At 44.7% G+C, this 121896-nt stretch overlaps 2 protein-coding genes across 2 annotated transcripts; one reads left to right on the top strand and one right to left on the bottom strand.

Annotated features, from left to right (window-relative positions):
- Positions 1-1249: 1249 nt before the first annotated feature.
- Positions 1250-37905, bottom strand: PALB2 (partner and localizer of BRCA2). The gene is made up of 15 exons (XM_077449318.1): positions 37844-37905; positions 37299-37424; positions 32520-32573; positions 29669-29728; positions 26655-26766; positions 18525-20003; positions 15401-16569; positions 13597-13680; positions 12008-12175; positions 11650-11735; positions 8449-8610; positions 7338-7454; positions 5455-5542; positions 5206-5354; positions 1250-4494 (listed from the first exon to the last, which is right to left on the bottom strand). The coding sequence occupies exons 3-15, from the start codon at positions 32565-32567 to the stop codon at positions 4260-4262; spliced, it is 3957 nt and encodes a 1318-aa protein (XP_077305444.1). The 5' UTR covers positions 32568-32573; positions 37299-37424; positions 37844-37905; the 3' UTR covers positions 1250-4259.
- Positions 37906-37961: 56 nt separating this feature from the next.
- On the top strand, positions 37962-74365 carry DCTN5 (dynactin subunit 5). Its single transcript, XM_077449321.1, has 6 exons — positions 37962-38092; positions 39861-39929; positions 62292-62410; positions 71449-71560; positions 71659-71761; positions 73963-74365. Exons 1-6 carry the CDS (start codon positions 38045-38047, stop codon positions 74058-74060), a joined length of 549 nt encoding a protein of 182 aa, XP_077305447.1. The 5' UTR covers positions 37962-38044; the 3' UTR covers positions 74061-74365.
- The last annotated feature ends 47531 nt before the right edge of the window (positions 74366-121896 follow it).

Here is a 121896-nt window from a genome sequence, read left to right as displayed (position 1 = left end):
ATTATTTCACCTGCCTAAATATTTGTAACTGCGTTCAGCCAGATACGTGATCCACATACCTCTGCCATGCAGCTCAACCACATACCATTATTCACTAATGAATTATGTATCATCACATTGCTAAAAGGTCCTCCCTATGCTCATCACTCAGGTAATCTTCCGGAAAATCTCCCCCTCCAACCCCAGGGCCTGAAATTATGTTTGCCTGATTAAGCAGTTCTATAGAATGCAGCCTGGCTGGCTTAAAGTGAGGGATTTCATACATCTGATTTCCCCTGATCACCGTTATGCAGAGGATTTGGAAAAGGTGAATAAAAAGGGAGATTTTAAGTAGTTATATTAGCACTAAATTAAACATGATCAATCTGAACTCCAGGAATAAAAAACTTTTTAACTTATTACTGGTGTACAGAATATAAACTACTTCTATTGATGCATGTCCCATGTGTAAGCTGTTGCTGCATTTGGGGAAACACTTTTTTTCAGTCTTTACAGCATAGTTCCAGCTGTAGTGCAGCTCTGATAGCAGGTCCCTCACTCTCCACCTCATATTTTCAAATCACGTCTTGTAATCTTACTTTTCATCAAATACAAGGTGTTCTATGATTGGATGAGGGGAGAGCACGCTGTCCATCAAAAACCCACTTCATTCACATAACCCCTTGTATTGATTGAAAAGAATACAAGACATTTTTTTTAATGGCCAAGGTATAGAGAAAGCAACCTGCTATTGGGGATGTATTACAGCCAGAGTATATGTATAGATTAATTGTATCAATTTTATTTCACCAATTTATCTTTGATGCAAATGGATTACCATCATTTAAGGACAGCCCTGTGGGTGGAGTAAAAAAAAGGAAACAACCAGAGATTTGTGTTTTTTGTAAACACGGAACTTTATGTGAGATTGGCCACAACAGATCAGCTGACTTCAGCCAAAATCACTGGCTGAAATCGGCTGCCAAACTTGTGCTGTGTCCAATCACAGCACGGGTCGGCAAGAGGCATGCGCATGTGCGCCTCGAACCCAGAAGAAAGGCTGCAAGGTACAGGCCTGCCTGGCCTGGAGCTGCTGCCTGTTCGCAGTACAACTGTTGTGGGCAAGTGACAATTGGCACTCCCATTTCCTCTTTTCTTTTTATACATAGACTTTGTGCTATGTATAATGGCTTTCATTTCCCACTGCAGTTTCCAAGGGCAGCTCTAGAACATAGAAAGTGGGGAGAAATTTAAATAAAAAAAGATCACCATTGTAAAAAACAATTTTATTTTTTTAAATAAACTTCTATATATACACTTTGTTTTTAGATTATCTGTGAAAATATACATATGAAAGAATATTTGAACTAGATATTTACAATACAGTACATGTAAAACATTAATGCCTTGTCAAAGTCAGATCTTTGGTCTAGAACAGTGTTTCGCAACTCTGTAAATACTAGTATTTATGAAGAACGCACTGGTATGGGCCACTTTATCTCCTGGTACATAGACATTAATGAACAGTACCCCCTAATTATGCATAGATAGGTCCTAAGCAATTTGTTATATTTTTCATAACTAAAAATATTGAGAGGGAGGGGAAAAAAAAACAACAACTTCCCTACATGCTCTTACCCTCACCAACCTTGGAATTGGCCCAAACACTTAATGTGTACCCCTAGGCCAAATGTTCTGTTAGTGTTGAAACAGGAAGAGTTAGACCCTCTGTTAAATCTGTATTTTAATCTGTGTCCCCACTGGGGAACTTTACACCTATACTTATAATGGTGTCCATTTGAAGAAAAAGAAAAAAGAATTCAAACATTTTTAGAGTTTTCTTCAATACAAAAGGTAAGGGGAAATCTTCCAATGGGGACACTTGTTTGGGGGACAGGGGAATTCCCCTCACCCTGGATGTATTCTAGTTTCATTAACCCCCATTACCCTAACTTTCAATTCCAATTTTACTGAAGTTGCCAAGCAAAGACCTAAACAATGGTGTATTCAATCAGCTGTAAGCAGTTAGGTTTGAAATTTCCCTGGTTGAACTTGGCAGAAAAATCTGATTACTTCTTCACAAAATGTTTTTTTTTTTTTTTTTTCATTCTTCCATAAAACTGTATTGAAGCTGTCAACTTATTGCCCAATTTTTTAAGTTGACTGATTTCTGGTTGTTGATCAAACTTGTGGGTTGTAGCTTGGTTACTTTCAGGCGATTTCTTGTGATGAATCCTATGCGTGATTCCCAGGGGTGGATTGAAAATCGCCAAGTGTATGTCAGTCTACCATTTATCTCTTATTGTCAACTAAACCCTGCAAATGAACTCCTAACATTTAACCTTTGTACTTGTATTCCAGATCCCTCCATCGATCAAATGAGAGCACCAGTGTGGGTTTCACTGGGAAGCCTTTGACAAGCCTATTATGGCAGCCTCTATATTTTCTTATTACAGGTTGCTTCAAACCCTAAAACACTTAAAGTAGAATTATAAGCAAACTTTTTTTTTCATTTTGGATAGAGTAAGGGTGGGGTATAACCCGCAGATTTTATTTTTCACCATCTGTGTCCCATTGCGGAGATTTCCCTTCACTTCCTGTCCCATAGCCAGGAAATCCCTGCAACTTAAAGGAATTCTTTGGGGACCCCCAGGTCACCAGAACTAGTGTCCTCATTGGAAAATTTCCCTTCTATTACTTTTCTTAGGATCATTTTTTTTACTTTCACTTTTAAGGATAATGGTAAACATGACAAACAGAGAGAGCGAATCACCCTAATGGGGTACAGACAGCAATAACAACAGACACGGGTTCTAATCCCTCTCCTCTATATATCCAAAACTAAAAAGAAAAACGTTTTGCCTTTAGTTGTACTTTACCTCCCTAAAAAACTGAACCTCAACCCAACTTCTAAAACCTTACTAGTATCAATACTGTGTCAAGCCCAAAAATGGCACAAAATACATTATTCAAATACTTGAGAGAAGCCATCCACTTGCAGCCCCATGCAGGGACTTGACTTCACCACTGGGGCTTTTGGAGAAAAGGCCAAGCTTGCACAGCATACTGCAGCCGTTTTTTGTTTTTTTTTATTTGGCAGTAACTTAATAGGAGCTTTCCATTTTGATCAAGAAACACAAAGTCTAACTCCACATTTAATGTCCCTTTAAGTGAAGCTGGTCCAAACAAACTATTTACTGCATTAACAGGTGCACTTGCTGGATGCACTGCATTAAGTAGATGTAGCCTCAGCCACTTACAGTAAACAAATGCTGTGTCCCGGCAGTGGGACGGGACTTCACGTTCCACTCTCAGAACAAAACAGAGTGGGGCTGATCGCTGCTCATCCATTCACTGAAGCTTTACAATCTATGAATGAATACAAGGCTTCCTCTAATTAGCTGAGGCAGAAAGGTGGGCTGATGACATCACAATCTCTGCCTCCGCTAATCAGAGGAAGCTTTGCATTTATTCATAGAATACAAAGCTTCCTGTGAATGGCTGAGCAAGACTCAGCCTGACTCTGCCTCGTTTCAGGCGTGGGATGGGAAGTTCTCATCCTGCTGCCAGAACACAGCGCAGCATACTGTTTATAGTTGAGGCTACATACAGTTTATACAGTGCATCCAGAAAGCGTACCTCTTAGTTCAGTAAATAGTTCAACTGTGACAGCTCATTTTATAAATGCAGGATGAATATGTGGAGGTCAAGTCAGCCATTCTCTAAGCCTAGAAATTTTTTTCTGTTCACAAAAAAACAAATGATATAAATTGGGAAAAGGGGAACGCTGTACTTTCACTAGTTCTCAATGAACATGTCAGCATTCAAATCAAATGTCATCATCCACTATATATGACTAGCACACACGGGCTGAATGTGGGGCGACATCAGCCGGTTCAATAAAAACCGTCCGACATTTTGCCCATGTGTATGTCAGCCAGTCCAACAGAAGACAGCCGTGTGATGGCTAAGAAACTGGCTCCCGATTGGGGGGGGTTTGCTATACTAACGTCAGACTGTTAGTACAGTTGCTCTGAACGGAGCTGTCAGTTTTTCGCCACTATTAGTGTGTACCAGGCTTAAGTATTCTGCCAGTGCAGGTTAGTAAATAATATCATCTCGTTTTCTGCTATGGTAACACAGACAATTCTCCTTTCAAACTTATAAAAAGGTCAGTGTCCGCAGACTATTTAGATTTTATACATTCCTAAAAATCTAGGTTCATTCCACTGTTCAAAGCTTATTATGGCACAATCTTCTCCTGTGTGACTTCTCTGCAGTCATCTTTCTTTATCGGAGCAGTGTTCTGTATACTCATAAATGCATATGGTTCCATCTTTTCTTCCAGTCAGCAAGCAGCAAGGAATGTGGCTCCATCGTACAAGACACCAGGGTGCATCTAAGCTGGGGGGAAGTGTAATGCTGCAATGGCTCCTGGGTAAATCCCAGAGTGCTATGCTTCCACAGGTCAATACTGCAGCTGCCTTTTGTCTTTTAACATCCCCTTCCAGATATCTAGATGGATGTAAAAAAAAAAAAAAATTAAACAAGAATACCAGCTGTAGTAACATATGATACAATAGCATTTTTAATTGCTTAAAGCCTAACTCCACATTTAATGTCCCTTTAAATAGTTTTTTGTGGGTCAAGCTAGCCTCAAAACATATTTGGGGGGGGGGGGCATTTTATGTGCTTTGGTGTAACTATTTTTTTTTTTACAATTTTGAATTTTTTTTTCCATGTGTGTCGCTTTCGGGTCAGCAAGAGGAAGGGAAGGAGAGTGGACGTATGTCTGCTCGGCTCTCTCCTGTCTACCCAGTGGAACCCGCCATGCCGGTCCTGGGCCCACAGATGGGCAAGCAAAGCCCTGGGAGAGGTGGCGGGGGTAGAGGCACAGAAGGGTGTTTGTTACCAGGGCTCTGGAAGAGATTGGGCAGCTACCCAGCTGCCAGACTGCTTCCATCTGACAGGTAGCAGTCGCTTTGTTAGATATAAACACACTCCCGGAGGCTGCAGCCACCGGGGTGCGTGTAAAACCACCTGCTGTCAGATACATATGATGTATGGACCTGGCAATAAAAGGGTTTAAGTGGAGTTAGGCTTTAGTGCTTTTTAGCTTTGAGCACTCACGTATAAAATAAATAAGAAACCTGTGCATTTTTTCTCAGCTAGATATGGTTTAATATGCAACGTAGAATAACAAATCTTTATATTAACCCCCCTTACCTTCTACTAGGTTTGTCCGGAATTACATAAGATATAATGGGAGTGCTGGCTCCTTCCCGTGGATTGGCGGCAATCAGCTTGAATATGCAACTTCCAGCATCCTCACAAGGTTTGCTGAACGGACTGGCGACAACCAAAAACAACAAACCCTGACAAAGAAGAGGTATAGTGTCAGCTTCCAAAACAAAGGGCACACATTGACTCTAAAACACAGTTTTATTGGAGAGAAAAATAGAAGAGGTGGCTCACAGAGTCGGAGGTTGCGCTGAGACAGGTGAGGTCAGAGCAGTGGTCACCCACACGGATCGTACTCAAGAGGTGTCCAGTGACAGCATTCCTACAACACAAAACAGCCAAAACTGACACATTGAACTCACCCCTTCAGTAAAGCAAAAACTTTCTGAAATAGGGCAATCATCAGCAAGTCATCCCCACTGCAAGAAGACAGTTCATCTCAGCTTGCAATAAATCGCAAGAGAACCCAGCAGGCTGGTTGTACCTAAGTTGATAAATTAACTTGGTACATTCAGCCCGTCCATTAACGGTGTGAATCTCGGCCAGTTCCTGTTGAACCGGCCAAGATTCCAACCGTGTATGGCCGGCCTTAGTGTGTATGGGCACCTGAAGTTACTTATATTATAGTCATATTCAAGATCATTCACAAGTTTGCTATAAAGAGTTTGTAACCCTAAAACAGTAATTGTGCTGTCTAACCTGTCCCTCTGGAAGCTGTAAAAAACACGGCAAATCCTGCCTGGTTCTGCCCCCCCCCCCCCCCCCCCCGTAAGCTGGCCATGGTTTATCATGGGTGCTGAGCCCTGACACCGGTCAGTTTACACGCATCTGTCAACCGCAGCTCTCCTCTCTGCTCCCCCTCCCCGCCTGTCAGCTCGGGAGTCTGTATCTCTGTCTACACCCACCCCCCCACCCCTCGTTGTTAGTAGAAAACAAAAGTTTGAAAGAATTCGCTACCAGCCCCTCTCTTTTAAGCTACCATCCTGCACTGTGTAATTGTATGTTAAAAACAAAGCCTCTAAATATATTTTTGTAATGTATCTTCAAGCTGGTCATGCTCTCAAACTCCAGGACTACAGTAGGAGGGGCAGAGTGGCCAAGACAGCGGTCACATGACCTCCAGGCTGAAGTCTCAGGGAGATCTCAGCCCCTCCCACTGTATCCCTTAAACAGAGTATTAGAGCAGCCGGAAGTCACGTGACTGGCCTGAAGATACATTACAAAAAGGTATTTAGAGGCTTGGTTTTTAACATACAATTACACAGTGGATTATGGCATCTTAAAATAGGGGGGCTGGCAGTGAATGGTAGTGTAGGGTTACAAACCCTTTAAGATGGAATTATAGCAAAATATTAACCATTACTAAAAATGCCTCCTCCTACCTATCTGTATAAAAAACATACTTACCTTTTTTGAGTCTGGTCCAATCATGTGATTCCGCAGCTGTCTCTCCCCTGTATCAGAGAGCGTTCATCAACAGCTTGGTATTTTAAGAGCAATTATATCATCCACAGGCTCCCATGGCCCAGCCATTGTAGGTGCCCCCTTCTCACACCAGCTGCCCACTGACACAGGGGAGCCGGAGCTGCAGGATCACATGACTGGACCTCAAAGGATTAAAAAAAAAATTATAATTGTGTAAACATTATATATATATATATATATACACACACACACACACACACACACACAAACACACATTTTATTTTTAGTTTTTTTACACAAGGTAGGCAGGAGGAGGGGGAAGGAACTTTTTTTTAAATAGTAAGTGCTAGGATTTATTTCCATGAGGGTAAGCACATATAATAATGCAGGTGGACCGAGGGCACTGAAGATGTCGTGCTGATAACACAATTGAACAGAAAATAAAAGAAACACACTTTTAAAACACCAGTATAAGGCTCCATTCACACCATGGTGTTCTGTACAAGAACTTCTTTTGGGCGTCCAGCAATTCTGTTTGCATGTTTTACTGTGATTGGTCGGTGACAATCGTGGCAAAATCGTGCCACGATTTGGTGCAATTCAAAGTAAGGGCATCCCGCAACTTGCAGCATTTCCGAATCGCAGGCAGAAAGGCGGTGTGAATGGAGCCTAAGAAGAAAGGTCAGGCTTACCAGACAACCACATATGTATCCATGGTGGATCCAACCAAAGCATCCCTCTCTCCTTCCACTTCACAAAAGGCCACAACACTGTCTTTGGGGGGCACCAATGAAATGAATTGCACTGTACTGCAGAAAGACAAGTCCATAAAGAATGTATTACAACACAGCTAATATATGCCTAAACAGCAAACAAACTGCTGGGGTGCCCCAGGGATGCAAAGAAACTAGCAAACCAGAAGTATATATAAGCAAATCTGGGTGCTTGCTTTTTCCTCTCATTACAAATACAACATTTTGGTTGTAAAGGTTAAAAGGTTTACATTAATGCATTGTCTGCATAGAGTTAAAAAAAAAAAACTTTAATGTGCAGCTCCTCCCTCACTCTCTCAAATATTTACCTGAGCCCAATCTTAACCCAGTGCTGTGCCTGATTGCAGCAGCACTGCTATCTCTCTCCTTCCTCGTAGGCACAGAGACAGCAGCAGGAGCCATTGGCTCCTGCTGCTGTCAATCACAGCCTGTAAGCAGAAAACGAAGGGGGGGGGGGGGGGGGCGAGCACTCTTGAGTGTGGGAGGATCCAAGAGCACCATCAGGGGACCCCAGGCGAGGAGAATTGGGGCTTCTTTGTGCAAAACCACTGCACAGAGCAGATGAGTAGAACATGTTATTTTTTAATAAACATAACTAAACCTCTTACTTCATCACTACAATCACTGAGTATCCTTCCTCTTCACAAATCAACATATATTAGTAGGTGTAAATTTAATGTATGTGTAAAGAACGTAAGGATTTATGTCTACCTCCCATCTTCTGCCCATGGTACCTAGGCAAGGAAGATGTTATACTCCTATCCTGGGAATACAATGCAGTCAGAATCTCACAGGGAAACACTCTTCCGATGGACAGGAGTGTCTTCTTATGAGATTTTGCCTGTTAGACATTACCTAAAAAACTTCCGGAATGAAGGGGATGTCATACCCAATGATTCGGAAGATGAGGGTAAGGTAAATATTTTTTTTTCTTTTGACAGGTACAGGGGTAGGGGCTAGGGGCTCCGAAACAAAATTTGAGGGAACCTTGCATTTTACTGCATGGTCCATTTTAAACATTTGTCCGTACCTTCCTGTCTCTGACAGCTGCTGCACTTCCACCACTTGGTCGTGTTCTCCACTGCCACTGCTGACCAGACGGTGCCTCGACAGACCCTGGGCAGTCTTCATGTGCCCGCGTTTAACCAGCTGCTTTTTCCAACCAAGCCTTTCAGGGGGTGAGAATAGAGCCCTGTGCAAAATTAGAAATCAAGACAACAGTTGCACACTAGGTAAGAAAGATACAATCTGATAATGAGTATAAATGGACCTCTTATGCCCTGTGCACACAACCGTTTTTACAGTTGGAATAAACTCTGAAGGTTTTCCCGACGGAGTTCGTTTGAAACTGTCTTGCGTACACACGATCACACCAAAGTCCGATCATCAAGAAATATTTAGAACATTTTCTATTTCTAGGTCCGTCAGAATTTTCACCCAAAAAAAAAAAAAAGAAAAAGAAAAAAAGTCAGATGAGGCATACACATAATCGGAATATACGATGAAAACCTTCTGTCGGACATTCTGCTCATGTGTACGCGGCATTACTCTAACATAATCAGGTAAGGTAGTATAAATGAGAAAAGACCTGCAGTATAATGCATGCATGTTGGTGTAACACCACAGGACAGGGACTCAAATGAATGTGAAGATTAGGGCTGAAAAAACGAATCGATTAATCGACAACTAATTGATTATGAAATTAATCGATTACTATTTTCATAATCGATTAATCGGCTAGTAACATAATGGGGTGGGGTTAAAAAAAAATAGCCCTTTATACTTCAAAAAGAGCAAATCACTACTGTAAATATTACTTTCACAGTAAAAAAAAAAAAAAAAATAATATATATATTTTTTTTAAATCAACCCCTTACAGTAGTGATTATCTGCTTTTTTTGTACTATAAAGGGCTAATTTTAGTTTTTTTAACACCTTTATGTTACTTAACGTCTTAGACCTGGTTCACATCTATGTGTTTTTTGGTGCTTTTTTCAGAAAAGCACTACAGTTCATTTACATGGTTTCCTATGGGACACGTTCACATCTGTGCTTTTTTTCAGCCACTGCATATTTGGAAGGGTCAGGGACTTTTATATATATTTTTTTTTTATACGCAAAACGGTGGTGTTTTTTTGGTTCAATATAGTTCAATGGAGAAGCTGCAGAAAAGCATGTAATGTGTTTTTTGCAGTAAATTGTGTTTTTTAATCTGACCAACAAATTGGCTAAAAAAAAAAAAAAAAAAAATACAAAAAACGCAAATCGCAGCAAAATCCCGCGCGCAAAAATCATAACACACAGCAAAAAGCACTGCAGAGACAGATAAAACAAATTGCATAGGTGTGTACTGAGCCTTATGCTGGGCACACGGATCAATTTTCAGATGAGAATATTCAGACAAAAAGAACTTTGTACATTCGCTGAATGAAAGAATGTTGTTAGTTTGAATTTTTCACTTGTTTTTAACATTGTTTTTAAAATGAATATAATTTCTGAACTCAACTCAACTCGCCGTGTTTGGAGGAGGAGGAATGCTGCCTATGACCCCAAACATGGAGGTCAAAACATTATGCTTTGGGGGTGGTCTGAAAATTCCTTTGACCAAGAAGTTTTCTATTTCCAAATTTTGAAGGAAGACATTGTTTGTTTTTTTAATTAAAAAATTTGATCTGAGTCTGATGATATTTACTAGGTTCACTCTTTAATAGTATATACAGTAGAGCTGCATGATTATGGGTTAAAATGAGACTCATGATTTTTTTGCTTAGAAGATAGATCACGATTCTCTCACAATTCTTGCGGTGTAACATCATCTTTGACATTAAAACAAAAAAAAATGGGCTAACTTTACTTTTTAATTTTTTTTAATTCATTGAAGTGTATTTTTTCCCAAAAAATTGCATTTGAAAGACCGCTGGGCAAATACAGTATGACATAAAAAATTGCAGCAATTGTCATTTTATTCCCTAGGGGGTCTCTGCTAAAATTAAATTATATATATATATATATATAATGTTTGGGGGTTCCAAGTAATTGTCTAGCAAAAAATATTGATTTTTAACTTAAAGAGGAGTTTCCATTTGAAAAAAAAAAATTAAAAATTAAAAGTCAGCAGCTACAAATACTGCAGCTGCCGACTTTTAATAATCGGACACTTACCTGTTCCGGGTCCAGCGATGTGGGGGGGGGGGGGTCGAAGCACCGCTTGTCCCCCCCTCTGCTCGGCGGCGCCGGAATTGCAACTGTGGGCACCCGGCTGTGGCTTCACAGCCGGACACCCACTGCACATGCGCGAGAGGCGCCACGCCTGCTGTGATTGGCCGTGCAGTCATCTGGGACCCGTCACGTGTCACAGATGACTGACAGGAGGGAGGGGGCAGAGCGGAGCCCTCCCTGCGCCGAGGGGAAGTGATGTCACCAGCCCAGGCACTGAAGGAGGCAGACTACGAGGGACCCCCTAGCAACAGGCATTTAGAGGCAAGTTAAAAAATAATCCCAATTTTTTTTTTTTTTTTAGGAACTTTAATCATTTTTTTTTTTGTGTGCAACACCACTTTAAGAAAGAAGTTTCAGAAAAAGATTTAGACTTTAAGTGGTTAAACTTCCTGCATTTACACATTGTTGAAAACTTGGCAGACATTTATTTACACAGAAGTTCCATCCCTTTGATCTAAGAAGGAAGCTTAGTTACAATGTTTCATGTTAAAGACTTGGCAGACTGCCTGGATGCTTTCCTTTGACAGCTGAGTGAGCAGATAGTCTCTCCACATGTTTATATGAAAGAATTGGCAAACTCAGGAGAGATTGGGGGGGGGGGGGGGAATCGAGATCATGATTTTTTAATGATTAATTGTGCAGCTCTAATATACAGTATATATCCTCTAATAGTATATACCTCCTCTAACAGTATATACAGTATATCTCTTCTGTCTGTTATTCTCAGAATGGATTAGATATTTTGCTCCCTAACCATATAGTTGGTTATTTATATTTACCACTGCATGGAGATATTTAAGAATAAATTGACTTTTTTTAAATTAATTAAATTATACACCACAATTTTTTTTTAAGGTTATTAACCGATTAATCAAAACAATAATCGGCCAACTAATCGATTATGCCCTAGTGAAGATACTCTCAAACTGCTTCCCAAACCTTTGCCAGTCACATCCCACGCACACTCCTATAACCACTACTGTTATTTGAAAAGATGTAAGTTTGTCCTTACCAGATCTCCATGGTTTCTAGATTTCCTAAAGCAACACAAACAATATTCTTCTCTTGAGATAACGGAAGTATCTGGATGACAGGCATCTAGAATTAAAAATATGTAGCCAAATTAAGAAAAAGATAAGCCAGGGAATTCCCTTCATTTTTTAGAGGTCTCCTCCTGCTTTCTGTTGCATGTACAGGACAGGAAATGAAAGGAAATCTCCCTAATGGGCCACAGACCGCCAAAAAAAAAAAAAAAAATAATAAAAAAAAAAAAAAAAAGTTGTTTAGCCTTTCTTTTGTCTGTTACAAAACATAAAGGCTTTGGTCATACAGTACATACACTTTAAACTTCTGGTAAACCACTGACTTACCTCCTCTATAAAGCTCCAACTGTGAGCACAGTCCCAATTCCCTTCTGTCCGAGGTCTCCAAAGGCAAACAGAGGATTCACTTGCTGCTACAATGCAGAGCTCTGGACTTCCAGAGAATTCCCACCAAACAGGGCACAGATCTACTGCACAACCACCACCACAGCTGTCCTAAAATCACAACACACAGCTTTGCATTAAAGCTTGACACAAACTGCGCACTACATTGCTTAAAGCGTTTGTTACCCTAAAAAAATAAATAAAAAAGGACCCTGTTCCTTTAAAGCATGATTATCAGCACAGTGCTTGTGCTGTGTAATTTGGCCCTCTCTGTCACCTGGAATACCTGGCTGATCCTGCCTGACAAAACAGTAAACGTATACCCATTCCAACTGTGTATTTAACATACAGTTTCATTATAATCTCCATACTATATTACATAAACTGATGGATAGTATAGATAAACTGAAATAATCAGAATTTAAAGTTAATTCAATTTAAAGTGGTTATAGAGGCGCATTTTTTTCCCTAAAATAATAAACATATTATACTTGTTACAATGGTATTGCACAGTGCAGCCCTGTACTTTCTATTAAGGGTTTACCTGCAGGTGCTCTCTGCTTCTCCTCTCAGGCAAGTGCCCCCATAACATGTTGGCTACTATGGGGGTACTCGTGTGGGCATGCTCCCAAGCTGAACTGTGTGTGTCCATAGACACACAAAGTGCAGCTCTCCTCCTGCCCCCTCCTCACAGGATTTAACAGCAGTAGAAGCCAATGGCTCCCACTGCTGTCTCTGTGTCCTGAGAGAGCAGGGAAAGGGGAGGGCACTACTACAGACAGGCACAGTGCTGGATCCAGAAAGAACTCCAGTAAGTATGCATGGGGGTGGGGGAGGTGATATAACTACAGGAACATTTCTACCTTAATGCAGGGAATGCAATATATGAAAGGTAAAAAATGTCTTGCCTTGAGAACCACTTTAGATTACAACTTCAGGTCCCATGCAGAACCCCCAAAAGGTATTCTATCTTTAAAAAAAAAAAAAAAACAAAAAAAAAAAAAACTATCTGCCGTCTTTTGGTTGGTTGTATGGATGTGCTGGGTCATCTTCTTCAATGGTCATCTCCCAGTGTTGGGCAGTTCTAGATAATGCAGAAAGTGGTGCTGACATGACATCAGCGTTGCTTTCTGCATCAATACACTGAGTGAATGCTTAGGGGGCGGGCCACGACGTCCTGCATTTACAGCCTTTTCATACTCTACCAGGTTGAATGATGCTGGGTGAAAAAAGGTACTGCAGGGTGCAGGCACCAACCTCAGGGAAATGGCCTACAGCTTGTAGCATTAAAAAATCTAGTCACCCTAGGATAGGTGGAGAACAAGCATTACTTTACTGTTCTTTTGGCAGGCAATTCAGTTTTTACCAGTTTCAACAGTGCACTTTCACTTTTTGGCTGAAGTTGCCCTTTAATGTACCCATAACCAATGGGGCGATCCTGGTGGCTTATAGATAATCTAATATAGTTGGCTGAAATATGTTAATTAAACTTTCAGCGTGCCCAGCTGGGATAGGATTTCCAGCATACTGACCTTAACTTCTGAAAGCAGATGTAGCTGAACCCCTGATCCAGTCTTTACTCCTGTATCTTCATTATCAGCGTTTTCTGATATAACCTGAGGGGAATACAGTGACATTCACCAATAACTAAAGGAGTTACAGTTTCTGACAAGCAGATATGTCCCAGCCAGGAGAACACACAGTGATTATTGCTAGTGGCTATAGCCACTAACAATTATAGTATTAAAAATCTGACAGGCTGGTTGCACCAAAGTTCATTGATCTATCATCTTGGGTACAATCAGGCTGCCCATACATGGTTCGAATCGTGGCTGGTCCCTGCTGAACCGCCAAAGATACGAACCATCTATGATCAGCTTTGCCAATGGTGTTCTTTAACCTCCTCCCGCCCAAATCTATTGAAAATGATGGCCGGGAGCACTATTATCCTGGGAGGACATCATATGATGCAGCAGAAGGGCGATCATTGTACCAGACCAGCTTCAGTACCATGTAAATCGCTGTGACCGATCACATGTAAATAGAACACAATGGCTTTCACTCATAGCAATTCAGTGTGTACTGTTGTAAGCTCGGTGATTGGTCACAGTGATCACATGGTACAGTGGCCAATCACAGCGAACTTGTACCATGTGATAGCTTTGGCCAATCACAACCATCATAATTGTACACAATGGCATATAAATGGATGGCAGTCACAAAAACAATTCCTTATAACAGTGATCACATCATCACTGTAATAAGGAATCATAGTGAAAAAAAAGGTGATCACCCTCTCTAGAGCAATACAGTGTCACTATAGTGAAACTGTACTGCACTGGTCACATTATGTAAAAAATTGTAAAATAATAATAATAATAATAATAAAAAAAAATTGTGAAAAAAAAAAAAATGTTTCTTACATACTGTGACCTGTCAATGTCCCTGTTTACCGCCACACCAGTCATATGATGACATTGTATTGCTCTGGTGATCTCAAGTTGAATTTAATTTCTTAATTTTCTAAAACATTGTGGAATTCAAAAAATATAATTAAAAAAAAAAAATGTAATAGAATTACCATGCCTTTTACGAAATACCTTGGACTATCTACTTTCCAAAAAGGGGTAATTTTGGGGGATTTGTCTGTCTTGGCCTTTTTAGGGCCTCAAGAAATGAGATGAAATGAGGCCATCAGGATGGATCAATTTTCAAATGAATATATTATATATATATATATATATACACACACACACACACACACACACACACTATAGTTTGTGGACTCTAACGTTCACACAGACCAAATAATTTACACTGATTTGGGTTATTTTTAAAGAAATGTAAAATACATGTTGGCTGAAATCTATGAAGAAAGATCATTTATTTGGAAAATTTGATAAGAGAAATAAAAAAAAAAAAAAAAATGTTTTTTCATAATTTTCTGTATTTTTTTTCATTTCTATAGCTAAAAAATAAATAAAAACCATTGGTGATTAAATACCACCAAAAGAAAGCTTTATCTGTCTCAAAAAATTATAATTTTATTTGAGTACCTTGTTGCATGACTGAGTATTTGGCATTCAAGGCGTGATAGTGCTGAAAATTGGTCTGGGCATGAAGGGCGTGAAAGTATCCGGCATTGAAGTATTTAAAAAGCAGCAATAACTTGAGTGGAAAGCCCGTCCCCTGCCATCATGCTGCAATGTGCGACCTATGCTCTCAGTGTGGAAGCAGTGGTCTCTCTGCAGAGGTCCACATATCTCCTTCTGAGTCAAAGCTAGAGCTCCCCCATCATTAGGCCACCCATGAACACAAATAGTCAAATCAACTTACATGAACAGATCTATCTTTGTCAGTCTTTGATAGTAGGCTGTTCTCTTGATGCTCTGGATATTCAAAATGACCTTCAACCACCGTGGTGTTATCTTGTCCCAATTCATCATGACATTGCTTAAGGTCTTCTGTATCTCCAGTAGCACTTATACAAATCAAGGACATAAACTCAGGGCCTTCTCGACCACAGACCTCTGGAAAAAGGACTCTCTCTTGCCCCTCATCTGCCAGACTGCAAGCAACAGATGTATTGCTGCCTTGCAGAGAAGAAAAGATGGCCGGAGTTGGACCTAAAAAAGGAAGCCCTGATGTGCAGGATGAAGACACAAAATCATTCACACTCTCTTGAGGGACAGAACATAACGATGTTGAGAAGAGGACACTACTGTTCAGTTCTTTTGGAGAATCAAGTTTTGCAGATATCTTTGACTGTGTAGGAGAATCTTTGGGAACATCATCAGATTCTTTACTGCTTTGGGAGTCAAGATTCGCCCATAAACCCTCAGCATCTCCGGAAACTTCAGCAACTGCAGTTACCGTTCGTATGTCACCATCACTCGAGGAGTCAGAAGGCATTGGCAAAGTGTTTTGGGGTATTTCATCATCAGGAAGGGGGATTTCTGGAATACAGCTGTTGTGCCTAGGATTGTTATCATAAGGAAATGGGCTTAATAAAAAGTATTTTTTAGGAGAATGAGATATTTTGTCTTTGGCGTCTAAAACTGGAACAGCAGGCGGTAGAGCACTTGCTGGCTCACTTATAAGAGAGTGTGATGGTTCTGCTGCATCTGCTGATGGCTTTTTATTATTTTCCAAAGTGTCTTCTTTGTTGCTAGGAGGTGGATCAACATTCAAACAGTCTTCATTACTTTCTAATAGATTTAGGGCTCTGTCTACATTTTGAGAACAAGCCCCTAGATTTTCTTCCTGCAGCACTGCTGAGCTACCTGTAGGTGGCAATGTTTTGCTGTCAATCTTAGGATGCTGGTTGCACCCTTTTCCATCTCTGGGTGTATGTGGTGTAAAGGACTCCAGGCGATTCACTGATTTTAGCTTTTCAAGCTTCAGAATGCCAAAGTCCTCATCTGGCAAATGGAAGTCTGTAATTTTAAAGTAGCGAGACAGACGATCCAGACTGATCCTGTCACTGAAGACAGGCAATGGAGAGCCTGTAGAAAACATATCACAAACAGAAACGATTATCTTCTAAAAGTTGCTAAACACATTTTTTTTTTAAATAAACAATATTCTCAGGACTACCTTTCCCTAAAAATGCCTACAATAACACAATGAGCCAAGGTTCACACTGAGGATGGGTTAGAACTCGCATGATTTCCAGCTGCCATTTCAGTCCAACTTCGGGGTCAATTTGACAGACATCTGTTTCGGAGGCAAGCCATGCCTCCTTTCTCAGCCAACTGAGGAAGGAGGCATAGCTTGCCTCCGAAACGCGTCCCAAATGGCTACTCCACTCTGAGACAGTCAGCTTGAGTTCCCGGCTTCACATGGCTCGTTCCCCCAGCATCCTCTGACATCCCTCTGATACCAGAGCCAAGGTGCAGGGGCATGGACTGACAGCTCCATAGGGGGCAGGACATTATTGCACAGAGCCTTTACCGGTCTCACGCTTGTTCAGTCATCACCTTTGTGAGTGGAATATTTTATGCATTTTATCTTTCGATTATTAAAGGTGTACTACACCAAGGGTGCGCTTAACGCTTTTCTCTCCTCTCCTGCAGCATGAGTCTTCCAGCCCCCCTTTGGCTATAGCAGTCTTGCATCCCTTTTGGAATGCGGCCATCTGTTTTATACACTTCCAAGCAACAGTTTTCAACCCAACACCCTGGATACTTATATGGGCAGTACACCAGAACATTTTTGGACAATACCCCTTTCTTTTAGTCCACTTTCACATTGGGCCGATTTGTCATGGCCTTCACTGGTCTCACACTTGTTCAATCATCACCCTTGTGAGAGGATTATTTTACCTTTAGATTATTAAAGCTGTACTACACCAAGGGTGTGCTCCCCTCTCCCTCCACATTCTTTTAAAATAACCAATACCTCCATTTTGTTCTCCAGACTAATCCCAGTACCCCAGTTGATTAAAGAAGAACTCCAGGCAAAACCTTCAGCTTTGCGGCAGTGCCTTATACACAAACTGTAGGATTAAAGAGTACCTGTATCAGATATATAATAGAAGCAGCCATCTGCTACCTAGCCACTTCAGTTATGTAGAAAAAATGATCCGCACTCCGGTTGTTGCTCTTAAAATGTCTTAATTTTATTAGATAGCCACACAGTGAACAAACGCTTTTCAGCCTATAAAGCCTTAGTCATACTCCAGTTGTACCTGTGTAAAGCTACTGAAAACACAGGAGCCATATGGAAACACCTGAAGAATAATGTCAATTTTGCCAATAGCAACCAAAATTTTCTAAAACTAGTTCATGAAAACCAAAACCTTAATCGGTTTCTGAATAGTAACCTCCATTATTCACATTCTCAAGCTTTTACAAATCAAGTCATCAGTACCAAAATGTTTATATTGCAATGTAAGGATTCCAAACAGATCACTGTAAGACTCTGTACTCACAGACACGTCAATCATTTGCCAGAAACCTATAGCATTTTTAGTGTGCTAACATTTCCGAAGTCTTCCTGGAGCATTCAGAAATCTTTTTCAGTATACTACACACTTAATGAATAGGCAGATCAGAATCTGACATCTGCAGGACTGTGGGGAATAGATAGCAGTTTATCTTATATTTAATGGGCAAGGCACAGACACTTCTTGGTAGTGTCAGATCTTACCTGTCTTCTCCACCGCCTCCCAAGCATTGCTACTGGCCTACTTCTATAAAGGGCTGCCTCCTTGGCCATTGTGTGCAAATTAGGAGATGGTGGGGCAAGCTCTGTCATTATCAAGATGTGAATTTGCCATTTCAGTATGGCCTGCCCTGTTTATTAGCACGCCAAGTGCCTGACTTGAACCTCCATGAGCACTTAGCCATATATACTATATTCCGTTTTGGTAAGCAACTTCCATCTGTACTTTTTTATTCTACAAGTTATGATCCATCCCCACATATGTACACGCAAGATCAACAATCATTCAAATTACCTGTCAGTTCACTGGCTTCCTTTGAGCTTCCAAAATTATAAAGCTTGCCATCTTTATAGCCAGCTGATGTGCTTACATTGAAAACAGTGTCCTGAGATCTAAGACTGTATGCCTTCTTATCAGACAGCAATGTCATAAATCTGTCCACTTCTTTTACCTTGGAATCATCCCTTATATTAGTAAGACACTTCACAGCACCATGTGACTCGTTGCTTGCCACGACCTCCTCACAGTTTTCTTTCTCACTCTGTGAGCCATTCAGTGTTGGGCTGTTCTCAGCATCAAACCTAAGCTGTACAGATACATCTTTTAGACCTGAGGAGAGTGCAGCAGGACAGGACTTTCGACCCCTTCCACGCCTGGATCGTGTAACCTCTCCAGCGCTGTTACTTACAGGAAGATGGCTTGAAGGAGTCAGGGAATTAGAAAGTTTATCACTGGCGTTAACTGGTGTGGATAAAGATGTGCTGTTTCGCCGTGGCCTTCCTCGTGATCCTTTCCTTCCTGTGAGAAGGTGGCTGCTTATTACTGCTTCAAGATCAACTTTCCTCTGGCAGCTGGTCATGCGGCGTGTTGTCCTGACATAATATTCTACTGGGAATAACAGCCCCTCCACCAGGGTGCAGGAACTGAGCGGGTTATGGTCCTCCTTGACCATGGTACTTTCAGTGTGATCCTTAAGGTTCAGTGGAGGCGGCTGGTTTTGAGAAGAGAGGGGGGAACTGACCTGAGAAGTTCTCTTCAGATCTGTGTGATTTTCAAATTCAAGTGCTTGTGGTGGTGTGTCCAAAGGTAAACAAGAGGAACTGCAGGTCACTTCTACATCTAAAGATTGTGATGTGGGTAGTGGTTGCTCCTCTTTGGTTTCTGACTTAACGAATGAGTTTTCCACAAAAAGTTGTTCATTAGGTGTAGGGATTTCATCAACTGAATGCAGAGATTCAAAATTACTCCTAACTTCACCCGGTGAGTTATCTGCTGTCCCTAGTCGGAACAACGCAGTACTAGAAGGACCAGCAATCTCATGTGAAATTTCTTTAGGCTTTGAATCCTCTGAACAATAGCTAGCAGCGGGATTGTCTGGTCTCAGAGGAGGCCCATCTGTAGGATGCTTCTTAAACACTGGCGACAGGCTTTTATCTACAGTTCTTTCCTTTCCTTCCAGGACATTCACAATACTGCTGATACGACATACACTCGGAGACGGTGATTCAGAAAAACAAACTCTTCTTGCTGTTCGGCTTAACCTCAGCCGACTTCTGAAAATTTGGCTAGATTGATGAGCTCTGTTTCCTTCAGCTTCCTGCCCACTGCTCTCACCGCCAGAGCAAGGAGGGGTCCTGCTGTCACTGTTGACAATTTCAGGCTCCAAATTAAAGGAGACACATGGCTTTCTCTCCTTGTCTGCTGAAGGGGTTTCAAAAATTTTGTGTGATTCCCCAAAGTCTCCTGAAGCATTGCTGGTGCAGTTTTCTGGGCCTGCAATACAACGCAAACAGTTAGATGCAAAACCTACCACTGACCATTGACTGCATTTTCTAAAGCAGATAAACTACAGTTTAAAAAAAAAAAAAAAAAAAAATGTGGCACATGGACAGGGCCTGTTTTAAAGCACTCCTGCAAAGCAGGTTAGCTTTAATGCCACCCTCCTCAGCAGAACATACTCCCCTTTCCTTCGCTCACCTTCTGCTCTGCTGAGCTGGTTAACAGCATTTAGAGCTTACACTGTGCTGAAGACCCTCTCCCTGCCCCCATGTGGCAATACCGGCAAATCACCAGCACTGCCACATGCAGGAAAGGGGAGCGAGGTTTATGCTCCTTTATATCAAGAAGTACTGGGTATATTCTTCACTCATGGTAGCTGAATGCAGTGGAAAGGGAGCAAAAAACAAATAGCAAAGAAATAAATAGCATGTACTGTTGGGGGAAGGGACATTAAAAGGAACCTGTTGCTTTATGCTGGAAGGGCAAAGCACACCTTTGCTTCAAAGTGGTCTTCCAATAATTATGAACTTAGACAAAGACATACCTGTAAAAGAAAAGTACATACTTACCTTTCCTGTGCCCCAGGCTGCCAAACACCACTCCAATCTTCAAAAGTCTTCTACTGAAGTCAGGCCTGGACTGGGACAAAAAAAATAAAAAATAGGTCCGGGCCAGGGAGAACAGGGGGGGGGGAGGGAGCAAAAGAAGCTGATAGGGGGAGGAGTGAGGCAGCTGCATATAGAGCAACTGATCTTTCCATTTTACTCCTGCAGCCACTGAGTGCCTGCGGGAGGGAGGGGAGGAGAAGCAGACATTCAGCAGCTGTAGGAGGAATATGGAAAGGTAAATTGCTCTATATGCAGCTGCTCCACACCAGGTAAACGCCCGATGTGCCCCATGTTCTGGCCTGACTGAAGTCCACAACAAAACTGACACTTCTTGAAGCACTGCTCTCCTGGGCCACCTGCAGCTCTCACTGGTTTCTTCCTCTGACCTCCATGTCTATACAGGGAACAGCTGTAATATGAAGGTCAGAAGAACTGTACTGTACAGTAGTGTGCATAAAAAAAATAGGTCATATAAAAAACAAAAAAAACAAAGAAAAAAACATTTTGAGCCCTGCATTAAAAAGTAGCAGAGACGTGGCTTGTTTTCAAGACCACACCCCCTCTTAACGATAGAAAAATCCCTGCTCATCTCCCCCTTCTTTCTGCCAAGCTTCCAGGATGGATCAGAGCATTTTTTTGTGCTGGCACTGACCAATCAGAATATCTCTGATCAGTCCTAGAAGCCCTGCAGAAAAAAGGGGGAGAAAAGTGGGGATTTCTGCTCTGGTGCTACCAGAATTACCGGATTTCTTTCCAGCTTGATCCTGCAAAGAAGTTGTGGCAGCAACTGAATAGGGGGGAATGCATAGATCAGCGAGAACTGATCCCACGAGGTTACCAGCGCATCTGTTCCGCATGCGAGTAGATCCCTTGTCCCGGACACAACTTCATGTTGAACCTGGACGGTAGAAGATCTACGTCCGGTGTCCCCCATCTTTGGCAAACAGCCCGAAAAATGTCGGGGTGAAGAGACCATTCCCCCAGGAATAACTGTTGGCGACTTAAGTAGTCCGCCTGCCAATTCTCCATTCCCGGAATGAAAACTGCCGATAAGCACGAGACATTCTTTTCTGCCCAAGTTAGAATATGGTTCATCTCTCTCTCAGCTGAGAGAGTCTTGGTGCCCCCTTGGTGATTGATATAGGCCACAGCCGTGGCATTGTCGGATTGGATCCTGACAGGACAATTCTTTAACCTGGAAGTCCAGGTTTTCGGAGCCAAATGCACTGCCCAAATCTCTAGGATGTTGATGGGCATGGCCCTTTCGGTCCTCGACCACTGTCCCTTGACAGTCATCTTCTCTAGTACTGCTCCCCAGCCTGAAAGGCTGGCATCTGTTGTTAGTACTTTACAGATAATTGGTCTGAAGGATTTCTCTTTCAGTAGATTCTGGGATCGTAACCACCAACTGAGACTTTGGGACACTCTTGGGGACAGCTGCATTGGCAAGTCCAAAGCTTGTATCTTTTTGTTCCAAGCAGACAGGATACTGTTCTGTAGCAGTCTCGAATGGAACTGTGCATAGGGAACTGCTTTGAATGAAGCTACCATCTTTCCTAACAACCTCATACAAAGGTGAATTGAGGGATCTCTTTTTGACCTGACCACCTGCACCAGCTCTTGTATGGAGCTGATCTTTGCCGGAGGCAAGAACACCCTTTTCTGGGCTGTGTCTATGATCAGGCCCAAATACTCCAGCTTTCTTAGTGGTTTTAAGGAAGACTTCTCTAGAATGATAATCCAACCCAGACTTTTCTGGTAACTGGTTGTAATACGTACACTTTTCTCCAAGTGAGCCACTGACTGGTCTATTAACAATAGATCGTCTAGGTACACAAAAACTGTTATGCCCTGTACCCTTAGCCTGGCTAGAGGTGGGGCCAGTACAAGGCTACAAACTAAAAGTGCTGTTGCTCTACTTTGAACCACAGAAATCTTTGGTGAGCGGGAAATATCGGGATATGCAGATATGCATTTCTGGTGTCGATGGATGCCAGAAGTTCTCTTCCTTGTAGGATGGAAACTACTGACTTGATTGACTCCATGCGAAAGGAGCGGATCTTCGGGAACTGATTTTGATTCCTTAGATCTAGAATGGGTCTGACAACCCTATTTGGTTTTGGTGCCATAAACAGGTTTGAATAAAACCCCAAGCCTCGTTTTTCTGTGGGAATATGTATGATCACCCCCTGAGCCAATAATTGGTCCAATGCTTGAAACAGGGATTGCCTTTTCCCAGGGTCTTTGGGAACGTTTGATCTCAGAAAACGAGACGGTGGGAACTCCCAAAATTTTAGTTAGTATCCTAGAGACACCATGGAGATTACCCATCCGTCCTGAATTTCCCTTTGCCAGACTTCTGAGTATTTCAGAAGTCTTCCCCCCACTCTTCATGGTGAGGCGTTAGTATTCTGCTTTGCAGATTTGCAGCCCCAAGTCTCCTTTTGTGCCCCAGTCTGAATCTGAGGTTTTCCTCTAGAGTCTAACGGCCATCGCTACTACCTAGAGGTGGATGCCACTGGCACAGGAGAAAAAGTCAGTTTAAATTAAGGACGTTTATACTTTCTTTTGACTGGCAAAAGAGTACTCTTTCCACTAGAAATTGTCTGGATGTATTTATCCAAATTACTTTTTGCAAGGTGCTTTGGCAGACCAATCTTTTAACCAAAAGAGTCCTACGCATGTGTACTAGCACAAGAGCAAGGCGAGACGCCTGGTGAATAGAATCCTTCATAGCATCTATGGCAAAACATAATGCTTCTGGTAGGTCGGCCAACTCAAGGGCCTGTTATGCAGGGAGCTCTTTAAGAGCCTCTGTGAATTGGTCCTTTAAGGACTGACAGATGCCTATTGCTGCGACTGCAGGCTGAGTAAGGGTCCCTGCTAAGGAAAGAGAGGATTTTAATAGGAATTCACACTTCTTATCTGTTGGGTCCTTGAGCATTTGTGCATTGTCTACTGGACAAGTTAGACTTTTATTCACACTGGAAATCGCAGCATCAACTGCTGGAACCTTCCATTTTTTGGTGAATTTTTTCTCCATGGGATAGAGAACTGAGAATCTCTTTGGAGGGAGAAAATGCTTATCCGGATGATCCCATTCTGCATAAATAAGCTTTTCTAGTAATGCATGGACTGGAAACGCATGCAAAGGTTGTAAAGGTTTTAAAGCACCCAAGGAGAAGCAGTTGCACTACCAATCGGTTCCGAAGACTCACCCTGGCTTGCCATATCTGGTATCTCCGGAGAGGATGACAGTGTGGAGGCATGGCTGGAGTTCCCAGCGCCTCGGGGTGGAACCTTTGGTGCCTTAGTAGCAACCTTGGAAGCCATATTGCTAGGCACAAAAGCATACGGCGTCCTGAGAAGGGTTGCTTTGTGCGTACATCTTGTAGCAAGTAAAATGCCAGTGTAAATGTTTTTTAGCTCAGAAGTCAGTCACTCTGTGCGCCCCTGGGGGGGGGGCTTGGGGTACTTTTAGCAGTTTGTCAGCTTTTATCATAGCATTTCCCCTGGGGTTGACCCTGAGGTTTACCTCTTCAACTTGATGGTGGAGGCCGTTGTGACTGCCTGGAGGCTGATGCTCCTGGCATTGGAGAAGAAGCTTGTTTAAAAGAAAAACGCTTAAACTTCTGCTTAACTACTAAAAGGGAACTTTTTCCATTAGAAATTCTTTGGACGTATTTATCCAGATCGTCCTCAAACAACCGTTCACTGTGAAATGGAAAACTAGCCAAGAGCTTTTTGCATGGTGCTTTGGCTGACCAATTTTTCAACCATAGAATTCTACGCACATGCACCAGCCCGAGTATAAGCTGTGAGGCCTAAAGAACAGAATCTCTGATAGCGTCTACTGTAAAACATAACACTCTGATATACCAGCCAAATCTTCGGCCTGCTGATCCGGCATAATCTTGAACACCTGTTTAAACTGGTCTTTTAAGGACTGACATACTCCGATCGCTGCCAGCGCAGGCTGAACCACTGAACCTGCCAGAAAAATATTGTTTTTAAATAGGAATTCCAACTTCTTATCTGTTGGATCCTTTGGCATTCGAGCATTGTATACCAGACAACCACGCTGGATGTTGGAGAACGCCAATGCCGCACCAAGCCCCCCCCCCCTCCGTAGCCTTCGGCAACCTCCTCTTTTTTCTACGAGGGGAAAAATGGCGAGGAGAGAACCTGAAAGCAGCCAAGTAGAGCGGCGTGCTGATCGTTTTTTTTGTTCTCTCCTGACGCTCTTCCTCGTGAAGAGGGTAAGAGTACAGCCCATGTGGGGGGGTGTGTCTGGTGAAGAGGAAAACCCCCCCCCCCCCAACTTACTGGAGGTCTAGAGGTGCTAGCTGGAGAAAAAAAAAGAAGCCTGTTGTTCCGGACACAGCATGATCTCGAAGAAGCATGAGAAGGTATGTGTTCCATACAGTCCCTAGTGGTGACACTTAGGCATGACAAAATTTACTAATTAAAGGTGACATTTCATGAGAAAATTTCTTAGAAAACTCCACTTACCTTTCCCGCTGCAGGGTTTTCTGTGGTAAAAACCAACAGACCCAATCTTCAGCCTTCACGGTGGGTTCCATTAACAAACCTTCAGGAAACAGGGACCCTCGGGGAACCCACAATCCTGGACCTGTAATAGCATCCCACCAGTAAAACTTTATGGCCTTTAATACCAAAAGTAATGGATCCCGGGATCCAGCTCTCTAAAAAGAGAAGCATTTACAGGCAAAACCTTGTTTTTTCGGGTAACATTCAATTTGGCCTAAAAAACACTTTGTATGGACCTGGCTGCATAGCTAGCCCCAGCAAGGATTGCTCCAGTGGAGCTCAGCACAGCACATCTTCACTCATGACCAACACCTTAGACACTGACCAGAAAAACTGAGGTACTCCCAGTAGTGGGAGGGGTTGTATAGGGAGTGGACTTCTTGTCTTAGGGTGTGCCAGTGTCCATCACCTGAAGGTGGCCTATAACCCACATAGTAACTACTATGGCTCTGTGTCCCAGGATGTATGATATATGCTGAAGCATAGGGACAGGGGTTGACAGTAGGGGCGAATTGCCCCTATGCTTCTGCATATATTTTACTCTTTTGGCACAGATTGCAATAAAAAAAAAAGTAATTTTATTGAGCTAATATTTTACTGATACTGTTATTTATTGTAACCATAGTTACTTCAATCTCGAAGCATATCTAAACAGGGCCATTGGGAAAGCATCTCATCACACCAATCTTGGTATGGTCAGATGCTTTAAGGGCTGAGGAGAGATCTAGAGTCTAATAGACCCCACATTTTTCAAAAAAATAAAAAATAAAAAAATTAAAAAAAGAGTACCTGTCACTACCTATTGCTATCATATGGGATAGTTACATTCCCTGTGATAACAATAAAAAAATAATGAAAAGGGAGAGTGTAAAAAAATAAAAAAAAATAAACACCTGTCCCCCTGTGCTTGCACACAAAGGTGAAAGCAAGCATTGGTCTTGTGTCGTATGTAAACAGCAATTGCAACATGCATGTGTGGTATCACTGCGAATGTCAGATCAAGGGCAGTAATTCTAGAAGTAGACCTACTCTGTAAATCTAAAGTGGTAATCTGTAAAGGCTTTTAAAAATGTATTTAGTTTGTCACCGCTGCACGGGTGTGTATAATGTTAAAGCATGTCATGTTTGGTATCCATATACTCGGCATAAAATCAGCTTTTATATTTTACCAAACATTTGGCCAATATAATGTATTTTTGTGCATTACAATTCAAAAAAATGTTTTTTTTTCCAAAAAATTGGGAAAAGTACTTTGTGAAAAAAATTGCAACACCCACCATTTTAATCTGTAGGGCATGTGCTTTAAAAAAAACTATATAACGTTTGAGGTTTCATAGTAATTTTCTAGCAAAAAAAAAATTTATTAATTTTTTTTTCACGTAAACAAAAAGTGTCAGAAAGGGCTTTGTCTTCACAGTCATGCTAAGTGGTTTTGTTGACAAACAGCCAAAAAATATATAATTAAGTCAAGCAAAAAGTGGCAAACCTGCTGACAGCAGAACACTATCCTGCCCGGTGTATTCCTGATTCAGCAGTCGGTTCTGTTCTTCAATGGTTCTCTTGACATAAGTCTTCACCCTTTCAGCTCTCTCAGATTTCTGCCAAGAACACAAATTCCAATTACTATCTTTCTAAGAATATAAAATTAGCAAACGGAGAAAACCTGCAATGGTCTTTAAACACAAATTGGTTTGTGCATGAGACAGATAACATTAGTGGATCAGTATTTAAATCTTTCTGAGATTATGAGAACTGACGTTTGTGTAAAGCTGAACAACAACGAAACAGTTCATAGGTGAAATACATATTGAAACGTATTTTACCTGCCTGAATATTTGTAATTGTGTTCAGCCAGATATGTGATCCGAACATCTATGTCAGGCAGCTTAAACAGATACCACCATTCACTACTGCATTATGTATCATCACATTGATAAGGTACTCCCTATGCTCATCATTCATGTGAGCTACCTCAGCTGCTTCACCTCCAGCTTCCAGGGCCTGAAATCATGTTGGCCTGACTAAGCAGTTTTATATAATGAAGCCTAGCAGGCTTAGGATGATGGACCTCATACATCTGATTTCTGCTGACTGGGGAAAATTAATAAAAAGTGAGATTCAAAATTATTAAAATATTAGAACTAAATGAAATACAATAAATCTGAACTCCATGATTCTATTTTATTTTTTACATTTGCTGGTGAAAATATAAAACTACTCATATTGATGAATTCCCCATGTGTAGCTGCTGTTTCATTTAGGAAAAATTTTAACTTTTACTCAGCCTTTATAGTACTGTAAGTGATGATCGTCTGGTGCTGAGACTTACAGTTCTGGTTGTAGTACAGCTCTGATAGCTGAGTAAGGAAAGGGATGGTCAGCACTCTGGATGAGATCCAAAAAAAAATATTTCTTTATTAAGTAAACATGTACAATGTTGTAAAACAGGCTACGCGTTTTGGACAGTAGTCCTTAGTCCATCCATTTCCTTACTCTGTCTGGTACATTGGAGGTGTCAGCAGCCTGAAGGTCTGAGCACCAGACAGAGTTATTATGTGGGAAGATTGTGGCACCTATACATCAGTTTTCTTTAGCTCTAATAGCTTGAAGATAGTGAAGATAGTGTGCCCCCCCCCCAGTTGCTTAACCTAAGACCTCTGTGAGGGTTCGGTGCGGGCCATCTCTAGTTCTCTGGCACTTCTGGTTACCCGTCAAAAAACGTGGCAGGCAGCAAATTGAGATATATAATATATATATATATATATATATATATATATATATATATACACACACACACACACACACACATAGATACTAATATTATTAAATCTAGGTTTGTGACGTACTTATACAAATTTTGCTCATATAGAAATAAATGACTACAGCCACATGTGTTCTTTTTTTTCTGAAATATGTCAGGCGCTTGGAGCTCATATACAAGATCACATATAACCTATTCTGTGTATAGACTATGTGTATATGTGCATGCATCCACGCATTGATATATGTATGGATTGTCTTTTTGAATAAATTGATATTTTTTTTACTTATATACGGTTCACCTTAAAAGTCGCGCTGTACCCGGGGGTACTGTGATCTTCCTTTTTTTAGGGGATTTTTCCATCAGTGTAAATTTGCTGTCCCCTCAAAATAACACAACAAATAGCCATAAATGTCTAAACTGCTGGCAACAACAGTGAGTACACAAATCTCCAAAATGGGCCCAAAGTGACATTATTTTGTGTGGCCACCACTGTTTTTCAGCACTGCCTTAACCCTCTTGGGCATGGAGTTCACCAGAGCTTCACAGGTTGCCACTGGAGTCCTCTTTCACGCCTCCATGATGACATCACAGAGCTGGTGGATGTTAGAGACCTTGTGCTCCTCCACCTTCTGTTTGAGGATGCCCCACAGATGCTCAATAGGGTTTAGGTCTGGAGATATGCTTGGCCAGTCTATGACCTTTACCCTTAGCTTCTTTAGAAAGCAATTCTTTTTTTCAGATCCTCAGAGAGCTCTTTGCCATGAGGTGTCATGTTGAACTTCCAGTTGCCAGTATGAGAGAGTGAGAGCGAGAACGCCAAATTTAATACACTTGCTTCCTAATCACACCTTGTAACACTAAGCCCTTGTACACACGGCAAGTTTTACTGGCAAGTTGGAAAAAATATTCAGACGGAAACAGTCCGATGCAGACCACACACAGTCGAATATCCGACATAAAGGTCCGATAGGACACATTCCGTCGGAATCTCTGACTGTGTGTACAAGGGCTTAAGAGTCACATGACACCAGGGGAGGGAAAATGGCCAATTGGGCCCAATTTGGACATATTCACGTAGGGGTGTACTCACTTTTGGTGCCAGCGTTTTAGACATTAATGGCTGTGTGTTGAGTTATTTTGAGGGGACAGAAAATTTACACTGTTATACAAGCTATACACTCACTACTTTATATTGTAGCAAAGTGTCATTTCTTCAGTGTTGTCACATGAAAAGATCAAATAAAATATTTACAGAAATGTGAGGGGTGTACTCACTTCTGTGAGATACTGTAAGTGGCAGAGGTAGCTATGGACTGAGATGGATCTCATAGTGTATCAGAGTGCTGGCCATTCCCCTGTCCTCAGCAGAATCCTGGAATGGGAGCTTAGAGAACATTGTCCTGTTACTGTAAGGATTTTGGAGTATCCATGCCCTAACTCCCTCTTCCTATTTAACATTTTTCAAGCAATAAATATCAAAAAGCCGTGCCCTAGACTGAGTTATTGGAGCCGGTGTGTATGGACTGGTGCTTGTGGGGACAGGCAGCCTCTGTACTATTTGGGAAGAACTAGCTGTTACCAGCAGCACCTACAGGGGTGGCACTACATTTTTTACTAATTAACATTCAAGTATTCAAGACACTAGACAGAACTCTCTGATTTACTACTTAATAAACTCTACCAAATGCACAACTGTACCAAGCTCTCAGACACACATAAGAGTACATCAGAAGTACCTGTAAACGATTAACTGTTCTTTTGTATTCTTTTTTCAGCAAGGCGAGCCTTTCCTTAAGCTGCAACACAAAAATCATAACTTGGGATGTTATTAAAAAAAAAAAAAAAAAAAAATCACCAGCTAGCTCCACAGTGGTGACAACATACTTCCTTCCTCAATAGATATTAGCAGGCCATGGTCCCTGTCCAATCAATCTGAAGAGGATCTGAAAAGCCCCCACTGACAGCTCCAATATTTCTACAGTTAGTTCACCTACAAGATCTACAACCCTTAGCCCTCATTCACATTGGTGTAGAGATGCCGTGTGAAGCTGTCACGACCGTCCTGGCGTTCCGGTCGCACACGGGAGATTTACCCGCAGAAGCCTGTCGTTCCCCTTTGGCGCGTGTTAACGCGAACGGACGCACGCGGGTGCACGTCGGCACGAACGAGCGCACGCGTGTGCGCGGGGTCACGAACGGGCGCACGGCCACTCGCGGGTGCACGCTGACTCGTCGTGCGACCGTTTTGGCGCCCTAAAGGCTTCTTAAGAACTCTGCTCCGTTCCCCTCTTGCTGTCCAGTCTACAGCGTGTTCGGAGATTCTGCTACCTGCTATCTGTTACCTGTTGCCTTGATTCCTGTGACCCGGCTTGTTCTTGACCACGATTCGTTGCTGCCTGCCACCGACTACCTGCCTGTCTGACCACGTCTCTGCCTCGTCCCTTGTACTGTGTTGACCGCCTGCTGCCGACCCGGCCTGTACCCGACTCTGCTGTTCCTGCCAATCCGTTCGGATCTCCTGTGCCTGCTGTCTCCGCTGACGATCGTCTGCCTTGCCAGTCCATCCACTCGTGCCTGCTGCCACCTGCCGATTGTCATCAGCCGTATCTACCTGCTGCCTGTGTTGCTGCTGACTATCCGGACCTGCCTCTACCTGCCAGGCACTTGTGCCCTGTGAACTTTTGAATCCCTGTTACCACCTCCAGGGGTTCTTGAGCCAGGGGATACGAGAGGCCGCTCCCTGCATTCCGGGCTCGCCTACTAGGTACGTGACAGAAGCACCGTCTTCAGCTTCCTGGAATGCACAAGAGTTCTGTGCAGGGGCGTGCAGGCAGCCTGTTGAAATCAGTGATAGTTGGCCAGCTGCACAGACCTTCACATGCATCCCAGGGTGCACACCTGTGCAGGTCCATTACACGGATCATGATGCAGAGAGACTGCGTTCTAATCTGTGAATCGGATCCACATGGATGTACGCTCCGGATTGCATATGGGAGGTCCATGCAGCCGGCTCCCTGTCATCGACTTTAACAGTCTGCATGAACGCCCCTGCACCTGTTCATCCTGTGCAGCTAGAGACAGCCCTTCACATAGATACAGTACGGCCATGTGAATCATTCCATAAAGCAGACTTTTTCAACCAGGGTGCCTGGAGGTTTCTTCAGGAGTGCCTTGGAAAAATGCCTAAACATTGTATACAAGCTGGTGGGTGGATGAAACCTGCCTTTAAATTGCACAAAGCCACAGGTTTTCATTGTACACCATTATAACCTTCTAGCCACCAACCTCCTAACAACCAATGACATCATTAGTTGATAAGGAGGATGCCAGTTGCCTGCATACCATCCTTGGTTGACTCTTCCTTGCCTCTCTCCATCAGCTTTGGTGTCTCATTAGCTGAGTGATGGAGAAAAACTGAGGGAGAAGAAAAACATTGGAATACTAATCAGTACCAGTTTGCAAAAGTATTTGCTTTGGAAGAATAAATCACCTCTAACGTTGGGTGTCCTACGTGTATTGATGTTGCTGCATTATGTAAAACTATTAAAAGAGTTTTTACATTTCGAATGGGATGCCTCGAGATTGTCCATAATTTTAAAGGGGGCATTGACTGAAAAAAAGGTTGAGAAACACTGCCATAAACAAATGTGTCTTTGACCCAGGCAGGGAAAAGCAACAGGTTTGTTTTATTTCCATGTGAACAGGCACAAGGTATTAAAACATGTCCAATACATCCTAATCTCAGCAAAAACAACAGACTGGAAGACATATATTACCTTGGGCTGATTTTGTTTGTGCCTTCCCATCTGTGGCTCTATTGTTAGAAAGGTTAATGATAATGTAAAAGCTAAGGTTCTGGGTACAGCTTTATTTTCACACTACACCACAACCTGTGTATACTGCTTCAAGAGCAGACAGTAGATGCATTCCATCAAAGGTAATGCATGGCTTCCGATTCTAATACATTTAAAAGGGAAAATATATATTTTTTGGACCCCCTCTTCCCCACAGTAAATTTCCTATGGGTAAATATCTATCTGTAGCCTCACTCTGAGATCGCCACCGTGTAGCCCATGGGTGCCCAATCTGTGGCCCTCCAGCTGTTGCAAGACTACAAGTTCCATGAGGCATTGCAATTTGCTGACAGCTAGAAGCATGGCTCCCAAAAGCAGGGGGGATGATGGGACTTGTAGTTCCGCAACAGCTGGAGGGCCATAGGTTGAGCACCCATGGTGTAACCCTTTCTATGTATGGCTCTGTACTCGTATTACAAACGGAGTACAGTGTCATCCATAAGTATAAGTGGGGGCTATGAGGCACATGCACAGCAGTCACAGGGCTCAGTTAGCACAGTTTTGAATAAAAATTGGTGTGAGATCCAGTAATGTGTCACACAGACAATCTCAGGAGCAAGGATGTAGATGTTTACCCATGGGGGGAGGGCTGAAAAAGTACAAATTTACTAAAAAGGAAGCTACCCTTTGATGTGGAGCATACTACCATGGTGAAGATGGTGCCACACATGGACCTGAAGCCCTAGGCTGCTTTGCTTGCAATAATTATTAATGGATAGGTGTGCCGTAATACCTTTGCTTTGTCTTCCAATGTGAAGCATTTCTCTTGCATGTTTTCCATTGCTTGCTAAAAAACAAAAAGAAGAAGGAATAAGGTGACACAAGCACAATACGACAGGGAACAATTTGTGTGCACAACATGATCTGAACATTACTGGTATAGCTACACAACTCATTGTTTAGGCTGTCACTACTCACGCTAAATTGTGTGTGTAAAAGGAGCCGCACTACATACGGTAAACATAAACTTAAAACATAAATAAATTAAATTTCAGCCATGCAGTGCCTATTCCACTACTCAGTCCAATCAGTGATAGAGATCTTTTTGGGCCTTGGGCATCTGGTGAGTGTATCCGTATGGTGGTGAAAAGAGCACATCCCCACAATTAAACACCAAGGGGCAAAACACATTGGGGGCGTGGCTTGGCTGAGGCTGCTATTCATCTCGCTTCATGCACATGGGTCTGCTTCATAATGTGCGGCTTATGGATCTTTTTCTTTGACATTGCTGCAGCTTAGAGCTAGGACAAGCTCCCTGTTCTGCTGCACTCACAGCAGTCTAGTTGGACTTTACCTCTACCTGAGCGGCACCTAAATTTTGTCTTTTTGGATAACACTGAGTTTAAGTTTACCATATGTAGCGCAGCGCCTTTTACACACATCATTTTGATTTATGCACAATTAGATGCATTAGTGAGCGGCAGCATTTATATTTACATATTTTTTCATACAGGATTTTTTCACTTGCAGTGGTGTTTTTTTTAAATATTATTTTATTTAATTATTTATACTGGTAGTATTTCTATTTGGGTATACCTCCGTGTTTGATTAAGAGGACACCTTTGCGCTGGTGGATATTTCTATTTTGGTTGTTAGCATTACTCACGCTGGCCCATATTTATTTATCCAGCACCCAGTTGAAGATTTGCACAGTTTTTTGCCAGTACCCACTCTTTCTCAACCTTTGATCTGAAAAGGCCCCCCCCCCCCCTCCCCAAGATAACATCACATATCCCAAGGAGGCTGCAGAACCCTGCACCATGCGATCTTATGCATGCACAGTGGAATGCTGACTGATTCATTGGGAAGTCGCAGCTGGCTCCCAAACCCAACCTGGTAGCAGTGGTGAGAAGAATTGACTGCGGGAAGACAGCGCTGGATACCATAGGCTGGTGAGTACTCACTTATTAACCACTTCATCCCTGGAAGGATTTACCCCCTTAATGACCAGGTCATCAACAAAATTTATGTCCTTTTTTTTCACCTCTGTGGTTTTATAAACAAAAAAAGACTGACAATTTTGAAAAAAAAAAAAAAAACTTTATTTTTTACTTTCTGCTATAATACATATCCAAAAAATATAACTAATTTATTCATCAGTTAAGGCCAATATGTATTCTGCTACATATTTTTGGTAAAAAAAAAAAAAAAATCATAATAAGCGTATATTGATTGGTTTGTGCAAAAGTTGTAACGTCTACAAAATAAGGGAAAGATTTATGGCCTTTTTATTATTATTATTATTTTTTTTACTAGTAATGGTGGTGATCAGCGATTTTTAGCGGGACTGCAACATTGCGGCTGACACACTGGACACTTTTTTGGGACCGGTGACATTATTACAGTTATCAAAGCTAAAAATATCCACTGATCACTGTATAAATGACACAGGGTTAAAGTGATTGTAAAGTTTCATGTTTTTTCACCTTAATGCATTAAGATGAAAACCTTCTTTGCTGCAGCTGCCCCCAGAGCCAACCTTTTTTTTTTTACCTGAGCCCGTCTGATCCAGCGATGTGCAGGAGCCCAGTGGCTCCAGCTGCTGTCTCTGTCCTCATTGGACAGATTGATAGCAGCAGGAACCATTGGCTTCTGCTACTGTCAATCAAATCCAGTGAGACGGGAGACGGGGGGCCGGGCAGAGTCCCGCTGTCTGTGTCAATGGACGCAGCAACTGGCTCATGGGTGAGCCTGCACAGGTGCTCTCATGGAAAGTGGCTTTCTGGGGGGGCACCCACTGAAGGGGAGGAGCCAGGGGCTTCAGCGGGGGAACCCCAAAAGTGTAGGATTGGAGGCTTCTCTGTACAAAACCCTTGCACAGAGCAGGTAAGTATAACATGTTTGTTATTATTTAAACACTTAGACCCCTTTCACACTGAGGCGTTTTTCAGGCGCTTTAGCGTTAAAAAAAGCGCCTGTAAACCGCTTGAAAGAAGCCTCATCTGCAGTCCCAATGTGAAAGCCCAAGTGCTTTAAGAACCCTTTCACAATGTCAGCGCCCGAAAAACGCTCGTAAAGCGCTGCTTAAACTAGCAGCGCTTTACCAGCGTTTTTCGAGCGTTATTGGGGCGCTTTTAACCCCTGCTAGTGGCCAAATAAAGGGTTAAAAGCGCCCACAAAACGCTGCTGCCAATAGTGTTTTTCAGGCGTTTTTCAGGCGCTTCCCATTGATTTCAATGGGAAGGGGCGCTTTATTCACCGCTCCAAAAGCGCTGCAAAGAAGCTGCTTGCAGGACTTTTTTTGACGCCCTGCCAGCGCAGCGCCTTGGTGTGAAAGCACTCGGGCGTTTACATTGGGATTGCAGTTGCAGCTTCTTTCAGGCGTATTTTTTAACGCTGAAGCGCCTGAAAAACGCCCCAGTATGAAAGGGATCTCGGTGTGAAAGCACTCGGGCTTTTACATTGGGATTGCAGTTGCGGCTTCTTTCAGGCGTATTTTTTAACGCTAAAGCGCATGAAAAACGCCTGAAAAACGCCCCAGTGTGAAAGGGGTCTTAAGGACCGAGCCTCTTTCTGAGATTTGTTGTTTACAAGTTAAAAAAACTGTTTATTTTTGCTAGAAAATTACTTAAAACCCCCAAACATTATACATTTTTTTTCTAACACCCTAGGGAATTAAATGGTGGTCATTGCAATACTTTCTGTCACATCTTATTTGCACAGTGGTCTTACAAGCGCACTTTTTGGAAAAAATACACTTTTTTGAATTAAAAAATTAAGACAACAGCAAAGTTAGCAAAATTTGTTTTTATATTGTGAAAGATAATGTTATGCCGAGTACATTGACACCCAACATGTCACTCTTCAAAATTGTGCCCGCTCGTGGAATGGGGACAAACTTTTACCCTTAAAAATCTCCATAGGCAATGTTTCAAAAACTCTACAGGTTGCACGTTTTAAGTTACAGAGGAGGTCTAGGTCTAGAATTATTGCTCTTGCTCTACCAATCGTGGCAATACCTCACATGTGTGGTTTGAACACTGGTTTCATATGCGGGTGCGACTCACCTATCTGTTTGCTTCTGCACGCGAGCTCATCGGGATGGGGCGCGTTTACATTTTTTTTTTTTTTTTTTTAAATATGTGTCACTTTTATTCCTATTACAAGTGATGACAGAACCTCTTAAATATGAGATCTGGGTTCAAAAAGACCTCAGAAGACCACTTTTATGTTAAACTGGACTGTCCGCTGAAGATGAGGATACTGGGGTTATGGCAGCTAGCTGTTGCCATAACAATGATATCCTCCTTCAAAGTACCGATGTATAATGACGGTGGGTGTCCGGAAGTTGTTAAAAAAAAGCAAACCTTTACAATCACTTTAACACTAAGGGGCGATCAAGAGGTTAAGTGTGTCCTAGGGAGGTATTATAACTGTGGGGGGAGGGGACGGACTGGGAGTACAGAGAGATCGCTGTTCCTAATCACTAGGAATAGGAACACGACACAATACGATCATACGGTACTCTCCTGTAAGGAACGCGGATCTGCTTTATTTACATTGGCAGATCCCTGTGCTGCCTCTCTGGGGAGCGATCGCGGGTGGCCGGCGGACATAGCGGCCTCTGAACCCATGCATCAGCTCCCTCGCTGTGCAGCTGGCGCACGTGTGGCTACACTGTCTCGTGGTACATTGTTTTGCGCAATAGGGCCACCATGCCGCAGTATATATGCGGTGGCGCTCATTAAGTGGTTAAAAGAGAAGTATGGATTTTTTTTTATTTTGTTTTAAATATACTTACTTAGGGGGATGCAGCATCTGTCCCCTGCCAGCTCTGACACTGAGAATGGAGCGATCAAACAAAGCCGATCGCTTGGTTCTCAGAGCTCCATGAGCAGAGAGATAGTGACTGTCAGTCACAGCTCTCCCCACTCACTGGAGCCCTGGGCTGGGGAAGGGTGGCAGCAGCTTGCTGAGAGGCTGAGCTAGGTGCTGGTCCAGGCATGTTGGTGGGTCCCGACTTCACTGTCATAATCTTTCCTGAGCCTGGACCGGTTCTGTGATGTTAGCGGACGTCAGACCACTCTCAGTAGAATTCATTATTAAGGATGAGCTCCGGCGTGTCCGCACAGCCCACGTGTAGAGTCTGCCAGGAAGTCGGCACTGCGCCATTGTCCTGATGCGCGGCTACAGAGATCGGGAAATGTCTCACTGCCTGTGATTAGCGCAGCGCCAACTTCCTGGCAGGCTCTGCACGTGGGCTGTGCGGACACGCCGCAGCTCATCCTTATTCATTATATAGCAGATTACCCCTTGTGGTTGTTGATTTGTCTGCAGGCCCGTCTGTCCTTTATTTGTGTCTGGGGATCCGGCCAGGAGGAGACCTCACAGCAACTTGCTGTCCAAGGGTGACAACACTCACTGGGTGTCTATCCATGGAGGAGAAATGTTGTCACCCAAGGATGCACAATACGGAGGAGGACCAGGGGCCTGGCTATCTGCACTATACAAGGGACATGCTGTCTAGGGGGAGCCAGCCATGTTATTCCTTAAGAGACCTGAGAGCACATACCAAAAGCAGAGGAGGCAACCTTCTGTCCTCTATACAGTACGGAGGGGTGACAGGCTCTGTCAGGTTTTTATTTCCGGTCTGTGTTCCCACTGGGAAGATTCATCCTTCTCCATTTGACCACGGTCACTGGAAAATAAACAAATAGTCATTCCAAAACTTTATTGTCACCGGAACACGAGAAAGGAAATTCTCTAAAGGGGCACTTCTCACTTTAGAGAGTCACTTCCTGTTGTGTCTCCAATACAGGAAGTGAAGAGAAATTCCCCCCCAATGGGGCACACACAAAAAGTAACACCTGATAGGGGTTGTAACCTTTTCCCACTCTTTACAAAACGGACAGACATTGTATATACTGTACATAATGTACAAATGCAATATACAGACGTGTACAACAGAGCAGAGAGGCTCAGCTCTGCAAGAAAGAGTGACAGAGAACATTAAAGGTCAGAGAAGAACTGCAGGGCGGACGGAGCCCGCTGTACAACGACACGGCCTATAGGAGCTGCTGGGACTTGTAGTTCTCCAGCACAGGACATGGTACCTACTTTACAGGCGCCTCGCTCCAGCAGTCACGTGTTCCATGTCCTCCGGCCCCGCCCACTTCTCTCTGGTAACATTCCCTCTATCCAGGCCCCGCCCACTCCTCTCTGGTTGTAGTCCTTTTCCTCCGGTCACGCCCAATCCTCGATGACAGCGGCTCACGTGATGCCCGGGCACGCCGGATGTGACGTCTAACCGGAGGAGCCATGGAGCTGAGTGAGCTGCTGTATAACAAGTCGGAGTATATAGAGACAGTGAGTGTGCTCGGGGCTGAGTGAGGTGCTTCATACATGGAACTTGCACCTATAGGTGGCCTGTGTTTAATGCCCAGCCTTGCCACATCTGTAAACATTCATACCTTGTACACACTCTGTGTGACAGCTCACTGGCCTATGCAGAGGGGGCTGGTGTCACCCTAAATAGAGTATATCCTTATGATCTGCGTGTACACATGGGGGGAGATTTACTAAAGCTGGAGAACTCAGAATCTGGTGCAGCTTTAGATGCATAAACTGCAGCTTCTGCCTTCAGCTTGTTCAATTAGGCTGTGGCAATGAAACTTGCAAGCTGATTGGTTTCTATACAGAGTTGCACCCTCCAGAATTAGTAAATAAACTCCACGGTGACCAGAAAAACTGAAAACCTGCCCCTTCTGTAGCGGTGGTCCCAGCCTGGCTTGGTCTTTATGACCGGAGACTGGTGACTCAGATCCAGCTCTGTATAGGAAGGGATGATCAGGAATGGGATACAAGGAAAACTCTTATAAAATGCATTTGTTCTGTCATCATAGGCCCAACCCAGTGTAAACTTTGCATTGTGTAACTTCAGCTGTGTGCAGTATGCACCAGATAGCTGCACACAAGAGATGGTCAGAAACTGCGGGCGTGACAAAAGAGAGCTGGTCGGAGACTGCGGGCGTGACACGAGAGATGGTCAGAGACTGCGGGCGTGACACGAGAGATGGTCAGAGACTGCGGGCGTGACACGAGAGATGGTCAGAGACTGCGGGCGTGACACGACAGATGGTCAGAGACTGCGGGCGTGACACGACAGATGGTCAGAGACTGCGGGCGTGACACGACAGATGGTCAGAGACTGCGGGCGTGACACGAGAGATGGTCAGAGACTGCGGGCGTGACACGAGAGATGGTCAGAGACTGCGGGCGTGACACGAGAGATGGTCAGAGACTGCGGGCGTGACACGAGAGATGGTCAGACACTGCGGGCGTGGCACGAGAGATGGTCAGACACTGCGGGCCTGGCACGAGAGATGGTCAGACACTGCGGGCGTGGCACAAGAGATGGTCAAAGACTGCGGGCGTGGCACGAGAGATGGTCAAAGACTGCGGGCATGACACGAGAGATGGTCAGAGACTGCGGGCATGTTTCAAGAGACAGTCATAGACTGGAAACACATTACACAAGACTGATGCGGATTACTGCTACAACAGTGGAACACAGATTAGTGTAGAGAGACACATGTCTGCAGACAAGGACAATGCCTACTCTACATGCCTTGTGTCCACTCAAACACATTGAGCCAATCTCCTGATTGGCTCAATGGCTCCCGTGTAATGCCTGGTGAGCTCAAGAACACAACACTCAGCCTGGGAAATCTCTGGAAACCTCTATGTATAATCCATGCAACATCCATGCAGCAAGGTAGAAAGGCTGGTGCTATGGAATTCAGCTAAAGCAACATTTTATTATTGCAGATGAATATTTGCCAAAAATCCAACGCGTTTCGGCCATCAGGCCTTAATCATGACTCAAAAGCCAATCAGGAGTGCGGCTGAATGAAAAAATACTGAAGCTCAGGTCGGAGCTGATGTACTAACAATCCGATGTTAGTACAGCTACCTCCCCTGCTGCACGCAGGCCGAATGTTGGACAGTTTCTAGTTTTAAGATACTTATTCCGTCTACATAATCATATTCATTTTCCTTTGCTTTAAGTAATAAAAAATGTATGACCATTAGTCACAGACTAAATCTCTGTAATGTGTGTGTTTTTTATTACTAGGCATCTGGAAACAAAGTCAGCAGACAGTCTGTATTGTGTGGAAGCCAGAACATTGTACTGAATGGCAAGGTTAGTAACGTGACACGTGTATACCGTGAGTATGGGGAACAGAAGCAAGCTTCATGAAAACAAAAGAATACTTAGTGACATTTAGTGATTCTTTTATATGGTTTTACTGTTCACTGTGTTGCTGTTGGAGATTTCTTTTCACTGTCCTATCTTGAAAAAAACTGTAGTCAGCAGAACAGGAAGTGATTAGAAATCTCTCTTACAGAGTCCCAGATATCAATAAAACCTGACAGGATTTCTAACCTTTCTCCACTCAACCCCCCCCCCCCCCCAAAAAAAAATAGACATTCACTTTAAATCGACCCTGTCACTATTTTTCCAAGGTGAGAAACCTTAAAGCGTAGGTCCAGCTGAAAGAAAAACATTTTTAAAAGTCAGCAGCTACAAACACTGCAGCTGCCGACTTTTAATAAGCACACTTACCTGTCCAGGGTGCCTGTGATGTCGGCCACCTGAGGCCGACTCGTCTCTCGGGTCCTGGTGCCGCCACTCCAACTAAGGGAAACAGGCAGTGGAGCCTTGCGGCTTCACTGCCCATTTCCTGCTGCACATGCGCGAGTTGCACAGCGCTTTGTGAATGGCTGGCTGTGTTCTGGGACACACACAGTTCCCAGAAGACACCGCGCCACCTTCCCCAGAAGACAATGCGGGTAGGAGAAGACTGAATATCACCGTGGTGTAGGAAGTAGGAAGTGGCAGATTAGGACGATCTGCCTAGCAACAGCCATTTCTAGTAAGTTAAAAAAAAAATGTTCTTTTTTTTTTTTTTTTTTTTTTTTTTTTTCAGATTGGTAGGGACATTTTTATGTAATTTTTATTTTAATTTTTTCAGATTGGTATGGACATTTTTATGTAATTTTTTTTTTTTAGTTTTTAATACAGTGTAAAATATATCATGTAACTTTATCTAAATGGAAGCTTTCTAGATGCATATGATGAAAGCTTGTTAGCGTCCGACATGCATCTGGGTGTTTCGGATGCGCGACTGTCTGCTTTGCAGTTTCTTCCACTCCCTTACATTTCTATTATGTCCTTTAGTGATCGTGGATGAGCTCAGGCATGTTCAGATACTTGTCTGAACTAGGAGTCGACCAATATCGCTTTTTGAGGGCCAATACCGACTTTTCAGCTGCCTTTCAGGCCAATAACCAATATCAGGTGTTGATATTCTGTTGATTTAAACTTTTTATTTTTACACTATCCTTTTTAAAAAAAATATATATATATGTTTTAGCACTTTTATTGCTGTCGCAAGGAATGAAAACATCAATTGCAACAGTAATATGCAGTGACAGGTGCTCTTTATGGAGGGATCGGGGGTCTATAAGACCCTAAACCCCTCCTCTGCACTTAAAAGTATGCAAAATGTCCAGATCAGTATTTTTGAATTCTTTCTTTTTTTAAAAACTGGCCCCTATAGGATGCTAGTAATCCGGAAGTGATGATATGACATTGGTTCCAGATTGCTAGATCCTTAGCTTTGTCCGGATCTTCGGCCAGCTGATGGATGTGCCGGCTGGTCGATCGGGCATACCAGTGGAGGGGGGGGGGAGTGGGGAGTCCCCTCCCGCTGCTTGTAATAACAGCAAGCGTTAAAAAAGCCGACTGTCTGCTCTAAAGAACGGTACAGCTTGGAGCAATATCAGTAACATTGGTAAGTTTGTGACTGATGCTTCAAAAAAAAAGTGAATATCGGCCATACCGATAATCAGTAGACCGCCAGTCAGAACCCACCTGAACTATCCTAGTAAGCTGTCACTGCGGATCACTGACTGTAAGTGGCAGAAGCATTCCCCTCTACATGTATACACGCTCCTTTCATGCGTGCCGCTGTGCACCTCTGATGCTTATGATTGGCAGAAGTGCCAGCTTCCCAAGGGGATAGTTCTGGCAGGTTCAGACTAGTATCCAAACATGCCTGAGCTCATCCCCAGTAGTGTTGAAGGAAAGGTTGGATGAAATTACAGAGCACATTGGGGGACACAATTTCTCAGAAACACAACATCTTTTAGCAAGCTTCTGCTTCTGCTTTTAACACAGGGGTGTGTGGTGGCACATAAAAGTACAAAGTATATCTAAATCCAGGAAAAAACATTCTTTATATTGCAGCTTACCAGTCCTTTGATGTGGTGGCTACATTCATTTTCTTTTTCTTCAGGCTAAAAACGTTTTCTTGAAGTGCAAAAAAAACAAAATACTTGTTCATAATGTCAGATCTTGTGTCTTGTAATTTCTATGCACACAACTGAGATCTCAAATAATGTTATCTGTTTTCCCAGCTCTCTTCTGTCATCTACACCAGTGGTCATCAGCCCTGTCCTCAGGGCCCACCAACAGGCCAGATAACTGAAATACATCACAGGTGATATAATTTACTGATCCGTGATTGCAGTATTCTAGTCTACATCTCCCCAAGGTAATACATAAAATCTGGCCTGTTAGTGGGACCTGAGGACAGGGTTGATGACCACTGATCTATAGAACACCTCATACTATGTTATGGAGAGGGGTCGGGAGTTGTTTGTAGTTCTGATTAAAAAGAAGCCTATGGTGATATCGCTGCTTCACTGCAGATACAGTACAGTTAGTGAGTGTTGTCATCCTAAGATATGAAGTGTATTACTGGCAGGAATACCAGTTGAAAACGAATGCAGCCATCATATGTAAGGACTGGTAAGCTGAGATATAATACATACATATAATACATTTCATTGTTTGGTTTTGGGGATTTCTTCTTTTCATCTTTTAAAAATCATGGGAAAAATAGCTTTAATGGTGAACCATTTGAAACTGCAAATGTTTCAGAATGATTTGCATCAGTAAAATTGGATGCATTCTAAATATATTGAAGGTTCATAAAAGTTGGGTTTGTAGCATAGAAAATTCAGATGCGTCTCCAACAACAGCAACAATGGCTTTCTCTGTGTTCAGGCACTCGAATGACGCAGGCACTGCCTGACCTTTCAGGCAGATTGATCTTCTGCTTGACAGGGATAGTATAGTTCTGGCCTGAAGTTATTGAGGATGGAGGAAGTTGCGTTGGAGCGTGCGCTCAGGTAAGTTACCGCTGAATAAAATTTAGGGGGGGGGGGTTATTATTATTACCACTGATACCAATGAATGGGGGTTTATTATTACTACCACTGACACCAGTGCAGAGGACTTTATTGTTACTACTGCTGACTTCATTGAAGGTTTTTTTTTTATTACCAGCAGTGTAGGGTGGGTTATTACCACCAGTGAAAGGGTGTCTATTATTACCACCAGTGAAGTGGGGTTTAGGTTTATTATTACCACCAGTGAAGAGGGGTTTATTATTACCACCACTGAAGGGTGGGTAATATTATCACCAGTGAAAGGGTGTCTATTATTATCACAAGTGCGGGGAGGGGGGGTTTATTACCACTACCAGTGAAGGAAAGTTTATAATTACCATCAGTGAAAGGGGGTTTATTATTACTACCAGTGAAGGGGCATTAATATTGCTTTCCACTGACAACAATGAAGGGGCTTATTTTTGCTGTCATCATCACTGACACCAATTAAGTATGTTTATTATTGATCACTGACACTATTGAAGGGGGGTTAATTATTGCTACGACTGACACCAATAAAGGGTGGTGGTGGAGTTAGTTATCAATTGTCAGTGTTACTGACTCCAGTAAAGAGGGGTTCTTATTGTTGACATTGTCACTGACACCAATGGGGGGGAGTTTGTATCAATGCTGCCACACCCTCAATGAAGGGGGGGGGACTTATGACTGACACCAATACAGGGGTTTATTATTAATGCCTCTGCTCTCATCTAAATGTAATTTCACAGAAACCCCAGCATAGCTGTGGCATTATGGTACTTACATATAGATGGGTGTGAGAAAAGGATACCATGCATTGCAATTTCTGGAATAGAGAGATACCAGCTCTATGCTTTTTGTTCCTTGGTTTTGTTGCGATACACATACCTATCTCCTGACATTTTTTAATTGAATTTTATTCTTAAACTTGTCCCTTCACTCAATTTGTGGATGCAAAAAAAAAGCCAAATGTGGATACAAATGTGGCCCTTTTAAGTTAGACACCACTGTACTACATGGAATCTTTGATACGTTAAGATGCAGTTCCTTTTTTCAACCAGTGGATAAGGAGGTGCTGTTGCCATAGTCATAGATCACTTTTGAAATGCCCAAAAAAATAAAACCTATTAGTGAACTGAGAACTGTGTGTTTTCCAACACAATTGGTTACAGTGTAATTTTCAGGCTGCACTAGAGAAGAGAAAGAGAAGATCAGAATGATTGTTTGTTTTTTTCTTCAGACACTTTCAGTCTGATTTATAATGTTTAAAGTACTCTGGAAATCAAAATACAGTGGTGTGAAAAAGTGTTTGCCCCCTTCCTCATTTCCTGTTAATTTGCATGTTTGTTACACTTAAGTGTTTCGGAACATCAAACCAATTTAAACAATAGTCAAGGACAACACAAGTAAACACAAAATGCAATTTGTAAATGAAGGTGTTTATTATTAAAGGTGAAAAAAAATCCAAACCATCATGGCCCTGTGTGAAAAAGTGATTGCCCCCCTTGTTAAAACATACTATAACTGTGGTTGTCCACACCTGAGTTCAATTTCTCTAGCCACACCCAGGCCTGATTATTGCCACACCTGTTCACAATCAAGGCATCACTTAAATAGGAGCTGTTTGACACAGTAAGGTCCACCAGAAGATCCTTAAAAGCTACACATCATGCCGAGACCCAAAGAAATTCAGGAACAATTGAGAAAGAAAGTAATTGAGATCTATCAGTCTGGAAAGGGTTATAAAGCCATTTCCAAAGCTTTGGGAATCCAGCGAACCACAGTGAGAGCCATTATCCACAAATGGCGAAGACATGGAACAGTGGTGAACCTTCCCAGGAGTGGCCGGCCGCCCAAAATTACCCCAAGAGCGCAGCGACGACTCATCCAAGAGGTCACAAAAGACCCCACAACAACGTCCAAGGAACTGCAGGCCTCACTTGCCTCAGTTAAGGTCAGCGTTCATGCCTCCACCATCAGGAAAAGACTGGGCAAAAATGGCCTACATGGCAGAGTTCCAAGGAGAAAACCACTGCTGAGCAAAAAGAACATCAAAGCTCGTCTCAATTTCTCCACAACACATCTTGATGATCCCCAAGACTTTTGGGACAACATTCTGTGGACCGATGAGACAAAAGTGGAACTCTTTGGAAGGTGTGTGTCCAAGTATATCTGGCGTAGAAGGAACACTGCATTTCATAAAAAGAACATTATACCAACAGTAAAATATGGTGGTGGTAGTGTGATGGTCTGGGGCTGTTTTGCTGCTTCAGGACCTGGAAGACTTGCCGTGATAAAAGGAACTATGAATTCTGCTGTCTACCAAGAGATCCTGAAGGAGAATGTCCGACCATCTGTTCGTGTACTCAAGCTGAAACGAACTTGGGTTCTGCAGCAGGACAATGATCCTAAACACACCAGCAAGTCCACCACCAAATGGCTGAAGAAAAACAAAATGAAGACTTTGGAGTGGCCTAGCCAAAGTCCTGACCTGAATCCTATTGAGATGTTGTGGTATGACCTTAAAAAGGCCGTTCATGCTTGAAAACCCTCTAATGTAACTGAATTAGGACAATTCTGCAAAGATGAGTGGGCCAAAATTCCTCCAGGACGCTGTAAAAGCCTCATTGCACGTTATCGCAAACGCTTGGTTGCAGTTGTTGCTGCTAAGGGTGGCCCAACCAGTTATTAGGTTTAGGGGGCAATCACTTTTTCACACAGGGCCATGATGGTTTGGATTTTTTTTCACCTTTAATAATAAACACCTTCATTTACAAATTGCATTTTGTGTTTACTTGTGTTGTCCTTGACTATTGTTTAAATTGGTTTGATGTTCCGAAACACTTAAGTGTGACAAACATGCAAAGGAACAGGAAATGAGGAAGAGGGCAAACACACTTTTTCACACCACTGTACAATGAGACACAGATTTTCTTCATTAAAATATTTATCGCTATTTAATGTAGTATATTTGATACTTGTAATTTTTTTAGATTATATTTGTAGCTTAAAGCTGAACTCCAACCTTGCCTTCAGTCTTGCACAGTTGTACAGGCTCCTGTGCTGAAATTGCTTACGATGCTTTCACTGCACACTTTGGTTCCAGAATCTACTAGAATGGCCAGCTTTAGCCTCAGCTGCCTATTCAGCCTGTTAAAGAGAGTCCCCCTCCTTATGGCCATAAAAGGATACAGAGGCTGTGTGTATTGTGAGTAGTACAGAGGAAAGGGAGGCGGAGACATGACGAAAATCTGGCATCTGTGAGACCTGCAGCACTTATATCCGCAATGACCCGGAAGTACAATGGAAGCTGTCAGACAGCTGCTGGTTTCTAGCAATGATTGGGAGGTGATGGGCCTGGCTTCTGATCATGTGACCACTGTGACATGATCACAGTGATCCCATGAACAGGAAGAACATGCTGCCCCCAGGGCATAATAACCCATTTAAAGGGACACTTTGGCTGGGAAGGACGGGTTAAGACTGTCCGGTTTGTAGACAAATTTCACCCAATTCAAGAAGCTATTTTTTTCATTTTTTTTAACCACTTGACCTCCAGAAGGTTTTACCCCCTGGGCATTTTTTGCTATTCAGCATTTTGCTACTTTAACCGGTAATTGTACAGCCATGCAGCACTGTACCCAAATTAAATGTATACAATTTTTCTCCTATCGTCTCTGAGACATAGGGCTCTTCCCTCCGGGACAGGAAACGCGTCACCCAAATTTGTTTAAAGGCGGTCCTCCAGGCCTTATCCTTGAGTTTTTTTTGTGTTTCCTGCCAGACAGGAAGAAAGCATGTTAGGAACCTGGGGAGCTCCATGCTCAGGGCTGTGCTGTGTGAGCACCTGAAGTTACCTTCTCTGCCTCAGCACCCTTCTGTCCAGCCAGGGATGAGAGGGCTACTGCTGCCATAAGACTCGGAGAGAGTCGGGGCCCCTGACAATGTGGCGGGACCCCGCCCCCATTACGTTGGTTACTTATTCCTCTGCTGACATCGGTGACCCCGGTCCAACGGACAGGCGGCATCCAGTGCAGCTGCAGGGTGCATGTCTGGTGGAACAGGGAAGTGCCGTCCACTCGGTAGTTCCGGGTATGCAAAGAGGAAGTACGAGCATCGGAGGCTGGACTTCTGTGCTCCCAAAAGCGGAAGTGAGGTGAACTTTTGGCGGAGCTGCATCATCAGGGGGTGCCGGAGACAAGGTTCTGGTCTGAGCGTGTCAAGCAGATGTGTAAGACATCCGGAGCCAGTGACAGACCCAGCAGAGGCTGTGGCAAGCACCAAGGAGCCATGGAGGGCACTGCCGCATCTCAGGCGGTTGTTTCCAGTTCTTCTGGCACTGGTACCTCCCAGGTAAGCGTGGTGAGGGCTGGCCATGTCCTTACCCTGGGGAGGTGGGGTCCTTTGGACCAATTTTCCTTCCCTGGGTGGAGAAACACAGGTGACGGGCTGGGCACTTCCTCTGTTTGATCCCAATCACAGTGGTGGTGAAGGTCTGGGGCAGGCACTCATGGGCGTTTTTGTTTTTTCTTTTTGACTTTTAGGGTAAAGCCCAGGACAAGGCCCAGATGGAGCCCCCTAGGAGAAGATATGCCTTTTGTGGGTCAAAGCTAGGTTCCAATTGGAAAAAAACACTTTTCTCTGAATGTGTCAGCAGTTTGGTTAAGGACGATTTTATGACGATTTTATGACGGCATGTCACAAGATCCTTACGTCCGTTAAAGAGGAGATTGCATCCATGTTCCAATCTTTTAAAGGGATGATGGATAGGATGCAGGGTCCCTCTATGTCCCTATCCAGAGCAGCAAGTATGATTGTCCTATCAGAACCTAGTCAGGAGGATAGTGAAGCTAGGGAAAGGGAACCCAGGTCACTTGCCTCCTCTAAAGTGGACTCGGGGTCTGATTCAGAGGGAGAGGAAGATTCTTCCAGAGGGTCCAGGTACAGATTGACGCTGGACGATGTGGGGGACTTACTGAAGGCGATCTGTGACACCTTGGAGATCAGGAGGAGGCAGTACAGCTTTCCAAGCACAACCTCATCTATCATGGGGTCAGCGCACAGAAATCCCAGGTATTCCCTGTGCACAAATGTCTAGTGGAATTGATCTAGCCGGAGTAGGAGAGCCCTGAAAGAAGACCATTATTTTCAGGCAGTCTTAAATACAGATTTCCCTTTTGAAAAGGAGGCGGCCCATCCTTGGAACAAAATCCCAAAGTTGGATGCACCGTTGGCTATGGTTTCCAAAAAGACTGATTTGGCCTTTGACAACCTGGGATCCCTTAGAGACCCTATGTGTTGGTGAGAAGAGCTTGGGATGCTTCTTTTATTGGGCTTAAGCCAGCCCTTGCAGCTACTTGCGTTGCCAGAAATTTAGAATGCTGGTTAACGCAGTTGCAATCCCACATTTCTGCAGGCACGTCCAGGCAAAAACTGCTCAAATCTTTTCCTTTACTGTTTAAAGCAGTCGGCTTCCTAGCAGATGACTCTGCGGAATCAGTAAAGCTGGTAGGCCAGGTCAGCAGCACTGGTAAACGCTGCAAGAATGGCCGTATGGTTAAAAGCTTGGTCAGGGGATGCAACATCAAAGCTCAAGCTTTGTGGATTGCCTTTCTCGGGTGATCACCTCTTTGGACCTGGGCTTCAGGAGGCACTGGAGTGTACCCAGGACAAGAAAAGAAGAAAAAAACATGGGGCAAAAGTTGTTTTCAAGGTTACAGGCAGCAAACCCAACAGGAGAGAGAGGGTCCTCCTAAAAAACGCTGGACAGGTCAGAAGGGACAAGGAAGAGGAGGAATATTATTCAATCCACCTCAGACCACCTCACAGCCCAGTGACTCCTGTTCCTCGGTGGGAGGAAGATAGGGGGACTTCCTCTCACAATGGACCAACGCAACTTCAAGCCCGTTTATATTGGAAATAATAAAAAACATCTGCAAGTTGGAATTCAATACCATTCCCCCTCCCACTTTTCTGGTTACCCCGAGACTGGAAGAAAGTGGGGGTTCTGAGTTTGCTGTTAGGGGAGCTGTTGGATCAACAAGTCATCAGCCAAGTGCCACATGCAGAACGCTGCCAGGGGGTGTATTCCCACGTATTCGTAGTTGGAAAACCATCAGGCAAGTTTAGGTTAATTCTCAATCTCCGTCCTCTGAACAAGTTTATCAGATACAAGCGAGGATGGAGTCTATCTTTAAGGTAACAAATCTCCTGTTTCCCGATTGTTATATGGTAACGATCGATCTCAGGGACGCATATCTGCATGTGTCGAAACATCGGGATTTCCATAAATTCCCCAGGCTAGCAGTCAGAGTGAATTCAGAAGTTCTTCACTGCCATTCGGACTAGCATCCTCTCCGAGGATTTTCACAAAAGTTCTGGCTGAAGCCTTAGCTCCGCTGTGTGTCATGGCCATTACAGCGATCCCCTATTTGGACAATCTTCTGTTTGTGGCCCAATCTTATCAGCAGCTGGAAGAGAACTTACAGGAAGCACAAGATTTCCTGTGCTCCCTTGGTTGACTGATCAATTGGGTCAAGTCCCAGCTGATCCCAGCCCAGGAAGTACAGTACCTGGGATACAAGATATTTTCAACAGAGAAGAAGGTCTTTCTCCCGTTAGAGAAGATTGAGAAAGTGGGTCTAGCGGTGGCGCAGCTTCAGACCAATCAGGAAGCCCATATCATGTGTTTCCCAGCAGTCCCCTGGACAGGGTTTCACCAGCGCCCATTACATACTATACTTCTACACTGCTGGGATGGCAGCCAGCAGAGTTGGGATCAGGCTATGCCCATATCGACCAGAGTCAAAAGGGCACTGTGGTGGTAGCGAACCAGTCACAATCTAGATAGGGGTCTGTTGTGGTTCAGACCAACAGCTCTGGTGGTGACAACAGACACCAGCCCTTTCGACTGGGGAGCTGATCTGGATCAGGGAACTTGGTCTCAGGTTGAAGCCAGGCAGACCTTGAATCAGAGGGAGCTACTGGCAGTGCAGAGGGCTTTAGAGTCTTTCCAACAAAGAATAAGGGGACAGCACCTTCAAGTAAGGTCAGACAATGTGGCTGTAGTTGCATACATATACAGTTGATAGCAGGAAAATTTAATTAAACCTGGCATCGTTGACAGCAGTCCACTTAAAGGGGACTCAGAACTCTCTGGCGGACTTTCTCAGCCATCAGCGAGTAAAACAAGATGAATGGTCACTCAACCAGGAAGTATTCAAGCAGATTGTGAGGACCTGGGGCCAGCCGGAGGTGGATCTTTTCGCTTCAGAACGTAACAAGAAGGTCGCCCAGTTCTTCTCCCTGAGTCCGCTGGATCAAGCCTGGGAGATGGATGTCTTCACCAATACATGGCACTTCAGCCATTGCTATGCCTTTCCTCCAGTAAGACTAGTCACGGCGGTTCTCCAGAAGTTTTTGAGTGAGAAGACAGATCTCATTCTGATTGCTCCATTTTCGAAGAGGAGGGCCTGGTTTGCCACCCTAAAGAGGCTGGTCTTATATTCCCCGATTCCTCTCCTGGTGAGGGAGGATCTGGTCACACAGGGACCTCTTCGGCACCCTCAGGTAGAGACCCTCAGACTTACAGCGTGGTATTTGAGGAACAGCTGTTGAGGGCTCAAGGGTTTTCAGAGAGTCATCAAGACCCTTTTAGAATGTCGTAAGCCAGTAGCCAGGGCCATTTATACCAAAATCTGGAGAAGGTTCAATTTTCTTGGCAGAGCAGAGCAGGGGCAGGAAGAACCAGGAATTCCAGCAGTATTGCCCTGAGTGTGTTTCTTCAGGTCTCCCTACAGCAAGATCAATTTGTAAGGAATTCCTTTAAAGAGGAAGTAAACCCCGATGGGTTTACTTCCTCTTTCATTCCCTGCAAAGGCAAAGCATAATGGACTACTATGCATCGCATAGTAGCCCATTATGTGTCACTTACCTGACACAGGAGCCAGCGAAGTCGCCGCTGTCCCCTGTAGTCCGCCACATCCATCTTGCTGGTGGCGTCTCGCAGCTCCGCCGCTGTCATTCGGCGAAGCCGCGATGACGTCACTCCCGCGCGTGCGCACGGGAGTCGACACGCGCGGCAGCTCCATTCTTGGAAATGTCCCGGGGGGGGGCTGTCTCAGAGGCTGTCATGGAAAAAGAGTTACCGTTAAGTCTAGCTCTGTTTTTTTCAAACAAATAGAGCTTTCTTTTCACAGCTGTTTTTTTTTTTTTTTAATGTTCTTTTTTTTTTTTAAACTAGTTACGGACCGCCGCCACAGTAGTACTGCGGCAAGTTGGCTCCCTACGCAAATCACCATCATTGTACGCTGGACGGTACACAGTAATTTGTGAGCGGGTGCCCATTCACATGTGGGGGAGCCAATCAGCGGGTCCAGCAATGGCTCCAGAGAAAGGCAGAACAGGGATCTGTCAGTGTAAACAAACAGATCCCCGTTCTGTCAGGGGAGGAGAGAGTGATGATCGTCTGTTCCTAGTAATTAGGAACAATGATCTCTATCCTCCTCCAGTCAGCCCAGCCCCCATACAGTTAGCAACACCTCCCAGGGAACACACTTAACCCGTTGATCGCCCCCTAGTGTTCACCCCATTCCTTGCCAGTGACATTTATAGAGTAATCAGTGGCTATTTTTAGCTCTGATCGCTGTGTAAATGTCAGTGGTCCCAAAATAGTGACAATAGTGTCCGATCTGTCCATCACAATGTCGCAGTCCCGCTTAAAATCCCAGATCACCGCCATTACTAGTAAAAAAGATAAAAATGCCATAAATATATCCCTCCATCTTGTAGATGCTATAACATTTGTGCAAAAACAAATCCAATATACTCTTATTGCGATTTTTATTTTATTTTTTAACCAAAAATATGTAGAAGAATACACATTTTTTAAACTTTTTTGGGGGATAATTATTAAAGCAAGAAGTAAAAAAAAATAGTTTTTTTTCAAAATTGTCGCTCTTTTTTTGTTAGCACAAAAAATAAAAACCGCAAAGGTGATGAAATACCACCAAAAGAAAGCTCTATTTTTTGGGTACAGCGTCGCACGACTGCGCACTTGTCAATGTGTAGTAGTAGTCCATTATGCTTTGCCTTTGCAGGGAATGAAAGAGGAAGTAAACTCATCAGGGTTTACTTCCTCTTTAAGTGATTAAAACCCCAAAATGTTCTACTTTCTGTTATAAAACATATCCAGTAAGAAAAATCAAACTTCTTCATAAATTTATGCCAAAATATATTGATCAGTAATATAACTTTACACTGATTCTGGTACTAATGACACTGACTGGTCTAGGGGCAATGAATGTGTTAAATGTATGCCTAACAACGTGTAACGTGCTGCTTTTACTTTTCAATCTGGCCATTTTTTCTCCCTGCTTTGAAGAAACAGCCAGATTGCTATTCCTATGCTCACAGAGTTCTACGTGTTTATAAACACAGAACTCTATGTGTGATCTGACACAGCGGATCAGCTGAAATCTGCTGCCAAACTCGTGCTGTGTCCAATCACAGCACAGGTAATACGCCATATCCCCATTGCACACGTTTCTGGATAAAGCTCTAGAAGATTTGGGTGCTGCAGCAACCACCAGCTGGAAACTGGATCAGAAAGCCACAATGAGGATATTGGCCAGCACACCATGGATCGTCAAGTAGTGTCCAAACAAGTTTTTTATTGAAGCATGATCACATCACAGAACATGTAGGGCAATGTTTCGGAAGTCACAAAGGACCCCTTTGTCAGGCATGTGATGATCACAGCACAGATCGGCAGGGGGACCCGCGCATGCAGCTTCCAAACCCAGGAGAAAGCTGTCACCTGCCAACTGCTCTCAGTATATTTACTGTGAGTGGTCAGCGGGTAGTTAAAAAAAAAAAAAAAAAAACTTTTGACAGCTTTCTTTTTGATACCTTAAGTATAGAATTGGCATACGATTAGGACTGCTCCCATTGTTCCTAAGCTCCTGTTTGTCTTCCTTGTAATCTCTGGTATTTTCAGCATGTACAAGGTATTTGTGTAAACAGGTTTTTACTTTGTTGTTGTTAATACCCTGAAGCCTGCCTAAAACCTACTGAACTGTAGAGGTGTAGCAGAGTTGCCAGCCCAAAATGCATTTTGTTTTTGTATGGAAAACTTGAAGGCTCAACCTGTTTCTGTACACTGGGGGTCAGTAACCAGTGGATCACCGCACAGGTGACTGGTAGATCGCGGTCTGGGCTTGCTGACCCGCCATCTCAGAGCATCAGAGTGCAATGCAGGGGGAGCTATTTGTAAAGTTGGAGCTGTAGTAGGGAGCAAGAGCCTCCTCTGTAATGTTGGTTCCTGTCCCATGCGAAGTGATACCAACTGCACTCCACCTCTTATCCCAGGTGGTGGTCTCCAGAGTGGTGCCATCAGCGGGAAAGACGAGATCTCTAGTTCAGTGTGAAGCAATACACCAGGCATAATAGTATGAGACTGCTTTCACACTGATGTGCTGTGGTTTACCCAGAATACTTGCAGCTTCCCTGTGGGTTTGCTGTGTTTAGACACAGACTTCATTTATACCCTGTGGGTTTGGTGCAATTTCTGAAACCACACCTGCAGGATATAATAGAAGTCTATGGCAAAGCGCAGCTAACCCAGGAAGGTTGCAGATGCACTGCACTGCACCCTCACAAGCGATCCAAGCGTGTTTGACAAGTGGTGGTGGAGGCAATTTGTTGCCACCTCACCACCTGATTTAAACCCATGATTGGCATGCAATCACACGATTGCGACATGATTTGGCAATTAAAATGGTTTAAATAAGGTGTGAGGGGGCGACACTGTGCCTGGTGATCTTTGACTTCTCTCATGTTGTTCAGGTAGATTTCCACCTCTTTAACTACTTCAGATCCGCACTAGTATAGCCAAATGATGGCTACAGCGTGGACCTACTTTGGCGGGAGGGTGTCAATAGATGTCCTCCCGTGCTCGAGCGGCCTGCGCGCCCTGTGATCAGCAAGTCTGAGACTCGCTGGATTACAGATCGGAGTAAAGGGTTGATCCTGATCCCTTACCGCGCGATCAACTGTCAGCCAATGACAGCTGATCATATGATGAAAACAGAGCCAGTAATCGGCTATTTTTTCTCCTCGCGCTGATAGCGCAAGGAAGGGAAATAAAAGCCGATCACTGGTGGCTGTCAGAGGGACATCAGTCCCAATCAAGGAGAGCGGCCACCAGCTCATCTGTGCCCACCTGACATTGCCACCTACCAGTGCACAACAGTGTCCTCTACCAGTGCCCAGAGTGCCTCCCATCAGTGCACACAGTGCCACCTATCAATGTCACCAATCAGTGCCTCATCGACAGTGCTGCCCATCAGTGCCAGCTATCAGTGTTACCTATCGGTAACACCTATCAGTGCTATCCATCAGTGCCGCCTTATCTGTCCCCATCAGTGCCGCCTCATCGGCGCATATCAATGAAGGAGAAAAATTACCAAAATTTCATAACAAACTATGAAACATGATTTTTTTTTTCAAAATTTTCTGTCTTTTTTTTTTTGTTTAGCAAAAATAAAAACCCCAGTGGTGATTAAATAGCACCTAAAAAAAAAAAAAAGCTCTGTTTTGTGTAAAAAAAAAATAAAAAATGATAAAAATTGAATTTGGGTACAGTGTTGCATGACCGTGTAATTGTCATTCAAAGAGTGACAGCGCTGAAATTGGTCTGGGCAGGAAGGGGGTGTAAGTGCCCTGTAAGCAAGTGGTTAAGGTTGCCTACCTCTGTTGTACACGATGGGTTGGAGTTAATAAAGGACAAAAGGGAGTTCTCGTTACTTCACCTTGCTGTTCACCTTTACTAAGCTGAGTGATTATTTATTTTGCTAAATTAACAGACTTTTTACTGCTTTAGGAAGTCATCCCAATTGTGTTGATAGGAGTAAACTGCCTAAAACGATACAAATGTTAGAAAAGTCTCTACTATAGCTGTAGGTCTGTTTACAAAAAACATAAGGTCACAACAATATACACTCACTGGCCACTTTATTAGATACACCTGTTCAATTGCTTGGTATCACAAATGGCTAATCAGCCAATTACATGGCAGCAGATCAATGCATTTAGGCATCTAGATGTGGTGAACACGACTTGCTAAAGTTCAGACTGAGCATCAGAATGGGGAAGAAAGGGGATTTAAGTAACTTTGAACATGGCATGGTTGTTGGTGCCAGATGGACAGATCGGACACCCAACTGACACTTTTGACACTCTTTTTGGGAATCTGTGACATTATTACAGTGATCAGTGCTAAAGATATATGCACTGACACTATAAATGACACTGGCAAGAAAGGGGTGATCAAAGGGTTAAGTGTATTCCCTGTTTGTGCTTTCTTACTGTGGGGGCACAATGAGATCCGTGTTCCCGATTAGCAGAAACACTAGATCAGTGTCCACGCCTGACAGCATGGAGGTTTGCTTGTTTACATTGACAGACCACTGTTCTGTCTCTGTGGGGAGCGATCGCATCCGCGGGGCCCGCTGATTGGCTGCCCCTGTGGCCAATCAGCGCATGATCGCGGCTCTGGCGGGGCACGCGCCCCCCAGTGGCTATTGACAAAATCATATACAGGTATGTGATTTCGCGCAATAGAGCCGCCTTGCCGCAGTATATGTACAGCAGGCGGTTGGGAGCATGTTAGGCTCCTGTCTAGTCTATATTTACATGCAGAGCAACCTATCTGGAAAGCCCCCTCCTCCAGACTGACATCCACCCATCAAGGGATTTAGATATTTGGATAACTACTCCCAAGAGCCAACCCAGTGCTTGCATCAGGGATGAGTGCTTTTGAAAGGAGTAATGAGACCAGAGGGTGCTGTGATGATTTCGGGAAGCTATGTACAGCATGATGATTGTTCTCAGTCACCTGCCTGCAATGCATAGAGAAACACATAGACCCAGTGATGATATTACTGGGACTAAAATAAGGGATCTAATGAAGACGGGTTTTATTTCAAAATTCCATAAGCATGTTTAGAAAGGGGATAGAGAGGAACCAGGCAAGGCAAAATATTAGGACAAATGCCATATGAGCAAAGAAGACTAAAAACTCCAAAACAAAGTTACAAAAAGTAATCAGCATGAAGGCCCCAGGCTGGCTACCCTAAAAAATCGCATACTCCAGGACAAATCGCATATTTTAGGACTCATCTCATGACATTCCACACAGTATTGTTTGTTCTGTTGGCTTCTGGTCACATTCTCATACATGGGCTGTCAGTTTTCCATTTGCCTGAGCTCTATTTCATCTATGCTCCAGGATGGACTAGCAGTGCATGCTACACCCATTTGAAGCCGTTTCTTACCTTACTTTAGCTCGTATCTCCAAGGATATATGTTATGGATCCGTACTCGCACCTATCCTCTGGTCAATTGGCTCATGACATATCACTGCTGGCCATTAGCAGGTTACAGTGGGCAGGTCCTTTTAGTGGTGAGGGGCCCCATTCACTCATTGTGGCATTAGGTGTGACACCATCCACAGTGGGGCCAGACCTGTCTCCATTTTAGGTAGTTGATAGGACCTGTGTTCTATAGGGGGTCTCTTTTGGGGAGGGTAGGCTCCCCTCCCTTGTGAGGCTGTATCCTCCACCCCACTCATCTGCATTTTGTGGTGGGGGGTTGGTTTTGGGGAGGGTAGTTTAGGGGAGGTTTTATTGCTTGGTGGGTATGTGGAGTATGCGATTTTTAGGGGGGAGGGGGTGCCTTCACGCTGATTACTTTTTGTCTTTGATTCAATAAATTTTGTATAGGTAAGGGTCGGTTCACACTGGGGCGACTTGTCAGACGACTTAGCTGCCTGACAAGTCATGTCCCGTTCTGTACATTGGAACGGTTCTAATCTGAGCGAAACAAGTCGCTCCGACTTCGAAAAAGGTTCCTGTACTACTTTGGGGGCGACTTGCATTGACTTCTATAGAGAAGTCGTTTTGCAAGTCGCCGCAGCGGTCGTGTCTAGATCGCCTGGGGCAGTCGCGCTGCAGTTCGTGCTGCCTCAGTGTGAACCGACACTGACTGGGAGTGTTTAGTCTTCTTTGTTTTGTCCCAGTCAATTTTGATTACTCTCTCCTAGTATAACTAGGTGAGCCCTACATGCGTTATTACCTTAGCAGGATTCCCACATTTATCTTAAGGCAAAATATTAGTAGAATTAAAGTGGTTGTAAACAGGTGATACATATAGATGAAACAAATCCTCCTACAGAAGTTGTATCTGTGTATCTGCAGTCTTCTACATCCGCTCAAAGTGCAGAATTGATAAGGTTTTTTGAAAGTGTAAAAACAATAAAAGGGGGGGGGGCGGAGGGGGGCAGAGAACTGACATTACACTCTGCTGGGAGCCCCTCCCCTGTCACCATTTTTAGAAGTGTCAGAAGTGATTCATGATAGCAGAGGAACAAGACAGCAGACAGATATTACACTTATGTAAACATGCTTTTAATTGAGACAAGTACTCACTAAACCCACAACAGTGAAATCAGTCTGTATATGCATTAAATCATGCTCGTTATACTCACTGTGGAACCTAAGGGGTTAATCCTCTGTATTGTGTAAAAAGGCTGTTTGATCCTGTCTTCCCTGATCCTCCCCTTCTTCCACTGTCCCCAATCCATCTCCTGATAAGACAGAGCCTTTGCAGTCACTTTGCAGGCACAGGGTCAATCAGCACTGTCCAGACAGAGGGTCAGTGGTCCTGCAGCCTCATGGGACAGTCAGAGTAGAATGAAAACTCCTCATACAAGCTTTAACCTGACACTGCTAGAAGTCAGTATACACGGCTCCCAAGTCGCCCCATAGATGCTGCTTACAGGACTTGTTCTAGTGTCCCGCAAGTGCACCGCCCTAGTGTGAACTCGGGTGGCTGCGAAGGCAGTTTTCAGGCACTATTTCTAGCTCTAAAATGCCTGAAAACTGCCACAGTGTGAAAGGGGTCTTATCGCTTTCTTTTAGTGGTATTTAATTTGTAACTTTTCTTCTTCACTGATGTGCGCTGATGAGATTGCACTGATGGGCACTGGTGAGGCTGCTCTCTAATTATACCAAGCGGACACAAACAGCCCGCTCTGCTCTATGGGCAGTCGGATGTAAACATACTGGCTGTCCGTTTACACCCGACTGCCCTCCAATCTGATCTGGCCAGACGAAGGGGAATGGATCCACCTTCCATTTGTGTTCGCCCTATTGGATCGGAAGTAGCCGGTTGTAAATAGACACAAGTCCATTTATATCCAACTGCCTATAGAAGAGAATGGAGGGACTGATCAAGTCTGTCTGAAAAATAGACAGGCAGACCCAATCGGATGGCCCGTGTGAAAGGGGCCTAAGGACTGGTAAGCTGCAGTATGGTACATTTTTATCTTGTTTAGACACAGTTCAAGTGAAGCCTCTCTCAGCTAACCTACTGTGTACACAAATGATTGATGTGTTTTGAAGTTCTAGTCACTGATATTGGCATGCATTCAGTGTACACAGCAGGTGTGCTTCCAGGAGGCTTCTGTGGAACCTATAAAGTGCGTCAGTGCAGCTCCGCTTCAGTTATATTTCACAGAGGGGGATCCTGACCTCATCCGGTGCTCCCAGACTGCACACGTATACAGGCTTTCCTAAACGAAACACGTTACTGACATCTCATTTTGCAAATGAGAAATACTTGGCTGTCATGCTAACTTCAATTTTAAGGGCTCTTTCACACTTGCAGTGTGGTGCCCTCTGAAGAGTGATCCATGCTCAAAATGCTTTTAAGAGGGCATTTTATAGACAGCGTGGAGGCGAAGTGAGTTTGACAAGTGGCACTGCTTGTCAACTCTGCACCCCGAGTTAAAAATGCAGTGAAGCAAAGCATTGTGGCAACAACATATGAACAGCTGATATTTTACAGTTCAGGTGGGCAGTAAAATGACGGCTCAGTCACTCATTTCTACCACTCTCCAATTGCCTGTCTGAAAGAGACCTAATACCTTAATATTGATGTGAAAAGAACACGCATATAAGGAGTCCTGACTGTACTTTCATACTTGCTCTGAGTGCATGACATGAAAAGTATTACAACTCTTTAGACGGGGTCATAGCCAGGCAACTGGCTCCCGTGAGATCCTTTCCAATGCTACCTCTGCTCTACAAAAATCCCCAAGTAGTATTGGCTCCCCTGCTGAACTACAGAAAACATCCCTCCATTCTCTATTAGTTTGGATAAATGTGTTCTGTAGTCTACAAGGAAGAACTCTGACAACATTGCTTGAGATTACAGTGCAGCAGAGGCGGTGTTGTCCGCTTACTACAGGTTAGTGCTCCCTGGATTTCTGACAGGATCAACAGGTATCTTTTCCTGTAATTTCAGCATTTTTAAAGACACATGAGGAAATGTTCATGTATTGCGGAGATACTTTAAAGCCTTTAATGACAGTAGGAACTGTGTATGTGTCTTCTCTCATAAGACGGTAAGCCTTGCGTGTGCGACTCCATGTACAGTCTCGGAACAATAATGTGCTTGGAGAAAGTAACTCACATGCACCAGAGTTGCATCATTCAGGCCCAGCCAATCAAGATGACCAAAGACTTCAAACCCAGAAGAACTTCTGGTAAAGGTAAAAGCATTGAGGATGAAGGACAGCATGGCCATCACTGCATTGCAGAGTATCACTTTGCTAGGTACAGTTGTGGTCAAAAGTTTGCATATCCTGGCAGAAATCGTGAAATGTCATTAATTTTGAAAATATGACCGACCATGCCAAAAAAACTGTCTTTTATGTAAAAAGAGAAGTATGAGTTTAGGCTTTTTTTTTTTAGATTAATACTTACCTAGGTGGATGCAGCTTGGGTCCGATGCTGCATCTGTCCCCCGGCGCCTCTGTAATAAAAACCAAGCAATCAAACATCACTAGTCCTTCGGTTCTCACAGCTCCCCGAGCAGAGAGCTATAGACTGTCAGTCACTGCTGTCGGCTCTGCTCCCTCCTTGCTCATTGGAGCACTGGGCTGTGGAGGGGCCGCAGCGGCCGCCTCAGTCTCTCAGCGGCTCACTGAGAGGCTGAGCAGGGTGTAGGTCCAGGCACCTGGTGGATCCAGACTCCATTGTCCCGATGACACGGTGCATGGACCGACTTTTATGACAACATCAGAGAGTGGACTTCAGCCAGCTCTCTGCTGAAAATGGGTGACAAAATGAATTACACTCCTATGATCCATAGGAGAAGTCCCGCCAAGCGAGCTTTGACTATACTTCTGCTTTAAAGACAATGATCATATAAAGCCATTTATTATCACTTAGTTGCTTGGCTCCTTTTTAAATCATAATGATAAAAGAAATTACACAGATGGCCCTGATCAAAAGTTTCCATCCCCTTAGCTCTTAATACTGTGTATTGCCCCCTTTAGCGTCAATGACAGCGTGCATTCTTTTGTAATAGTTGTCTATGTGGCTCTGAATTCTTGCAGGTGGTATGGCTGTGCATTTTTATCTTGGAAAAATGCCTCCACCCCGCACTTTGAGATTTTTCCGGAGTGCCTTGATGATAGGGTCAGGAGACACTGATGGCTACTCCAGAACCTTCACCTTTTTCTGCTGTAACTACTGGAGGGTCAACTTGGCCTTGTGCTTAGGTTCTGTCATGGTGGAAAGTCCAAGAGCATCCCATGCGCACCTTTCGCGCAGAAGAATGCAAATTGTCTGCCAATATTTTTTGGTAACATGCATTCATCTTGCCATTAATTTTCCCAAGATTCCCCATGCCTTTAGAGCTCACACCCCCACAAAACAGTAAGCCACCACCATGCTTTACAGTGGGGATGGTATTCTTGTTGCTATAAGCCTTGTTGACCCCTTCCCAAACATAGCTCTATTTTGGTTTCTTCCCTCCAGATTAGTGTGCCGGAAGCTGTAAGGTGTGTCGAGGTGTTGTTAGGGATATTGTAACCATGTTTTTTGTGGCATTGGTGCAGTAAAGGCTTTTTTCTGGCAACTCAACCATGCAGCTCATTTTTGTTCAAGTATCGTTGTATTGTGCTCCTTGAAACAACCACACTGTCTTTTTCCAAAGCAGCCTGTATTTCTTCTGGGGATATCTTTGGGTTTTTCTTGTATTCTGAACAATTATGGCAGTTGTGCCTGCAATCTACATGACCTTGACTTGATATCAAGAGAGCCCTGAATTTTCCACTTCCTAATAAGTGACTGAATAGTACTGACTGGCATATTCAAAGCTTAGGTTATTTTTTGTATCCTTTTCCATCTTTATAAAGTTCCATTGCCTTGTTACGCAGGTATTTTTGGCAGTTCTTTTCTGCTTCCCATGGCTCAGTATCTAGCCTGCTTAGTGCATCCACGTGAAAGCTATCAAACTCATTTACATTGACAATTGCAATTTAAAAAGCCATGGATGTGGGAAATTAACCTTTAATTGCTATTTTAACCTGTGTGTGTCTGTACCAAGGCCAAACCTTCCGGATGATGGAAACTTTTTGATCAGGACCATTTGGGTGAGTTGTTATCATGATTTAAAAAGGAGCCAAACACAACTATGTGATAATAAATGGCTTCATATGATCGCTGTTCTTTTTTTTTGTTTTTGGCACAATCGGTCATATTTTCAATATCAATTGCAAAATTTCATGATTTCTGCCAGGATATGCAAACTTTTGACTGTAAGTGTGCCAGTATATGCAAATTTGTTGTGCATACTTGCACAATATCACAAAAAGCTCCTGGTTGCCCAAAATGTTATCTTTTTTTTTTTCTGGCAGTTTACTTCCGCTTTAAAGTGATTATCAAGTCTGTAAACAGAGCGGCACCGAACCTCATCTTCTGGGGTCCCCCACCAGCGCTCTTAGCTCCTCCTTTTCTTCTGTTCTCCAATAGCAAGCTGCTTGCTATAGGGGCACATGTGCAGGCTCAATCCCAAGCCACAGGTTATGTACATCTTTAAAAACAGACATCGCTCAACACCCCCCCCCCCCCCCCATTCCCTCCTCTCGTGATTTGTCTGAGAGCAGCAGGAGCCAATATCTCCCACTGCTCGCAACCAAGCTTGTGAGAGCACAGCGAGGGGAGAGAAAAACTGAAGCTGGGCTGGGTATATAGGGGAAAGAGGGGGAGAAACAGCTACTGAAAGAATACTAGTACATAAAATGCATTAACGTAAACAAAAATATTTGCCTTTACAACCACTTTAAGAATCGGTGTTTAAAAAAAGCTGTGTGTCATGTGCCTTCGTGTTCAAAGATATCATAATTCCCTACATCTTGCTTTTCATTTTTCTCTTGCAGACAATAGTTATGAATGATTGCATTATCCGGGGGGACCTGGCCAATGTTCGAGTTGGCCGACACTGTGTCATCAAAAGTCGAAGTGTGATTAGACCGCCATTCAAAAAATTCAGCAAAGGGTAAGTCCCAGCATTTGATTTGTTGGATACTCTCCACAGAACCTCCTCAATCCTTTTACTTTTAGTACATTCGTGTTCAATATACATACACATTATTTTTAGTGGAAATGTCTGAAAATCACTGAATGCAATCAGATAGAGTGCCTTGAAAATGTTTCCACATTTTGTCATGTTACAACCAAAAACATAAATGTATTTTATTGGGATTTTATGTGATAGACCAACACAAAGTGGCACATCATTGTGAGGTAAAAGGAAAATGACAAATGGTATTCCATTTTTTTGTGTATTCAACACCCCCCCCCATCCCCTCCCCCCCCCGAGTCAGTACTTTGTAGAACCACCTTTCGCTGCAATTACAGCTGCAAGTCTTTTTGGGGATGTCTCTACCAGATTTTCACATCCAGAGAGTGACATTTCTGCCCACTATTCTTTGCAAACAAGCTCAAGCTCTGTCAGATTGCATGAAGAGTATCTGTGAACAGAAACTTTTAAGTCTTGCCACAGATTCTCAATTAGATTTAGGTCTGGACTTTGACTGGGCCATTCTAACACATGAATATGCTTTGATCGAAGTCATTCTATTGTAGCTTTGGCTGTATGTTTAGGGTTGTTGTTCTGTTGGAATCTGAACATCCTCCCCAGTCTCAAGTCTTTTGCAGACTCTTAACAGATTTTCTTCTAAGATTGCCCTGTATTTGGCTCCATCCATCTTCCCATCAACTCTGACCAGCTTCCTTGTCCCTGCTGAAGAAAAGAATCCCCACAACATGATGTGTTCAGGGTGATGTGCAGTGTTAGTTTTCTGCCACAGATAGCGTTTTTCTTCTAGGCCAAAAATCTTGGTCTCACCTGAACAGAGCACCTACTTCCACATGTTTGCTGTGTCCCCCACATGGCTTCTCGCAAACTGCAAATGGGACTTCTTATGGCTTTCTTTCAACTATGTCTTTCTTCTTGCCACTCTTCTAAGAAGGCCAGATTTGTGGAGAGCACGACTAATAGTTGTCCTGTGGACAGATTCTCCCACCTGAGCTTTGAATCTCTGCAGCTCCTCCAGAGTTACCATGGGCCTCTTGGCTGCTTCTCTGATTAATACTTTTCTTGCCCAGCTTGTCAGTTTAGGTGGACGGCCATGTCTTGGTAGGTTTGTAGTTGTGCCACACTCTCTTCATTTTCGGATGATGGATTGAACAGTGCTCCGTTAGATGTTCAAAGCTTGGTGATATTTTTTTATAATCAAACTCTGCTTTGTTTAGGTCAAAGCACATTCTCTACATACAACCCTACTCCAGGTCTTGGTAAAGGTTCATTCTCTGTCTGGAATGTGAAGATCCAGGCATTGCATTGCCAGAAGGCTCTGTTTCCAGGGTGTTGCAGAGTAAAAATTGGTGCTCGATAGTCTTCCTTTTCAGGAATTTGGAAAATAATAACTACTGATACCAGTCTCTCTAAGTTGACTTGAGGATGGCTACAGTTCAGTGGGCTTGGTCTCCACAGGGGAGAATACTGTCCAATAGCTTGGAATTTTTGGCCAGTATTGCTCTGGATTATAGGACAAACCTGTTGTAGGTTCAATTTGGAAATGCATCTGCAGGTGTGTATATGTATATATATATATATATATATATATATATATATATATAAAATTATATTTATTTATTTATATATCTCTCTCAACCACCAGGGAGGCACCAGAGGTCATGCTGTCTCTATCACCAATACATATTCCAGGTATAGGATAGTGGCAAGGGAAACTCTGCAGGGGAATCTACTAGATTCCAATTTCTACAACAGTTTGGGACACGTGTGTCCCACTGCCAATAAAGGTACATGTAGTGGTAACACCTTAAAGCGGTTCTTCACCATAAAGGGGAAGTTCCGCTAATCTGATCCCTCCCCCCCTCTGGTGCCACAATCGGCACCTTTCAGGGGGGAGGGGGGTGCAGTTAACTGCACCCACTTCCGGCCAGACCGCCGCAGACACCCCGCCCCCCCCCCCCCCCGTTGTGTTCTGGGAAACACACAGTTCCCAGAGACATAGCGGGGGACCATAAGAGACACGCAGCGCGACTCGCGCATGCGCAGTAGGGAACCGGGCAGTGAAGCTGTAATGCTTCACTTCCTGATTCCCTGACAGAGGTTGGCGGCGGGGCCAGCAGCGAGACGAGCGATCGCTCGTCATCTGCCGCCGACATCGCTGGACCCTGGGACAGGTAAGTGTGATTTTAATAAAAGTCAGCAGCTGCAATATTAGTAGCTGCTGGCTTTTAATATTTTTATTTTAGGTGCAGAACCGCTTTAAGGTTCAGTTTTCCCTTATTTGACGTTTTTTTCCCCGTTTCGGATTCTGACACATCTTTTTCGAAGAATCCATAAGGTTGTAACACTGATATTAGTGTTGGCCGAATTAGCCCAGGGGGGGCTTGGTACACAGTGTAAAATAAGCTTTCAATTACGATTGTAAGACTAATTATTTCCCAGTTCAAAATGTCACCATCTGGAGTTTATTAACTCAAAGTCTGCCATTCATACAATTCATAATAGGGGATTTACACTCTGTATATTAAAGCCAAATTAAATTTTAGATATTAAGAATATAACACACAGGCATAGTGAGTTTTGTGGGAGTTGCTCCCTTGGACACTCCCAGTCCAGTGGGACCTGATGGTCTTGAGTCCTGTATCTCAGCACTGTTGAGCTTCTGGGGGGGGGGGGGGGGGGGTAGAATTACAGGCCAGTGTCCTTGGGACTTGAATTGATCTTGACTGTCCTTGCAGAGGCCACTTTTTGAACCAATCGGGGGATTCTGTTGGTCCTTTTATTTCAGAAGGTGGCTTCTTTGGTTGCTATCACTTCACGAAGTGGCATGTCAGAGTTGGCAGCTCTTTCATGCAAGGGGCCATTCTTGGTCTCCCATCATAAGGTGATGTTGTGTCCTCATCCATTTTTATTGCCTAAATTGGTTCCTCGTTTTTCACTTGAATCAGGCCGGTGTCTTGCCTTTTATTTTTCTCCCTATTTCCACAGTTGTCAGGAGAAAGAGCGCTACATACTCGAGAGGTAGTTCAGATGCTCAGGGTCTACTTGAGTTGTCGGCACAAGTCAGGAATCCTGATTTGTGCTACCAGAAGAACCCAAGAAGGGGAGGTGGCATCCAGGTTGAATATTTAGCAGTGGATTTGCCAGTTTATCAATGATACCCATGGTTTAAATAGCAAAAAAATCATTTTTTTCTGGGGAGAGATTCTCTATCAGGTGTTGGAGTATCTTGGGCCATCCATCATCTGGTGTCAGTGGCCCAGGTTTACAAGAGCATTTGGTCTTTTGTTTATACATCTACAGGGTTTTTACCGTGTCCATGTCAGTCACGTAGAAGATACTGCCTTTGGCCTCCGCGTATAGCAAATAGCAGAGTAGGTCCTTCTTTGGTGGCAGTTTCTATGATGGTGTCTCCCACCCCTCAGGGGCATTGCTTTGGGACATCCCAGATAGTAATTACTATAGCTGCTCTGTGTCCCGTGATGTACGATAAATAAAATAGTATTTTTCCTACAGCTTACCTGTAAAATCCTTTTCTTGGATTAATCACAGAACAGAGAGGCCCCTCCCCTCTTTGGGAATTGCTTGCTACATAACTGAGGTACTTCCTGTATAGAAGGGGTTATATAGAGAGGGGGGGGGGTGCTTCCTGTCTTTTGGGTGTGCCAGTGTCCATTCATCTATAGGTGGCGTTTAACCCAGATAGTAATTACTGTAGCTGCTCTGTGTCCCATGATGTACTCTAAGAAAATAATTTTACAGGTAATAGGAAAAATCCTATTATTGAAGCTTACCAGTCCTGATACATTGGAGAGGTGAGAATAGCCACCCAGGGACAGGAAGTGTGGGAGGAAAAAGGGCAATAAAAAAATAAAACCGAATGTAGCCACCACATAAACGGACTGGCAAGCTTGCAATATATTACATTTCTGTTTTTGGGTTTAGATACACTTTATTTCTAAAGCCTTTTTTCTAGGTTAGAAGATGAAAGCTGGCCTGTGATTGGTTTCTATAGTCTATACAGACACTGCTTCTTTCCCTGGTTTTTATAAATCCGGCTCCATATTTTAATGAAATCTGTCTAAAAATATCCCAACATATGTTTGTCCTTTACACAAAAAAAGGCTTATTTAATCTTAAAATCAAGGTCTTTTTAATTATTCAGAAATTAGGCTTTAGTATGTGGTAATGATTTCTGTTGCCATACACCCATTTACCTGTGCTGTCCTAGTCACGTTACAGGAGGGTATTATTAGTTCCTAAATTATCCTTAATTAGAGATATTGATGTCTGCTATTCAGCCTGTTCCATTTATCAAATAACAGTAAATGTGGTGCAGGGCTCGGGTTCCCCCATGTCATTCAGAGACCCTCCACGTTCTGACTGTAATTAGCACAAACATAAAACAATTAAAGCAATAAGTTAATTTGCCTGTATAAAATAGGGAAAGCTTTTGTAAAAGAAAAACGATTATAAAGGCGGACTAAACTAGGCCGGGAGGGTACACGTGCCAGCTGTGACTTTGTGCCAGTTCCATGTGACCAAGTCGCATCTAGCAGCTCACCCTCTGCCATCCTAAACCAGTGATATATAGCGATGAAGGGCCACAGTGGTTTTTGCAGTACAAATAATTTCTTTAACGACTGAACTCAACATTTATGATGGACTGTTCCATATGCATTAAAGTGATGAAAACTAAGAATTAAAGTGAAATTTTTATGGTTTTAAGCCAATTTTATTTATTTTAGTTTTTAATGCGGAACTCCATTCAGCCTTATGTTTGTCAAATGGGTGCAGACTCAATGCTCAGCGGAAATCAATAGCAGCCCAACCTTTCTTGGTGAATAAATATGTAATAGTACAGCACTCCAAAGATATTACCAATGTGCAAATAAACTAAGAAAAAACATGAAACATTGCTTATGGATATGACATATAAAAAAATTGGTGAAAAAAGAGAAGGCGACGTCTGTGGTTCAGTAAATGTGTACTTCTCCTTTAAATGGCATAAGTAAACTTGTGAGAAAAACGTGAGGCTTAGCCCATACATATGACATATTATTATAAGTCTGTGAAAAAAAAAGTGCTTCAAACAGTTTAAGAAGTTTGTGCTTCTTTTCTCCTTTAAATGACCTTCAGATGGTTCAAGTACTCTACAACATTCCACTGGGATAACCACCACACTCACCAGAATGTTTGGCTGCGTATGGGCAGCACATAGGTGTTATAAGGTCTCCGAAATAAGCATGCCCACGTGTTTTCGGGAGCGGTCCCTTTAAGGAAACAGCCTTCTGGTATCAATGATAGACTTTAGTTAAATCATAGTGCTGAATCTGGAACTAAAGAAACAACCTTCTGGTATCAGTTGGATTATCTAAGTCTTAGCTCCGCCCAACACGTTTTGCACTAGAGCATCTTCAGGAGTCAGAGAGTCACATGTCTGTAGTTTGTGCCCTGATCCCACCCCCACTCAGCATGCTTTAGTCTAGGGGAGTTTTCAAGTAGAGCAATACTTGCCTTATAACCTGCTCCTCTAACAACTGGCAATCTAAGCTTCCAAAATGTGGGTAGGCCGTCTGTCCTTGCATACAGTGTGCAGCTGCTCCTGCATTGATATCGGGGATGGGAGTTGCTTCATGAGACAGGTCTTACATCAGGGAGGAAGGCTGAAGGAGCAAGAAATAAGGTAAACATGCATTGCTTTACCCCCTGTGGGGAAGGGGCGCACAAAAAAAAAAAAAAAAATATATATATATATATATATATATATATATATATATATATATATATATATATAATATTATTATTATTATTATACCTTTTCATGTGACGACACTGAAAAAATGACACTTTGCTACAATGTAATATAGTGAGTGTACAGCTTGTATAACAGTGTAAATTTGCTATTCCCTCAAAATAACTCAACACACAACCATTAGACTCCTTGTTCTTCAGGGGTTGGGCTTGGCCCTTTGGTTCAAGAGAAGGGAACTCTTAAGGCATCAGCATACTAATACAATTTCATGCTCCCAACTTTGTGGGAACAGTTTTGGGATGGCCCCTTTCTGTTCCAACGTGACTGCGCACCAGTGCACAAAGTTTGGGGTGGAGGAACTTGACTGGCCTGCACAGAGTCCCGACCTCAACCCGATAGAACACCTTTGAGATGAATTGGAGTAGAGACTGCGAGCCAGGCCTTCTCGTCCACATCAGTGCCTGACCTCACAAATGTGCTACTGGAAGGATGGTCAAACATTCCCATAGACACACTCCTAAACCTTGTGGACAGCCTTGCCAGAAGAGTTGAAATTTTGAGAACTGCAAAGGATGGGCAAACTCAATATTGAACCCTACGGACTAAGACTGGGATGCCATTAAAGTTCATGTGCCTGTAAAGGCAGCTGTCCGCAGAACTTTTTTTAGGGGGGGGGGGGGGGGCACCATTTTAAGGTCATTATCATGGTCAGAGACTGTCGATATAGTACAGGAGACGGTCAGAGTCTCCTCTGTTCTATGTCCTCAGCCTTGAAATGCAGCCTTACCAGTGCCCATGAAATTCAGCCTGATCAGTGCCCACGAAATTCAGCCTGATCAGTGCCCATGAAATGCAGCCTTACCAGAGTCAGTGCCCATGAAATGCAGGCTACTTTACTTTACACCATTAAGGGTCCTGGGGAGACCGATTCCCCTGTGCAGGGTGAAACTATTGTTTCAGTGGTCACGGATAGCTGGTAAGCAGCCTACTTACTTGGGTGTGGAGCTGGATGCACATTCTTTGAAGGATCTTTCACGGTTTCCTCCTCTGCAATTTGCCACTGATATCTTACACGGATGGGTGTTGTTTAACCCTTTTATTTATGGACTGAAGTTTTCACTGGGACATTGCTTTAGTTTTTATTTGAAAATTTTGCAATGTTGTTATTCCATTAGCGCTGCACTTATTTTGTATATATTTACCAGTCGGTGCCCATAAAATGCAGCTTTACCAGAGTCGCTGCCCATAAAATGCAGCTTTACCAGAGTCGCTTTACCAGAGTCAGTGCCCACGCAATGCAGCCTGACCAGAGTGCCCACGAAATTGGTTTTGGTGCCCTCCCTGTGCCTCAGCCTGTGGGGCTGGGATCGGTCATGGATTTGATCCCTGATCACCCCCACCCCCCACCACACACGAACGCCAATGCAGGCGTGCCAATACTTTTGGTAATATAGTGTATAATACATGTCAACATGTTTCCAGAGACTGCATTGCAGAGCAGCCTGCTTTTAGGATATGTTTGCTTGCCTGAAACATCAAGACCAGCCATTTGATAAAGGAGGAGTGACTTTTCTGATTAATTATGGATTTTGTAAACAAGGAACGTCTATCAGCACAGGAGAGTGATCTAATGATACAGATGTGGACTGGAGACTAGAGTTCCCCCTGCTGGCTGGAAAAAAAGACTACATAATATTAATATGTATTAAAGTGGTTGTAAACCCTCCCCCACAACTTTGTCCCATGTAAATCGGCATAAAAAACCCCTAATGAACACTGCTTGTAGATATCTCTTTACTTGCTTAGTATTGTTGTAATCCTTTTTGTTCTTTAGAATGAAGTCACTGAGCATGCCCAGATCTCCCCTGATTTACGGCACACTCTCTATGTGTTTATCTATCTGTTATCAGGACTTCCTACGGCACACCACTGATATCCCAGGAGGCTGCAGAATCATTTAGAGCTTCCTCCTACACACCATGTGACCTCACATGCAGTGAAACTTGGCCATTACTGCAGTCTTATCAGCTGATAAGGCAAACATTAGACAATCTGCACAAGTAAATACTATGAAATAAAACAAGTCAGCTCTGAACAGGGAAGCAGGGTTGCCATAGAAACGTTGGATTGAGGAGGAGGCTTGGTTAACAGTACAGGAAGTGCTCAATTTAAGGGCGGAAATACTCTCCACTGTGGACTCAGAAAACAATACTTAAGATGGCGCTGCCTAACCCCTGGAAACAAGTTTTTTTTTTAAGTTTCTCTAAACCGTAAGTAATATGTGATTTCGGGCTGGATTACAGTGGCTATAGTTTGATTATTATAATGGACTAAATAAAAAGAAGCATCAGAGTGGGAGAGTTTACTTCCTCTTTAAATATTGACTGGTCTAAAAAAAAAGGGGGGGGGGGGTGATCGTTTTTTTGTAGGCTTGACCATAATAAACGGCAAGTACACCTATTATGAGATTAACGCTGGGTTCACACCTATGAGTGTGGCTTCGGCTTCTGCAACCACCCGGAGTGAAAACATGCGGGGCTGCTATTCATTCTGAATGGCACCCCCAAGTATCTCAGCCTGCAGCGCGGGTTCCAGGAACCACAGGGAAATCACATTGTCAAAAAGACCATGCAATTTCTCTGTGGCTGCGTTTATGAAAGGGTGAAAGGGTGCATGCACCTTCTTTTTTTTTTTTTTTTTTTTATTATTAATTTTTTTTAAGCACAGGCATGGCAGCCTTAAAGTGCTAAGTTGTGAACTTCATATCAATGTTTGAACGTCTAATACTGATAACCAAGCACGTGCAGTTGGTCAATCATACCTTATCCATCTGCTTCCAGTAGCCCCAATATGTAGGATTCTCTGTTGTTCAAATAGTCCCGTTCTTTCTCCTTCTCCTCATCATTAGTCAGTAGGACCAAAGTCAATTTCAGGAAGTCACAGAACTTGAGATTTGTTTGCCTTGTTGGGGAGTTTTTCAAAAATGCAAAACAGCAGCTTAAAGTGGTCAGTACCCCAGAATCCCTCGGCCAGGCCACCAGCATTTTCAGAAATAGAACTCAGCATTTCTCTCTTTCCCAAGGATGGGTTTCCTTAACAAAAAAAAAAAAGTGCGGGTACAAAAGGTTTCTAAAACAAATTTAGTGTGTCAGTTTGTTTTGCTATAAACAGTCATTGTACCAGGCTTCCAATAGTTTGCACTCAGCCACCACAATAACTTTTTTTTTTTTGCTTACGACAGGGTGGCGTTTTTCCCGTTACACATTGGGGACCATGTCTTCATAGAAGAGGACTGCGTGGTGAATGCAGCCCAGATCGGATCCTACGTACATATAGGGAAGAACTGTGTCATTGTAAGTGTTAAACGTTGGATATGGAGCCAAAACGAATATTGTTTTGAGTTTTCTTTATTTCCTTCAAAGCAGCTTTGTAATTTTTTGCTTTGTTACAGGGCCGAAGATGCGTCCTAAAAGATTGCTGCAAGATTTTGGATAACACTGTTCTCCCCCCTGAAACTGTGGTACCTCCATTTACAGTGTTTTCTGGCTGCCCTGGTGAGTCTAGTTGGTGAAGTTGTAGATAGCGTCTAGCTTGCTATAGGCAAAAGAGTGCAATCTAGCATGATCCAACTGTTAGACCTTGTACACACGGTCGGAGATTACGACAACCAAATCCGTCGGATATTGTCCTTCGGATTTTGTCCGAAACTGTTGCATACACACGGTCGGACAAAGTTGTCGGAAAATCCGACGTGATTACGTTATTTCCTTACGACGGGACTACGTTCACGCTAGTAGCCAATAGCTTTGGTGTAGGAATTTGATCTGAGCATGCGTGGCACTTTGTCCGATTGGAATTCTCTATACATGATCGGAGTATGTCCGATCGGAGCATTTTGTCAGAAAAGTTTACCAACAAGTTGGAAAACTTGGTCCGTCGGAGTATCGATGTAGACCACACACAGTCGGAATATCCAACAAAACGGTCCGATAGGACACATTCCGTCGGAATCTCTGACCGTGTGTACAAGGGCTTAAAGTGGTTCTAAAGGCAGAAGGTTTTTTATCTTAAAGTGGAGTTGCACCCAAAAAAAAATAAAAAAAAATCATGAATGTTCCTAAAAAAAAAATTTTGGGGAAAAAATCGTTTTTTAAATGCACCTCTAAATGGCTGTTGCTAGGGGGTCCCTTGTAGTCTGCCTCCTTCAGTGCCTGGGCTCACAACATCACTTTCCCTAGGCGCAGGAAGGTCTTAGCTCTGCCCCCTCCCACATGTCAATCATCTGGGACACGTGACAGGTCCCAGATGATTGTGCGGCCAATCACAGCGCGTGGCGCCGTTTGCACATGCACAGTGGGTGCCCACAGCCGGGCGCCCACAGTTACAATGCTGGTGCCGCCAAACAGAAGGGGAGACGAGCGGGGCTTCATTCCCCCGCATCGCTGGACCCTGGAACAGGAAAGTGTCCGATTATTAAAAGTCAGCAGCTGCAGTACTTTTAATTTTTTTTTTTTTTTAAATGGCAACACCACTTTAAAGCATTCTATTTATACCAAAATGTATTCTGCTACAATTCTTTGGTGAAAATAAGTAGATCAGTGTTTATTATTTAGTCTGTAGGAAAGTTATACAGTCCACAAACTATGATATATATATTTTTCAATCCTGATGTACTGATGGCCTGTCTCATGTTTTGAGGTCCTAAAACGCCAGGACCGTACAAATAGACCCCAAATTATCTTTTTGGAATTTAGACAGTCCAAGGTATTTAGTAAGATGCATGGCTAGTTTTTTGAAGTTGTCGTTCTTTGTCATAATTTTTTGGAAAATTAAGATTATTTATTCTTTTTATTTATTTTTTAAATACTGTCACCAGTGCAGTACAGCGTCGTCATATAACTGGTGTGGAGGTGATCAGAGACACTGACTGAGTACAGTATGAAAAAATAAAAGAATAAATAATCTTCATTTTCCAACTTCAAAAAACTCGCCATGTCTCTTACTAAATTTCTTTTAACACACTTTGACCAGAGCGCTATAATGTTACCATAGTACTACTCTAGGGAAGTGATCAGTATTATTATTATTATTTTTTTTTTTGCACATATGTTTACATATAGCAATGAATTTATTTTGCTATAGGCAAGCATTTTACTGAATGAAATGGATTCATTCAGTTTGTTTTGTTGTGATTAGCTGAGATTGGCCACAGCTGATCACATGGCACAGATGGGCTGTGATTGGCCCAGTCTGTACCATGTGATCACTGTGACCAATCACAGTTAGCAACACAATTGTACACAATATAATAAATAAATAAATGTCTTGAAAAGGAAGCCATCCATTGTTTACAACTGTCATGTGACCTGCTGTGATTAGTTACAGCAGTAGAGTGACACAGCCAGTGACAGATTGCGCCATGGTGTGATGTCATTGAACGTCACACCTGGATGAAAGAGAGGCCTTCCCTGGTTTCATTTAGCCATAGGCCAGGTGGCAATGGGTTAATAATGTAACCAAGTGAAGAGAAATGCTGTTATTACATTTTTTTTTTAAGCGAGATTTCTTCCTACCCCAGGGGGAAATGTTCCATTTAACCTTTTTAAGCGATGTTCAGTTTCCTGCTGAAATTGTATACATCAGATTTGAGATAGAAAGGAAGTATCTGAAAACTCACTATGGGTCAAAAGAGACCTAACTATTTTAGATGTTTGTTAAATGAGTTATCTGATGATCTCTTGGTTTAACCCTCCAGGCCTGTTTTCGGGTGAGCTCCCTGAATGTACGCAGGAATTGATGATTGACGTGACTAAGAGCTACTATCAAAAATTCTTACCTCTCACGCAGATATGAACCGGAAAATCTTCCTTTTCCACAAGCTGTTTACGTTAATTTTTGTTTTTATATATGTATATAAATTAACATTTCCTGCATTCCACTGGTCTGAAGCCCTAATGCCCCTGTAACACTATATACAGTATTTATTTATATCCCGAGTCCTGCTCTCCTAGTTTGGTTCTGTTTATGACAGTCCGGATGACAGAATTTTGCATCATCGCTGCCACAGTCCCCATGTTTGCATTGCCTTGCTGGGCATGAAGTGCAATAGATTAACACTTGTCATCTGAATAAATATTTGCTTTCTGTATGTAGAACTATTCAATTGTGTTGTGGTGAATGGGAAATACAGCCAATGCAGTGTTGCTTTCAGCCAAATAATCTCCTCACACTACCATTTTTTCATACACTATATTACCAAAAGTATTGGGACACCTGCTTGAACGTTCATGGCGTCTTAGTCCATTGGATTCAATATTGAGTTGGCCCACACTTTGCAGCTATAACAGCTTCAACTTTTCTGGCAGAGCAGAGACTGCGAGCCAGGCCTTCTCATGCACATCAGTGCCTGACCTCACACATGAGCTTCTGGAAGAATGGTCAAACATCCCCATAGACACACTCCTAAACCTTGTGGACAGCCTTCCCAGATGAGTTGAAGCTGTTATAGCTGCAAAGGGCAGGCCAACTCAATATTGAACCCTACGGACTAAGACTGGGATGCCATTAAAGTTCATGTGAGTGTAAAGGCAGGTGTCCCAATACTTTTTGTCATATAGTGTATATGTAATACATGGAGCAGGAGTGTCCAACATTTTGACCTTCCTGGGCCATATCGGAAGAAGAGGAATTGCCTTGGGCCACACATAAAATGCACTAACAATAAGGATAGCTGATGAGCAGAAAAATTCGGTCAGATCACAAGTTGACAATTACTGATGGAGATTATGCACCTACCTGAGTACTAAAACTTATTTTTTTTGTAATTTTTTTTAAATTATTATTATTATAAAGAAGGACAACATAAAACTAGTTTGATATTTTGACACGGTTTTTGATAAACGACTAAATCAGTATCTGGTTCGATAAATGTAGTGATTCTTAAGGTGCTCATCAGATATTGTGGTTCTAATTTTGCCCTTCGTGTGCTTCATTCTTGAAAAAAGTTGCTCACAAATATAGGTGCTTCCGAAAACTGATGACATGAATAAGGTGTGATTGTGAAGAGTGGGAGATTTTTCTTTGGAACGATGAAACCTATAAAAGTCCAGTAAAGAGACACTGTTTTTAGGTAGGTTTAGAATTATGAATTGGGCCACAGGTTGAACACCCCTGGCATAGAGGGTACTGTGAACATTAATATGGTGTAAGGTGTATTATTCTGGAGACTACCTAAGTCAACAAGCCTGCACCTGGACAGCTTGTGGTGTGGCCATCCTCCTCTGCCCTGAATTCAAATAGTTCCATGTGAATTGCAGTTCGCATGGTGACATGTAGGTGTGAAAAGATCTATCCAGTAATGTTTCTCTTTTACACTAAACTGCAATGCATGGATGTGAACCAGTCACATAGCAAAGTATGGGATTTCTACTTGTTATGCATTTTTATTCAGCAAAATTCTGAAGTGTTGCTGCATGAAAACCAATGTAAATAGTCACTACATTTGATGAGTGATCATGTCAAAAAGAGACTCTGAAGGGAAAGAAAGTGTGCAATAAAATGTGCTGCTAAAGAAGGGTGCTGCTTAAGGCCCCTTTCACACGGACGGAACGATTTGGGTCTGCCTGTCAGTTTTTCAGGCAGACCCGATCAGGCTACCCATTGCTCCTTAAGGAGCGGCGCATGTCATCGTGACACCCGCCGATATCTGATCCTGTCAGCTAAAAACAGACAGGTGGTGCGTTTCCATCCGACAGCCCATAGAGGACAGCGGGCTGTGTCCATGTCTGCTCTGCATCGGTAGAGTAGACACTGACCTCTCATCCACCTGCTCAGTGGAGGGATTCCACCAGTGTGAAAGGGGCCTAAGTTAGAAGATTTTTGAAAGCATGCCCTGAAGCTGAGGAGGTCCAAACCCTGTGCAAGGGGCTACATAAACATGTCATAGTGGTGGAAGGGGACCCATTTGTGGTGACAGATCAGCAGAGATAGAAACCAGCAGTGCCAGCTTTGTAGTTTTCTTATAAAATTATTGCACAATTCTTTGCATTCGGCCCTTTAGGCGGCTTACTATTGGGTTAGTAGGAGTTTACTTCTGAAGCTTGTGCTGTATAACGTCTAAGGACCCTCTACCCAAATCCCATGTGACAGCACTTGGTCCAGACAATTGGCTATTTAGGCACCCAGCTCATGGGACAAAGTGTGTAGAGACACATTCTCCACCAAGCCTGGAAATACTAGCTATTCTATGTGGCTCCAGCATGTGAATAAAGCAGCAGGGGGGAGGGGAAAGGAAAATCTCAACTGTGTGTGTGTGTGTGGGGGGGGGGGGGGGGGTTCAGGCCATCAGGTGTACCTGACACTTTAAATGGGCAAAGTACACGTGTGCTTTAAGGAAACACATCAGATTGGTAAATGTGAAGTTACTTCCATTTAAAAAAAAATTTTTACACCCATTAACACATTTGTGATTCTGTTCATGCTTCCCCACAACATGGGACATTTCTTATTACACAAAATTAGATCAGAATTGATGTAATGTGTAAAGTTGTCTTCAGCAAAACCGAAAATGGCCAGTCATCTTTGCCTGGAAGGCACAATTAAGAATTGGAATCTTAGGAAAAAGCTATTTAGGACCAGGCCAGTAATTAAATCTTTGTAATCCTGTTAGTGCAGGATCTGCTTATTAGTGCTCCATAGGCTCAGTCAACCTGGACTGGTAGGTGCATTTATTTGTCCAATGTGACTTCATACTGCATGTAGGCCACATTCATATGCTCCACTACATTTTCTCCACAGCGCTGGTGCAGTGCTTTCAAAAAACGCACCAAAAATACCTGATCTAATGGAAGTCCATGGGAAAACACAGGTACACTGCACTGCACCACACTGCTTGAAAACTGCAGTGGAGCTGTGGGATAGAAGACTTACGGTGGGCTTTGCAGCCCAAAGCAACAAAGAACAATATAGTGGCCAAAACAAGCAACCAAAAAAAGCAAAAACATTTTTTTTTGGTTTCCTGCCTTCTTGCCTAGGTGCTGGTGATATCACTCAGTCTTCATATGAGATCCTGGAAAAGCTGAGGAGCTAAATTCCAGTTTAAAGCCCCGTACACACAGGTGAATATCGGTCAAAATCAGCCAGTACAGTAGATACTTGTTGACAATCGGCCCATGTATATGAGTTCTTGGTTGGCATAAGCTGATCTCACGGACAGCTTCTGTCGAATGAGCTTACCAACAAAAACATAAGCCGGTTGGCATCTGATCAGCACTGCAAGTGCTGACCAGAGGGTTCTGGTGCGGCACGTCCCCATGTCAAAACACAGTAGCTAACTGTACTGAAATTGCATCATTAATAAAGCGACCTCTTCAAGAGCTCCTCAGTTTTTTTTTTTTTATTTAGTTCAGCCCACTTACTATGTGTACCAGGCTTTAGACTTTAGCTCCACAAATTTAGGAGAGCCATAGGTTGCTGGATGAGATGTTTGGTTTAGGGTCTTGGTCTTTTTTATGGATTCCTCCATTCTGTCTAGTGTATTATGGAGGCCCCAGGCATAGGTGACAGCATAGACCAGGGATATGCAATTAGCGGACCTCCAGCTGTTGCAAAACTACAAGTCCCATCATGCCTCTGCCTCTGGGTGTCATGCTTTTGGCTGTCAGAGTCTTGCTATGCCTCATGGGACTTGTAGTTCTGCAACAGCTGGAGGTCCGCTAATTGCATATCCCTGGCATAGACCAAGGTTCTGAGCCGGGAGGTTACAATGTAGAAAGGGATGGAATGGGTTATCTCTCATCAGTCTGGTTCCTGCGAAAGGCGCTGCATAATCAAACAAAGTTTACTCATCCAGCCTGTTGTATTTTTTTATACACCGTGCAATCATGCAAATATTGAAAAAAAATAATATTGCTTAATAACATTCTGAAGAAAGAGAATGAGAAATTTGATAAGTAAATTATATTGTCAATGACGTTATTGGAAGCCGCTTAAAGTAAATCTGACACACGCCTGGGAAATTCAAACTGCCAACAATATGAAAACAATATATAGAAGTTACATTAGTTGAAAATGTTAAACCCCACCTGTTTCACCAATGGTTAAGGAGATGGCTATATAGAGTTTTTTGGTTCTACTGTGCAGTTGTGGCCACAGGAGATTTTGGCAAGGGACATTGAAGATTCCTGAGGACCAAGGTCATCTGTAGCAAGTATAAGGGCCTGTGTTGACAAGCTTTCGTTCACATCAGATATGTTCTTATAAAGTTTATGGAAATGCAAAACCCACATAAAGTGGAATTTAACTATATCCAAACACCACATAAACGTGCCCCTCCCCACTTCACATTTTTTGCTGTGACCATCTTGAGTAAGGGCAGATGGTTCAGGCATGCAGGCAGGTGGGTGTGCTTAGCTGAGAAAGTCCCTCTTCCCTTGCTCCAGATGAAAGAATAACTGTCCATAAAGACTCCTGGAATGCATGTCATCATTTTGACCTAGGACAGAAACCAGGAAGTAATTGAAGAAATGTAAAAGAAAAAAAAAAAAAAATCTGTGTTTAAAACAAATACTGTATAAGATACTTTCCTATTTACTAAAACTAGTAGCAAAAGTATTTAAAATGGTTAAAGTGTAAGGGTTTTTTTCTTTTTGTAAAATAACAAACATATCGTACTTACCTCCACTGTGCAGCTCGTTTTGCACAGAGTGCCCCCAATCCGCATCTTCTGGGGTCCCTTGGCGGCCCTGACAGCTCCTCCTCACATCAGATAACCCCCTAGGAGAAGTGCTCTCCAGAGGGGGTTACCTTGCGGGCGTGCTCCCGAGTCCAGCATTCATTGTCAATAGCCGCCAAATGTATGACTCGGCCCTGCCCCTGGCGCCTGCGTCATTGGATTTGATTGACAGCAGCGGGAGCCAATGGCTACCTTGCTATCAATCTATCCAATCAAGAGCCAAGAATCCCCTGCAGAGAGACAGGGCTCAGGTAAGTACAACGGGGGTGCTGAGGGGCTGTTCACTGCCAGGTGTTTTTTCACCTTAATACATAGGATGCATTAGGTGAAAAAACACAAAGGTTTACAACCCCTTTAATGCTGATTGACAGAATTGAGTTTCTCTTTAAAACAACTCAAATTAAAGTGATTGTAAAGTCTCGTTTTTTTCCTATAAAAATAACAAACATGTTGTACTTCCCTGCTCTGTTATGCCCCGTACACACGAGAGGGATTAAGTCTGACAGACCTCCAAAGGAGTTCCGCCGGAGTTCCGACGGAGTTCCGACGGAGTTCTGGCGGACTTTTCGACCGAACGGACTTGACCACACACCATCACACCAAACTCCGACGGAGTCGAACGTGATGACGTACGACTGGATTCGACGTAGGAAGTTCCTAGACAGTAGCCAATAGCTGCCCTAGCGTCGGTTTTAGTCCGTCGGAGTAGCACACACACGAGCGGATTTTTCAAAGGGGACCGGGTCCGGCGGAGTTCCGTCGGGAAAATTTAAAGCATGCTTCATTTCTAAAGTCCGTCAGACTTTAGCTTCGCTAAAGTCCGTTGCAGCCCACACACGATCGGATAGTCCGCCGGACTCAGTCCGTCGGAGTTTGGATGTCGAAAAGTCCGCTCGTGTGTACGGGGCATTAGAGTGGATTTGCACAGAGCAGCCCAGATCCTCCTATTCTTGGGTCCCTCTTCTGTGATCATGGCCCCTCCCTCCTGTTGAGTGTCCCCACAGCAAATAGATTGCTATGGGGGTACCCGAGCCGAGTCACAGCTTTCTGTGTTTTTTCAGACACACAGACCCAACCTCGCACCCTCTCTCCTACGCTGCTGTGTCTTTGACAATTAGGAGGGAGAATCTCAGATGGCCGAGACACTTGTGGACAGAGAGGGACCTCAGGTAAATGTTAGGGGGCCTGAGGATGGCTGCTGCACTCAGAAGGCTTTTTATCATTCTATGCATTGAGATAAAAAAAAAGCTCAGTTCAAAAGTATTTGGGTGCATTAGTGTATATGGAATGAACATCTTGTATGTCTGGAAAGACAACATAAATGCTGAAAAATATATACAGGTTTTAGAGCAGAATATGCTCCCATCTTTTTCAGGGAAGGCCTTGTATATTTCAGCAGGACAATACTAAACCACATACTGCATCTATGAAAACATGTCTTCATAGTAGAAGAGTCCGGGTGCTTAAAAAGGAAGTAAACCCTGGTGGGTTTTACTTCTTCTTTATTTCCATGCAAAGGTAAAGCATAATGGGCTACTATGCATTGCATAGTAGCCCATTATGTGTCACTTACCTGAAACCAAAGCCCGTGATGTCTCCATCCCTTCTTCTTTCTGGGGGCTGCAAATTCTGGCTCTGTGACTGGCCAGAGTCGCGTGATGTCACTCCCGTGCTGGAGCCGCCAGTCACGGCATGACCCCTATTAGAAATAACACGATGTGCCCTTTATAAAGGGCACATGCGCCGTAGTTATCGGCGCTCGGCTTTTTAGTAAATATCTCCTAAACCGTGGAGATCTAGGAGATATTTCAAGCACCTACAGGTAAGCCTTAATATAGTCTTACCTGTAGGTAAGAGTGGTTGTACAGGGTGTACAACCACTTTAACTGGCCTGCCTGCAGTCCAGACCTTTCACCAATTCCAAATATTTGGTGCATCTTGAAATTACAAATATATGACAAAGCAATTGAGCAGTTAGAATACTATATAAGGCAAGAATGTGCAACATTCCACTCCCAAAACTCTAACAACTGATCTCAGTTCTTCAATGTTTACAGAATGTTGTTAAAAGAAGAGGGGGTTTTATACCATGGTAAACATGGTCCTATCCCAACTATTTGAGATGTGTTGCTGCCATCGATTTCAAAATTTCCTTATTTTTTCGTAAAATGGTAATAGTAGGTTCTCGCCAGATTTAATTTTGAACATCTAGTAACCTTAAGTTAAATGCAACTGTAAATGATCTCAGAGACTAGAGGTAGGCTCGGGCGTGTTTGGGTTCCTATTCCCAGCCCACCTGCCCAATCCGGCCAGGAAGTCGACACTGCACACTGCTAATCACAGGCAGTGAGACAGTTCCCATTCCGCAGCAGCACAGACCAGGAAATGTCTCACTGCCTGCGGTTAGCAGTGTGCAGTGTTGGCTTCCTGACGGGATTGGGCAGGTGGGTTTCGGAATAGGGTCCCCAACCCGCCCAAACCAATCTCAAACTGATTTAAAATTCATGCCACTTATGCAAGCTCAAAGTTCATCAACATAGACTTTGTGGGTGAGGGGGTTAGTTGTGGTGGGGAGTGGGGCTAAAGCACAGCTCTTCTTTTCATTTGCATGTTCCCCAATGCCATTTTTGACCATAAGATGGTGAAAAATTACCTTTTTTAAAACTGAGTAAACGTTTTACTACATGGATCAGTTAAAGAGGAATTCTAAGTATGGTAAATTTTAACATAGTTATATTGGTCCAGCTTGGAGAATGGACACTGAGAGTGACAACACAGCAGCCAGAGGATCTGCGTTGCCACTGACAATAAGGAAGGCCATGGATTTAACCAGCTATTTAGTAATAATACATGTATGCCTGATGGAAAGATTCTGCAACCAGGTAGAGAACAATAAGATAATGATATAAAAAATATTGGGGTTACTGTAATGCTTGTTGGGAGTCAAAGTAACCAATTAAGAGGATGGGCTTATGTAATACCGCATGTATTTATAAATGGACCCCTAAGAACAGAGGTATATGCCTTTCCTTTGTACTGATCTGTCAAAGTATGCTTTCTTGCATTCCTTCCCAAAATCCTTGCCTCAATTGCTAACCTGAAAGACTGTGTAGTTATGGATTAACCATTCACCCTGGCCTGTTTGTTCTTTGAAGTGTCCACACTCAGTGGGGGATAGTTTCTAGTGCCAGTTCGGGGAGGCAGGCCAGGGAATTGGAACATGGTGCTCCACGGTATCTGTGCACCTGCCTGGCAGGCTCAGGACTGATACAAAAAACAGGTGCTTTGTATTGAGTGATAATTGATGGTTTCCGAGTAATGACTTCCCTGTGTGGGAGGATTTAGATATTGTGTTCTTATTGTTTTATCGCTAAATGTCAACCTTATGTTTTGCTTTCCCGGATGCAGATAGATTTATAACATACAAATGTATTCATGCTCAACCACAGTGCAAGAGCACTGCCAGACTTTGCAAGGAGGAGCCAGGTAGAGTCTTGCAATTTTTTCTATTTAATTTTTAATGGAAGAATTTGGTAATTTAAACAGAAATTCTAACCAGGTGTCAACCCATACGATCTAACCTAAAGTTGGGGGTAGGGAACCTAAAGGGGATTGATCTTGCTCAAGTGTGAAGGGCCCCAAAACAAGCTGACCAGATTTTGAAAATAAAGTCAGGGGACAACTTACTGACCATGCTTACTTTTAATAGGTGGGATGGGGTGAGGCTCCGGGCCGTTTTTAAGGCAGGGCAAAAGGGGCAGCTGCCCTGGGCCCTGTCATTGTTGTGGGGCCCAAAGCAGCTGCCTCATACTTGCCAACTATCCTGGATTAAATTCCCTTATCCCTTGAGGTTTTAGTCCTGTGCTGTGTCCCAATATCTCAGTGTGAAGTGCTGCTACTAATGCTGCCCTGCTCTGCCCTATTGTTGTGTACAGATGACTGACCTGCAGACCCTGTGTTTACATGTAAATAACTGGCATTGATATGTAAATAGCGGCAGCATTCATATGTAAATAGCAGAAGCCAGTGGCATTACTATGTATATCATTAATCTCTAGCAACCAATCAACAAGCAGAAATCATGTGCTGTAACCTCTAGCAACTAATGAGTGAGCCGTAATGTGTGCTGTAACCTTTAGCAACCAGACAGTGAGCGGTAATGATATACTGTAACCTCTGGCAACCAATCACAATAGCTGCCTGATCTGATTCAGTAAACTGATTTTGAGTCTAGCTGTTATTTATTGTATGTCTCAGAGCAGGTGTAGAGCGAGACTGCATGCGGGGGGGGCCCAAGAAAAGTTTGCCCAGGGTCCAATCAATATTAAAGATGACCCTGATGAGGCTAATAGTGGCACTTAAAGCGTGCTGTGCCGAATAATGTATATGGCAAAATAGTGCGTACAGTAGCATAATTCACAGAGTGCAAGGGATCAGAAGTGGGTAATTCACAGGTTTCCAAGGTCAGGCATGTGTAATGCACAGGATTAAATAGTGCACAGAGTGCAAAGGTCAGGAGAATGTAATGTGAATGAAGAGGACAAAAGTAAAGTGGGGTACACACTATAAGAAAATCGGGCGAACGATCATCCAATTTTCCTCACAGCAAGTCAGAAACAATGAAGGAAAATTTGTACGAAAATTATTGTACGACAAAGGCCTTTTTTTGTTGATTATTGTTTTTGATCAAGTGCAGGCTTTCTTTTCTGATTTTTCTTGTATGAAAATTGTATGAAAATGGTACACATTAAATGAAAATCGTTCATTCTGTTCCCGTGCAAGAAAAATGTTGGAGTTTGTCCCTTCAGGAATTTTCATACGATAAAGTTGGAATCGTAATTGTGTGCACACTATACGAAAATCGTACGAAAGTTCCTCGGATGAAAATGTTTGCCCGATTTTCTTATTGTGTGTATGAGCCTTAAAGCGGAGTTCCAGCTTGGGTGAAATAAAATTTTAAGTCAGCATTTGCTGCTGACTTTTAATATAAAGACACCTGTCCAGGGAGCCTGTGATGCCGGCACCCGAAACCGGTCCATCCGTCGTCTCTGGGTGCAGGTGGTGGCAGCCTTACTAAGGGAAACAGGAAGTGAAGCCTTGCAGCTTCACAGCCTGTTTCCTACTGCGCAATGCACAAGTTGCGTGGCCCTTTCTGAATGGTCCCATTGTCTTCTGGGACACACACAGGTCCCAGAAGGCGATGGGGGGAGGGGAAGGAGGAGGGCAAAAAAACCCACAGAAGTGAAGTACCTTGCCGTGGCACGGAGTCCAGAAGTAAATATAAGAAAAAAGTAGGGCTGTTACTGATTAAAATTTTCGTGTTCAATTAATCGCTTTTTTTTTAAAAAATCGATTAATCGACTAATTTCGATTAATTATTACGCACATACAGATCCAACTACTTTTAGCTGATCTCCTTGCATTGCAACTCTGCATTAGTCAATTTCTAAATGTGGTATACACTATATACAATCACCCGACACTAGTTAGTTTCCACAATCCATGACTTAACTTCACAGTTCACACAAATAGGTTTTAAATTCAAACTGTAGCACTGACGTAAGTCATTTTTTAAATTAAACTTTAAGAAAAATGTAGAAAGTTAGTTTAACTTTAATTATAAAACTTATCTAGTATATTGACTGTCAGTCACTTTATAGTAGGCAAGTAGGCATCACTTTAGCCGGTCACGCAGACATATCGGAGTGTTTACATTTATTTATTTATTTTTTACAACAATGTTAAAAACAGAGGTTATCAAATTTGCCTTCACTTAGCTCACTGAATGATCCCAGTTAACCTCATCCATATTTACCATCACTGTCCAGTGACGTCACAGACATCAACGACATCAAACTCACCGGACTTCTCCCCCCTTCTGTGACGTCACCAGATCTCCAACGGAACTCCCTAAAGACCCGGAAGCCAGCAGAAAGGCGAGTACCAACCAAAAGAATTTTGATCGATCAATAAAAATTAACGATTAATCGAGGAATTAATCTTTCATTTTCCCAGCCCTAGAAAAAAGGTATCCAAAAACGAGGGGTTGGGGTGTGCTGATGATTTCTAAGGAGTTCAATTTTTACCTGGAACTCCACTTTGCATAAAGCTTGCCTCTCAAGCAAATTGTTTCCATGCAAATTATACCGCAGCCAACAGGCCATGGATGCCATTGGAGAACTGGGGATGAATCCATGGACCATTTTCTTTTTGGGACAACCACTGGAAATCAGGGACTGTCCCCAGAAACCAGGGACATCTAGTCACCCTACCTCACAGGGCCGTAGATACATTTTTTTCTTGGGGGGGGTTCAGGTCTTTCAAACTTAAAAGCATCATTTGCACTTTTATGTTGGGCAAGGTACGGTAAAAACATGTGATAACAGAGTGGGGCCATGAGACTTTGCAATGCAGCAAATTATCCCCATTCAACTGAATAGAACGTAATGCACGTATTTGTGTTGCAGTCGTGTACTCATTAGTACAGCGAGCTCCTCCTAAGCTCTCTAGTTTTTTTTTTTTTTCCTTCAGCCCGCTGGTTTGCACTAACAAAAAACTTACCGTGTGAACCAGGCTTTAGATCTCATTCATATGTTCTAAATGGCCATGGAATGGCAAATATACCATAAATACCTACAGTCAGGATCCCAGATGTTCCAATTTTTGTCAGGTGCATAGCCTGTTCACCTGAGTGAGGGGCTGAAAAGAGCTACTGCTGTTATCATGTATCTGCACATCCAGTGGTCTCCATGTTTAAGGGGACAAAGCAAAACACATTGGGGTATGGCCTGGTGGGAACCCAGGCTGAGGTCTCTCCCATCACTACTACATTACCATAGGACTCTGTGGATGTGTGGCCCCAAGGATTTGTTTTCTCTCTTTCCTTCAGTGACTACGTGAGCTGGGATGAGCTCCATCTCTTGCCGTTGTCCTATCATATAGAGTCCCCCATCGGATAGTGTCCGCTGTGTACTGCGCATGCGTAGTACACAGCACACACAGATTTCGAAAATAGCCGAAGATGAACGGCGCCTGCGCCGTGAGTCCAGGTTCTAGCCCCACCATCCAAGTGGACATAGAGTTGGAATATAAAAGAGCCGAGCGCTGCAAAGCCGAGCCCGAAGTGTGGCGAACGAAGCGAGCCCACGAAGGGCCCTCTAATATCGCCAGCCCTATGTCCACTTGGATGGTGAGGCTACCACCTTGACCCACGGCGCAGGCGCCGTTCATCTTCGGAGATTTTCCGAAGCTTCCTCTGCTCTGTGCTGCGCATGTGCAGTACGGGGCGAACAGTATCCGATGCCAGGACACTATATGGCAGAACACCGGCACTCCTGCAGCACATTCGGTATCATCTACTTTACTCCCCACATCGATTGAGCTCTGAGCGACACAAACAAACTGTGGTTACCTGCTGTTAGGGACAAATTTCTGACCCTGGATGCAGAGAGATTTTATCCAAGGGCAAAAATGTATCCCTACCTGCAGGTAACCGCTGGATGTGCAGATACAGGTAGATACATGTTTACAGCAGCAGACAGCCTTGGCTCTTTTCAGCCCATCACTCAGATGTACAGGCTGAGCAGACATTGGAACGTCTGATCTCGGGTGCAGGTATTTGCAGTATACTTGCTGTACCATGGTCATGTAGGATGTATGAATAAGACTCAAGACTGGATTTTAGCTAACCTTGCTGTGCAAGTTGAGCAGGTGCAAGGGGCAACATATTGTGGTAGGGAGTAAATTCAGTGATTTATTTAAACCTTTAAAAAATGTGTCCTAAGAAATGGTAAGAAAAAATTGAGATGAAAAAATAAAAAAAATTATGCACTGCCTACCACAGGATGGCGCCGTTTGCACCTGGTCACTATGGTTGGCTTTTATTCAGTCTTAAACTGTAACAAACCCAGCTTTTGAACTTGTACTTACAAGTAAGCCCACAATAACGCTTATCTGTAGGTATAGTGAATATCTTCTAAACTGGTGCATGTGCTCTGCAGGGACGGCATACTGCTTAGTTGTACTTCTCCTGGGGAGGAGCGTAGTTCCTTCTGCACTTTTGTAGCCCACTGTCAGCTGACATCGCTCAGCAGGTCCAGGCTGTGAAAAGATCCTAACTTTAAAGTCAGGATTCACCCGGATGCCTGGACCAGCAGCTCGCTCATCCTCTCAGTGAGCTGCAGAGACCCTGAGCCAGCCGCTCCTGCCCCCTCCACAGCCTGGCATTCCAGAGACCTTGGGGAGGGGGAGGGCAGAGTCAGGGACTGACAGTCACCACTCTTTGCTCACTGAAGGCTGAGAACTGAGTAATCAGTGGTCTTTGATCGCTCTGTTTTTGGGCTTAGAAACAGCTGGGGACAGATGCAACATTGGATCGATGCTCCATCCACCTAGGTAAGTATAATTAACCACTTGCTTACTGGGCACTTAAACCCCCCTCAGTCCCAGACCAATTTTCAGCTTTCAGTGCTCTCACATTTTGAATGACAATTACTCAGTCATGCAACACTGTAACCAAATGATTTTTTTGTCCTTTTCTTCATACCAATAGAGCTTTCTTTTGGTGGTATTTGATCACCTCTCGGTTTTTATTTTCTGCGCTATAAATGAAAAAAGACCGAAAATTTTGAAAAAAAATGAATTTTTCTTCGTTTCTGTGACAAAATTTAGCAAATTAGCAATTTTTCTTCATAAATTTTGGCCACAATTTATACTACTACACATCTTTGGTAAAAATAACCCAAATTTTTGCATATTATATGATCTGTGTGAAATTTATAGAGTCTACAAGCTATGGTGCAAATCATAAAGATTTGCAAAAAAAGATCACATCTGATGTACTAAGGCCTATCTCCATTCTTGAGACCCTAACAAGCCAGGAAAGTACAAATGCCCCCCAAATGACCCCTTTTTGGAAAGTAGACATTCCAATGTATTTAGTAAGAGGCATGGTTAGTTATTTTAAGTTGTCATTTTTTCCCATAATTCTTTGCAAAATTACGATTTTTTTTTATTTTTTCACAAAATTTTCATTGTAATAGCTTATTTCTCCCACACGGAATGTGCATACCACAAATAACACCCCAAAATACATTCTGCTACTCCTCCTGAGTATAACTATACCACATGTGTGAGACTTTTACACAGCCTGGCCACATACAGAGGCCTAATTTTGAAGTAGCACCTTCAGGCATTCTAGGAGCATAAATTACACATTTCATTTCTCAACCACCTATTACAGTTTTGAAGGCCCTGGAACACCAGGGCAATGGAAACGTCCAGAAAATGACCCCATTTTGGAAAGCTAACATCCCAACGTATAATCTATGAGGCATAATGAGTCTTTTCAATGGTTCATTTTTTTACAGAAGTTTTCGGAAAATGTGGAAAAAAATGAAAACGCATTTTTTTTTACACAAAGTTGTCCGTTTATAAGATATTTCCAACGCATAGCATTTACATAGCAAAAATAACACCCCAAAATACGTTCTACTACTCCTCCTGAATATAACGATACCAAATGTGTGAGACTTTTACACAGCCTGACCACATACAGAGGCCTAATTTTGAAGTAGCACCTTCAGGCATTCTAAGAGCATAAATTACACATTTCATTTCTCAATCACCTATTACAGTTTTGAAGGCCCTGGAACACCAGGGCAATGGAAACGTCCAGAAAATGACCCCATTTTGGAAAGCTAACACCCCAACGTATAATCTATGAGGCATAATGAGTCTTTTCAATGGTTCATTTTTTTCCAGAAGTTTTCGGAAAATGTGGAAAAAAATGAAAACGCATTTTTTTTTACACAAAGTTGTCCGTTTATAAGATATTTCCAACGCATAGCATTTACATAGCAAAAATAACACCCCAAAATACGTTCTACTACTCCTCCTGAGTATAACGATACCAAATGTGTGAGACTTTTACACAGCCTGACCACATACAGAGGCCTAATTTTGAAGTAGCACCTTCAGGCATTCTAGGAGCATAAATTACACATTTCATTTCTCAATCACCTATTACAGTTTTGAAGGCCCTGGAACACCAGGGCAATGGAAACGTCCAGAAAATGACCCCATTTTGGAAAGCTAACACCCCAACGTATAATCTATGAGGCATAATGAGTCTTTTCAATGGTTCATTTTTTTCCAGAAGTTTTCGGAAAATGTGGAAAAAAATGAAAACGCATTTTTTTTTACACAAAGTTGTCAGTTTATAAGATATTTCCAACGCATAGCATTTACATAGCAAAAATAACACCCCAAAATACGTTCTACTACTCCTCCTCAGTATAACGATACCACATGTGTGAGACTTTTACACAGCCTGACCAAATACAGAGGCGCAACATGCAAGAAACACCGTCGGCGTTCCAGGGACACATAGCCTGCACATACCAAGAATTACACCCCCAAATACATTATGCTGAGCAAAGGGTAAAGAAAAGATTACCTGTGGTTTTAGAAGCGCAGTTGTCCACAGGAGGATATCACTGGTCCAGGCAGCAGGCAGGGACTTGGTCAGCAACAGCAAACACAGTTTTTCAGGCAGCAGGCAGGGATACTGTCCATATTACAGTCCAGGGTTAGTGCAGAGATGTCAGCAGTGCCAAAAATATTGGTCCTGGTAGTAGGCAGGTCCTTGTGGTGTGGTCAGTGCGGCATGATGGCAGTAAGTCCTACAGGCAGCAGACAGAAGTAGAGCCTCGTTCAGGACAGAATGGGGATAGGGGTAGAGGCTTCTCCCTCCCAAATCTCTTTGAAGCCTCCGAGTCTCCAGACCCTAATCTAGGAATAAGAAAACAAAGAAAATTGTTTTCTTCTTCCAGAAAAACTATACTGGAGCCCCTCACATATGTGAGACCCCCTGTTGAATCCCACTAGTCCAGTTGCAGAATACAAGATCAGTCCAAGAGGCAGGCAAATATCGTGGTCAAACAGTCCAAGGTCAGTTCCAGATCAGGCAGAGATATATACAGAATCGTTAGACAGAAGCATGGTCGAATAACAGTCCAGGGTCAGTTCCAGATCAGGCAGAGGTATGTACAGAATCGTTAGGCAGAAGCGTGGTCGAATAACAGTCCAGGGTCAGTTCCAGATCAGGCAGCGGTATGTACAGAATCGGCAGGCATAAGAGTGGTCAAATAACAAGCCAGGGTCAGTTACAAAGCAGGCAGTGGCATAAGGGGTGTGAAGGTGTATGAAGGCAGGAACTGAGGATTATGTTTACCATACTTCACTAATAATTTATTGAAGTATGGTAATGCCGAAAACAGTCGCCTATGCAGAGGCCTGGTTGGGAAGGACATTGTGCACAATAATAAGATGTGTCTCTTCTGACTCCTGCTTTGGTACACACCTTACATCTTTTTTGGCGTCTTTTGCCTGTTGGTGTGGGGGGAATTTTATCCGGAAAGTGGCGCTCGGAGAGTCGACTAACAACGTCTGATCTGATATTTTCTGGTGGGCCGTTTGGGAAAATAAGGGCTGTGAAAACTTCCTCCTGGTAGCCAAAGAAACGTTTGGGGTTTTGGGTGGCGTTGCTGTAAATTACATATGAATTGTAAATGGCCAATTGAAAAAAATTAATTGCTACTTTTTTGTACCAATGATATGTCCGTCTTGAGACCAGATATGGTTCCATCATTTGGTCGTTGAAGTCGACTCCTCCCATGAACAAATTATACTCGAAATACATTTGGGTTTCTTTACGGGGCCATTCCTTCTGGGGATTTCCACGAAGGTATCGTTGTGGATAGAAGATAACATGTACACATCTCTTCTGTCCCTCCACTTCACTGCCAGAACCTCCTTGTTTCTTAGACTTGCGGTTTCTCCTTTCCGCAGCTTCTTGTTCACCAGACTTTGAGGAAAGCCCTTCCGGTTCTTTTTTACAGTGCCACATGCTGGCGTCTTCTTCCGGTGAAGGTTGTGGAACAGGGGCAGAGATGTGTAGAAGTTATCTACATACAGGTGGTAGCCTTTATCCAGTAGGGGGTATATGAGGTCCCAAACAATTTTTCCGCTGGATCCCAAATAATCCGGACAATTAGGGGGCTGTAGCTGGGTGTCCTTCCCTTCGTACACCTTGAAGGAATATGTGTACCCTGTGGCTCGGTCACATAATTTGTAGACCTTCACCCCATAGCGGGCCCTTTTGCTGGGCATAAATTGCTTCATCCTAAGCCTGCCACTAAATTTAATAAGGGACTCATCCACACATATGTGTTGGTCCGGGGTAAACAATTTGGGGAATATTTCAGAAAAATAATTTAGTATTGGTCGAATTTTGTAAAGGCGGTCATAATTTGGATCATTTCGTGGAAGGCATTGGGAATTGTCACTGAAATGTAAGAACCTCAGGATCATCTGATATCTGGTTCTGGGCATTACCACGGAGAAGAGCGGTGAGTGGTGGAGGGGGTGGGTTGACCAGTAGGTACGTAATTGTTTTTTTTTGTTGAGTCCCATATTAAATGTGAGGCCTAAAAAAAGCTTGAACTCCTCCACCGTTAGGTCTCTCCATTCGTAGGGACGGGCATAATAGGAGGTCGGATTTTGAAAAATAAATTGTTGTGCATACAGGTTGCACTGGGCCACAATTGACGCCAACATGTCCTCCGTAAAAATTAAATAAAAAAAATCGATGGGGCTAAAATTCTCCGTGTCCACCTGGACTCCTGGCTGGGCGGTGAAAGGGGGAACATTGGCCTCTCCTGAATTAGGAGGAAGCCACAAGGGGTTCTGAAGGGCATAGGGAAGGCCAGCATGGCTCCTAACCCTTTGGGGCTGAGATGACACCCCACTGGTACTTGGCCTTTCTTGCTGGGGCACTGCGGTGCTGGTGGACGGCATTGCGGTGCTGGTGGACGGCACTGCGGTGCTGGTGGACGGCACTGCCTCACTAGAACGCCTTCGCTTGATGGGCAGGATATCTTCCTCCTCGGATTCATCAGTCAGTGTTTCACTGCTGAGGACTGGCTCATAAGTTACGTCTTCAGAATCCGAATCCGAAAAGAAATCGGAAGAGGAGAGCTCCCCGTTGCTCTCGTCGGCCGCGGAAATAATTTGGTACGCCTCCTCAGCGGAAAAGACGCGTTTAGCCATTGTAGCACTGATGGGCACTGATGAGGTGGCACAGATGGGCGCTTTTGAGGTGGCACAGATGGGCGCTTTTGAGGTGGCACAAATGGACACTGATGGGTCGGCACAGATGTGCACTGATTTATTGCACAGATGTGCAGATTTGTTGCACGGATGTGCACTGATGAGGCGGCAGATGGGCACTGCTGAGGCGGCAGATGGGCACTGCTGAGGCGGCACAGATGGGCACTGCTGAGGCGGCACAGATGGGCACTGCTGAGGCGGCAGATGGGCACTGATGGGTCGGCACAGATGTGCACTGATTTATTGCACGGATGTGCACTGATTTATTGCACGGATGTGCACTGATGAGGCGGCAGATGGGCACTGCTGAGGCGGCAGAGATGGGCACTGCTGAGGCGGCAGAGATGGGCACTGCTGAGGCGGCAGAGATGGGCACTGCTGAGGCGGCACAGATGGGCACTGCTGAGTCGGCAGATGGGCACTGATAGGTCGGCACAGATGTGCACTGATTTATTGCACGGATGTGCACTGATAAGGCAGCAGATGGGCACAGATGGGCACTGCTGAGGCGGCACAGATGGGCACTGCTGAGGCGGCACAGATGGGCACTGCTGAGGTGGCACAGATGGGCACTGCTTAGGCGGCACAGATGGGCACTGCTGAGGCACAGATGGGCACCGATTGGTACAGATGGGCACCGATTGGCACTGGCGGTGCACAGATGGGCACTGGCGGGCACTGGTGGTGCACAGATGGAGCACTGGCGGTGCACAGGTGGGCACTGGCGGTGCACAGGTGGGCACAGGTGGGCACAGGTGGGCACAGGTGGGCACAGGCGGGGTAGATCTGGGCACTGGCAGGGTAGATCTGGGCACTGGCAGGGTAGATCTGGGCACTGGCAGGGTAGATCTGGGCACTGGCAGGGTTTAGAAGTATTACTGGCACTTTTTTTTTTCACTGACAATGCAGAGAAGCTCACTCACGGTTTGCTGTCTCCTCACACGCTATCGCTGTGTGAGGAGACACATTCGGCAATGGGTGATGATCTCATTTGTTTACATTTGAGATCATCACCCATTGGAGGAGGCGATGGCGCTGTAAACGGCCGCTGTGATTGGCCGTTTACAGCGATCTGTGATTGGCTGTGTCCAGCGGACACGGCCAACACAGATTTTCCCCGATGCGCGCTCCCGGGAGCGCGCGGGGAACTCTTAAAGGGGACGACGTCAATAGACGTAGTCCCGGAAATTGAGATCCGCGCTGTAGACGTCATTTTACTATAGCGCGGATCTCAAGTGGTTAAAAAAAAACATCTATTTTAAAAGGAAAAAAAAATCCCTTCTCCCACCTAAGAACCCTCTCTTCCCACTGTAAAATATCTCCCTCCCTCAAATACCCCCCCAAAAAATAACCCCCCCCCCCAAAAGAACGCACTAGGAAATCTCTGGCCATCAGACCCTTTCTCTATCTCAATATCTCAAAGGGGAGATGTTAGTAAATATAAAAAAAATTGTATAAAATAAAAAAACTACTGACACCATCTCCACCATGCCCTACCGACACTGTACACTGCACCCAACCCTCCCTCCAAAAAAAAGTTGTGAAAAAAAACCCAGATTAAATTGTAAAAAAATAAATACATAAAAAACTACTGACACCATCCACTGCTCTAATGACACTTTCCACTGCCCTACTGACATCCAAAAAGCATTTTGAACAAATGTAAAAAATAAAATTGTAAAAAAATAATAAAGAACTACTAACACCATCCTGCAAATACTACCCACCTACATACACTCTGCACCCCTCTCCTGCACATGTTTCCTGGCTCCATACACTCCATACTCATCTTCTGTGCTATGCGTGCGTTTTTTGTTTTATTTTAACAATGCCTAGGGCCCACTTTTTATTTAGCACACTGTCCCCCTGGGGTGGAGGCCCCCTTACATAAGGGTCCAAAAATGTTTTGATGTTTGGGACTCTTTCATTCAGACCTTGCCTACTGATACCCAACAACCTGTAGTACAATGCTTTCAGTACACTCAATGTTATCAAACCAGATACTTAATTGATGATCCTCTGATCCCACCTTCTGTATATCGTATTAGCAGGGACCTTCACACTTTCCTCCAGTTGCTAGATAGTAAACCAACTGCGATCCATCCAAGTACTGCTCAATGCTTAACCTTTGACTCAGTACTGCTAATCCAACTTTAAACTATGCTATTAAAATGAACACTGTTTTTCTTATGACGTTCTGTTGGCCAATTGTTGCGACCATTGTCAATGGCATCAATATTTATAGTGACAATAATGTAAACTCCGGGGCTTTGTGCTGGGATTAGTTATAAGCACTGACATGCTGCTGTCCTGACAGGTTAAAAACCTTGAAGCATTTCGCTCATTTATGCCACCCACTATGCAGCTTTTCTATAAATCGCTGAAATTCGAGAACGCCTCACTTTTCCAGCAAGAAGCTGCTTTTGCCTGCTCTAAATATTTAACGCAACTCCAGGAAAATGCTGAAATACATATAAACAGCAGAAGCGGTTTTACCTGCCAAATGATTTGTAATTATGGCTATTCATCCCTGAGATTTACACAGCCCTGCCAATTAGCAGGGTTAGGTTGGTGACCAGACATCTCTAAACCAGTCAGGTCACCTCCCTGCCCACAGGCTATTACTGGATAATGAAGAAGCAACAATACACTGATTAGCTTCTTCCTTCTGTTCTCTTTGCTCTCTCCTGATCCCAGCATGCTTCATGTCAGCACTGTGCAATGCAACAGAACCCGATTGGTTCCTTAAGCTGTCCCCTCCCTCTTCCGGCCTTAGTCCTCCTATTGAGAAGGCTCTAACGAAGACAGCGGCAGGTACTGGCAGCGGCTGCTTTTACCACTTCAGCTCTGGAACGTTTTACCCACTTCTTGACCCGGCCATTTTTTGCGATGCAGCACTGAGTTGCTTTAACTGACAATTGCGTGGTCGTGCGACGCTGTACCCAAATAAAATTGATGTCCTTTTTTCCCCAAAAATAGAGCTTTCTTTTGGTGGTATTTGATTACCTCTGCGGTTTTTTTTTGTTTTTGTTTTTTTGCTACTTCATCAGTTTAGGCCAGGGGTGGCCAACCTTTTGAAGAGCGAGGGCTACTTAAGCAACTTGGTAACCGGTCGCGGGCCACAATGAGTGGAGCAGAAGGATGACAGTTCCATGTCCCCTGTGCATATGCAGAGTCGAAACAGATACAACCCACTCTACTCTATGGGCCCTTGGATCCCATCTCCCCAGATAGAAGGGGACGGATCGGATTGGAGGTAAGTGGGGTGTAAACGGCCACAAGTCTGTTTACATCTGCGGCTCGATAAAGGTGAACAGAGAGTCAGACCGATAGTGTCAATGGGGCCTAAGGCTGTTTTCACACTGATGCGCTGTGGTTTACCCACACAGAGGGTGCAGACAAGTTCACCTGTGGCTTTCCTGCAGGTTATCTGTACTTTGCCATAGACTTCTATTATATCCTGCGGGTGTGGTGCACTTTCTGAAAGTGCATTAAACTTGCAGGTAATAACAGAAGTCTATGGCTCAGTGTAGATAACCTGCAGGTGTTCTGCGCTGTGCCTGCGGATCAGTTTGAAAGCAGCCCAGTAACCACCGCAGAACAGATATGCCCATATATACACTGTGATTTAAGTAATAAACTTACCTTTAATAACAGTTTTCCATTCAGGTATCGCTGGCTGTTGTCCCAGGCATTTGGTATCACTCCACCTGTGATAGGAGTTGATGCTATACAGGAAGCATCGGCTTATGCGGCTCTGCAGCCACTTGCTTCCTCTACCAGTGGGTTGATTTTTTTTTTTTTAAAAGAAGCTCTACTAGTGGATTTATTTACAACACTGATTGCTCTAGAATGGCGGGTTGGCAACCCACAATCTGGGCTTGCCAACCCGCCATCCCACAGCAGGAGGTCGCGGACCACATCAGAGGGCTCTGCGGGCTACATGTGGCCCCCAGGCCACTGGTTGGGCACCCCTGGTTTAGGCCAATACATATTTGGCTACATATTTTTGGTTTAAAAAATCCCAATAAACCTGTATCGTTTGGTTTGCGCAAAAGTTATAGCATCTACAATCTATGGGATAGATTTAGGGACTTTTTTTTCTTACTAGTAATGGCGGCAATCAGCGTTTTTTAGCAGGATTTCGGTGGACAAATGGAACACTAAGTGATACTTTTTAGGGACCAGTGACATCAATATAGTAGGGCTGTTACTGATTAAAACTTTTGTATTCGATTAATCCTTTTTTTTTTTTTTTTTTATCGATTACTCGACTAATTTCAATTAATTATAACACACATACAGATCCAAGTACTTTTAGCTGATCTCCTTGAATTGCTAAATGTGGTATACACTATATACAATCGCCCGAACCTAGTTAGTTTACACAATCCATGACTTAACACTTTAAAAAAAAAAAACTTTTTAAAATTTTTTTAAGGAGTCTTTTAATGTTAAATATGTTTTTAGGGTGGACCTCCACTTTAACAAGACATTTTCAAACTTGCAGCTCAATTGCTTGCTATCTGGGTAATGCCTCCAATGGGTATACCAGTCCTGTTGACAACCATCTACAACTATCTAAAATGGGAATGCCATTTCACTTCCCGTTGTGTCTCTGGGACAGGAAGTGAAATGAAAGCTCCACACTGGGATGCACAAGGCAAAGCCTAAACCGAGAGGTGTTTTCTCTCTGCATGACCTAAAACTAAAATACAGATTCAAGCTGTATATATACTTTAAACCACCATGATTCCTCCTCCACAATTGACCTGTCCAGTACAGACAACACACTCACCTTCATAATGCCTTTAATGCTTGTTTATTCCCAGCAAGGGTCATGTATCATCAGCATGGGGCGTGTCCGGCCAATCACAAAACCGCCTCGCAGCCACACCTCTGCAATTTACGGACGCGCCGACTTGGTCAAAGCCTTTCAGGCCATGATTGGATCGGTCAGGCGCCTGCTGTATTCCATTACTTTACCATTGTCCAGCATGGGCATCGTCAATGACTGGGGAAGGGGGGAGGAGTCCAGTTACGTTGATATCCGTGACGTCACCGGATCTCCGACGGAACGCCCTGAAGACCCAGAAGCCAGCAGAGAAGTGAGCACCAATCAAAATAATTTTGATCGATCAAAAAAGTTAACGATTAATGGAGGAATTAATCATTAATTTACGCAGCTCTACAATATAGTGCTAAAAACATTGCACTGCCACAGTATAAATGACACCTTCAGGGAAGGGGTTAACACCAGGGGTGATCAAAGTTAAATGTGTCCCTGGGAGATGCTTACTAACTGTGTAGGTAACAGATACACTGGAGGAAAATAAATCTGTGTTTCCGTTTAGCTGAAACACAAGATCTATCTTTTGCTCCCTAACAGATCAGCGATCTGCCTTTGTCTGCTCCGTCTCTCCTCTGAACCTGAAAAGAAGACCAGGAAAAGATTGAAGCGTACGTGATGAATGTGAGTAATGTGCAGCACTGGAGGGGATCATTTGGCAGGTAAATCTGCTATGGTGTGCTAATAAGCTCTGCATACCATCACAATTAGGTGAACACATACTGGGTGAGCATTTTTTTATTTTTTTATTGTTGAGTTTAACTCTATTGCAGCTCAATGAAAAAAAAAAGACTGCATGAGAAAAAAAAAAGCCACACACAACAAAAGCATGTAAAGTGCCATAAAATGCAGTGTTACACTCCTTAAACGGTGCGGCCATACAGCACAGGAGAGCGAGAACGGGTTCCAGTATATGAATTTCAGCTGTGTCGTTCTCCTTTTGCTTTGTTTCCTTTCACAGGAAATGTATAGTGTACTGTCAGTGAGCACATATTTTAATTTATTTGTATAGTCTTTAACTTTGAGGGCTCACGCACATGGAGCTTAAAAAGCGCAGTTTCTACAGGAGTTGAGTATTTTTTTTCCGCCAAGAAAAACACCCCCATAACAGGATATTACCCTCTCCTTGCTTTCCTGTAGGATTGGTGTTATTTGGATGATGAGCTGTATTGGATATCATTTTAGGTGAGACTAAAGTTTAATTATTTGGCCTCAACACCAAACGTTATGTCTGGTGGAAATCCAATACAGCTCACCATCCAAATAACACCATTCCTACAGGAAAGCATGGAGGTGGTAATATACTGTAATGGGGTGTTTTTCTGCAGCAGGGACTGAAGCACTTGTCAGGATAGATGGAAAAATGGAAAATGGATGGTGCAAAATAAAACCACACAGTGGTTGAAGGAGAAAAAGGCGAACGTCTGCATGGCCTAGTCAGAGCCCAGACTTAAACCCCATTAAGAATCTATGGAATGATTTGAAGACTGCAGTCCACAAACTGACACCATCAAATTTAACTGAACTTGAGCAGTTCTGCAAAGAGAGGGCAAATATTGCAAAGTCTAGATGTGTAAAGGCGAGTCGTGCTGTGCTTTGTGAATGGTCCACAGCTAGATGTGCAAAGTTAGTAGAGACATATCCCAACAGACTAAAGGCTGTCATTAAAGCAAAAGGTGGTCCAACAAAATACTGACATAAGGGGGTAATCCTTTTTCCAACTCAGTGATTTCATTTTTTAATTATTATTTTTTTCTGACATGGTGGTCTTATATCTTTCACTTGGATGTTATTTACTAGTGCAACTTATCCTTTAATATTCTCGCCAGGGGGGGCGTGACCGGAAGTCGACCCGGATGGCAGCCTAGTTCTCTCGCTCTCCCTCCAGCCTCCGCTCTACAGCACCTACGGGGATAATCCAGCCCCATCCAATGGGGAAATCCAGGGCCACAAGGTCCTCCAACTCCAGGGGACCTTCCGCTACCCCGCTGGGCACCGCCACGGACCTCCGGTCCTTTTTTTTGACGACGGAGGTCCCGACCGACGGACCTCCCAAAATGGCGCCGGCGGCCGCAGCCGCGCCGTCGCGGGCTCCTTCTCCGGCCTGCAGGGCCCATCCGAGCCACCAGCACGGACCGGGGGATCGAGGGACACCGCGGCAGACATCCCCGGCCCCGGAGGCCTCCGGTGCGGTGAGTCGATCCCCGGTCCCGCCCGCCTCTGAGGCCATCCAGCTAGGCCTGCGGCCTAACACGCCACCCACGCCGCCACCAGGGCATGCGACCAGGCCCCTCCTGGGATCCATAGCTATGCTGCTCGGCACCACAGTCCCCCCCCGCCCGCCTGTAGCTCTGGATGCCAGCGGGGAAGTCCCTTGCGGGACCGGACGGATCAGGGAGGGGGGTGGACTAGGCCTGGGGCCCTCTGGGAGTAGGTCCCCCCCTCCTCCGGACACTCAGTGCTCTCTGGCTCTGCCTAGGATGCTCCGGACGCCCCCAGACCCTTGTGCTGTATCCGAGGGGTCCCCCCTCTCTTTGGCTGCTGAGGACTTCCCTGCCCTCCCCCCCCAGAGGAGCCACTATCCTGGGTGTACCGGGGGCCCGGGAGAATGGACGGACCCCTGCTGAACCCTGACTCGGGATCGCCCCCATCTAAGACTCAGAAAATGGGCCCCTCGGGGCCCCCCTCCCCCCCATGCGGCCGCAGGGGACAACCAGGGGTGTCGGCATACCCTGGGGGACCCGTAGCCCTTCCTCCCCAGGATGACAGGGGGCGACACCGACCACCTCTCTTGGTCCATACCTCTGGGTGGACGGGGGTGTGGGATTCCCCCCCTGAGCTTGCTCCCTCCTCTTGCACTGCTGGACCCGTGGACCCTAGACCACTGTCGCCACATTATCGCATGGATCGGGACGATCTGGGAGACTTAACCACACCACCGCTGCACCCTCAATGGCAGTTATATTTACAAGCGATCCCTACCAAAGAGGATTTTAAACAATTGATTGAAGATGTCAAATCCACATGTCGGGCGGAAATACAAATGCTCCACTCTGGCCTTAAGCACCTTGCGGACCGGGTGGAGATGGCTGAGGAGGAGATACAAGAGGCCAAGGTAGCGGTCCACAAGACCCAAACGCAAGGGGCTGAACACCATCTGTTCCTGAGAGATATGCAGCGTCATGTGGAGGACTTGGATAACAGGGGGTGCCGGCATAACATCAGAGTGCGAGGGGTCCCGGAGTCTGAGGGCCCGGAGGACGCTCAGATTATCTTGCAGGAATTATTTAACACTCTCCTTGGAGAACCCCCCACTAAATTTATTGAGATGGACAGAGCTCATAGGGCCCTACGCCCCAAAAATGCTAACTCTGGCCGCAGGGACATTATCTGTAGAGTCAATTCGTTCCACCTTAAAGAGGATATCATGAGACAAGCCCGATTAGCCCGTGAGGTGACTTTCCGGAACCATCCAGTGCAACTTTTTCCGGACCTCTCCTGGATTACGCTGCAAAAACGTAGACTTCTCCAACCCTTGCTCCGTACCCTGCAAGACGCCCAGATCCCATATAGATGGGGTTTCCCATTTAGTTTCACTGCCAAACATCAGGGCAAATCGGCCTCTCTGCGGTATCCTGAAGATCTGCCGACTTTCTGTGAAGATCTGGGCATCCGCCCCCCCCCGGATCCCCGATTGGGACCTTGTCGCTACTCAACCCACACCTCCGACGCTGTGGCAGAAGGTTCCTTCACGCCAATGACCCAGAAACCGGGAAACGCAAAACAAGTCCAAGCGACAGGGCCCTGGCTGAAGATCCCGGCCCTTCCTTTTTTCCAAATGACTCTTTTCTTCTTTCATCAATGCCTGGTTGGCCCTCTGCGACCTATTGACGGTGGAGATGAAGTTCCGCAGCGTCCTTGACCGCTCAGCGGCTTAGGGCTCGGACGTTGTATTGCCCTGGTTCCAGTTGCACTCATTACCCCTTCCCCTTTGGTGCCTTATTAACAAAATTCTGCACTTAGGCTGATGGTTGGGAGATTCGGGAGAGTGTGTTCCTCCTTGCTCTCACGACCCTCCCCCTACCCCCTTTTTTTGGGTTGTTTCTTTTTCTCATTCATATTTTAGTGATTTTGCTCCTGTTCAAGTTTTTACACAATTTACACTCCTCTATTCACCCTTAGGACCTGAATGAGGAGACCTGGACTCCTATGCGGCCGCCGGGCCCACGCCTCGTGCGCGGGGTCGGGTGGCCCCCTGGGAATCCGTGCAGACCCGGATGACCTTTTTACCCGGGGTCGAATATTGCTCTATGTTTGGTCCAATTATGGACCCATGTTTTCTTTGCGATACCTTTCTTGTTGTTCTAACGTTTTTCTCCCCTTTCTCTCTTTCTATCTCCCCCTCTCTTCTCTCCTCTGTCATCATTCCGCTGTCTGCAGGGACCGGAAACGTAGTGGCAGGGCCCTACGGCCGGAACACGTCTGCTCCTGGCGGTCCCCCTTGGACGTTGCTACCGGGTAAGATTTATCAGACACGGACCGCACTCCTACCCCCCCCCCCCCCCCCGACTTGACTGATGGCTAAGATTCTATCCATGAATGTCCACGGCCTAAATTCAAACAGGAAACAGCATCTGGCACTAAGGGAGTTTAAACAGTCGGGGGCAGATATTGTCCTGATTCAGGAGATGCATTTTGACAGGGGGGGATCTTTTGCCTTCACCTCCAGGAGCTTCCCGCTTGTGTATCAATCCTCGGGGTCCCATAAGAGAGCAGGGGTGGCTATCCTGATCCGACAAGGAGCACCATTTACTTATACTGACCACTACAGCGATCCCCGGGGGGGCTTCCTGATACTTAAGGGTACGTGGCAGTCACGACCGATTACCCTGTGTACGCTATACGCTCCTAATGTCCATCAACATAACTTCCTCTCCAGGGTTTTTGCACGTTTATTTAAAGAGGACCACGGCTATCTGGTGGTGGGGGGAGACTTTAATTTGGCTCACTCGGCCACGGCTGATCGTCAGATGGCGCCCACCCGCGTGCCCTCGCCCAGAGCCCTCCGGGACTCGAGGCTTTTTCGGCAGCTTACTCGCCGTTATGCACTGTTTGACGCCTGGCGAGCTCTCCGTCCTGGGGATCGGCAGTACACATACTACTCAGCTCCCCACCATATGCACTCTCGTATTGATTACTTCTTTACCAATAATGCTACGTTGAGAGCGACGCGTGGCGCGTCTATCCTGCCGATCTCCTGGTCGGACCATGCCCCGATCTTACTCACCCTGGACTTAGGCCCCCCGGTAACTCGGCCATATAACTGGAAGCTGAACACTTTCCTTCTGCAGCACCTCCCCTCCCAATCGGAATTAGCCTCGACCCTGCGTCACTATTTTGCTGAGAATTTGACCCCAGACGTCCCCCTCCCTACTGTGTGGGAAGCCCACAAGGCGGTAATGCGTGGTAGATGCATTGCGTTTTCCTCGGCCTTGAAGCGGGATGTCGCGGCCACCAAGCTAAACACCGAGAAGGAACTAAGACAGTTAGAACAGAAACTGCAGGCCTCACCGACAGTGCCACTCCTTAGGAAGATTGTCAATTTGCGCATGGCGCTTGCGGACCTGGCGCTTCGCCGGGTTGAGAAAGCCCTGCTGAGTATCAAACAGACGTACTATGATAGGGGCAATAAGGCACACTCCCTCTTAGCTAGGAAGCTCAAGGACAAAACTCTTCTCTCCGCCCCGCACCAGATCAAAACTAAAACTAATGCGGTTGTTTCCCACCCCAAAGATATAGTTGATACGTTTGCAGAGCTCTATAATAGTCCTGACATCCCTAGTAACCCTGTATCGGCGGAGATCTCGCAGCGTATACAGCAGTACCTGTCTGACAGCGCCATCCCCAATATTAGAGAATCGGACTTGCTCGCTTTGAACATGCCCATCACGGAGGAAGAATTAGAACAGACCATCAAATCCCTCCCCGCACATAAATCCCCGGGTCCGGACGGTCTGCCCTACGAATACTATAAAGCATTTTCCCCCCCTCCTGACCCCGCACATGAGTAGCCTCTTTAACGCTTTTCTACAGAATACACCCGTCCCCTCGGATATGCAACGCTCCTTCCTTACCTTAATCCCCAAGCCAGATAAGGACCCCAGCCTTTGCGCGAATTATAGACCCATTGCGCTGTTGAACGCAGACCTGAAAATTTTTACTAAATTGTTATCTCTGCGCCTTAACAGGGTCCTACCCTCCCTGATCCACAAGGACCAAGTGGGCTTTGTCCCCCTCCGCCAGGCAGGGGATAACACCCGGAAGGTAATAGACCTGGTCGACGTGGCGAACAGGGAGGGAGTGTCGTCCTTGCTCCTAAGTTTGGACGCAGAAAAGGCATTTGATAGACTGGGGTGGCCCTTCCTGTTCGCCACGCTGACCCACATAGGGATGGAGGGACCTTTTTTGCGGGCCATACAACATCTTTACTCCAACCCATCTTCCCAAGTGAAGACCCCCTTTGCCACCTCTTCGCCCTTCTCCATCTCCAACGGTACGCGTCAGGGATGCCCGCTGTCACCCCTGCTATTCGCCCTCTGTATCGAACCCCTGGCGGCGTCCATTAGGCGGAACCAAGCTATTAGAAAGGTTCCGGTGCGCGGCCAGGAATTTAAGGTTTCGCTATTTGCGGACGACGTAATTCTTACCCTTACCCAACCCAGGATATCCCTGCCCAACCTGCATATGGAATTAGATCGTTACAGTGCAAACTTAACACGTCGAAGTCAGAAGCCCTTCCAATTAACATCCCACCGCTGGAGGTGGACCATCTACGATCCAACTTTCCCTACCACTGTAAGTCCACTTCCCTTCAGTACCTGGGGGTAAACATCACCCCAACCTATACCTCCCTCTATCAGGCAAACTATCCATCCCTTTATGGAGATATTAGGTGACTGCTTTTACAATGGCGGAAACACCAAATTTCTCTTCTAGGTAGAATAGCCTCTGTGAAAATGGCAATCCTCCCAAAACTCCTCTATCTTTTTCAGACCCTCCCCATTCCCATACCCTCCTCCCACCTGAAAAAATTGCAAAGGGACCTACTTCGATTCACGTGGAACTATAAACGGCACAGAATACCTCGCTCTGTCCTGACCGCCTCCCGATCAGATGGCGGGTTAGCGTTCCCGGACCTAGTCAGGTACTATCAGGCTGCCCAACTCCGCGCGGTCGCTTGGTTTACCCAGAGGCCTTACAACCGCTCGTCGGAAATTGAATCCCGGTGGTTGGCCCCTATACACCCTAACAGTATGCTCTGGAGTGCGGCGGCATTGGTTCCCCAGTCCCAACTGTTGGGCCCCATGTCCCATCTGCAGAGCCTATGGCGTAGGTCCTCCAAGGCGTTTGGCCTGACCTCGGATAAATCGCTCCTGACCTCTTTTATATGCAACCCTCAAGTGCCAGATAGTCTATCCCGCCAGATGCAACACCCTTGGTCCTCCCGGAACCTCTTCCATCTGAGATCTCTGGTGGACCCCAGATCTAGGAGACTACTGTCTTACACTGAACTCCAATCTCGGTTTGACCTCCCCCGGCAGAGCTTCTATAGTTATTTACAAATCCGTCACTTTGCCCAGACCATCTCATCAAACCTCCGTTTCTCCCCGCCTACCTCATTTGAAATTGTTGTTTCAGCAGGTACGGCACAGAGAGGGATGATCTCAGATATTTATAAAATACTTAACGCCTTTCCTATGGGTCTTAAAGGCAAACATGCATATATGCTTAAATGGGAGGAAGCTCTGGGTGAAGTGTTCACGGAGGAGCAATGGCGGGTGATTTGGTCACAGGCATCCAAGAGCTCCATGTGTACGCTCTACCGGGAGAATGCATACAAAATGTTGTTCTTCTGGTACATGACCCCGGATGTCCTACACGCTATTTACCCTTCTACAACAGACCGGTGCTGGCGTTGTGTGGAGCATAAGGGCACCCTCTTGCACATATACTGGCAATGCCCCCGCATAGTCCCCTTCTGGACAGAAGTCCGTACTCTCCTGGCCAGTGTCCTGGACCAACCCCTGGACTTGAACCCCAAGCACTTTTTACTGGGAGTCCCTTTCCCCAAACTGTCCAGATCCCTACAGAAACTATCCCGACATATCCTGACCGCAGCGCGGTGTCTAGTTGCACTTCATTGGAAAAGGACGCACCCCCCTACTCCGGACGCATTATATGCTCGAATTAGAGACGTGGAGCTTATGGAGAGGATGACCGCCAGGATACAGGACCGGCTGGAAGCGCACGACGTGGTTTGGAACCCCCTTGACTCTTAAGGGCGATCGACCCTGACAGGCAAGCGGAATATTTCGGATGACTACCCACCTCTATTCCCTCCTTTTCCTCCCTACCTTTCTTTCTATCCTTTTTGGTATCCCCCTCTTTTCGCCCCCTCTTCCCCCCTTCTTTTTTTTTTTTTCTTCCCTTTTTTCTCCTCTCTTATTTCTATCTTTCTTCCAAACCCCCCCTAGGGAGGGTGTTTGAATGGGTTCATTTGTAGTACAAGTATCTCACACTTTTAGTCGATACCTGTATCCTCGGAATGCCACTCTTTACTGGCTGTAGAGTTTTGAGGACTAGTTTACTATTGGTTGGACTTTATCCCTGACTTACATATGTTGCAGAACATACTGCCTGTGGATAGCTCTGCCTGGCCTGGTTTGTACCTACTCCAAGTGGCTATATTCCGCAGGCCGATAAGCTCTTATTGTATGTTCCCCTTTTTTCTCCTTTGGCTCCGCCACTGCTGCATTGAAGTGAATGATATGTAATGTTTCATCTTATAATAATAAAAAAAGTTATTTGAAGGAATATTCTCGCCAGAAAACTTGTGCCTCGTGACTTGTGTCTAACGAGTGTGCAATATTTAGCTAATTTCTTAAAGCAACTCTTCATCCTAGAAATAAAAAAATAATAGTCAGCAGCTTTTAATAATAATAGGACACTTACCTGTTTAGGGATCCAGTGCTGTCTTCACCCAAGCCAGCTCCTTAGCCGTCTTCAGGTGCCGACACAATTACTTTGGGAAGCCAGCTATGACTGCTTGTGGCTTCACAGCTGGCTTCTTACTGTGCAGGCGAGTTGTGCTGTGCTTTGTGAATGGTCTGCAGCTTTGTGGGACCTGTGAAAGGTCTCACAAGGCTGCGGGGAAGGAGTGGGGGCCTGTCAGAAACCATGAATCAGACTGAGACAGAAGTACAGTTAAATCACACTTGTTTAATAATAATAAAAAAAAATGTAAACAGAGTAAACTTAGTCAAAACATAGCCAGAGTTCAGGAACCGGAACAGATAGTCAGACATGCCAAAATGGCAGGGAGCCAGAGAGGAAGGTAGTAGAACAGCAGGCAGGATCTGGAGCCAGAAGGAATGTCAGCCAAGCAAGTCTTGTGACGAAGGCAGAGATCATCTGGACTGGACAGCTTAAGTAGGCAGGACTGAGGAGCAGAATATCATCAACAGGTGAGTCACTGTGGAGAGATAGGAGCTGTCAATTAGCCACCGGCTGAGTGGCCAGCTTTGAGAAGGAAGGGCTGAGCCCAGCTCTGACAGTACCCCTCCTCAATGACCCCTCCCCCTCAGAGGACCACCAGTCTTGAGGGGAAAACGTCTATGGAAATCACGGAGGAGGACAGGGACATGTACGGCTAAGGATGAGACCCAAGAGTGTTCCTCTGGACCATACCCTTTCCAGTGCACCAGGTACTGTATGCGCCAACGGGAACCTACAGGAGTTAAGAATGGACTATACTTCATACTCCTCATGATTCTCAACCTGTACGGGGTGAGGATGAGGCACCGAGGTGGTAATGCATTTGCAGAGCAAAGGTATTAAGCATAAGGAGACATGAAATACATTTGAGAGACACATATTAGAAGGAAGGTCTAATGCATAAGCCACTGGGTTAATCCTGCAAGGAATACGGAAAGGCCCAATAAACCGAGGTGCAAACTTCAGAGACGGAACACGAAGTTGGAGGTTGCGAGATGACAGCCCGACCCTGTCCCCAACCTGGTAGGAAGGCGCAGGCGGACGTCTGCAGTCAGCATGGAGTCTGTATCTATCATCAGCATGTCGCAAAGCCTCCTGGACTTGTGCCCAAGTGGAACGAAGACCACAGAGATGCTTCTCTAACGCAGGAATACTCTGTGGAACAAACGAGTCAGGCAACATGAAAGGTTGGAAACCATAATTCGCCATAAATGGGGACAATCGTGAAGAAGAATTCAAAACCAGTTGTTATGATGGTCAGAAATATAGCAAGGTAGGAATTGCTCCAAGGACTGATTGGCTCGTTCTGCAGCCCCATTAGACTGCGGGTGACACGCAGATGAGAAAGCAAGCTGAATTCCCAACTGTGCACAAAAGGCTCGCCAGAACCCTGACACAAACTGACTACCACTGTCCGAGACAATCACCTTGGGTAGCCCATGTAAGCAAAAGATCTCCTATGCAAAAATGGAACCCAGTTCCTTAGAAGTGGGCAACTTCTTAAGTGGAATACAATGGGACATTTTTCGAGAACTGGTCAACCACCATAAGGATAACTGTGTTGCCCTGGGAGTTAGGTAACTCCACAATTAAATCTATAGAAAGGTGGGTCCAGGGCATCTCTCCATTGGGTTTGGGTTGTAGGCCCACTGGAAGGTGTCATGGAGTTTTACTCTGAGCACACACAGAACAGGCAGCTATGAAGGCAGTTACATCAGTACGTAAGCCACCAGAATTGTTGGGAAATGGCCCAAAAGAGTTGATTATTCCCAGGGTGGCCAGCAGTCTTGGGAGAATGGTAAGTCTGGAGCACGGCAGTATGGAGACTCTCTGGAACAAAGCAGCGGCCACAAGGTTTCTCAGGAGGAAAATGGACCTGAGCAGCAAGAATTTTGTCACCCAAAGGAAAAGTGAGGCTGGTGTGAACCTTCGCCAGAATACGATCAAGAGGAATCACAGAAACTGGAACCGACTCCATCTTGGAAGTGAAGGAAAATTGTCGTGACAATGCGTCAGCCCTTACATTCTTAGTACTGAGTAAGAATGGGATGATGTAATTGAAACTAGACAAGAAAAGAGCCCATTGCGCTCCTTCTGGGAGAAAGGCGTTTAGCCTCAGACAAGAATGTGAGATTCTTATGGTGAGTAAGAATGAGAACCGGCAGAGTGGTACCTTCGAGAAGATGTCTCCATTCTTTCAGGGCTAAAATGATCGCTAACAGCTCTCTGTCACCAATCTCGTAATTGCACAATTTCTTAGAAAGGTAGTTACAAGGATGCATAGCAATCTCAGAGGTAGAACGCTGAGAAAGAAGGGCGCCAACTCCAGTCTCAGAAGCATCAACCTCAAGGATTAAAGGTAACGTAGCATCAGGATGTGCCAACACAGGAGCAGAAACAAAGGCAGCCTTGAGAATCTCAAATGCCTTAATGGACTCCGGAGACCAACTCTGTGGGTTACAGTCCTTTCTGGTCATATCTGTCGGGGGCTTGACCAGAGACGAGAAGTTATAAATAAACTACCGATAATAGTTGGCAAAGCCAAGAAAATGCTACAGAGGACGCAAACCCAGAGGTCGGGGCCACTGTAGGACTGCTGAAATTTTCTCTGGGTCTATTGAAAAACCAGCAGTGGAAATTACATAACCCAGGAATTTAACCCGTTCATGATGGAATTTGCACTTCTCCAATTTACAATAGAGATTGTTCTCCCTTATGCCGCGTGCACACGATCAAACAATCGGGTGGAAAAGTCCGACAAACTCAAGTCCGCCGGACAATCCCACCGTGTGTAGCCTCCGGCATACTTTTTTGACCCGAAAGTACGGCGGACTTAGTTAAGTAGTTTTGCACTCCAATCTTCCCGCCGGACTCTCATTTCGGCGGACAATCCGGCCGTGTGTATGCCAGTCTGCCGTACTTTTGAAATGAATGGACTTTTCCCGCCCGGAGAAAAGTCCGCTCATTTCGAGCGGGTCTCCAGGTAGGCGGGGCCCACGAAGGAGACATCGCTGGCCCCACCACCTGGTATGGACTTAAAGTGGGAACCCCAACGCCGAAAAAAAAGGGCGTGGGGGTCCCCCCAGGTCCACATCAGACCCTTGTCCGAGCACGCTACCCGGCCGGCAAGTAGCCCGTTCGGATAGTCCGACGGACAGTCTGGCGGGAAGTCCGCCAGACTAAGTCCGTCGGATAGTCGGCTATGTGTGTACGCGGCATTAGTTTCTGAAGCACACGACGGACATCTGTGTGGTGGTTCTCCAGAAACTTAGAAAATATAAGGATATCGTTGAGATAAACCACTACACATAACTGCAACAAATGTCGGAGGACATTGTTAATAAATTCCTGGAAAAACCGCTGGGGCATTACAAAGGCCAAAAGGCATTACGAGGTACTCATAATTGCCTGTTCTGGTATTAAATGCAGTTTTCCACTCATTGCCCTCCTTAATCCTCACGAGATTGTATGCCCCTCTCAAATCAAGCTTTGTGAAAACCATTGCTACCTTGAGGCGATCAAAAAACTCCGTAATCAATGGAATCGGATAGGCATTCTTAATTGTGAAACGATTGAGACCCCTATGATCAATACAAGGTCTAAGTCCGCCACTCTTTTTCTTTACAAAGAAGAAACCAGCAAAAGCAGGAGATGAGGATTTCCGGATGAAACCTCGAGAAAGTGCATCTGCAACATACTCCTCCATGGCCTTATCCTCTAAGACCGACAAAGGGTAAACCCAGCCACTGTCACGTCCGGGTAGGGAGGCCGAGATGCTGAGAGGGCTCCCCTTGCGGCCGAGTGCAGTACAACCCTGAAGGTGACACAGGGATGCAGTGCCCACAGTAGCACAGGTTGCCAGGTAGCAGTAGCCGATGATCAGTCTTGGGGCAACTGTGCAAGGAAGTCCAATGGCAGGGTCAAGGCCAGGCCGAGGGTCAACACGGAAGATCAGTCCAGAGGTCAGAACAACAGGTACCAAGCAGAGAGCCGGAGAGCGGAGGTCAAGCCAAGCCGAGGTCGGATACTGGGAGCAGACAGGGAGCGTCAGATGTAAGCCAGAGGTCGGAGCCAGGAGAATCAACAGAAGCAGGTCAAACAAGCCGGGTCGGTAAACGGGAGATCAGACAACAGGAATCACGGGCACAGGTACTCAGGAGAAGCTGACGATAATCCAGCGATGAGGCTCTGTCAGGTGAACGTTTAAATAGGCAGGGTGGCTGGGTTACGTCGTGTGCGCGCCGTAGCGTTCGTACGCCTATGACGTGTAACGGAATGCGTTCGTCCTACACCGCGTACTCGCACTCGATCAGACGCAGCTTGGGACGTTCGTCTCGGAACCATATAGCGCCTTCTTGTTTGCTGACGCGCGTTAACGCGATTGTACCGCGCGAGGTTACGCCTATTTCCCTGACAGTGCCCCCCCCCAAGGGGCAGCCTCCGGATGCCTAAACGAGCCCATTTTTCAGGGTGAAGGTTGCGAAACCTGTGTATGAGCCTAGGGGCGTGTACAAAACTTGCAGGTTCCCAAGAGTTTTCTTCGACAGAATACCCCTTCCACTTAATTAAGAATTGGATTGTCCTACCTCTCCGACGACAGTCCAGGATAGACTCAACTTCGAATTCCGTATCATCACCAACCTGAATCGGAGGCGGGGGCGCTTCTTCTCTTCCTGAAAAAGGACTGACAGTTACATGTTTGAGAAGAGAGACATGAAACACAGGATGGATTCTGAAAGATTTAGGCAAGGTAAGTTCAAATGCCACAGGGTTAATTTCACGTTTGATCTCAAAAGGACCCAGGAACTTGGGTCCCAACTTCCGAGATGGACATGACAATTTCAGATTTGCTGCTGAGAGCCATACTTTATCCCCTATCCTAAAGGTGGGGTTACTCCTCTTCTTCTTGTCATAGTGCCTCTTATATTCCTCCTGGGCTTTCTTCATAGTATCCTGGAGCATTTGATAATTTGCTTGAATGAAGCTTACCCTATCTTGAACAGCTGGGACGGTAGATTCAGGAATGGTATTTGGTAAAAATGAAGGATGGAACCCGTAATTTGCCCAAAAGGGTGATTGGTTGGTAGAGGCGTGCATTGAATTGTTGTATGCGAATTCCGCACAGGGCAGCAAAGAGACCCAATCATCCTGGGAGAAAGAACAGAAGCATCGGAGGTATTGCTCAAGCGTCTGATTGGTTCTTTCCGTTTGGCCATTGCTCTGTGGGTGATAGGCCGAGGACAGACATATCTTAATTGACAGCAGCTTACAGAGTTCCTTCCAAAACCTGGAGGTGAATTGTACCCCTCTATCTGACACAATGCTGTCAGGTACACCATGTAGTCGGACGATCTCTTTTACAAAGATTTTAGCAGTATCCAAGGCAGAGGGGGTCCCTTTCATTGGCAGAAAATGCGCCATCTTGGATAAACGGTCCACCACCACTAAGATGGTAGTATATTCTTCAGAGGGAGGTAATTCTACAATGAAATCCATGGAGATTTCCTTCCAAGGTTTTTCTGGGACTGGTAGCGGCCTTAGCAGGCCCCAGGGTCTGGCGTTCGACCCTTTGTTACGCTGGCAGATTGAACAGGAGTCAACATACTTCTTACAGTCAGACCTTAGGGTAGGCCACCATAAGGACCGCTGCACTAGGTCAATAGTCTTTCGGACCCCAAAGTGGCCGGCTAGTTGATGATCGTGAAAGGTCCTTAACACGAGTAACCTGACTTGCTGCGGAACAAAAATTTTATTCTGATGCCATAGAAGCCCCTCTTGGCTTCTCAGGGAAGAAGCTTCTGTTTCCGTACATTGGCTGGCGGCCTGCACTAATGAAGCTCTTAGATCCGGTTGGATGAGCAGGAAGTTTTGAGGAGACAGGATTGTACTGGGTGGGATTCTCTCTGGGGAATCTGGGAACATTCGGGACAGAGCATCGGCCTTACCATTTTTTGATCCTGGGCGATAAGTTACGTGAAAGTTGAACCTCGAGAAGAATAGAGCCCATCGGGCCTGTCGGGGTCTTAGGCGTTTGGCCGTGCGGAGGTATTCTAGGTTTTTATGATCGGTAAAAACCAGAATGGGGTGAGCGGCACCTTCCAGGAGATATCTCCACTCTTCGAGGGCGGTCTTGATCGCCAGAAGTTCCCGGTCCCCCACATCGTAATTTTTCTCCGGAGCGCTCATCCTTCGTGAGAAAAAAGCTACAGGATGTAGTAGTGCCTTGGGGCCTTGGCGTTGGGATAGAATCGCTCCTGTGGCTACCTCTGAGGCATCAACCTCCAGCACATAGGGTAAGGCGGGATCTGGGTGTTGCAGAATTGGTGCGGTGGTGAAGAGGGTCTTGAGCTGGTCAAAGGCGGACTGAGCTGCTGGGGACCAAAGGAACTTGGTATGCTGGCGAGTGGTCTGAGTAATGGGTGCTACAATAGTGGAAAAGTTTCTTATAAATCTTCGGTAGAAGTTTGCGAAGCCAATGAATCTCTGGACACCCTTCTTATCAGAAGGGGCGGGCCAGTCTAGGATAGACTTCACTTTCTGGGGGTCCATGGCAATTCCGCCTGTGGTGATGATGAGCCCCAAGAACTGGATAGATTCTTTTTCGAAGTCACACTTCTCGGCTTTAACGAATAAGCCATGAGTCCTGAGAATGCATAATACTTTCCTAACGTGTATTCTGTGGAGTTCCAGAGTGGTTGAGAAGATGAGAATGTCGTCAAGATAGGCGACAACGAAGTGGTCTAAATACTCCCGGAAAATGTCGTTAATAAAATGCTGGAAAGTTGCTGGGGCATTGCACAATCCGAAGGGCATGACTAAATATTCGAAATGTCCAAACCTCGTCCTAAATGCCGTTTTCCACTCGTCCCCCTCCCGGATGCGGACAAGGTTATAGGCTCCACGTAGGTCGAGCTTGGTAAAAATACGTGAAGTATGGAACCTCTGAAGAAGTTCGGGGATGAGCGGGAGTGGATAACGGTTCTTCAGGGTGACATTGTTTAATTCCCTATAGTCTACACATGGTCTTAAAGTTTTGTCCTTCTTTTCTACGAAGAAGATGCCTGCACCGGCAGGGGACGAAGAAGGACGAATGAATCCCTTGGCCAGGTTCTCGTCTATATACTGTCTTAGGGCCCCAAGCTCGGTTTCGGAAAGAGGAAATATCCGGCCAAAGGGAATGGGAGCCCCTGGTAATAACTCGATGGGGCAGTCATAAGGGCGATGTGGTGGTAGGACATCTGCTTTCTTCTTGTCGAATACATCTCTGAATTCCTGGTAGGCAGCTGGTATGTTGGGGGCTGGACTGGGTATGGGTTGAACGGTCAGGCAACTGGACAAGTCCTTAGATTCGGGATCCAGACAATATTGTTGGCAGTAGGCGGAAGTAAAGGATATCTCCTTCTTAGGCCAATCAATCCGAGGGTTGTGTGCCTGCAGCCATGGGATTCCTAGGATAACGGGAAACATAGGAGAGCATAGGACATCAAACTTAAGGAACTCCCGATGACCCGAGTCTGTGGTCGTTAGAATGGGTCTTGTTTCCCTGGTGACATGGCCAGAGCTAGGTAGGGAGCCATCGGCCAGACGGACAGTCAGTCTTTGTTTCTTGAGGAGTAGTGGGAGAGCGAGATTCTTGGCTAAGGTTAAGTCCAGAAAACAGCTACAGGCCCCAGAATCGAGTATTGCCTGTAAGTGAACTTCCCGACCTGCCACCATCAATGTGACAGGAAGGGTGATATGGGCCGAGGCGGGCTTCGTTACTTGGAGGTGAAGTGGAGGATAGAGGATTGGTTTGCTTGGTCTTGTGGGACAATTGTTTATCAGATGTCCTGGCTCTCCACAGTAGAAGCAAAGGTGTGCCTGTCGGCGGTAAAGTCTTTCCTCGGAGGTTAAGGGGGAACGAAGCAGGCCTTTCGGAGCGGGGGTTGCCGAGGGGCAGACCAAAGGTGGCGCCAGGATAGGAGAAAGGGTCCGAGCGCGTTCAGACTGGCGTTCCCGTAGACGCCTATCCAGCCGAATGGTAAGTCGGGTAAGATCCTCAAGTGTGGGGGGAACCTCTACTCTGGCTAGTTCATCCTTGAGAACTTCAGACAACCCCATCCGGTATTGATATTTCAGAGCTGCCTCATTCCAGCCAGAATCTGCAGACCATGTCTGGAACTCCACTGTGTAGTCCTCCGCAGGCCGCTCACCTTGACGCAGGGAATACAAGGTTGCTTCGGCTGTTGCTGTCCGAAAGGGGTCGTCGTATAGGTGAGCCATGGCTTGAAAAAACTGGTCCAACGTACTGACGAAGGAGCTGCGTTGTTCTAGTAGGCCGTGGGCCCACGTCTGGGGATCGTCCCTTAGCAGGGAGATGGTGAACCCCACTTTGGTTACTTCGGAAGCAAAAGTCTGGGGTTGTAAGGAAAAGTATAAATAACATGAGTGCCGGAAAGATCTGAATTTCCTTCGGTCCCCCTGAAAATTCTCTGGTGCAGGGACTCGTGGCTCCGGCGGGGTTGTAGTTATGGTGATAGCACCTTGGCAGGAGGAGTGCTGCAGATGTTCTTCCAGCCGGAGGTACTTTTCTTGGAGTCCCTTAATTGCTGGAGTAAGAGCCATAACTTCCTGTAGGATGGCCTCCATCGGGGAGTCGCCTCTGTCGGCCTCGGACATGGCTGGATTATACTGTCACGTCCGGGTAGGGAGGCCGAGATGCTGAGAGGGCTCCCCTTGCGGCCGAGTGCAGTACAACCCTGAAGGTGACACAGGGATGCAGTGCCCACAGTAGCACAGGTTGCCAGGTAGCAGTAGCCGATGATCAGTCTTGGGGCAACTGTGCAAGGAAGTCCAATGGCAGGGTCAAGGCCAGGCCGAGGGTCAACACGGAAGATCAGTCCAGAGGTCAGAACAACAGGTACCAAGCAGAGAGCCGGAGAGCGGAGGTCAAGCCAAGCCGAGGTCGGATACTGGGAGCAGACAGGGAGCGTCAGATGTAAGCCAGAGGTCGGAGCCAGGAGAATCAACAGAAGCAGGTCAAACAAGCCGGGTCGGTAAACGGGAGATCAGACAGCAGGAATCACGGGCACAGGTACTCAGGAGAAGCTGACGATAATCCAGCGATGAGGCTCTGTCAGGTGAACGTTTAAATAGGCAGGGTGGCTGGGTTACGTCGTGTGCGCGCCGTAGCGTTCGTACGCCTATGACGTGTAACGGAATGCGTTCGTCCTACACCGCGTACTCGCACTCGATCAGACGCAGCTTGGGACGTTCGTCTCGGAACCATATAGCGCCTTCTTGTTTGCTGACGCGCGTTAACGCGATCGTACCGCGCGAGGTTACGCCTATTTCCCTGACAGCCACCAGGGGGTATGGCACCAGGTTTTATGTCAATTGCGCAATCATACGACCGGTGTGGAGGCAAACTACTGGCTTGACCTTTGTCAAAGATATCGCTAAAATCGCGGTACTCCTACGGCAGGGAGGAAAGTGAAGAGGTACACAGGACCTTGGCTACCTTCTGGAAGCATGTCTTACTGCATTGTGGTGACCAAGAGAGAACCTCAGCATGGAGCCAATCAAGAGGGGTTGTGCCTCTATAACAAAGGATAACCAATAACTAAATTCCGGCAGAAATTTAGGTGAGGAAATAACTTGGATTTGGATTATCTCATGGTGAAGAGCCCCTACGGCCATGGACAACGGAACCGTCTCATGAGTCACATGGGCAGGCTGTAGAGGTCCCCCATGAAGAGCCTCAATGGCAAGTGTAGTGTCACACAGCTGCAGTGGAATCGAGTGCTTCGATACAAAGGCAGCATCAATGAAAAGGCCTGCAGCCCCAGAGTCAATTAGAGCCTGTATCTCGATGGACGACTCAGACCAAGAAAGGATGACCAAAACCAGGGGCTTATCCTTCTGGACAACTGGGGATGAAACGCCACCTAAGGTCTGTCTGTGACAGGACCTCAAGGTTCGGGCATACCGTGGACAGGTAGGACAAGACTTAATTAAGGCGCAATCACTCCCTCCTCCTAAAGGCTTTCTCATCTGCAGAGAGACGCGTGAAACCCAAGTTCAAGGGTTCACCTTCACTTACTGATTCAGTACCAGGAGGCTTGGAAGGTGAGGGAGGCACAGGTGGGACTGCTAAGCTCAGAGACAAACGTACAGGAGGCTACCGCAAGCGCTCCTTAAAAGAGTCTGGAGTCAATGAGGATGGCAAACGTGATCAACTTATCCAGCTCAGTGGCTATATCCCGTGCTGCTATCTCATCCTTGATGGTATCCGAGAGACCATGAGAAAAAGCAGCCACGAGGGCCTCATTGTTCCATGGAACCTCTGTTGCCAGAATTCAATGGCATAGTCGGCAACAGTTCTTGTATTCTGTTTGATGGACATGAGGCACTTAGCAGCAGAAGCGGAGCGTGTGGGAACGTCAAATACCCTTTTAAACGAAGCCACAAACTCAGGGTAGCTCAAGACAACAGGTTTTTGCATCTCCCATAGAGGGTTTGCTCAGGCCAAGGCACTCTCAGAAAGCAAAGATATCATAAAACCTACTTTGCTTCTGCTGTCTGTGGGAAACGCCTGGGGCGGCATCTCAAGGTATATCTCAACCTGGTTGAGAAACCCTCTGCATTGGACTGGATTGCCCCCAAATCTCTGGGGAAGCAGAGCATAACCAGACATATCTCTTGCAGAGGTAATACTCGAGGTGGGTGTCTGCACAGAGACTGGAGCAGCAGTAGGGTCAGCCTGCAACATAGGTTGTACCCGGGCGCTACAGTGGAAGATTCCAGGTGAGACATGTGACTCAGGAGCTTTTTTAACTCGATGGCAAACTGATCCATGTGGTGATCCAGTTCATGCAATCTGGAAAAAATATTACCAACAAGTGGATTGACTGCATCTTCTGAATTCGTGGCCTTTGCCTACTGTCAGAAACCATGAAATCAGGCCGAGACAGAAGTACAGTTAAATCACACTTGTTTAATAATAAAAGTAAAAGGAGCAAACATAGTCAAAACATAGCCAAATTTCAGTAACCGGAATGGATAGTCAGCCAAGCCAGAAGTCAGGGATCAATGTAGTGGAACAGCAAGCAGGATCTGGATCAAGTATTGATGTCAGCAAAGCAAGTCTTGAACAGGATCACTAGATAGTAGATAGTAGATAGTTTCTGTGATGTTAACCGAGGCAAAGGCATAGCTCCTCTGGACTGGACGGCTTAAGTAGGCAGGACTGACGAGCAGGATATCATCAACAGCTGAGTAACTGTGGAGAGCTAGGAGCTGGCAATTAGCCGACAGCTGAGTGGCCAGCTCAGAGAAGGAAGGGCTGAGCCCAGCCCTGACACAGAGTTCAGGAACCGGATCAGATAGTCAGACAAGCAAAAATGTCAGGGAGCCAGAGAGGAGCGTAGTAGAACAGCAAGCAGGATCTGGAGCCAGAAGGAATGTCAGCAAAGCAAGTCTTTAACAGGAACACAGGAGAGCGTCCCTAGAAATGTGACCAAGGTGAAGGCAGAGATCATCTGGACTGGATGGCTTAAGTAGGCAGGACTGACGAGCAGGATATTATCAACAGGTGCGTCACTGTGGAGAGATAGGAGCTGGCAATTAGTTGATAGCTGAGCGCAGACAGCTTTGAGAAGGAAGGGCTGAGCCCAGCCCCGACAGGGCCGAACCTTCGCTCGGATCAACCTGACCAGGAGTAGGAGACTGTACCTATCAAAATCAGGTACAGTGGTGTGAAAAAGTGTTTGCCCCCTTCCTCATTTCCTGTTCCTTTGCATGTTTGTCACACTTAAGTGTTTCGGAGCATCAAACCAATTTAAACAATAGTCAAGGACAACACAAGTAAACACAAAATGCAATTTGTAAATGAAGGTGTTTATTATTAAAGGTAAAAAAAAATCCAAACCATCATGGTCCTGTGTGAAAAAGTGATTGCCCCCTAAACCTAATAACTGGTTGGGCCACCCTTAGCAGCAACAACTGCAACCAAGCGTTTGCGATAACGTGCAATGAGGCTTTTACAGCGTCCTGGAGGAATTTTGGCCCACTCATCTTTGCAGAATTGTCCTAATTCAGTTACATTAGAGGGTTTTCGAGCATGAACGGCCTTTTTAAGGTCATACCACAACATCTCAATAGGATTCAGGTCAGGACTTTGGCTAGGCCACTCCAAAGTCTTCATTTTGTTTTTCTTCAGCCATTCGGTGGTGGACTTGCTGGTGTGTTTAGGATCATTGTCCTGCTGCAGAACCCAAGTTCGTTTCAGCTTGAGTACACGAACAGATGGTCGGACATTCTCCTTCAGGATCTCTTGATAGACAGCAGAATTCATAGTTCCTTTTATCACGGCAAGTCTTCCAGGTCCTGAAGCAGCAAAACAGCCCCAGACCATCACACTACCACCACCATATTTTACTGTTGGTATAATGTTCTTTTTATGAAATGCAGTGTTCCTTCTACGCCAGATATACTTGGACACACACCTTCCAAAGAGTTCCACTTTTGTCTCATCGGTCCACAGAATGTTGTCCCAAAAGTCTTGCGGATCATCAAGATGTGTTGTGGAGAAATTGAGACGAGCTTTGATGTTCTTTTTGCTCAGCAGTGGTTTTCTCCTTGGAACTCTGCCATGCAGGCCATTTTTGCCCAGTCTTTTCCTGATGGTGGAGGCATGAACGCTGACCTTAACTGAGGCAAGTGAGGCCTGCAGTTCCTTGGACGTTGTTGTGGGGTCTTTTGTGACCTCTTGGATGAGTCGTCGCTGCGCTCTTGGGGTAATTTTGGGTGGCCGGCCACTCCTGGGAAGGTTCACCTCTGTTCCATGTCTTCGCCATTTGTGGATAATGGCTCTCACTGTGGTTCGCTGGATTCCCAAAGCTTTGGAAATGGCTTTATAACCCTTTCCAGACTGATAGATCTCAATTACTTTCTTTCTCAATTGTTCCTGAATTTCTTTGGGTCTCGGCATGATGTGTAGCTTTTAAGGATCTTCTGGTGGACCTTACTGTGTCAAGCAGCTCCTATTTAAGTGATGCCTTGATTGTGAACAGGTGTGGCAATAATCAGGCCTGGGTGTGGCTAGAGAAATTGAACTCAGGTGTGGACAACCACAGTTATAGTATGTTTTAACAAGGGGGGCAATCACTTTTTCACACAGGGCCATGATGGTTTGGATTTTTTTTCACCTTTAATAATAAACACCTTCATTTACAAATTGCATTTTGTGTTTACTTGTGTTGTCCTTGACTATTGTTTAAATTGGTTTGATGTTCCGAAACACTTAAGTGTGACAAACATGCAAAGGAACAGGAAATGAGGAAGGGGGCAAACACTTTTTCACACCACTGTACCTGCTCCCCCCAATAAAAAGTGTCAAAATGTAACATCTGCTAAAAATGTTTTTAAAAACTTGACCTTGGGTATTCATCATAGTGTGTAACATAAATGGTGGCACTGAATGAGTGTCACCATTTATGTTACACACTATTATTACATGCTATTTTCTCTCACTCCTCCCCCTGCTCCACTATATAAGACTGTCCCTTCACTCCATTCATTATGCTTGAAAAAGGAGCGTGGCTATCATACCAGTCATAGCGCACACGCTCAGAAACGTGTCGCATTCTTCTGACATTACGGCACTGTGCCATGCTGTTTGCTGTACAAGCCTCGCTTCGGGATTCACACAGCATGGCCGTTTTCCATCACCGCTGTCACCAGCTAGGATCTTTGGAGCTGCAGCGCTGAGGATCAACAGGCTCTGACAGTTCACCGCCCCATACTTTCCTGGGATCTGATGTGCTGCACCAGGCCAGCGATAAGTGGACATACTGTGACTTGGCCACCCATCCTGTTCTTCCAGTTCCAGTCATCCTTAGGTTTCTTTGAAGACTCAGAACAGAAGTCATGGAGGTAGAGGCAGTGATGCCTTAATGGACAAATAGGCCATGGTTCCCCTTGCTAGCAAAGCTCAGCTAATGGAACCCAGAGCCCCTTACCCTCAGGCCAAACCTTATGTCACTGGGTGCAATTCTACATCCATGTCCAGCACAGTGGCGTCTGATGGTCTGGTTCTTGAGAAGAACAAAGTGAACACAAACAAACTTTATGGGAGAATCTGGTCAAAGTTTGTGCAATACATGTCTGCTTCTGACGGATCACGTAATGAGCCTGAAGTTCAAAATATTCTGGGCTTCCTCCTGTCAGTTTTAGATCTGATCCTATCGATCAGCTCCCTCAGAGTGATATTGTCAGCATATGTTTGTCTGACAATTCTTTAAGGGAGCAACTAGGCTCAAACCTCAGAGTAAGCAGAGGCTTTCCACATGGAACGTCCCTCTTGTTCTCGACTCCCTCTCAGGAATTGGAGCGGAGTGTTATAGGGCTGTCTCCATTTAAGACCTCTGTCAAGTTCGCCTTTCTTGTGGCTATCACATTGGCATAAAAAGCCTCAGAAACTGAAGCATCGGTCATGGAGAACCTTTCTTAATGTTTTTTTCAGAGCGAGTGGTGCTGTTACCTATGCTTAACTCAATTCCAAAGGATATATTAGTCTTTCATGGGAACCAAGAAATTGTTCTGCCAACCTTTAGAGTACTAACATGCATCTTTTAGACATGGGAGAGGTTGCGTTGTGGCTTAGTTGGATAAAGCGTCTATCTAGTAAATGGGGAATCCTCAGTTTGACTCTCCGCAGTGCCTTTTCTTAGCAAGTGTAAAAAACAAACCAAAAAAACAGACACCTGTGTCAAAGTGTACAGTACATATGAGGTTGCTGTTTTACACCAATAGTGTTCCCACATGAACTATGTATAAGATTGCCTTTTCTTTGGTTCTAGGAATCTCTCATATATTGTGAAGTTATATCTACAAGCTACAGCTTCCTTCATGCTTTTAGAATGCCTGTTCATTCTTTTTGCTGGAAAGAACAAAGGGAATTGTGCCTTATCTAGCTTGATTGTGGCATGGGTTGTCCAGGCCTTCTGACAAGCTCACAGAGGGGAGGGCTTGGCTCCTTTGGAGTTGGTAACTGCTCACTCGACCAGTAGTGTGTCTACGATTTGGGTAGCTTTGCAGCATGTGGTTCCCAATGTAATCTGTAGGGTTGCCTTGTGGTCCTCAATGAATACATTTAGGGCTCATTATTGTGTAGAGTCTGCTTCCTTTTCCTCTGTTTATTTTGGCTTGAAGGTCCTGTCTGCTGACGGTAGAAATTAAAGCCTTTGGTTCAGTACTGCCCGCCTATAGGGTGTATGGCTAGTTAGTTCCCATACGTATGCCGTGGAGTCTGTCAGGAAAACAAAAAAATTCAAATACTTACCTAAATGTTCCTTTCCTGAAGGACTCCATAGCAGCGGGAGTTCCCTCCCAGTGTCATAAGCAGGCTAGTTTAGGAACGCGGCCTCTGGTTCTGAGCAAAAATGTATTGGAGTGGGGTCCTATTGGAGTGGAGAGGAGGCGGAGTTAACCCATACGTATGCTGCTATGGAGTCCACCAGAAGAAGGAAAATTACGGTACGTATTTGATAGTAAATTTTCAGTTTTTCAAGCTTATCTTTTTTACACATATACCTAAAACACTAAAAAGGGCTATGTGATTCCTTTAATTCTGTACATATATCACTGATTATCAGAACCATGGCCATTAAATTGTCTGTTTTTTTCCACTGTGAGGGAAGTGTAATTTTCACCCAGAAGTCTATGGGGCAGTAACACGTTCTATCCCACATGTCCTTGTACTTGTGCTAAGCTCCTGTCCTCTCCTACTACCTCTGTATCTTATATCTCATTGCTAGATTAGTGCTGCTCAGAAATTCTCATCTGAATAGTAATGTCTTCACATCAGAACCATGAATAACCAATGACCTATAAATAGCAGTGCT

The sequence above is a fragment of the Lithobates pipiens genome, unplaced genomic scaffold (genome assembly GCF_037356315.1).
Source record: "Lithobates pipiens isolate NorthernLeopardFrog02 unplaced genomic scaffold, aLitPip1_a1.2 Scaffold_22, whole genome shotgun sequence".
NCBI lineage: Eukaryota > Metazoa > Chordata > Amphibia > Anura > Ranidae > Lithobates > Lithobates pipiens.
Note: the sequence above shows the minus strand (reverse complement) of the source record. Positions and strands in the feature narration are given on the sequence as shown.

Bases quoted from the DNA above. Each gene is read 5' to 3' on its own strand.
- PALB2 (XM_077449318.1), bottom strand. From the start codon at position 32,567: ATGGAAAACATGCAAGAGAAATGCTTCACATTGGAAGACAAAGCAAAG. The intron at 12,176-13,596 runs GTCAGTATGCTG...TTGTGATTTTAG, and splicing joins ATCTGCTTTCAGAAGTTAAG to GACAGCTGTGGTGGTGGTTG. The intron at 8,611-11,649 runs GTAAGGACAAAC...AATTTTGCACAG, and splicing joins CTAGAAACCATGGAGATCTG to GGCTCTATTCTCACCCCCTG.
- DCTN5 (XM_077449321.1), top strand. From the start codon at position 38,045: ATGGAGCTGAGTGAGCTGCTGTATAACAAGTCGGAGTATATAGAGACA. The intron at 38,093-39,860 runs GTGAGTGTGCTC...TTTTATTACTAG, and splicing joins AGTCGGAGTATATAGAGACA to GCATCTGGAAACAAAGTCAG. The intron at 71,762-73,962 runs GTGAGTCTAGTT...TTAACCCTCCAG, and splicing joins AGTGTTTTCTGGCTGCCCTG to GCCTGTTTTCGGGTGAGCTC.